The sequence below is a fragment of the Capra hircus genome, chromosome 6, assembly GCF_001704415.2.
Source record: "Capra hircus breed San Clemente chromosome 6, ASM170441v1, whole genome shotgun sequence".
Classification (NCBI taxonomy): Eukaryota; Metazoa; Chordata; class Mammalia; order Artiodactyla; family Bovidae; genus Capra; species Capra hircus.
The window spans coordinates 21,787,345-21,931,523 of record NC_030813.1 but is presented as its reverse complement, the minus strand read 5'-3'; positions in this window follow the sequence as shown (position 1 = coordinate 21,931,523).

The following is a 144,179-nucleotide window of genomic DNA, read 5'->3' as shown; positions in this document are numbered from 1 at the left end:
CAGTCACTCTTACAGTCATATCGAATGCAATTTTGAGACACATACTTTTTGTCTTTATTCACATTGTCAATAAAAATGATGAACAGGGTAGAGCCAGTAATAGAGTTCTATAGCAAATCACTAGAGAACACACTCCAGGTTGACACTTATTAATCAGCAAACTAGCTATTATTCTCAATAAGCAAAATGTTATCACTGATTTCCTTTGAAGAGGCTCATGAAGGAGGTAAAAATTTTGTGTCTTTTTTTGTTGGTTTGATGTTTTTCAATGGATGTTTGTTTATTTATAATAAAAAATTAGAAAAGAACCTAGACTCTTTTTTAACAGATTATGAGGTAAAATTTATATGCAGTGACATGCAGACATACTAAGTATAGAATTCTGTGAATCTTGACAATATCTTGAATCATGTCACTTGCATAAACACAAAGGCAAAGCATTCCCATCACTCCAGAAAAGTGGCTCCCTAGGTATGCTTTTTGAGAACTTCCCTAATGGCACGCTGGTAGAGTCTGCCTGGTCAGGAAGATCTATTGGAAAAAGAAATGGCAAACCACTCCTGTTCTGCCTAGGAAATCTCATGGACAGAGGAGCCTGGTGGGCTATAGTCCATGGGGTTGCAAAGAGTCAAACACGACTTAGTGACTAAACAACAATAAAAAAGTATGCATTTACTATCTCCTCTTCTGATAGGGCTTCAATTCTTTCTTGATGGTGTTTGTTTTACTCTTTTGATTCATGATACTCTGTTTCCCTAGTCCTAAGATGAAAATAGGAATTCTCAAACATAATAAAGAAGTCTTCTTTTGGCCTTCTTCCAGCCATTATAAGAGAAAGCTGCTGCTGCTGCTGCTGCTAAGTCACTTCAGTTGTGTCTGACTCTGTGCGACCCCATGGACTGCAGCCTACCAGGCTCCTTCATCCATGGGATTTTCCAAGCAAGAGAAAGCTACACCAACCCAAATTCATCTGATATTTTGCAAACTAGTAGTTATATAATCAATAGGCAAAATTAATAGTACTCATATTTATACATAATAACCTATTAGAGGACATAATAGGCAAGGAGAATCCTATTAATGATGAAAAATGGAATGAATTGAAATAGAGTATCTAGGCATGAACTTAACAAGAAATATTCAAGCTTGTGTGAGAAAACTATGAGACAACTCCAAAATGCACAAAATTATATTTGAACAAATGGAAAGACACACCATATGCTTGTCTTGAATATCATATATATGACAACTTTTTCTAAATTTAGAATTGTAATTTATTGACTATGCCAAAGCCTTTGACTTTGTGGATCACAACAAACTGTGGAAAATTCTTAAAGAGATGGAAATAGAAGACCACCTAAATTTAGTGTTATCCAAATGAAAACTGGAGCTATAGTAGTTGATTAAAGTTTTTATTTGGATGATTGCCAAGCAAAAATATCCAGGAAAACCCTAAGAAAGAGAAATGACTGGAATGCTAGTACTAACAGGTATTATTAAAATGTTCAAAGAATGACAGAATGTAGAATGCCAAAGAATGTTCAAACTACCACACAATTGCACTCATCTCACATGCTAGCAAAATAATGCTCAAAATTCTCCAAGCCAGGATTCAACTGTGAACTTCCAGATGTTCAACCTGGATTTAGAAAAGGCAGAGGAACCAGAGATCAAATTGCCAACACCCATTGGATCATCGAGAAAGCAAGAGAGTTCCAGAAATACATCTACTTCTGCTTTATTGACTATGCCAAAGCCTTTGACTGTGTGGATCACAACAAACTGTGGAAAATTCTTAAAGAGATGGGAATAGCAGACCACCTGACCTGAGAAATCTGTATACAGGTCAAGAAGCAACAGTTAGAACTGGGTGTCAAACAACAGACTGGTTCCAAATTGGGAAAGGAGTATGTGAAGGCTGTATATTGTCACCCTGCTTATTTAACTTATATGCAGAGAAATGTACATCATGAGAAATGCTGGGCTGGAGGAAGCACAAGTGGAAATGAAGATTACCAGGAGAAATATCAATAACCTCAGATATGCAGATGACACATCCCTTATGGCAGAAAGCGAAGAAGAACTGAAGAGCCTGTGGATGAAAACGAAAGAGGAGAGTGAAAAAGTTGGCTTAAAGCTCAACATTCAGAAAACTAAGATCATGGCATCTGGTCCCATCACTTCATGGCAAATAGATGGGGAAACAATGGAAACAGTGAGAGACTATTTTTTTAGGCTCCAAAATCACTGCAGATGGTGATTGTAGCCATGAAATTAAAAGATGCTTGCTCTTTGGAAAAGAAGCTATGACCAACCTAGACGGCATATTAAAAAGCAGGGACATTACTTTGCCCCCAACAAAAGTCTGTCTAGTCAAAGCTAGGGTTTCTCCAGTAGTCATGTATGGATGTGAGAATAGGACTATAAAGAAAGCTGAGTGCTGAAGAACTGATGCTTTTGAACTGTGGTGTCGGAGAAGACTCTTGAGAGTCCCTTGGACTGCAAAGTGATCCAACCAGTCCATCCTAAAGGAAATCAGTCCTGAATATTCATTGGAAAGACTGATGCTGAAGCTGAAACTCCAATACTTTGGCCACTTGATGTGAAGAACTGTCTCCTTGGAAAAGACCCTGATGCTGGGAAAGATTGAAGGCGAGAGGAGAAGGGGACAACAGAGGATGAGATGACTGGATGGCATCACCCATTTGATGGACATGAGTTTGAGCAAGCTCCAGAAGTTGGTGATGGACCAGGAAGCCTGGCACGCTGCAGTCCATGGGGTTGCAAAGAGCCTGACATGATGGAGCAACAAAACTGAACTGAACAGATATTATTGCTATGTGAATTAGAGAGATTAATGTAATAGAGAAACTAATGTAACTAGACAGACTAATAGAATAGAATAATAGAATCCAGAAATAGTCCCAAATACATACAGAAATTGATATAGGATAAAGATATCTAAAGCAGTGCTGAAAAGATGGATATTTTAATAAGTGATATTAGCATAATAGCTATATGGAAAATGACAGAATTTGATCCTCCCTTAAACCATACACTGGGATGAATTCCAGTGTGTCAGTGATACCATGCTACTACTAGAGAAAGTATGGGGGCATAATTTTATTTTGTAAATGGAAAGACTTTCTTGGCCAAGATTTTAAAAATGTGGTAGAAGATATATGATAATGACAGATGAGTTTGACTGCATCAAAATAGAAAAGAACTTTTGCATGAAAAAAGCTGTAATAAAATTGAAATACAAAACAAACTGTGAAAAGTATTTTGAATTATATTATAGATAAAGAGATGCTATCTCCAATACAAAAAGCTTCAAAACATACAGTAGAAGAAGACCAGTAACCCTAAGAAAAATTGGCAGAAGTTAGCTAAGAAAAAAAAAATGTTAATGGTCCTAAATAAAATGAAAAGATATTCAACATCACCTGTAATGGGAAATGTCTTGCATCTCCTGCATTTGCAGGTGGGCTTCCCTGGTGGCTCAGAGGGTAGTGTCTGCTTGCAATGCAGGAGACCCAGGTTTGATCCCTGGGGAAGGAAATGGCAACTCACTTTGGTACTCAGGCTTGGAAAATCCCATGGATGGAGAAGCCTGGTAGGCTATGGTCCATGGGGTTGCAAAGAGTAGGACACAGCTGAGCAACTTCACTTTCACTTTCTTTCTAGCACCACCTGGAAGCCATTAAAATTACACTGGCACAATTTTTCAACCATCAGAAAAGCTATAATAAACACATGAAAAGATGCTCAACATCACTCACTGTTAGAGAAATGCAAATCAAAACTGCAATGAGAAAGCACCTCGCACTGATCAGAATGGCCATCATCAAAGAAGTCTACAAACAGTAAATGCTGGGGTGGGTGTGGAGAAAAGGGAATGCTCTTGCACTGTTGTTGGGAATGTAAATTGATACAGCCACTATGGAAGATGGTATGGAGATTCCTTAAAAAAAAAAAAATAAATAAACTAGGAATAAAACCACCATATGACCCAGCAATCCCACTTCTAGGCATATACCCTGAGGAAACCAAAATTGAAAAAGACACATGTATCCCATTGTTCATTGCAGCACTATTTACAATAGCTAGAACATGGAAGCAACCTAGACGTCCATCGACAAATGAATGGATAAAGATGTTGTGGTATATATACACAATGGACTATTACACAGCCATAAAAAGGAGTGCATTTGAGTCAGTTCTGATGAGCTGGATGAACCTGGAACTTATACAGAGTGAAGTGAGTCAGAAAGAGAAAGATAAATATTGTATTCTAATGCGTATATACGGAATCTAGAAAAATGGTACTGAAGAATTTATTTACAGGGCAACAATGGAGAAACATACATAGAGAATAGACTCATGGGCATGGGGAGAGGGGAGGAGAGGGTGAGATGTATGGAAAGAGTAACATGGAAACTTACATTACCAAATGTAAAATAGATAGCCAACGGGAATTTGCTGTATGGCTCAGGAAACTCAAACAGGGGCTCTGTATCAATCTAGAGGGGTGGGATGGGACGGGAGATAGGAGAGAGTTTCAAAAGGGAGGGGATATATGTATACCTATGGCTGATTCATGTTGAGGTTTGACAGAAAACAACAAAATTATGTAAATCAATTATCCTTCAATAAAAAAATCAAAAAGTTTTTTATTTTATAAAAAAGTAATATACTGTATTGGCTGGTAGAAAAGCAGAAAGATACGAACTCTATGGAGGGAAATTGGCAATTCATAGCCAAGTTGTATTTGCATTTTTCCTTTGACTCAGTAGCTCCACTTCTAGAAACTCATCTCAAATATATGGATATTGCAAAAGTAGAAAAGAACACATCCATGGAGCTATTCTTTGTAGAACTATTTTCAGGATAAAAAGATTTAAACAAGTCAAGTATCCATGAATGAGAAATAGTCAAACTATTATGCATCCACATAATAATAAACTATGGTCCTGTAGAATAAAGAATATATTTATATACTAGTTTGAAATGAGCTCCAGGTAAATAAGTAAAAAAATAAAGGAGAAAACTGTTTATATTATGCTTATTGTTTACCTAAGGAAGTACTTTAAAAACTTCGTTTTAAAAAAGTAAAAGAGCAACCCAAAACTAAAAGGAAAAGTGTTATATAGAGTAGGGTTTCTCAACAGTAACACTATTGAAACTTTGAACTGAATAATTCTTTGTTTTAAGGCTTCCTGGTGCATCGTAGGATGGTTAGCAACGTCCCTGGCCTGTTCCTACTAAGGCCAGCAGCTCCTAGTTGGTTGTGACAAGAAGATATTGACAAATGTTCCCTAAGGGGCACTGTTTTCTCTTTTGAGAACTTCACTGACTGTGGAGGAGAAAAGTAGAAATGGAAGCTGGGTTTCTCAGAATATATCTTTTTTGTTTTAAGATTTGACTTTGGAACCATGTAAATGTTTTATGTAACTATATAGTCAATTAATCCAAAATAAAAGCCATACCTGAAAATTGGGAGAAAAATGAAACAAATTGAGTTAGTAGGTTAATCACACAGGATAGATATCCAAAGTGACTTCAAAACATAATAATTTGACTGTACAACTCTTGTGAATGTACTGTAAAGAGAAAATGAACTGCAAAGAAATGTTAATTTTTTTAGTAATAAGTGTTAAATAATATTGATTTCATTTTTCAATAATTAATGAGTAATTATGTTAATGTTGTTCAGTTCATTTGCTCAGTCATGTCTGACTCTTTGTGACCCCATAAATAACAGCACACTAGGCTTCCCTGTCCATCACCAACTCCCGGAGTTTGCTCAAACTCATGTCCATCCAGTTGGTCATGCCATCCAACCATTTCATCCTCTGTCATCCCCTTCTGGAAACAATTTTCTTTTGGCTGCAATGCACTATGGGATCTTCTTTTCCTAATCAGGGATTGAATCTGAGCCCCTGCATTGGAAGTACGGTGTCTTAACCACAGGACAACCAGGGAAGTCCTAAGAACCAATATTTTTAGCAAAAAGAGAAGAGATATGAAAGTATTAAAAACATCTTATCCTAAATTTAGGTGGAGATATTAAGATGGACTTACGACGTATTTTCTCTTAAAGTGTTTCTAGCCTTGCCACTGAAAAAATCCTGAGATGTTACCTTAGAGTACCCAAGCTGCTAAAAATATTTTAATGAAAAAATCAGGCCAGCAGCACTAAAGTTCACAAAAGAGGTAGAACCAGACATTATATACTTCTTAGTAGATGTACACAGCACCAACTTGACAATATATTGAGCTGAATCTGAACAGACTTGTATATCCAACTACACATAGTCAAAGCTATGGTTTTTCCACTAGTATTGTACGGGTGTGAGAGTTGGACCATAAAGAAGGCTGAACACCAAAGTATCGATGCTTTAGAACTGTGGTGTTGAAGAAGACTCTTACAGTCCCTTGGATTGCAAGGAGATCCAGCCAGTCCTTCCTAAAGCAGATCAGTCCTGGGTGTTCATCGGAAGGACTGATGTTGAAGCTGAAGCTCCAGCACATTGGCTCCCTGATGCAAAGAGCCAACTAATTAGAAAAGCCCCTGATGCTGGTAAATATTGAAGCCAGGAGGAGAAGGGGATGACAGAGGACAAGATGGTTGGAATGCATCATGACTTAATGTACATGAGTCTGAACAAGCTCCAGGGAGATGGTGAAGGACAGGGAATACTGGCCTGCTGCAGTCCATGGGGTCGCAAAGAGTTGGACACAACTGAGCGACTGAACAGCAACACCAGGAGACAGAAGAATATGCTAACTGACACTGTGGGGATATAATCAGCAAAATCTAGAATGTGGAAAGCTCGGTAGGAATAAAAGTCTTGTTTCTTAAAAAAAAAATTGCAGGAATAAAAGAAGGAATATACGATTTAAAGAGACTAGGGAGGGGGGTTCATGTTTGGGAACGCATGTAAGAATTTAAGATTTTAAAATTAAAAAAAAAAAAAATAAAAAATAAAAAAATAAATAAAAAAAAAAAAAAAACAAAAACAAAAACAAAACAAAAAACATTGTTTTCATCTTATACATTTATTCTTCACTTCTTAAAAATAAAGCCATGTTTATAATAAAGACATTAAAATAGAAAAAAAAAAATAAAGAGACTAAAGAAATGTCAAACAGATGCAACACTGGACCTGGGTTGATTCTTGATTGAGTTAAATCAACTCCAGATAAGACACAGTGAAGCAGTTGGAGACATTTGAACATTGACTCATTTGATAATATTAAAAATATTATTGTAAATTTTGGGGGAGAGGGTACCTGGATTAATTTTAAAGAGAGTTATAATGATTATTTTTAACAAAACAATCTTTTTCTTATAGATTCATAAACTAAAATATTTATGAGTAAAATAAAATGTCTGTTATTTTCTCTCCATTGGGAAGGACGACTTAGTGCTGCCTCCTCAGCTCTCCAGAATTTGTTTAGAATTTGTGGTTGGTATCTGAACATCTCAGGCAAGTTGGGGTAACATTTGTAAAGATTGTACTTCTTGGAGAGGATAAAAATGAAATCACTTAACGGATCTTTTGGCCTTTTCTTTGTTATCCATTAACATTCTGTTATCTAACTCCAGCAGGGAAAAAGACATTCCTTATTTATTGCTTCCCTGGAATTAAGTAAAGGGATCTCAGTTGTTTTCATGTTTTCCAAAGTTCAGGTCGTTTTTGGCTTAAGCCTTTCTGGAGCTGTTTAAAGAATTTATGTCACTTCTGTAATGCTTATGTTTTAAAACTTTGAGATCATATTATTCTCTCCTTTTATTTCTCAATAGATTTTAAAATCTGCAGTTTCACTGTTTGGGTATGTCTAGTATGTCCAGGATTTCTTTCTTCTGTTATTCTTTATCCCAAAATAAACAGCGAATTTCCTACCTAAATTTTTATCATAGCTATATCACAAACTAGTCTGAAAGCGTATTTTTCCAGTTTTGTGCATGAGGATATTATCGGAAAGGCAAGAAATGTGTGTGAGAGAGAGAAAGAGAGAGAATTTCTGATGTATTTTTTAAAAGAAGGCTTTGACTTCAGCAGATGTCCATGTTGTTGAAACACCCCCTCACCACTGTCTCTTGCCCTTGTGCTGGATTTGACACCTGTGTTAGGAAGTGTCACCCCTTTCTTCCACGTGAGAATCTGTAATGACATCATTATCTCTTTTTCTCCCTTATCTAAATGCCCTCAACTAGGCTGGCACAGTAAGGCATAAGAATTAACAGACCTTACTTTTGTATGACATCTGGGTAGCTGCTGTTCAGTTTTCATTTCTAAATCATGATCTTCAATAGAAGCCGAAGGAGCAGCACCACCTGTGCCCCTAAACCCTCCATTTCCTAAGGAGAGTTTCAAGGTTGCTCAAGCTGAATTCCACTACCTCCTGACTATGTTGCTTTTTCACAGTGAATCAGCAGAAATGAGCCCACATCCAACATGGGTTTTATATTTTTGCCTGACTGACTTTAGAGCTATTTCTTTTCTATTAGATTTTAAAAATAATGACTGTATCTCTATCATGAATTTTATTCTATAAATTTTGTGATCTAACTAATGAGGGCCATTTAATTCCTTGTGTCAAAATTTTGAATTGATTTAAAAATTTTAATAGCCCTTATTCTATATACCAGTATGGAGAGGCAGCACATTTTAATAGAAAAAATACCAAAAGGAAAAAGGAAAGAACACTAAAATGTATGTCAAAAATAAATGCTGGCATTCTGGCTCCAGAATTTACCAGCAGTGTGGCCTGCTGTTACTAGTACACCAGTAAACTTCTCTAATGCTGTAAAGTAGGAATGATGATATATAGGATTTTTGTTACCATCAAAAATACATGCAGAAGTACTGTGCAAGCATTTTATATACATATTCAACCATAAGTTAGTGTTATTACTATTGACATAGCAACCCTCGAGGCCATGGCTAATATTTTTGTTGTTCTTCTACTGCTTCCTTCCTGCTCATGATGAAGTACATACACCTGCATCAGGTCCTTGCTTTATTGGTCAGACTTCTATCTGAGAGGCAAAGTGCTAAGACAGTCTCCTAACCTTGGGTTTTCATTTTGTTCTGTCGTTTACTGATTATTTCCTGATTTGTCAGGTTCTTATGAGGTTGCCATGAGAGTTAAATATGAAGGTGATAAAGCAATCTAGATCTTTTGTGTTGGAATCTCTCCATTATAGTATCCCAAGTCATTGAATATAGCTCCTTGTACTATACAGTGGGACATTGTTGTCTGTTCATGCTATATGGAGTTGTTTGCACCTACTGCTGCTTCCCAGGTGGCGCTAGTGGTAAAGAACCCAGCTGCCAATGCAGGAAACATAAGAGACCTGGGGTTCGAGTCCTTAGACTGGACGATCTCCTTGAGAAAGAAATGGCTACCCACTCCAGTATTCTGGCCTGGTGAATCCCATGGACAGAGGGGTCTGGTGAGCTATGACCCATGGTGTCGCAAAGAGTCGGACATGACTGAAGCGACCTAGCACGCGCAGTGCACATCTACTACTGGTAGTACTAATAGTGGTACTATCTATTACTGTTTGCATCAAATACTTTTTATGATATTGATTTTCATTGAGTTAAAATTCAGGTGGAATTAAACAGGAAGAGGAGAGTATGGAAGAACACTGAAAGAACGCTGAAGCTAGAGGATTTTAGAAGCATCATTTTCTTTGTTAATTCATCTCTTTAGCCCAGCATGTCACGATGCCCAGCCCATGGTTCAGTTCAGTTCAATTCAGTTGCTCAGTCATGTCCGACTCTTTGTGACCCCGTGAACTGCAGCATGCCAGGCCTCCCTGTCCATCACCAACTCCCAGAGTTCACTCAAACTCATGACCATCGAGTCTGTGATGCCATCCAGCCATCTCATCCTCTGTTGTCCCCTTCTCCTCCTGCCCCCAATCCCTCCCAGCCTCAGGGTCTTTTCCAATAAATCAACTCTTTGCATGAGGTGGCCAGAGTATTGGAGTTTCAGCTTCAGCATCAGTCCTTCCAATGAAAACCCAGGACTGATCGTTAGAATGGACTGGTTGGATCTCCTTGCAGTCCAAGGGACTCTCAAGAGTCTTCTCCAGCACCACAGTTCAAAAGCATCAATTCTGCGCTCGGCTTTCTTCACAGTCCAACTCTCACATCCATACATGACCACAGGGAAAACCCATGGTAGATGCTCAATAAATTTCTGTTGTTTTAAATTATGGTGACAAATGTCAGTAAAATAAAATGCAGAATAGGTCAGCCACTATTTTAGAGTAATATGATGTCTATTCTTAGGTATTTATATTTCTGTACTACATGTGATTATATTTTAATTTTTTGCTTTGCAGTACTAACATTTGATGTTTTTAAGGTTTTTCTGAAATGAAAAATGTTGTCTTAAGCTAGTGGTTAGTATTTTAGCCTCATTCATTCAGTGATTTACACAAAAGACAGATTAATTTTTCTTTGTATCTAAAAAGATTAGACATTATGATAAATAGCAAAATTAAATAGTAAGAGAAATATTTCTTACACTGTTTTTAACAGGATAAAGACAGACTTCTGTAACATTTGGTACTTTCCTCCTTAATTCTTACTGCTGTTTACCTGTTCCAATCATAATTTTATCCATAGACTATCCCTGGCATGCATTTCATAATACATTTGAAATGCTTGGTGTTGTAAGCCCCTCTTAGATGTTTGCAGTACTCTGGACGATCAGTCACCAGGATAAATGCTTCTGTACCTGTCCCTGGCTACCACCTGTGAAAGTAAAAGTGAAAGTCGCTCAGTCATGTCCAACTCTTTGCGACCCCATGGACTATACAGTCCATGGAATTCTCCAGGCCAGAATACTGGAGTGGGTACCCGTTCCCTTCTCCAGGGGATCTTCCCAACCCAGGCATTGAATCCAGGTCTTCTGCGTTGCAGGCAGATTCTTTAACAGCTGAGCCACCTGTGGGTGGTGATCAAATCAGTTCTCAGACTTTATTTCTATCTTCCACTGAAGTAACTCCTCATAGACTCCTACTTCTCTCTCTTTCAGAATTCTTTCATGTTTTGTGCATCATAAACCAAAATATAGTCTTAGGGTAATTCTCTACTTTTTAAGAAGAGTGGAAGCTAGTAATCTGTTTATTTCATTGACCTTTGCTTAGAGCTGTTCACACAATATTTACATTAAATTGCATGCTCATATTGCTCACTTATTTTTTATGTTTTTAAAAATTTCTCTAAAATTTCAAATTGTTGAGTGGAGAGATTGTGTCCCCTGAAGGCTTTATATTCTCAACAGCGTTTATTGAGAATCACTCAATTTATAAGTGATATTCATTGATTTACAAGTGAAAATGGTTTCAGCTTTTCCTTATTGTTCATTTGTGAACCTGTTGAGCAGCCTGAAATGAATATTTATTAGAGGCTTTCAATACTGCCGATTTGACTGATTTAGAGATGGTATATAATCTCGCATTCCGTTTCTCTTTGACTGCAGAAAGGATGAACAAAGCAAATTCTTTATTACACTTGGGTGACTCATTAAAATATTTTATAAACTAATAGCAGAAATACCAAAATCACAAAGCATAAGCCTGACAATTATTTTGAAGAGTTTAGCATTTTTTTTCCTGTAGTCGGCTATATCATAATGTCATTCCAGAAAGAAAATTTATTTTTCTTTCTTCATAGTTTATAGAGGGTACATCTTGTCTACAATAAAAATGTTATTTTCTTTTCTTGTCAAAATTCTATTACTGGCAAAGAGTGTCTGGTTTCAGTTGTATGTATGGGAAAAAACTAATCTTTTAATTTATATTTTTATCAAATCTGACTTCTACTTGGTTTTCTATCTATTACATATTTTACCCAATATAGTTACTGGCTTCTTTGAAATATTTAAAATGCTCAGTATTGTATGTGGTTTGTGGTATATAAGAGGTAAGAAGCTTATAAATACAAGAAAGTATGTAGTACTTATTTATTCTCTTTACTTGCTCTGTTATTGCCATTAAAACATAGAATGTTGATAGTAACGGTATATTGATATAACATTTTAATATCAATATTTTTTGCATATCCATTACAACTTAAGTAATTTTCAGACACTGTTAGCACTTCTCATATTATGGTTTGTATTTATCCATAATCATGTATACAAACAACTGTTGGACACTGATGCTCTCCTTATTAGTGCTAGATCTTTAAATACTCATGGCCTGCCAAGTTTTGATATATAACTGGTTCTAACTTGAGGAGGATGTCTGAAGAGAATGTTATGCTGAGGACCATTATTATTATTGCAAGGATAAATTGTGCTATGGCTGAATCTCAGGTGATTTTTGCTGTCTCTCAGCTTTTTAAAAAAGATGTGTCTTTTTACAGCTTCTTGAGATAGAATTGACATATAACCTTAACTTTAAGGATTCAACATGATGATTTGATACATGTGTACACTGAGAAATTATTACTACATAATTTGATACACATGTATCAAATCATCATGTTGAATCCTTAAAGTTATGGTTGTATGTCAACTGTATCTCAAAAAGCTGTAAAAAGACACATTAAAAGATGCTTGCTCCTTGGAAGAAAAGTTATGACCAACCTAGATAGCATATTCAGAAGCGGAGACATTACTTTGCCGACTAAGGTCCATCTAGTCAAGGCTATGGCTTTTCCAGTAGTCAAGTATGGATGTGAGAGTTGGACTGTGAAGAAGGCTGAGCGCCGAAGAATTGATGCTTTTGAACTGTGGTGTTGGAGAAGACTCTTGAGAGTCCCTTGGACTGCAAGGAGATCCAACCAGTCCATTCTGAAGGAGATCAACCCTGGGATTTCTTTGGAAGGAATGATGCTGAAGCTGAAACTCCAGTATTTTGGCCACCTCATGTGAAGAGTTGACTCATTGGAAAAGACTTTGATGCTGGGAGAGATTGGGGGCAGGAGAAAAAGGGGACGACCAAGGATGAGATGGCTGGATGGCGTCACTGACTCGATGAATGCGAGTTTGAGTGTACTCCGGGAGTTGGTGATGGATAGGGAGGCTTGGCGTGCTGCGATTCATGGAGTCGCAGAGTTGGACACGACTGAGCGACTGAACTGAACTGAAGGTTAGTGAACACCTCCATCACCTCACAGAATTACCTTTTTTGGAGGGGGGCGCAGTGAGGACATTTAAGATCTACTCTCTTAGCAACTTTCAAGTATTTAATATAGTGGTGTGAACTAAAATTACCATGCTGTACATTGCATCCCCAGAAACTATTCATTTTATAATTGAAAGTTTGTACCACTTGAGCAACATCTCTCCATTCCCCCCACTCTCCCAACCCCTGGTAACCTCTAGGCTGAGTTTAATTTCTGCCACTTTCTAACTCTGTGACATTGAGCAAATTAATTAAGCCATCCCAGTTCTCTGAGTGTGTCTTATTCACTTATAGAACTCTGGAGTGGAGATTAAAAGTTTGGGAAAGTCCTTGCTATACAACAGGTGTTGAATAAACGTTACTTGTTTCCTTCATAACCTAATAAGCTATACTACTTCTTGTAGTCAAACTACTGTTGTTCCTTGGATGATACTAAAAATTAATCATTTATCTCAAGCACTTATGTGTATATGACCCTGTATTAGTGTTGAATATTTGATGTGAAAATGATCCGTTCTTAGAATCATGTGAATTGTTTTCACATATCTTGCATGCATGCATGCAAAATCACTTCCATTGTGTCTGACTCTTTGCAACCCTATGGACTTTACCCCGCCAGGCTCCTCTGTCCATGGGATTCTCCAGGCAAGAATACTGGAGTGGGTTGCCATGCCCTTCTCAAGGGGATCTTCCTGACCTAGGGATCGAACCCAGGTCTCTCGCCTTGCAGGTGGATTCTTTACCTACTGAGCCATCAGAGAATCTATCTTATGTACTTTGATTTACTTATTGACCACTAGATAATTAGGATTGTTTAAAATCCAGCCTTTGAACAAGTTCAAAAGTTGAACTTGAGCTGAAAGACTAATGAGTTTAGTGAGTCTATTAAGGATTTGTAAAGTTAGGACAGTTTATCCTATAGACATTTTATATCCCAGTTCCTGGGATTATAATAGAGCCAACATATTAACTTGGTTTGGAAAATGAATTGTTTTCAGGCATTTTGAGGACATTGAATTCCAAAGTTGTAGCAGACTCTTCATAACACTTATTTTAAGAAGGGATAGGATACCCACTCCAGTATTCATGGGCTTCCCTGGTGGCTCAGATGGTAAAGAATCTGCCTCAGTGAGGGAGACCTGGGTTCGATGCCTGGGTTGGGAAGATCCCCTGGAGGAAGGCATGGCAAACCGCTCCAGTATTCTTGCCTGGAGAATCCCTATGGACAAAGGATCCTGGCAGGCTACAATTCATGGGATCACACAGAGTCGGACATGACTGAGTGACTGAGCACATACAATGATTGTGTTAGCTCTTTTGCACAGCCTGTTGTGCTAGGTACTTTTTATAAGAACTGTTGCTAGGCTGGGTTTTCTCCTCAAGACACCACTACAATTGATTTTTTGAAGTCTAGGGTACAAAATATTACAATCACTGTTAAATTTCCTCATGATTACTACATACCAGTGATTCAGCCTATTCAGGTCTTTCTGGATCTTGGTTTCCTTTTTTTGTTTTATTAGCTATTATCTCAGTACTACCCTTCTGAAGATTAATTAAGAATGCTTTCCTTTTTTTTTAATCCAAGTAATTGATTTTAAAAAGTTAAGTAGAAAAGGGCCAAAGGTTGAAAGTTACTGTATTTCGTTGGAGACTCCGTTTAGGTTGATGCCAAACTTTCAGTCATGGTAAAATCTCTAATTTTATAGATGAAGAAACTAACAATTTGGTGCATCTATGTTTAGTTGTACAGGTTGTGCAGGGCACACATCTAGGTGTGTATTCAAATATATTCAAATGCACCATTGTGCACAGAAGTCCAGCTTTGGATGGCAGTTGTTTCACTTAGGTCACATTTTCCTACGTTAGTCATGACAATAAGATTAAACATTTTATCAGATGTTAAAAATCCAAAATATAAAAAAATCAGTAAGATTCTCCTCTTTTCCACTTAGGAAAGAAACTTGCTGATGGAAACAAAAATAGATTATTTTGGCTTTATTTGTTCCTAACAAACCCTGGTTATCTCTTTGTAATTGCCTTTTACTTTTCAAATCATCTGTTGATCATGTGGTAGGTGATTTAGTTTTGATTTTTTTGAGAATTGTCATTAAATTTTCACACTTTTCTGAGGCATATTATTTCAAATAATGTCAAATAGATTTTTAAAACTTCCATAGAAACTATAGAAATTATATACAGAATTAATTAAAATCTAGAATTTCTACCTTCTTTAGTAGTTTCGGTAAACTTTTTGCTTTTCCTGTCCCCAGTAAAAAAATGAGGATTACAAGGATAAAATGCCTGTGCATTCTATTTGTCACAAATTATTTGTGTTAGTCTCTGGCTTTTGAGTTAGAAAGAAATATACATAAGACATAAATAAACAAATAATAAAAAAATGTATGTGAAGTTTGAAATTGTGAAAATGTTTTCTGAGTTTACATTTTCAGAGTATTAATAAATAACATCTACTGAATGTTTATTCTCTTCCAGGCAGTGTTCTAGGCAGTTTGCACATACTGCTTCATTTAATTCTCTCAAGGGTATTTTATGAGCTAGCTCTGTTTCACAAAGGAGACACAAGTAGAGTCAGTGTTCACGCCTGTGGTGACTCTAGCATTCATTCTTTTTCCTGCTGTGGTCTCTTGTGTCAATAGCACAGTCTGTCTAAAAACACTTGCTACTGGCTTTTGCCAATAGACCTTTGAGATAGAACTTTGTCCCAGTTTGTTAGAAAAGGGTCAGGAAAAAAAGCTTAAAAAGGTACCTCACTTTAGTATTATGTTATAGAGAATGACAAATGAAAGACAGTAATGTTTAACAGAAACAGAATTTATAGAAGAAGACCACCTCTTGGAGCTTGTTATTATGAAGTTTATCACCACAGTAATAAAAGAGACCCTTCCTGAGTACCTGGTGTGGGCCAGAGAGTTCACATACATTACCTTTAATCATTATAACACCCATGCAAATATCATATCTTGAATTTATAAATGAGGAGACCAAAGACTGCAAAGGTTTAGTGGCTTGTCCAGCCAACATGTGGTGAGGGCTTTGATTCAGATACAGTTATGTCTAATTCTGAAACCTATGCTGTTTTCAGTACACCAGCCTGACTACAAGCCCCCACGAGAGTGATGTGAAGTGTCCTGATGTCTATTTCTATTCCCAGAATTGTGCTGTGGTGAGGAGTTATAGATTTCAGGGAGAAAATCTCTCTCATTCTCTAAGAGGTGTGTCTTTTCTGTTGAATAAAGTGAAGGAAAAGAAGAGAAAAGGCAATGAGTTAGAAATTTTGCATTATGAATTTCCTAAGTGTCTCTTTCCTGGAATATGAAATCAAGGTGGTATGTGTCTGGAACATTGACTTAGAAATTTTAGTTGCTGCTGTGAAATTAATTGTGTGTGTGTGCGTGCACATGTGCATACGTGTGTTTGTCTTTGTACCTGAAATAGTTTTTGACTTTATGGGTCTTGATGATACCAAGAATTCTGACATTTCTTTTTATCTTATTTTACTTTGTCTTATATAATTTCTAATGGTTCCATTAGGCTCTTTGAAAATATTTATAGAAAAACATTTCAGATTATCTAACTGCAGTGAAAATTGGGCCTTTGAATCTCAAAAATATTTTTCTTCATTCAACAAATATTTCTTGAGTGTTTTGTATGTGGTTGGCTCTATTGTAGGTGCTAGGGTTATAGCAATAAAAATTGGAGAAAAAATTAGAAAAATATCCCTGCCCCCATGAAAATACATTCTAGTGGATAGGTAATAATGGCAAATAAATAAAATATATTGTATATCAGATGGAAATAAATAACTGTGATGAAGAACAGACAAGGACAAAATGGAGTGTGAGGATATCATGGGAGTAAGTGGAGTTCTCAATAAAGATCTAACTGCATGAGGATTCTTAACAAAGGACTTGAAAAGAGAGGGTAGACATCTGGGTAAAAAGCTTCCCAGGCAGAATAACCATGCCTTTGAACTTCTTATTGTGAATTTCCATGTTATTAAGAGCAATCTTTCTTATATACATTACTTTTAATTCCTACAACATACATCCAAGGTAAATATTATTTCAGTTTATAGAACAGGAAGACATAGTTAATGCATAGCTCCAGAGATAGAAAAATATTTGGTATATTAAATAACACCAAAGAGATATTTATGGGTAGAGCAAAGTGAGCAAGAAATAGAGGAGAAAGAGATTCAGTTAGAAAGGTTGTAAAAAGCAGATCGTTTTTAGTCTATTAGGTGAATGAATGAAATTCATTTTGCCATTGTTGAATTTTGAGCAGAAGCATGCTGTGATAAGATTTATATTTAACAATTTAATATAGTTGTCAATATTAACAATTTAGTCACTCTGTAGAGAAAACTCTTTGTTTTTTTTTTTTTTTTTTTTTGAGAAACCTCTTTGGAAGCAAGGACGTCAGCAAGAGATTCTAGCAGTATTCCAGATGAGAGATGAGGATGGCTTGGACCATAGCATTGTCAGAAGAGGTACTTAGATGTGGTTGAATTCTTGAAAAATTTTGAAGGCTGAACCAATAAAATTTTCTGACAGGTTGATTGTAAGGTATGAGAGAAAGAAAGGAGTCAAGGAATGGCTTCAAGTTTTTGGACTGAGCAACTGGAAAGGTGAATTTGTTCCTGACTGAAATGGAGAAGAATGTGGAAGAAGCAAGATGTGGAAGAAAGTCCAAGATACCTGTTTTGACTATTTTATGTTTAAGGTACTGATTAGGTATGAGGAGAAAGGTCTGGGCAAGGCACATATATTTGGGTTTCAGACCAACCTAGATAGCATATTCAAAAGCAGAGACATTACTTTGCCGACTAATGTCTGCCCAGTCAAGGCTATGGTTTTTCCAGTGGTCATGTATGGATGCGAGAGTTGGACTGTGAAGAAGGCTGAGCGCCGAAGAATTGATGCTTTTGAACTGTGGTGTTGGAGAAGACTCTTGAGAGTCCCTTGGACTGCAAGGAGATCCAACCAGTCCATTCTGAAGGAGATCAGCCCTTGGATTTCTTTAGAAGGAATGATGCTAAAGCTGAAACTCCAGTACTTTGGCCACCTCATGTGAAGAGTTGACTCATTGGAAAAGACTCTGATGCTGGGAGGGATTGGGGGCAGGAGGAGAAGGGGACGACAGAGGATGAGATGGCTGGATGGTATCACTGACTTGATGGAAGTGAGTCTGAGTGAACTCCGGGAGTTGGTGATGGACAGGGAGGCCTGGTGTGCTGCGATTCATGGGGTTGCAAAGAGTCGGACACGACTGAGAGACTGAACTGAACTGAACTTCTAAAACTAACATAATATTGTACATCAACTATATTTCAATTAAAAGCCCCAAACCTCATCTAGATATGTTTGAAACCATTGAATAATAGAAGGTCTGGGCAAAAATGGAAATTCTCAGCAAAAATTGAAAATATAAAGAAAAACCAAATGGAAATTTAGAACTAAAAGACCAATAAGGACACATATACACACACAAACCCCTCAAAGCGTAGTTTCAATACAAGAATGGAGAAGACAAAGAAAAAATAAGTCAGTGAACTTAAACATCCAACAACAGAAGTTATCCAGTCTGAAGAAAAAGAGAAAAATAGATGAAAAGATACATAGAGCCTCAGGGACCTATGGGACTACAACAATTCAAGTCACTGTAGTTTCGAAGAGAGATAGAGAAGAGAGGTGTCTATTGCTATTATTCCTGCTTGCATGCTAAGTTGCTTCAGTCATTTCCAACTCTTCGTGATGCTATGGACTGTAGCCCACCATGCTCATTTGTCCATGGGATTTTCCAGGCAAGAATACTGGAGTGGGTTGCCGTGCCCTCCTCCAGGGGATCTCCCTGACCCAGGAATCAACCTGCGTCTCCTGCGTCTCCTGCATTGCAGAACGATTCTTTAACCTGAGCCACCTGGGAAGCCCCTATTGCTATTATACAGAAATATAACTTATTTTTTACATTAATCTTCCACCTACCACCTTGCTTAACTCACTTACTAGTTCTAAGAGATTTTTTTTTTAATAGATTCCTTGAAATTTTCTCTGTAGACCATCTGCAAATAGGGACAGTTTTATTTCTTATTTTCTGATATGTATGTCTCTTGTTTCTCTTTGTTGCTTATTGCACTGGCTATAACATCTCATATTATGTTGAACAGCAGTAGTGACAGTGGACATTCTTGCCTTGAACACGCTTAGGGCAAAGCTTGCAGTCTTTTACCATTACGTATGATGTTAGGTATGAGTTTTTTGTAAGTGTGCTTTAAAGTTGAGGCCTTTATCCCTAGTTTACTGAGAGTTTTGTTTTCTATAAATAAATGATGCTGAAATAAAAAATGCGATGCCATTTACAATCACTCAAAGAAATACATAAATGTAAATTTAGCAAAACATATGAAGGACCTTTAGAAGTGGATCTAAATAAATGGATAAACATACCAAGTTCATAGATTAGAAGAATCAACATAGTAAAGATGTCAATTCTTCTGTAATTGATACACAAGTATTCAAAATCCCCCAAAGACTTTTATAGAGATACACAAGATTATTATAAAATTTACATGGAAAGATAAAGGAACTAGAGCAGCTAAAGCAATTTTGAAAAAGAATAATAAAATGGGAGAAATCATGAGTGACATAATACCATGGAAATACTTCCCTTAATTGAAGCAATTTTTCAAGTTCTTAATTCCTACTTCAAGTCCTTTGTATCAAGTTTGTTATTTCTTAAAAATTTTCTTCCTGAGGATGTAAAGGCACAATGGAACAAAATTCACAGTATGAGTATATTACAAATAGACAAATTTTGGTTCAACATAAAGAAAAATTTTTGATAAACATTCAAATGTGGGATATGTTATTTGGGGAAGAGGCACTTAAACTAGGGAAACTTTCAGGTCCCTTCTAACTTTAAGGTTATATAAATAAAGAAAAGCTAAAATTTATATGATGATTTCCTCAAGAGAGGAATTTAAAAAATGGTGAGAATTCCTTTTCAAACTTCCATAATCACATGGGCCAGTTACTGTAATAAATATCCTCTTTTATATATCTGTATATATATTATTGGTTCCCTTAACCGGAGAATACTGACTAATACAGGTGGAAAGGAGTTTGATATATTGGGGGAATTACAAGGAGGCCAGTGTGGCTGGATGGAATAAGAGAGTAATCAAAGGGGTTAGGGAAGTGGTGGTAGAGCAGAGGGTGGAAGAATTATGTAGGAAACTGTAGGTCACAGTAAGTCTTGTGGCTTTTACTGTGAATAAGATGGGAAGCTGTTAAAGATATGAGCAGAAAGCGACATTATCTTTCCTATGTTTAAAAGGATTGTTCTGATTGCCCTGTTGAGAACAGATTGTAGGGTGTAAGAGCAGAAGCAAAGAGAGAGACTTTGGGAAGGAGGATGTTGCAGTAATCTAGGTGAGAGAACTGGATTGGAATGGGGCTGGAGGAGATGGCAGTGGTACAGGTCAGAAGTGGTACAGGTCAGAAGTGGTACAGGTCAGTAGTAGAGATCAGAGTTTTTACTGGTGAATTGGATGTGAGTCTGAGAGAAAGAGATAAGTCAAAGGTAGGCGTCTCAAGTTTTCGGCCTGAGCAGTTGGAAGATCATAACATTATATTTGATAAAATATAGGCCTGAAAGTTTCACTGGTGTTGAAGAATGTGTCCTCCTGTTCAGTGAGCAGCAATGTGGGCTTCCTTGATGGCTCAGCAGGAAAGCATTCATCTGTAATGAAGGAGGTGCAGGAGATGTGGGTTCAATCCCTGCAGTGGGAATATCCGTTGGAGGAGAAAATGGCAATCTACTCCAGTATTCTTGCCTGAAAAATCCCCTGGAGAGAGGAACCTGAACCTGTAGTCCAAAGAATCAGACATGACAGAGCACGCATGCACGCATGAGCCTCAACATCTGGCTGTTGCTGTTCCTTGGCTCAGATTTGTAGACTTGAGTATATATCTTTTTTCCTTCTTGCCAGTTGCCACCACATATGTGCCTAGGTTTCCCCATAATTTATGGAGGGTGAATATTAGCCACAGCTTGCATAAGTCATACCAGCGACATGAATTTAAATATTATGAGTGCAATCCAAAGCACTCAGACAGGATAATTTAGAATACCTGTCATTCTGTAATTGGGTTTTATATCACTGTATGAAAAATTTTATATGACTCTTTAACTGGGCTCATTATTCTTTCTTTCTGTTTTGACTCAGACTGTCACATCCCTAAATACCTCTACCTCTAAGGCTAACCTCAGTTATCAAAGTTTTTCTTTCCTTAAAATGCACCTTTGAAATAAACAGAAAAAGACTGGAGGCTTCGTTTTAGAAAAGATAGAATGTGTCGTCTTTCAGTGTGTCCAATAAAATGTTAATGTCTAGGGTGAATGACAGTATCAATTTTATACACAGAAGGACTTTAGCCATTTTTTCTGAATGATATTTTTGGGTTTATCTAGGGCATATTCTGAATATTCTGGATATTTTAATTTTAATTTTCACAAAGGTTTAACTTGCTCCTAATCTCAATAAGAACTGGAGTACAGTATTAGATTTTAGGATACAGTGAGAAAGAATTTGAGTATGAGTTCAGAGGAATGAGAGAGGAAAAGAAACCAGAAATAACTAGAAGAAATCAAGTTAAACATACAATTATCTATCAAGATCATAATAATCCATGATATAATGTTGAAGTTGATTTTTAGATTGATCCTCAAGACCATTAAGTACAGGGTTGAAAGCAGAACTTCAACATAGAAACATATGTAAAAATTTCAATGAATGAATGAAATAAGATCAAAATATGAGCTTCAAGCAAGCACTGTCAAGAATCATGACTGTGAGCAAAATCAGTAGTTGTGGTCCAGCAACAGTGGAAAGAGCTCATTATCACAGAATGGTGTCATGGTAGGTTGACAGGTGAGGAGTATGGGGGGCATTGGGAACTCTCCTGTTATTTATTACAGAACAGTCAGAGGTGCCTTTCTTTAACTTTGTGATGGCATCAACCGTAACCAACCAATGAAAAACGGGCAGAGCAGTCTCTGGAGTGTATGCAATAGTGATGGTCATCTTGGCCAGCCATCAACTGGGGCTTGCATTTCCACATCCATGACTCTGACAGGAGACCTTTTAACCCCAAGAGACATGTTTTTTCTGGCTTTCTCTGTTTCAAGTGAAATGTTTAGTGCTGACTTTCAGTTTCAAGCTTCACCTCTTAAGAGTTGACATAGATTTTTCGTTGCTGTCCTGGCCGGCTGGTGCACACTTGTTTTCTGTTGGCCACCCATCTTTTATGCTCCTTGAGGTATGACATTAAGTTATGTTTATATCTGCTCATGCTGATAGAAGATTATGCTGCCCCGGTGTGGTCTGCTGGCTAGCACAGGAAAGGTGCTCAGGGAAGTCAGAGTTCGAAATGCACACACAAAAGGCAGCACTTTTCTTGGAAATCCTCTACCAGTTTGTCCTTCTCTTATGACACAGTACATTCTGCAGTGGCCTTTTGTTTTGCATGGATCACTTTCCTCCCTAGTGAAGTGTAAGTGTTAAAGGGCATGGAGTTCAGCTTCCCACTCACAACCAGAAACTCTTCTCACACCCCTAACAGTTATCTAGCCCCTGCTCCTGCCTCCAGAAGTCTTACCTTACAACATATCTTTGAGTAGCAGGTTTCTCCCCTTTCATTTAGTTAAACTACTTTATTGACACAAATCATGTCATATTTTAATTAAAAAAGAATACATTTTATTCCAGTTCATTTTATTTCTGCATGGATATTTTTCACTTTTCTTTTAAAATTCTGATCATAATTATCCATGTTTTCTTGAGAATTATATCATAGAAAGAGTTAAACATATTTGAATTATTTATTAATGTATTCTTTTACTTGTTCATCACAATTATTTTCTGTAATTTAGAATCTTTTATGTTCATGGTTTGTTTCCATGGCCTCTCTTGCTTTTCTTTGCAAAGTTTTATAATGTTATATAATTAGTCATTTAACTGATGTCTTTTTTTATTAGTAGGTTGCAAAAGTAATGACAATAATCCTTATATCAGTCACTGGAGATTTAAATAAATCACTCATAGATCTCTCAGTGCCAGACCAGCAAATTTTTCATGCATGTTGTTTGAGGGTATTTGATACTAAACACAGGGAATCTTAACTGTGGGTCTGAATCAAAGGGACCCATGAATCTCCTGAAATTATATGCAAAATTTTATTTTGCACTTGTAAGCAGTTTTTAAGGAAAGAGATTCCTGAGGACTTTCATTATGCTTTTAGAGAGTTCTGTAAATTTTCCTTCTCCAGATGTTATAAAACTTGTTACTAGAAGGTTATGGGAACATGCATGAGTTTGTTAGGGTGCCATAACAAATATAATAGACTGGGTAGCTCAATCAACAAAAATGTATTTTCTCACAATTCAGGGACGTAGCAGGGGTGGCTTCTCCTTGGCTTGCGGATGGCTGTCTTCTCCCTGTGTGGGTGGTCTTTCCTCTATGCCTGTCTGTGTCCCAATCTCTTTCTAATCATCAGGACACATTTTACACTAGGTTAGAGTCCATGCTAATGACCTCATATTAATTGATTACCTCTCTAAAGACAATATCTTCAAAGAGAGTCACTTTGTTTAACATTAGGGATTAGAACTTCAACTATAGATTTTTGGGGAGAGAGGACACAGTTCAGCCCATAATAGAACACTAGTTTGAAAATTAAAAATGAAAAAGTGAAAACTGCATGCAGTTCATCCTAGAACAAATTTTCCCTGGTCAGAATCTACTTGTCCAGTTCCTACTTACTTGCACAGTTCCTTGCATAGAAATCACCTGCACCAGTTTCAAACTGGTGGCTTCTGTGTGAGCTCTCTGGACCACTGGAGTCTGAATCAATCTGTCAGCAATATTTAGTATCCACTCTGCACAGAAAGCTGTGCCAGGAACTATAAAGTCTGCAATATTGATTGTACCTGCCAGCCACGGTCAGGTTATATTGTGAAATAACTCTAGCAGATTGGCTTGTGCTGTGAAGGGGAGCAGAAGTATAGATATATGAATTGGGTATTTTAAGTCCTGAAATTTAAAGGTCCTTAATGCATGAAGGAAGTCTCCAAAGATGTCTTTCATTTATGTTTTCTTTAGTCCTATGGTTTATACGCTGATGGTGTCTGTAAACAAAAAGTGATTCGAAATTCTTTGTGAAATAGGCTTGTTAAAAATCCATTTCATTTACAAAGCATGTTCATAGCTGTGGTAAAGAGAAAGTTGTATATATTACTTTCTAAGCTAATGCATAGTGTTTATCTCAAGGAGACAACTGTCTTTATTTGGGGACCTACATTAGTAGATGTGTTTGATTAACAAGATGAGACCTACTGGAGTGCAGTGAAATGCAGAGAGATTGCTAAACTGTTCTGACTAGGAAAGAAAAGAAACTTAGGGTTTGGGTTTGGAGCTGAATGGTCCACAGAGGAAAGGGGAGGAGAGAAAATGTGGGAGGAAAGTGAAGATTCTGAAGAACGGTTGGAAGACTGGAGCCTGGGAAGACGCGAGCGTTGAAAAATGCCTCGGAGGTGGAATTAGCGGAAGGGAGGTCGAATCCTTAATTGTTAATTATTGGCAGTGCTGTGCAGTACTGTCAGACTGACCTGCTCCTCACAAACTCTGCCGGCACAGGTTTGAGTATTGGCTGCTAAAAGACAAAGGATGAGGCCAGATGGAGTGAGAAAAGGGAGCACAGTATAATAAGAAGATAAACACATGAATCTACCTAAACTAAGGAATAGTATTACCAATAACGTTGAGGCTGCCTTTACAACATTTTAGTAAAGTAAGGCGCAGATTTCTCCCAATTTAGAGGTCACTTTATTTTATTTGTATTGTAAAAATAATATAATCATAAACATTTGTTTGGTCTTTGGAGGCCTCCTCTGGGACAGTGGGCAGCAGATGCCAGCAGAGTATGTGGTGGGGGCAGTGACAACGGAAGAGACAGTTGGGGTCATACTTAGACATGCGTGAGTGAGGATTCATAGTTTGTCTTTAGCTTGGCCCAGGAGTGCAAAGTTAGGGGCTGTTCATCTGATTGACGTAGTCATTTTCATCGTTTTTCTTATTCCGAATATGCATACACAAAGTTATTAATGATGTGGGAAAGGGCAAGACGTTGTGCCTGCTTCTGCTGATTCTCTTTCCTAAGAGTCCTTTTGTAGTCAGATTGGGTCTTGATCTCTCATTCTCCTTGGACAAAGACTCTTAGTTCAAGGCTTGATAACAGTCTTCAGCTTAGCAATATGCACATGTGTGTGTTCTGTCACTTGGTCGTGTCTGAGTCTTTGTGACCCCATGGACTGTAGCCCAGGTTACATGGAATTTTGTCCATGGAATTTTCCAAGCAAGAATGTTGGAGTGGGTTGCTGTTTCCTACTCCAGAGGATCTTCCCCACCCAGGGGATTTGAACACGTGTCTCTTGCATGTCCTGCACTGGCAAGTGGATTCTTTAGCACTGTGCCACCAGGGAAGCAATATGAATATGACACCCCAAAGGGGACTGTGTGCGCCAAGGTCTTGCCAAGGAAAGTGATGGCACACTCAAACTGGGTAGCTGACTTGAATAAAATTCAACTGAATTGAATAAAGGAACAATTTACAAAGGGGGTGGGCCTTAATGAAGGCCACAAGGGGTAGTGCAGCTTCTCAGGGTTAGTATTTGCTGGGAGCCTTTGCCCTCCTAGGCTGAAAGGAGCAAGGAAAGAAGATGAACCCTGAACCTGGTGAGAGAGCTGTGTAGTTGGTCCAATTACAAGAGCTGGCTGTTGGGAGAAAGACGCAGATAATCTGGGTGGACAGCAGGGGGCAGCAGGTAGGAGGTGGGAGCCCTGGAGACTGACCTGGTGCCTCAGGTTGGCTGAACCCAACTGGAAGCTCGCTGCAGTCCACACAGGCCAGTTTCCTTGGGGGTGGATAGGGTGGAAAAGGATCTGGAGAGGAAAACATTAGAAATCAACCGATGGCCACGTTATTTTTCTGTTTTGAGGGTTCAGGCATTCTTCAAGTAGTAGGCTGTCTCAGATCCAAGGAATGCCTCGGTTACTAACTTTAGCCCTGCTCAGTGCTGTTTCTTCCAAGAAGCTTTCCTCCTAAGCCCAAGCAGGAGTCTTGCTATCTTCTGAATATCCCTAGCACTGTGTTTGTCCTAGTCATTAAACACAGCAGACATTGCTTTGGATTCAATGTGCGTGAAAACCTCTCTATTAAAATTGTGACTCTTAAGGCAGAGTTGGTATCTTGCTCAAGTTGTTTTCTCCAAAGTGCCTTGCACTATCCTTGTCTCAACTATTTTCATTAAAAGTATTTTGTTTTTGAAGAGGCTAGTCCCACAACAGGAAGAAAACTTATTCATGCCTCCTCAAGGATGACCAATGTTTGCCTCCAGTTTTCACTATCACTAAGATAGTCCCATCTCTACGTGGATGGAAAGGACAGCACTTTTCACATGATTCATGCCACCATCCTTCCATGCAGTGTCTACACAGCAGCCAGAGGAATCATAAACTCAGAATGGCGTTGGATGATTATCTTCCTAAATGGTACTGTTACAATTGTTTCCCTTGCTCTGAAGTCGCTTGCTCTTTACCTGCTTCCTGCCTTAACACTTACTCTCAGATTCTCATTAGTTCTATCCTCCAGCTGAACTCCTTTTTCTTCATTGTTTTTGTATATTTTGGATCTTGATTTTGCTCTCAAACATATTATGTCTCCAATTTCTGTTTATTTGTAAATTTTATAAGAAGATAGTCAAATTTTCAATCCAAATGTTGGTGAAAACATCAGAATAGACAATTTATTACAGAATGAATTTGATCTATTAACCAACGCTATTTGTTATCCTTATTTTTCTAGCTACTAATTCATTCGCTTGTAATGTTATCCATATTACATTTCTTCATGGAATTAGTAAGTACATAATGTAAAGTTTCAAAGGTCTTTCCGCAACCCCAATACAACATTTTGTGCTGGCCTGGTGATTAGAAAAGGATAATAGGTTAATTCTCATGAATTTTTCTTGCAAGGCCAGGCTGGCTCCTAGTCATTCACACATAAAAATTTCACATACCCTGTTAATGATTTGGTTCAAGTTTATTTTTTTGGTTGAAATAAACTTTTTAAGTCTGTAGCTTCCAAAAGCTATATTTGGAAAATGGAACATTGGCTTGCTAATCCTCAGTCTTTTGCCATTCTCTTTTATTGAATACAGTGTCTCAAAATGCTAATGTTTGTCTTGCATTGCACTTGTAAATCATTTCAGTATTGAGGGATAAAATTCATCCCAGATAGATTCACTTGAACTGAGAGCAAGTAAAAAACAAAAACCAACAAATAAAAACAGAAACCCAAAAGCACACACACACACAAACTAAACTAAGCTGATGAGAGCTTTTCGACTCTCCTGTCACCAGTTTCTGATTTCAGTTCTATTTTTCGAATCATGTAAGCGTTGAACTTACCCTCTGTTGGACTGGACAGTAGTATTTAAGTTAAGATAAGAAATTGGATGCTATCTAATATCCACTGTGAGGGATGAGTAGCTATCAAATCTATGTGCTATGTTTAAGACTAGCTCTGAATTTGAAATTCTAATTATTTGAAGACCCCTTTATTTCCATTGATATTGAAGACATAGAATTGAATTTGTTTTTTAAGAGGCACCTTATTAAAATCCACGTTTCTACGAAATGATGTCTTAGATTTATTGAAGAGGTAAAGGAGCTTCATGGTCTTCATGGTGATGTATTCCTTCTCTCATCTTAAGACGTGAGAAAACAATGAATGAAGAGGAGTGCTACTCTGAACCCCACCTGACACCAATTCACTCTTCCCTACAGTATGTTTGTGACTTTATGTGAGGAATTAATAAGTGGACAGAAATAATAGCAAACTAATATCACATGTCTATTATGTTTCTCAAACAGGTTTGAAATAAATTTTGGAACTTGTGTATTTATTGTTTAAAAAATTTACTTATTTATTTTACTTTTTGCTCCCTTTTCCCCATTTTTTCTCACCCCCCACGCCCATCTGGCAACCAATGATCTGTTCTCACTGAGGTTTTTTAAAAAATGATTTTATATATGAGAGATGGTATCACATTTGTCTTTACTTAGCATAATGCCCTTGAGCTCCACCCGTATTGTTGCAAATGATATTTCATTCTTTTTTTATGGCTGAATAATATTTCACACACACATATACGTACATACGTACATATACATATCACATCTTCTTTATCTATTCATCTGTTGATGGAAACATAGGTTATTTCCATATATCCATACCTTGACTATTATAAATAATGGTGCAATGAATATAAAGGTGCATTTATTCTTTATCTTTCCCAGTTAGTGTTTTCATATCCTTTAGATAAATACCTGAAAGTGGAATTGCTGGATCATATGACAGTTCTATTTTTAACTTTTTGAGGACTTCCATACTATTTTCCACAGTGGCTGTGCCAATTTTCCCACAAAAAGCAAACCAAAAGTGTTCCCTTTTCTCCACAGCTTTCCAACACTTGTTATTTCTTGTCTTTTTGATAATTCTAACAGGTGTGAAATGATATCTCATTTTGATTTGCATTTCCTTGACCGTTAATGATGTTGAGAACCTTCTCATGTGCCTGCTGGCCATCTGTATGTCTTCTTTGGAAAAATGTCTATTCAGCTCCTCTGCCCATTTTTTTAAAAATTGGATTTTTGTTTTCTGTTAAGTTGTATGAGTTCTTTATGTACTTTGGATGTTAACCCTTTATCAGATATATGATTTGCAAATATTTTCTCCTACTCGGTATGTTGTCTTTTCATTTTGCTGATTGTTTCCTTTGATGTGCAGAAACTTTTTAGGTTGAAGTAGTTCCACTTGTTTATTTTTGCTTTTGTGGTCTTTACTTTTGGTGTCAGACCCAAAAAATCATCACCGAGATCTATGTCAAGGAGGTTACTGTGTTTATTTTCTTCTAGGGGTTTTATTGGTCAGGTCTTACATTCAAGGCTTTAATCCATTTTGAGTTAGATTTTGTTACTGCCTGAAGGAAGTGGTCCAGTTTCATTCTTTTGCACATGGCTGACCAGTGATCCCAACAGTGTTGATTTAAAAGATTATTATTTCCTTATTGTATATTCTTGACTCTTTTATTGTAAATTAATACATCATATTTGTTTGGGTTTCTTTCTGGGCTTTCTGTATAACATTGCATTGATTGATGTGTCTATTTTAATGCCAATATCATACTATTTTAATCACTATAGCTTTGTAATAGCGTTTGAAATCAGAAAGTTTGATGCTTCCAGCTTTCTTCTTTCTCAAATTCCTTTGTCTATTTAGAGCCTTTGTGTGTTTTTAAAAAGCTTATTCTATCTGTTTTTAAAAAAAGATGATTCTCCTTAAAACAAGGATGAAAGCAAAACAAAAGACCCACTAGGTCTCTCTGTTATTTGTTAGTAAAGTATTACAGTGTAATGGGCTTCCCAGGTGGCACTAATGGTAATCTGCCTGCCAATGCAGGAACGCAAGAGATGCATGTTTGATCCCTGGGTCAGGAGAAGTGGGAAATGGCACTCCACTCCAGTATTCTTGCCTGAAAGATTCCATGGGCAGAGGACCCTGGTGGGCTATAGTCCATGGAGTCAAAAAGAGTCAGACACAACTGAGCGACTGAGGACATATCCACACATGATATAATAGATGGTTCCAAGTAGTAAGCTTCTTGCTCTTTTGTTTTGCTGTGTGTGTATTGTTGATTATCTCCTCGCCCCTCAGACAACAACAACAAGCCAGAAACTCCTACAATAAACTAAGCCAAAATAAAAATGGATAAAAAATCAAATTGAAAGCAGTCTCCTTGAACTGGAAACTCTGGTTCTGGGTAATAAAGACCAGGGCTGCTTCTAACCTGACTTTTGGCGTTCCCATGCCATTCAGCTGTTTCTGTAGTGCTTATTCTGCTCTTTTTATGTTTATGCACCTTTAAAATGTATTTAGATGACTTTTAAGTGTACTAATAATATTCTTCTTTTGTGGATTAAGAATAAACTGTAGTTATCCCAAGATCTCAGATCTGTAGTGATAATAGCAACCATGAGCAGAGAGGCATTCTCTCAGGTCTATTTACCCAATATCAGTTTGACTTGATATTGTACCATTTATAGGTCATGAAATTAGCTACTTCCTTTTTAATTTTACCTCTCAACATTTGACTTTTGCTTTCCTCTTAGTTCAACACAATAAAATTCCAAGTCTTATTTTAAAGAGTCTCTCAGTTGTAACATCTAAGGAATTTAGCATAAAGAAAAATGTGCACAGAAAGGTTATATTACGCTATGCTCCTTCATTGTGTTTTGTTTATTGCTATGTTTGTGTATATGCTTTAAGTTTGGATCTTTGATCCAATTTTTTATTTTTGTAAGCAATGACCTTGATAAGGTAAACCAGTAGAGCTGTGCATTCATTAAAGATATTAAAACACAGCTGCTGAAAAGGAGTACTTGGTCTCCTCAACAATTCCACCTCAACATCCCACCTCGTGGGATGCAATTCCTGGAAACTACATTTATTTCTTATCAAATGAAAACTGAGGAATAATTTAACAATCTTTTCAACTATAAGAAAATCTTCTAAGTAGAGTGTGGTATTTGTTTATTGTCCATTTTCTGCTGAGGAAGGACAAAAAGAATTTCTATTGAATTATACATGAAGGATGGAATAAGTCTCAACAGTGAATAAGTCTCAACAGTGAATGTTATTAAATATTAGAAGGCTATTAGAAGGAAATTCTTTCAGCTTTTGGTAAAGTCAGGAGGAGAGATAAGGTAGAAGTTGGGTCATTGAGAAATAGCATCAGAAGTGAGACATTATATCTGATAATTTTCAGAGAGGCTTTCCCAATAGGATAAGACATTGATATATTAGATATATTGAAAGGAGTTTAGACTTTACTCTCTCTGGGAGTTCAAGGTGGATTTTGGAGAGAGACTGGATAACAAACAGCATTTTAAGATCTTAGTTAATATTAGAGTTTTATGATAAATTAAGCCTTTTAACAATTCAGTTGCCAGGCTGTTTTACAGAAATCACCTTTTTCTGTTAAACCAAAGCATTGCAAAATTAGAACACTGTTATGTGGAAAGTTCTTTTGCATTTTGAGAAGGCTCTTTTTCTTTTTTTTTATTGCTAAATTTAGGCATTGGCATTTAGCAAGTAAAACTGGTTTGAATGTGATTTTCCAAGGTTGAAGGTGAATTTACTCTTTTCTTTTTCATATTTAGTGTATTGATCTTGTATGTAAATTCCATAGATGGTTAGTGGTAAAGAGGACTACTTTGAGTAATCAGTGTGAATTTACTCATGAAATTTCTTCCACTCCACCCAAACTCCCTACTTCCTACTGTTTCATTTTGTAGAAGCTTAAGATTACTACATAGTAGTCACTGCTCATAACAGTGAGCAAATGATGTTGGATAGGACTTTCAACCTTGACTGAGAGCTGAGGTCCTTGGTTAGGTCCTCTAGCAGACCCCAGTTCAGATATCTGGGAGAACTTCTCGAGACCACTATCCTTCCTTGCCTCCTAATGGGTTTTAACCTTTTCTTGAGTTTTACTATTACAAAGAATATTCAATGAACATTTCTATGTACTATTTCAAGTATACATATCTGAAGAATAAATTCCTGGAAGTGAAAAATTTGAAAGTTAATGCATAGAAAATTTAATAGATAGTTCCAAGTTTTTCTATAAAATAATTTAAATTCAATATTAGAGGGCTCCTGTTTTGAAGGATCTCTTTTAGTAGAAAGAATTTCATGGTCCCATATATGACATGATTATACTTACAGTTTTTTTTTTTTTTCTTGTCATGTGGTGATATCACTGCATTTAAAAAGTTTGAATTTTAGTTTTCAAACAGCAGCATTCTATATTTGAAAAAACATGTTTGTGCATGTATGCATAAGATGACTTAGTTGACAAATATGACTTAGTTGACAGTTAAAGCTTGGTTTATGTACTTCAGTGGTCTGCTGCACATAGTTTGGAATCATACACTAGACCATGAGCTTAACTAGACACAGGCTTATGCTTTGGCCCCTATGGTATTTGGCACAAATTTTGCCCATTGCCCTGAATTTTGCACATAAAAATATTAGTTGATTTGTATATTTTTCATGTTCACTATTTGAACTGGGATCTCCTGCATTGTAGGTGGATTCTTTAGCAGCTGAGCTACCAGGGAAGCCCAGATAAGCTTTTTACCCTCCTCCAGGGGATATTCCCAACTCAGGGTTGAACCCAGGCCTCCTGCATTGCGGGCGTGTCTTTACTGTCTGAGCCACCGGGGAAGCCCATGAACATTGGAGTGGGTAGCCTATCCCTTCTCCAGGGGATCTTCCTGACCCAGGAATTGAGTCAGGGTCTCCTGCACTGCAGGCGGATTTTTACCAGCTGAGCTACCAGGGAACATTTTTCACTATTAGTTGCTTCAAACTAAGGTTTTTATCTTCTCAAACTCACCATGGGGGAGAAAAGCCAATTCTCACAGCTTTCCCTTAGATCCATTCCCTAAAATGAGGCTTTTTGAGGTTTTCTAAGGATTATTTTTGTTCCTTTTATTTTATTTCAGTAGGAAAATAGGGAAAAATCCTCCCCCTTTCTGGTTGCCTCCAGTTAACTGACATAAGCGTTGAGAGTAGCAATGAGTCTTAAAGGGCTAGGACGGGGGCTTGGACAGGAAGTGTTGGGGACTGGGGTTGAACTGCATGCCAATTGTCATGTGAAAATGTAAATCTGTGTGTGTGTTTTTTTTTTTTTTTTTTTTGCCATGTCTATTTACGAGTAGCCAGAAATCTGAGTTTTATGTTCCATTAAAAAAAATCTAATTAAAAATAAAGTATGTCATGGACCAAACAAAGCAAATTTATGGGCTTTATTTGGTGTGTAGCTTGTAGGTTTATAACTTTTGTGCAAAGAGATCTTTATGCTCAGGCTTATATTTAATGCCATTTGACTTCTCTTTATTGTAAATAGCAATTCAAATCTCACTACCACTCTTTAATAATATCATGTCAAACATATGAAGGTTTATTTTTGACAGCTAGCTTCTATGTTCTGTTAGGACAGAAACTGAGACCTCTTGGCTTATTGTTGTGTCTGGTTCTATTATAGTTAGTACTCAATATTTGTTGACTATCTTAATGTCAGAAAATTGGATTTCCAAATTTATTGGGTAAATACTGAGATAAGTGGCAATCATAATGTCTAGTAGAGAGTGACATACAAAATATAAAATCTCAAAAAGTTGATAGTATTTCATTTTATGCACTATTTGAATTTCTTTATTTCTGTTTTTTCCTTTGTATTTTACTTTGCTTGTATTTCTTTATTTCCTTTAGTTTTTATAGGAGAGAAAAATATTGAACATAGGTTGCTTAGGGCCTTTCAGAACAATAATTTTTTAAAAAACGTTTTCTTTGTGCTCACAAAATATATGTCTTTTAAAAATGTGGACTTCAAATGTTCTGCCCCATTTATTGTAAACTACCCAGATGTCTTGGAAATTACAACATTTTTTATATCCAGCTTGCTTCTTGCTCTCAGAAATCACAAAAAAGAAATCTTTGGTAAAAAGTTTCTTCAATTTAGTTCTGAAAATGCGATCACCATTTATTTTCCTACCAAATCATGCCACTTTCATGCTTCCTTATTTTCCTTTCTCAAAATCCAATTCAACTATTTGCTTGAAGGCACTCATTATACCTTCCTCATTATGATTTATTTTCCTTCCAGGAAGTGTGTTAGTCACTCAGGCCTGGACTATAGCTCACCAGGCTTCTCTATTCATGGAATTCTCCAGGCAATAATACTGGAGTGAGTTGCCATTCCCTTCTCCAGGGATCTTCCACATGCAGGGATTGAACCTGATCTCTTGCATTGTAGGCAGATTGCATTGCAGACAGACAGTAGAGATACCATCTGAGCCTTGCGGGAAGCCAGGAAGGTGGCTGTCAAAGTGTGGTCCATAGAACCTCAAAGGTCCGTGAGCCTTGATTCAGGAAATCTATGAGATCAAAATTATTTTCATAATAATAGTTTTTTGGTGGCCTCTTTTATTATATTTACATTTGTACCAATAGTGCAAAGGCAAGGGTGAAGGAAACCCTTGGAATTTAGCAGGAGTGAAGGCAGTAAGAATTTAAGACAACACTAAAATAAAGAAAGAATGTCCGTTCACTGCATATCATAGTACAGTGACTGTCCAAGGAAAATAAAAACTAAATTTAAAAAACCAACTTTTTTATTTGACTATACTAGGTCAGCATGCGGGATCTTTAGTTGCAGCATGTGGAATCTAGTACCCTGACCAGGGGTTGAACCCAGGCTCCTTGCATTGGGAGTGTGAAGTCTTAGCCAGTGGACCACCAGGATCCCCCAAATACTTTTTTTTTGACTCATAAACTGAAGCCTTCAGAGGTGATTTGGAGTTGCCCATTGCTTAGATTAGGAAAGCAAGCTCATAGAGAAATAGTAGAATGGATAAGCAGTGCTTGGTGCAAGGGTTCAGTAAAGATTAGGGTTTAGTGCGAGAAAAACAATATACAGTTCAATTGTTTTTGGTAAATTTATAGAGCTATGTAGACATCACCACAAACCATTTTTAGAACATTTCTGTTACTTCTCCAATTTTCCTCAATCTTCCTTGCAGTTAAGCCTAATTCTGGTCACCTCAGTTACGGGAAATTTCTGATCTGCTTTTTGCTTCTTTAAATTTGTCTTCTCAAAATATTTCGTATAAGTGAAATCTTGTAAGTAGTCTTTTATGTCTGGCTTCTGTCACTTAGTATGTTTGCAAGGCTCATCTGCATTGTGACATGTATTAGTATTTCGTTGCTCCATTCTTTTTTGTTGTGAAACAATAGTCTTTCGTTTGTATATGCCCCATTTTATTTATCCCTTCCTCAATTAATGGATATTTGGATTGTTTCTAGATTTTGGTTCTTATGAGTAAAGACGACTACATATATTTACAAGGTACTGTTTTAATTCCTTTGTTGATTTTTAAAATTCTGTTTTAAAGTATAATTTTCAGTTATCATACTCTCCATCTCCAGAATTTCCATTTAATTTCTAGTCTATATAATTTCTAGGTCTTCTTTGGGATTCTTTATTCATTGCAATCTCAGACTAGGTTTGTTGTATATGGCCTTTATTATGTTGAGGTATATTCCTTCTATGTCCACTTTCTGGAGAGTTTTTATCTTAAATGAGTACTGAATTTTGTCAAAAGCTTTTTCTGCATCTATTAAAATAATCATATTGTTTTTGTTCTTCGATTTGTTGATGTGGTGTATCACATTGATTCAGTTGTAGATATTGAAAAATCCTTGTATCTTTGGATGAATTCCACTTGATCATGGTGTATGATTTTTAAAAAATGTGGTTTGATTCATATTGCTAATATTTTGTTGAGGGTTTTTGCATTTATGTTCATCAGTGATATTGGCCTCTAATTTTTTCTTTTTTGGGTGGTATCTTTGTCTGGTTTTGATATCACAGTGATGGTGGCCTCATAGAATGAATTTGGGAGTTTTCCTTCCTCTGAAATCTTTGGGAGCAGTTTCAGAAGGGCAGGTGTTAGCTCTTCTCTAAATGTTTGATAGAATTTACCTCTAAAGAAAGCTGTTAGGTCCTGGATTTTTGTTTTCTGGAAGTTTTAAAATCACAGTTTCAATTTCAGTGCTTGTGATTGGTCTGTTCATATTTTCTGTTTCCTCCTGGTTCAGTCTTGGGAGATTGCACCTTTCTAAGAATTTGTCCATTTCTTCCATGCTGTCAATTTTATTGGCATATGATTGCCTGTAGTAGTCTCTTACGATTCTTTGTATTTCTGTGGTATCAATTGTAACTTCTTTTTCATTTCTAATTTTACTGATTTGAGTCTTCTCCCTTTTTTTTCTTGATGAATCTGGCTAAAGGCATATCAATTTTATCAGCTTTTAGTTTCATTGGTCTCTGCTATTTTTTCCTGTCTCTATTTCATTTATTTCTGCTCTGATCTTCATGATTTCTTTCCTTCTATTAACTTTAGGTTTTGTTTGTTTTTCTTTCTCTAGTTGCTTTAGGTGTTTAAGACTAGATTGTTCATTTGAGATTTTTCTTGTTTCCTGAGGTTGTAAACTTCCCTCTTAGAACTGTATTTATCACATTTCATAGGTTTTGGATTGTTGTGCTTTAATTAAATTTCATTTGTCTCTATGTATTTTTGATTTCCCCTTTGATTTCTTCTGTGATCCATTGGTTGTTTAGTAGCGTAATGTTTAGCCTCCACATATTTGTATTTTTATAGTTTTTTGTCTTGTTTCCTTTTCCTTTATTTCTAGTCTCATAGTGTTGTGGTCAGGCAAGATGCTTGCTATGATTTCAGTTTTCTTAAATTTTCCAAGGCTTACTTTGTGTCCCAGTACATGGTCAGTCTTGGAGAATGGACCCTGTGTACTTGAGAAGAATGTGTATTCTGCTGATTTTTTAGATAGAATGCTCTATAAATATCAGTTGAGTCCATCTGATCTAATGTGTTATTTAAGGACTGTGTTTCCTTATTAATTTTCTATTGAGATGATCTGTCCACTGATGAAAATGGATTTTAAAGTCCCCCCTATTATTGTGTTACCATTGATTTCTCCCTTTATGGCTGTTAGTGTTTGCCTTTTATATTGAGGTACTCCTATATTGGGTACATATATATTTATAAATGTTATATCTTCTTGAATTGATGTCTTGATCATTATGTAGTGTCTTTCTCTGTCTCTTCAGAGAGTTCAGTTCAATCAAGTATGTCTGACTTTTTGCAACTCTGTGGACTGCAGGATGCCAGGCTTCCCTGTCCATCACCAACTCCCAGAGCTTGCTCAAATTTAAGTGCATTGAGTAAGTGATGCCATCCAACCACCTCATCCTCTGTCATCCCCTTCTCCTCCTGCCTTCAATCTTTCCCAGCACCAGGGTCTTTTCCAGTGAGTCAGTTCTTCGCATCAGGTGACCAAAGTATTGGACCTTCAGCTTCAGCATTAGTCCTTCTCTGTCTCTTATAACACCCTTTATTTTAAAGTCTGTTTTGTCTGATATGAGTATTGCTGCTCTGGCTTTCTTTTGATTTACATTTTCATGGAATACATTCTTTCATTCCCTCACTTTCAGTCTGTGTGTTTTCCTAGGTCTGAGGTGGATCTTTTGTAAACAACATACATATGGGCCTTGTTTTTGTATCCATTAAGCCAGTCTATGTCTTTTGGTTGGAGCATTTAATCCATTTATATTTAGCGTAATTATTGAGATGTATATTTCTATTATCATTTTCTTATTTATTTTCCATTTTCCTAATTGTTTTAGGTAAAAAAAAAAATTGACTTAATTTTTGGTAGGTCTTTTTTCATCCTTTCCTCTTTTGTCCTCTACTCTTTGGCTTGATGACTGTCTTCAGTGTTGTGTTTTATTTGCTTTTTCTTTTTTTGTGTATCTGTTTTGGTTTTTGGATTTGCTGTTCCCATGAGGTTTTAATATAACAGTCTGTATATGGATAACATTGTTTTAAGTTGCTGGTCTCTTTCCCACCTAGAGGAGTTCTTATAACATTTGTTGCAAAGCTGGTCTGATGGTGTTGAATTCTTTTAGCTTTTGCTTGTCTGTAAAGCTTTTGATTTAATTTCTCTGTCGAATTTGAATGAAAATCTTGCTGGATAGAGTATTCTCTGTTATAGGTTCTTTTTTTTTTTATCACTTTAAATATATCTTGCCACTTCTTTCTGGCCTACAGAGTTTCTGATTAGAAATCAGCTTATAACCTTATGGGAGTTCCCTTGTATATCACTTGTCATTTTTCCCTTGTTACTTTTAATATTTTTTCTTTGTCTTTAGTTTTTTGCCAGTTTGATTACTATGTGTCTTGGTGTGTTCCTCCTTGGATTTATTCTGCCTCGGATTCTCTGCATTTTTCCTCATCTGGATGACTGTTTCCTTTACCATGTTATGGAAATTTTCAGCTATTTTCTCTTCAAATATTTTCTCAGGTCCTTTCTCTCACTCTTCTCCTTCTGGAACCCCTATCATGTTAATGTTGGTGTGTTCAATGTTGCCCAAGAGGTCTCATAGACTGTCTTCATTTCAACTCATTCTTTTTTCTTTATTCTGTTCTGCAGGAGTGAGTTCCTCCATTTGTCTTCTGGGTCACTTATCTATGCTTCTACCTCAGTTATTCTGCTACTGATACTTCTAGTGTATTTCTCATTTCAGTTATTGCATTGTTCATCTCTGTTTGTTTGCTCTTTAATTCTTCTGGGTCTTTGTTAAACATTTTTGCATCTTCTGGATACTTGCCTCCATCCTTTTCCCAAGATCAGGTATCATTTTCACTATCATTATTCTGAATTATTTTTCCAGAAGGTTTACTATCTCCCCTTCATTTAGTTGTTTTTCTGGGAGAGACTGAGAAACTTGGTTAACACCAAAGCCATAATTTCCATTTATAGAAATAGAGCCAGTTTTTTTCAGGTAATCCTTTTGTGGGCTTAAATGGAATTCCCTTTGAAGATTATTCATACTATACCACATAGATGCAAGAAAAACCTCTATTAATCTGAAGGAATGACAGCTACTAGTATTTATAATTAATACTAGAAAGATAATTAGCCCTACACAGAATAATATGTATGTTCTATATCACAGTATTATTGTGTATTTTTAGCAGGGCATTGAATTTGTAGATTGATTAAATGCATTCATTGTTAGAAATTTCCTGGGTACAGATATAAAAATTACTTGGCATATATTTTATAAAATACAATGAACACTTTTATTTTTAATTCATATAAATGATAGAACCCATAGTTATTTTGTTTATAATTTTACAAAGACTCCAGTTTGTTTAGGTATTATTACTACAGAAACATTTGTAATTACTTTTTCAGGTTTCAGAAGAAATTATTTTTCAAAGAATTAAATAATTTATATTTTCAATACCCTGTAAAATGTAATAATGACTGCAAGGAAACAGACTTGTTTCCTCTCTTATTTGGTGTTTTAAAAATTACTTGTATATTTATTATTTCCTGCAGGATCAATTGTACAACCATTTGAATAATTTAGATCTTTTCAAACTTTACTTCTGAATATACTAGTTGATTGAAATAAAGACTCTCCCATGACTTTATCTAAACAACAGCTTTAGTTCTATTTTATATGATACTATGTCCCACATCAAGTAAGTATTCAATAAACGTTTGCTGAATTGATTAATGAATACTTGTTCTCGCCAATGTTAACAGTCTAGAAATTATAAGCAAGCATGAATATTGTTATTTTCATTGAATGAAATCTCTCCTCAGATCCTTGGAGTCAATATTTTCTTTGATTTAGGAGACAAATTAAAGAATGACATTTAAAAAGTCTCCAGATACAGCCCTAGTAGTGCAAGATGTTGAAGGTCAGTCCCAAGTCTATCTTAACTTCTTGCAGGGCAGCTCTGTTCTGCGAGGTGGCCCAGGGATATTAAGTAACCCTATCGTGATGCTTTGCCATCCCTTAAAGCAATGCTCTTTAAACTTCGTGGGTATATAAACCATATAAAAATCTTATTAAAATGCAAATTATGTCATTTATTAACCAACTATAGGCCTGGTATTCTTTGTTTTGTCAGGTACTTTATGCTTGTCTTAATGCAAAATGAGAGCCTGGTGAAGCTTATTATTTCAATTTATTTGCTTAAAATATGAATAATAAATAAAGCATAAATAGTTACATTTATTTCTCTCAGAGGCACAGTTCAATCCTTGTGTTGATTATGAAGCACTATATTGTCTCATTTGGATACTGTGGGAATCGTTGAATGCCATTAATGATTGGTGAATCTAGTCTGTGTGCTGTCCTTTAGGGCCTGTTAGAGTAGGCTTGTATACTAGCTCAAATCACCCTTTGTAGTTTATTTATTAAACTGAACTGTATTCTTCCATAGTTCAAAGCCTTGATATTTTTCAGATATCTTTGCCTCCATAATAATCTTCTTCCATACTCTGAGCTAACTGCTACATTCATTGTTGCTTTATTTCTGCTGACTTTAAATTGTTGATGTCTGCCAAATTTTATAACTTCCTGGAGTAGAAAGGGAAATTAAACATGAACCACAGTGCACTTGAACAAAATACATACTACAGTTAGAGGCTGAGTGAATAAATATATGCTGAAAAGTCTCTTAGTATTGTCTCTTATTAAGAGTCTTTGGTTTATCTGATTTCACATATTTTTATTTTAACATACCATATTCTTTAAAAAGGTGGATTGTTTTTGTTATCACAGGCATATGATAGTAGAAAAATGACCCTTGCACAGAGAGTTATAGTAGTTGGCCAGGTAGATTATAGGATGACAATTGCTTCTAGATTATAATACAATAGACTTGTAAAGGTAAATAGGAGACAAAATTGTATAGATGGTTATACTATTTTCCAAATATATATATATGTGTGTGTATATAATATAAGCATATTGTATCACATAATATAATCATATACCTCTATATAATATTTATATGACCAGTTAAATTGGTAAAGGAATGGAATCAGAATGAAATCTTATTTTTGTCTCCTTCAGCCTCTTTAAAATTAATTTAGTGTGGAAAGTTTCTTACCCTAAATGTAAACTTAAAAATGAATTATCTAAATTACAAAACACAGTATTGATTTAGAATACAGGATGTGAAGTTTTAATGATCCAAACTCCAAACTTCTAGATCAAATCTTCTCTCCTTTTTCAGCCAGCACAGTATTCAGGTGGGCTCCCTGTTTTTGGAAAGAGTATATGGATAGCTTCTCCTCCTCCTGCTCTTGGCCTTATGTTTCCTGACCTGATGGTCAAGCCCTTCTGTAACTGTGCACATGGGAAAAAGGAAAGAAAAGGGGATAAGAAAGTCCTCAGTGGACTCCTTAGTGCTGTAAGCTGGCTTTGGCTCCTGGGTGGGCAGATGGCTGACTTATGACTCTTATGGAGTATCTTGGTGGATTCCTCAGACCCTTATATCTGAGACTTCTTGATGCCATGCCTCAGCAGGCACATTGCTCTTTCTGTGTGATCTTCTGAGATGTTTCCACCAATCCCTAGGAATTCTAAGTCCACTTTCAACTTTTCATTGCTGGAATCCCTTCACCCTTCTAGAGACCCAAGACAATTCCAATCCCTGCACTTTTTTACACAGGAAATTTTCACTTATCTTTATTTTTTTTTTCTCTCTCTTTTTTTCTTTTTATTTTTTTCACTTATCTTTAAACCTGAGCAACTCAGAGAAGAAGTCTAGGCTGAGTGTCATGCAGCTGGGGACCACCTGGTTCCTCCTGAGCATTCAGCCTTTGTACCCTCCAAGGGAATGTCAGGCTCCAGCCCACCACATTCCCATTTTGGGGCTGCATATTACACTCTCTTATTAGCTCTCTTGAAGCTTGGGTTCCTTCCTTCATCATTGAGCTTTGGATGTAGGATGAGCATTCCCAATGCTTCTCTGTTGGGTATCAATATCTCAGAGATGGGGATGTCCAATATCTCAGTAACTCCCCAAATCTTTCTTTGAAAGGTTTCCTCTCTCCTGTTTGGGTTTCATTTTTGCATCCCTGATGTGGTTAAAAATTCTGAAAGCCCTGGGAGACTCCTCCCTCTTCTACTTTTTAAAAATTAAAAAGTCCATTTGAGTCTGGCGCTTCTCTCTGGTATGCAAGATCAATCATACTTTGGTCTTGACTGAAATTCAACTTTAGGGAACATAACACAAAAACAGAAGCTTTTGCTTCAAAATACTAACATTGGCTGTGAAGAGGTGGTAAGATGAGGTTACAAGTGCCTTAGTTTGAACTTGTATGTATTTTCTCACTTTCTGTAACTATATCCCTTTTTTAACTTAAAATATATTATTGAAAAGCAACATATTTTTACTTTCTGGCTTTTAAAATCTAGCAGTAAATTAGTTGTTTTTATCACTAGCTTGGTTCTTATTTCTTAGTTCACTCCCTAAATACTGCCCTAACTTATGATATAATTAGGGAAATATGCATAAATGCCATGTTTTTAAAGAGTCAGTTTAATATTCAAAAGAGACAGTGAAAAGCTTAGAATTTTATAAGTATGAAATGGCTTTTCTTGTTGAAGACAAATATTGCCTGATTTAATGAAAGTTCTAAAAGCTCTGTGTAATCCTAGGGTTTGTCTCTATCTAGGGATCCCTTCTCCAATTTATAAAAAATGTAAAAAGAATAATCCCTTCTCCCCTTGTAAGCAGCAACACATCAAATTTCCCCATGGTTAGGGGAGATGATGGAGAACGGAATAGGGTATATACAGAATGAATGAAGTCATCTTAGCTGACAGGTGCAGTATAGCTTGGCAACCTGGAAACAAGTGACACTTGGAAATATAGGCAAGGAGACATTGGTGTCAAAACTCACTTGGTGCCGTGTATTCTCTAACCCCTGGAATAGAGGTTAGGATCAGAACTCCAGTCCATAAGTAGGTCCTTAGAAAGAATATAGTATTCAGGCCCCTGGTTTTGGAAATACTGTTCTGGGTATTTTATAGAATCAAAATTCTAATTCACTTAATATGTAGAATAAGGAGGGTCTTTTCAGTATTTAGTACCAGTGAAAAAACTGGTATGAAGCAGAGTCAAGGGCTCAAAAATAGAATAAGAGAATAGTCTCATTGTTTAACTTCAAATACAAGATCAGAGATGGGCCAGAAGAAGGATTATAGATGTGAGGATTATAGATGCTGAATCCTGAGTATTAGATTAGGGTTCCTTAGATTTTATCTGCAGGAGGTTAGATTAAGTTTGGAGTGGGGATGCTGATGAGAGGTTTGAGCTTACAGAATGGAGGAAGTGTGACAGTAGATGCTAGGGCTTAAAGGCATTAAGGTTTGGGTTTCTTCTATAAAACTCCTAGAGGAAAACATAGGCAACACACTCTCTGACATAAATCACAGCAGGATCCTCTATGATCCACCTCCCAGAGTTGTGGAAATAAAAGCAAAAATAAACAAGTGAGACTTAATTAAACTTAAAAGCTTTTGCACAATGAAGGAAACTATAAGCAAGGTGAAAAGACAGCCTTCAGAATGGGAGAAAATAATAGCAAATGAAACAACTGACAAAGAATTAATCTCAAAAAAATATAAGCAGCTTCTGCAGCTCAATTCCAGAAAAATAAATGACCCAATCAAAAAATGGGCCAAAGACCTAAACAGACATTTCTCCAAAGAAGACATACAGATGGCTAACAAACTCATGAAAAGATGCTCAACATCACTCATTATCAGAGAAATGCAAATCAAAACCACAATGAGGTACCATCTCACGCCGGTCAGAATGGCTGTGATCCAAAAGTCTACAAGGAATAAATGCTGGAGAAGGTGCAGAGAAAAGGGAATCCTCTTACACTGTTGGTGGGAATGCAAACCAGTACAGTCACTCTGGAGAACAGTGTGGAGATTCCTTAAAAAACTGGAAATAGAACTGCCATACGACCCAGCAATCCCACTGCTGGGCACACCGAGGAAATCAGAATCGAAGGAAACACAGGCACCCCAATGTTCATCGCAGCACTGTTTATAATAGCCAGGACATGGAAGCAACCTAGATGTCCATTGGCAGACGAATGGATAAGAAAGCTGTGGTACATACACACAATGGAATATTACTCAGCCATTAAAAAGAATGCATTTGAATCAGTTCTAATGAGGTGGATGAAACTGGAGGCTATTATACAGAGTGAAGTAAGTCAGAAAGAAAAACACCAATACAGTATATTAACGCATATATATGGAATTTAGAAAGATGGTAATGATAACCCTATATACGAGACAGCAAAAGAGACACAGATGTAAAGAACAGTCTTTTGTACTCTGTGGGAGAAGGCGAGGGTGGGATGATTTGAGATAATAGCATTGACACATGTATACTACCATATGTGAAAGAGATCGCCAGTCCAGATTCAATGCATGAGACAGGGTACTCAGGGCTGGTGCACTGGGATGACCCTGAGGGACGGGATGGGGAGGGAGGTGGGAAGGGGGTTCAGGATGGGGGACACATGTACACTCATGGCTGATTCATGTCAGTGTATGGCAAAAACCACTACAATATTGTAAAGTAATTAGTCTCCAATCAAAATAAATTAATTAAAAAAAAGAAATGGAAAAAAAAAGGTTTTTGTTTCTTCATATAATCCTGAAATTACTTACATTTGAACCATTTGAAGGCTTTCTGAATGTGGATTTTCAGACTTTCTGAATGAGTGTCTGAGTGTATTTCAAGGAAATGTGCATGGCTGTGAAGTATCTTAGTGTGATTCTTATATGCTCTGGAGTCTGAGAAGCATTCTAACTGGGGCTGCCAGTCTCCTCAAGATGAGCTTTTGGTTTGACTGTCTTTTGCTTTCAGCTCTGTTGATATTCCCTTTCTTTAACATGCAGCTCAAATATTGTCTTATTTTAAGCTATTGTTAATTTTTCTAAATGAAATGAATTATATACAAAGCCGTGATGCCTTCATGGCATTTTTTCTTACTATGTTTTGGGGTAAGATGGCACAGCTGTTGTATGTGTGGCTTTACGGCATTTGGGGATGGGCAGAATGCATTGTGGTCCATAGTCAGTCAGCCTGGATTTAAGACCCAACTCCACCTCTCACCCTCTGTGTAATTTTAATCAATTGCTTTTTTTTTTTTAAAGCTTCACTTTTCTTCTCTGTAAAATGGTTCTGAGAATTGTTGTGAGAATTAAATGAGTAAGTATAGCACTTAATAGAATGTGGCATAGTCTAGATGGTTCAAGGAATTTTTGCTATTGTTATTTGCTGGCGGAAGTTAGCATGTTGTATTAATTTCTGTCAAGCATTCACTACAGAATTAGGCACTCAAGAAAACCACTGAAATTGAATTCATCTCACAAGCAATTTTAAGGTTAAATAGGACAGTGTCTAAGTGGAAAAGACTCGGTTCTCTGGAAAAAAATACTTGAAACTGTTCAATGCAATATTTATGCTTTCGGATTTGAGAGCATGAAAGGTTTTAAAGATACCAGGAAGAGAAAGCAGGACAAAAAGTTGTCAAAGTTTTCCAGAATAACTCTGCAGTGTGTTCAGTATGCTTGTGGTGTATGTCTTATAGAATGCAACTGCTGCTGCTGCTAAGTCGTTTCGGTCGTGTCCGACTCTGTGCGACCTCATAGACGGCAGCCCTCCAGGCTCCGCTGTCCCTGGGATTCTCTAGGCAAGAACACTGGAGTGGGTTGCCATTTCCTTCTCCAATGCATGAAAGTGAAAAGTGAAAGTGAAGTCGCTCAGTCGTGCCTGACTCCCAGCGACCCCATGGACTGCAGCCTACCAGGCTCCTCCGTCCATGGGACTCTCCAGGCCAGAGTACTGAAGTGGGGTGCCATTGCCTTCTCCATAGAATGCAACTGCCACTTGTTAAATGACCTAGGCCTTTCCTGATTTTTCAGTAGTATGCTTATTTAGAAGTATACCAGTTAATTGAATTCAGAACTATCAAGCAACGCGCTATTTCCCATTTGACTTCTAGAATACTTGTGTACGAGACCTCAATTTTCAAATAAGAGACATTCAGTGAATGGTAATAAAAATACATAGAAAATCTATAAGATGTGTGAGATATGCCTGATAATCAGATCTAAGAGTAAGTTTTTATTTTCTATTCATTTACTTACTATATTCCTGCCTTTTTCCACAAAGGATTTACGGTCACTAAATAGATACTTTGAAAAAAGGTCATCTTTTCCAAACCCCTAAAACTCAGTTTCCATTTATATTTTCCAAATTGGGTTACTCAAAGCTCAGTATGCAAATTTATTTGCTTCTTAGGCTCATGTTTATTGTGACTTGTCAAAAAGCTGAATAGAGAAAAAATTTCATGTAATTATAATTATGTAATTATATGGATAAGTTTACAAAATATATAAATATATTCTTAAGTAAAAGACAAAGGCTATTATTTTCAACAATAAAAATATGTATGACTTTTTCAGTCAGTTAAGAATTATTGGATAGTACTTTCCTGGTGGTCCAGTGGTTAAGAATCTGCCTTGAGATGCAGGGGACAATGTTTTGATCCCTGATCAGGTATCTAAGATACCACATTACATGGAACTACTGAGCCTGTGCACTGTAACCATAAACCCACGCACCGTAACTAGAGTCTGTGCTCCACGTGATGCAACTGAAGCTCCTGTGCGCTGCAACTAAGATCTGATGCAGCCAAAAACACAAAAAATTGAGTGATCAGTTTCAGAGGATCAGTGGCTAATTTTGATTGTAAATAAGTGATTCAGTTGGCAGTAACTGTTCACTTCAAAATTTGGAAAAGATTTTTATATTATTTAAAATATTCTCTTTGCATCATGGATAATATACTTTGACAAGGATTGTGAGTGCAAGCACTTGAATTCTTATAATAAAAATTTCTTTTCAGATTAAGTTTTAAGACTTTAGGACACAATCTAGTAAAGTGTATTAATGAAACTATTAGTTTATGCTGCAGTATGCAGTTGTAGGGGTTCTGGCTTGTAGCAGAGGACTTGCCTTATCAGGATTTTTCTTTTATCCTACAACAATCCCCAAAGATAATTCTCTTCAGAGAAATGTCAAAACCATGTTTCAGTGTAAAATGCCAGTATTCCCACTTCTAGCTTCTAGTCATAGTGTAGTAACAAAGACCATATTTATGCTCTTGCCTCTAACAATTAAAAAAATGGACAAAATGTATAAAACAAAAAATTTCACATTAGCATATAGTCAGCAAAGGCTAATCATTGAGGGAAGGAAAACAATTAGATGAGCCTTTGCTTCCTCATGTTATTGTCTGGAGAGAGCTTACTGTCTGTGGAGTAGTATAGGGAAACCAACATAGAACCTGGAGATGTCTCTGAGTTGAGGAAACAGGGTTGAAAAATTGCTGAATAGCAACACAGCTAGAATTCACTTGATGGAATACCAGGAAAGAGGGAGTTACTCCGTTGTATATTCTAGAGATTTGTTTTCTAGAGGATTTATTCTTCTTGAGTGTTCAGCTGAGTTTTGAGTATTACATATGCGTGAGGAAATTTCTATCTACTGGAAAGAAGTTAGTGGAGAAATCTGTAGAGGTCCCAGAGAGATGGAATAGTTTGTATTCTCACCAGCCAGAGTGGAAAGATAAATCAGTGAAAGTACTCAGAAGAGTAATGAATGTATCAGTAGGTACTAAAAACTGTACTGTTCTTACCCAGTAAAGCCTGAAAGCAAGCCTCACAGGGATAAAATTTTCCAAATAACTTTTATTAGAATAAAACTTAAGAATATTCAGTAGTTGACAAAGTAATATTCATAATATCTGGCTTGCAAAAGAAGCAGAAATATATGACACACAATGAAGAGAAAAATCAACAACAGAAATGGACCTGAGTTATCATATGATCGTGCAGTCCCACTCTTGGGCATATATTTGGAGAAAACTCTAATTCAAAAAGATACATGTACCCCAATGTACAATAGCCAAGATCTAAATGTCCATTGACAGATGACTGCATAAAGATATATACATATATATATATGTATGTATGCATACACACACACACATACACACACAATGGAATATGACTCAGCCAGAAAGCAGAATGAAATAATGCCATTTGCAGCAACCTGGATGAACCTAGAGATTATCATATGAAGTGAAGTTAGTCAAATAAAGAAAGACAAATATCATACGATGTCCCTTATATGTGGAATCTAAGTTCAGTTCAGTTCAGTCCCTCAGTCCTGTCTGACTCTTTGCGACCCCATGAACTGCAGTACGCCAGGCCTCCCTATTCATCACCAACTCCCAGAGTGTACTCAAACTCATGTCCATTGAATTGGTGATGCCATCCAGCCATCTCATCCTCTGTTGTCCCCTTCTCCTCCTGCCTTCAATCTTTCCCAGCATTAGGTCTTCTCAGGTGAGGCAGTTCTTCACATCAGGTGGCCAAAGTATTAGAGTTTCAGCTTCAGCATCAGGCCTTCCGATGACTATTCAGGACTGATTCCCTTTAGGAGGGACTGGTTGGCTCTCCTTGCAGTCCCAGGGACTCTCAAGAGTCTTCTCCAACATCACAGTTCAAAAGCATCAGTTCTTCAGCGTTCAGCTTTCTTTATAGTCCAACTCTCACATCCATACATGACTACAGGAAAAACCAAGACTAGATGGACCTTTGTTGGCAAAGCAATGTCTCTGCTTTTTAATATGCTATCTAGATTGGTCATAACTTTTCTTCCAAGGAGTAGGTGTCTTTTAATTTCATGGCTGCAGTCACCATCTGCAGTGATTTTGGAGCCCCCCAAAATAAAGTCTGCCACTGTTTCCACTGTTTCCCTATCTATTTGCCATGAAGTGATGGGACTGGAAATGAACAGAGATCATTCTGTCATTTTTGAGATTACATCCAAGTACTGCATTTCAGACTCTTTTGTTGACCATGATGGCTACTCCCTTTCTTCTAAGGGATTCCTGCCCACAGTAGTAGATACAATGGTCATCTGAGTTAAATTCACCCATTCCAGTCCATTTTAGTTCTCTGATTCCTAGAATGTTGACGTTCACTCTTGCCATTTCCTGCTCTACCACTTCCAATTTGCCTTGATTCATGGACCTGACATTCCAGGTTCCTATGCAATATTGCTCTTTACAGCATCGGACCTTGCTTCTATCACCAGTCACATCCACAACTAGGTATTGTTTTTGCTTTGGCTCCATCCCTTCATTCTTTCTAGAGTTATTTCTCCACTGATCTCCAGTAGCATATTGGGCACCTACCGACCTGGGGAATTCTGAAAGAGATGGGAATACCAGACCACCTGACCTGCCTCTTGAGATACCTGTATGCAGGTCAGGAAGCAACAGTTAGAACTGGACATGGGACAACAGACTGGTTCCAAATAGGAAAAGAAGTACATCTAGGCTGAATATTTTCACCCTGCTTAATTAACTTATATGCAGAGTACATCATGAAAAATGCTGGGCTGGAGGAAGCACAAGCTGGAATCAAGAGTGCTGGGAGAAATATCAATAACCTCAGATATGCAGATGACACCACCTTCATGGCAGAAGTGAAGAAGAACTAAAGAGCCTCTTGATGGAAGTGAAAGAGGAGAGTGAAAAAGTTGGCTTAAAGCTCAACATTCAGAAAACAAAGATCATGGCATCTGGTCCCATCACTTCATGGCAAATAGATGGGGAAACAGTGTCAGACTTTAATTTTTTTGGGGGGGCTCCAAAATCAATGTAGATGGTGATTTCAGCCATGAAATTAAAAGCCACTTACTCCTTGGAAGGAAAGTTATGACCAATGTAGAGAGCATATTGAAAAGCAGAGACATTACTTTGCCAACAAAGGTCCGTCTAGTCAAGGCTATGGTTTTTCCAGTGGTCATGTATGGATGTGAGAGTTGGACTGTGAAGAAAGCTGAGTGCCAAAGAATTGATGCTTTTGAAATGTGGTGTTGGAGGAGACTCTTGAGAGTCCCTTGGACTACAAGAAGACCCAACCAGTCCATCCTAAAGGAGATCAGCCCTGGGTATTCATTGGAAGGACTGATGCTGAAGCTGAAACTCCAATACTTTGGCCACCTTATGCGAAGAATTTACTCATTGGAAAAGACTCTGATGCTGGGAGGGATTGGGGGCAGGAGGAGAAGGGGACGACAGAGGATGAGATGGCTGGAACTCCGGGAGATGGTGATGGACAGGGAGGCCTGGCGTGCTGAGGTTCATGGGGTCATAAAGAGTTGGACATGACTGAGCAACTGAACTGAACTGAACTGATGGGACTGGATGCCATGATCTTATTTTTCTGAATGTTGAGCTTTAAGCCAACTTTTTCCATTCTCCTCTTTCACTTTCATTAGGAGGTTCTTTAGTTCTTCTTCACTTTCTGCCATAAGGGTGGTGTCATCTGCATATCTGAGATTATTGATATTGATATTATTGAAATGTGGAATCTAAACTATGATACAAATGAACTTATCTTTGAAAGAGAAATAGACTCACATACATAGAAACTGAAAACAAATGTATGATTACCAAAGGGGATATTGGGAAGGTGGGGTGATAAATAAACTAGGAGCTTGGAATTAACAGATACACATTACTGTATATAAGAGAGGTAAACAACAAGTATAGCTCAAGGAGTTACATTCAGTATCTTATAATAACCCATAGTGGAAAAGAATCTGAAAAAGAATATGTGTGTGTGTGTGTGTGTGTGTGTGTGTGTTTGTGTAACTGACTCACTTTGCTGTACCCTTGTAAATACCAACATTGTAAACTAACTATGAAGTGATGTGTTAGTCAGTCACTCAGTTGTGTCTGACTCTTTGTGACCCCATGTACTGTAGCCCACCAGGCTTCTCTGTCCATGGAATTCTCCAGGCAAGAATACTGGGGTGGGTTGCCATCCCGTTCTCTGGGGGATCTTTCTGACCCAGAAATCAAACCCAGGTCTCCCACATTGCAGACAAATTCTTTACTGACTGAGCCAGCAGGGAAGCCAAAACGAACTATACTTCAATTAAAAACATTAAATAAAAAAAAGTACCCAGAAGTGACTCAGATGATAAAATTAATAGACAAGAACATTAAAACCATATTAAAACTATATTCTATATAACCAAGAAAGTGAAAAGTAGGAGAGAAAGAGCATGTTAAGAAATAAACATTTCTTTTAATTTGTTTTTCTTGTTTCCTCTCTGATTCATTTATTTCTACCATTCTATTTCACTAATCCTATCTTCTGCCTCCGTTATTCTACTATTTGTTGCCTCCAGAGTGTTTCTGATCTCATTTATTGCGTTATTCTTTATATATTGACTCTTTTTTATTTCTTCTAGATCCTTAAACCTTTCTTGCATCTTCTCAATCCTTGTCTCTAGGCTATTTATCTGTGATTCCATTTTGATTTCAAGATTTTGGATCATTTTCACTATCAATATTCGGAATTCTTTCTCAGGTAGATTCCCTACCTCTTTCTCTTTTGTTTGGTTTGGTGGGCAACTCTCCTGTTCCTTTACCTGCTGAGTATTCCTCTGTCTCTTCATCTTGGTTATATTGCTGAATTTGGGGTGGCCTTTTTATATTCTGGTAATTTGTGGAGTTCTCTTTATTATGGAGCTTCCTCACTGTGGGTGGGGTTCTATCAGTGGCTTGTCAAGGTTTCTTGGTTAGGAAGGCTTGTGTTGGAGTTCTGGTGGGTGGAGATGAATGGATAAGAAAGCTGTGGTACATATACACAATGGAGTATTACTCAGCCATTAAAAAGAATTCATTTGAATCAGTTCTGATGAGATGGATGAAACTGGAGCCGATTATACAGAGTGAAGTAAGCCAGAAAGAAAAACACCAATACAGTATACTAACACATATATATGGAATTTAGAAAGATGGCAATGACGACCCTGTATGCAAGACAGCGAAAAAGACACAGATGTGTATAACGGACTTTTGGACTCAGAGGGAGAGGGAGAGGGTGGGATGATTTGGGAGAATGGCATTGTAACAGGTATACTATCATGTAAGAATCGAATCGCCAGTCTATGACTGACGCAGGATACAGCATGCTTGGGGCTGGTGCACAGTGATGACCCACAGAGATGTTATGGGGAGGGAGGTGGGAGGGGGGTTCATGTTTGGGAACGCATGTACACCCATGGTGGATTCATGTCAATGTATGGCAAAACCAATACAGTATTGTAAGCTAAAATAAAGTAAAAATAAAAATTAAAAATAAAAGAAATAAACACATGTAAAAGAGGACCCATTACACTTGCAGAAATTAAAAAAAAACACGTGGTCTGAGAGGTATGCAGTAGATAGAATTAGCAGTAGATTGGACACTACAGAAGAAAAGATGAATGAATTGAAGACATTGCAGTAGAAATGATCCAACTTTATACAGAGAGAAATAAGTCTGGAAAAAAGTGAACAAAGCATCAGTGAACTGCAGAACAACTTTAGGTGGCCTAATGCATGGGAAATTAGAATCCTGAAAAGAAAAGAAGGTGAGAGGCCAGGACAGGAAAAGTATTTCTAGAAATAATTGCTGAAAGTTTTATCAAATGATAAAAACTATGGATCCAGAACATTTAACAAATCCCAAGCACAAGAATCATGAAGAAAATTCCTCTCCAGGGCACATCAAAATCAATATGTTTAAAAGCTATGATGAAGTAAAACTCTGAAAGCAACCAGAGTGTGTGAGAGAAAACACACTAGATACAGAGAAATGAAGTAAAGGCTGATAGAGATTTTGAATCAGAAATAATTCAAAGTGGAAGACACTGTAATGACATCTTTTACTAAAAGAAAGTCTATAGACCCAGATTTTATATACTCAGCAAAAATAGAATTTAAAAACAAACACAAATTAAAGATATCTTCAGACATGAAAATCGAGTGAACTTAACATTATCAAAATTGGATGACCCACAGGGATGTTGTGGGGAGGGAGGTGGGAGGGGGGTTCATGTATGGGATCGCATGTACACCTGTGGTGGATTCATGTCAATGTATGGCAAAACCAATACAGTGTAGGAGGGTTCCCTTTTCTCCACACCCTCTCCAGCATTTATTGCTTGCAGATTTTTGGATCGCAGCCATTCTGACTGGTGTGAAGTGGTACCTCATTGTGGTTTTGATTTGCATTTCTCTAATAATGAGTGATGTTGAGCATCTTTTCATGTGTTTGTTAGCCATCCGTATGTCTTCTTTGGAGAAATGTCTATTTAGTTCTTTGGCCCATTTTTTGATTGGGTCGTTTATTTTTCTGGAATTGAGCTGCAGAAGTTGCTTGTATATTTTTGAGATTAGTTGTTTGTCAGTTGTTTCATTTGCTATTATTTTCTCCCATTCAGAAGGCTGTCTTTTCACCTTGCTTATATTTTCCTTTGTTGTACAGAAGCTTTTAATTTTAATTAGATCCCATTTGTTTATTTTTGCTTTTATTTCCAGAATTCTGGGAGATGGATCATAGAGGATCCTGCTGTGATTTATGTCTGAGAGTGTTTTGCCTATGTTCTCCTCTAGGAGTTTTATAGTTTCTGGTCTTACATTTAGATCTTTAATCCATTTTGAGTTTATTTTTGTGTGGGGTGTTAGAAAGTGATCTAGTTTCATTCTTTTACAAGTGGTTGACCAGTTTTCCCAGCACCACTTGTTAAAGAGATTGTCTTTACTCCATTGTATATTCTTGCCTCCTTTGTCAAAGATAAGGTGTCCATATGTGTGTGGATTTATCTCTGGGCTTTCTATTTTGTTCCATTGATCTATATGTCTGTCTTTGTGCCAGTACCATACTGTCTTGATGACTGTGGCTTTGTAGTAGAGCCTGAAGTCAGGCAAGTTGATTCCTCCAGTTCCATTCTTCTTTCTCAAGATTGCTTTGGCTATTCGAGGTTTTTTGTATTTCCATACAAATCTTGAAATTATTTGTTCTAGTTCTGTGAAAAATGTGGCTGGTAGCTTGACAGGGATTGCATTAAATTTGTAAATTGCTTTGGGTAGTATACTCATTTTCACTATATTGATTCTTCCGATCCATGAACATGGTATATTTCTCCATCTATTAGTGTCCTCTTTGATTTCTTTCATCAGTGTTTTATAGTTTTCTATGTATAGGTCTTTAGTTTCTTTAGGTAGATATATTCCTAGAGGAAACCAGAATTGAAAGAGACACATGTACCCCAATGTTCATCGCAGCACTGTTTATAATAGCCAGGACATGGAAACAACCTAGATGTCCATCAGCAGATGAATGGATAAGAAAGCTGTGGTACATATACACAATGGAGTATTACTCAGCCGTTAAAAAGAATTCATTTGAATCAGTTCTGATGAGATGGATGAAACTGGAGCCAATTATACAGAGTGAAGTAAGCCAGAAAGAAAAACACCAATACAGTATACTAACACATATATATGGAATTTAGGAAGATGGCAATGACGACCCTGTATGCAAGACAGGAAAAAAGACACAGATGTGTATACCGGACTTTTGGACTCAGAGGGAGAGGGAGAGGGTGGGATGATTTGGGAGAATGGGAATTCTAACATGTATACTGTCATGTAAGAATTGAATCGCCAGTCCATGTCTGACGTAGGGTGCAGCTTGCTTGGGGCAGGTGCATGGGGATGACCCAGAGAGATGTGGGGAGGGAGGTGGGAGTGGGGTTCATGTTTGGGAACGCATGTAAGAATTAAAGATTTTAAAATTTAAAAAAAAATAAAAAATTAAAAAAAAAAACCAATACAGTATTGTAAACTAAAATAAAGTAAAAATAAAAACTAAAAAAAAAAAAAGAAAAGTTAGTGTTGTGCTTCACAGGCAGAAGGAAAAGATACCAGGGAGGAGCTCAGAATCCTACACAAAAACATGATGAATATATTCAAAATGACAAATATGCAGATAAAAAAGAGACAAAGGGAATTCTCAAATACTAATCTTGGAAGGGAAAATGTTTTATTAACTGGTTTGTTGTATTTTTCAGATTCCCTATATAAGTCAGTATGAAAGAAAAGTATAAATATATATATATATATATTTTAGTTAAATATACATGAACTGAGAACTGTTTATTTCAGGGTTATTAAAATTTAGTTGATGAAAAAGTTCCTATTCCACTAAAAGTCCAAAGTTGATTAATACTAATGAGTTCTTCTTATGGGAAACTAAAGTGCTGATTGCTGGAGCTAATTCTCGGTGAAATTTTAATTAAAAAAAAATATATATATTTAAATATATATATATTTAATTAAAGAAGACATGTATTATTGAAAAGAACTTGATTAGTTAAATGGAAATGTTTAGTGGAAGTATGAATGTTTATTATCAAGCATCCTGTTATTATTTAAATGGGCACATTTACTGTTCTTTTTCTCCACTGAAGAAAATATTGAGGATATGAGCCTCATACAAATAAACGCATGTTAAATACGTGTTAGTCACTCAGCCATGTCCAACTCTTTGTGACCCCCTGGGCTGTAGCCTCCCAGGCTCCTCTGTCCATGGAATTTTCCAGACAAGTTGGAGTGAGTTGTCATTTCCTCCTCTTGGGTATCTTCCTGACCCAGGGATTGAACCTGGGTCTCCCACATTATAGGCAGATTCTTTATTGTCTGAGTCACCAGGGAAGCATATTAAATAAGTGGAATAAAATTTTCACCAATAAACCATAAATTAAAAAAAATTAAAAATCAGCTTTAGCTTGTCATAACAAGCTAAACCACAGAAAATTCTGGCCTTGTTTTGAGTCTATGTTTTCCACTCTGAATGAATTAGAAAATTCCAACAATGTTAAAATAGTTTAGGAATCTAAACTATGTTGTGATAACTTATAAACTCTTTTATTACCTGAATCAGCCAAAACATTAGAATTAAAATCGTTTCTAGCTCTCTTATTAATGTGACATTATTTCCAACTCAAACTGCACTGTGTTTTGTGTGATTCTTAGGATAGAACTGGACATGGAACAAGAGACTGGTTCCAAATGGGAAAAGGAGTACGTCAAGGCTGTATATTATCACCTTGCTTCTTTAATTTATATGCAGAGTACATCATGAGAAACCCTGGGCTGGAAGAAGCACAAGCTGGAATCAAGATTGCCAGGAGAAATAGCAATAACCTCAGATATGCAGATGACATCACCCTTGTGGCAAAAAGTGAAGAGGAACTAAAAAGCCTCTTGATGAAAGTGAAAGAGGAGAGTGAAAAAGTTGGCTTAAAGCTCAACATTCAGAAAACGAAGATCATGGCATCTGGTCCCATCACTTCATGGGAAATAGATGGGGAAACAGTGGAAATGGTGTCAGACTTTATTTTTTTGGGGCTCCAAAATCACTGCAGATGGTGATTGCAGCCATGAAATTAAAAGATGTTTACTCCTTGGAAGGAAAGTTATGACCAACGTAGAGAGCATATTGAAAAGCAGAGACATTACTTTGCCAACAAAGGTCCATCTAGTCAAGGCTATGATTTTTCCAGAGGTCATGTATGGATGTGAGAGTTGGACTGTGAAGAAAGTTGAGCGCTGAAGAATTGATGCTTTTGAGCCATGGTGTTGAGAAGACTCTTGAGAGTCCCTTGTTCTGCAAGGAGATCCAACCAGTCCATTCTAAAGGAGATCAGCCCTGGGTGTTCATTGGAAGGACTGATGCTAAAGCTGAAACTCCAATACTTTGGCCACTTCATGCGAAGAGTTGACTCATTGGAAAAGACTTTGATGCTGGGAGGGATTGAGGGCAGGAGGAGAAGGGGATCACAGAGGATGAGATGGTTGGACGGCATCACCGACTCAATGGACGTGAGTTTGAGTAACCTCCAGGAGTTGGTGATAGACAGGGAGGCCTGGTGGGCTGTGATTTTTGGGGTCACAAAGAGTCGGACATGGGTGACTGAACAGAACTGAACTGAACTGAAAATGCTCTAGAACAATGTCCCCAGTCAGTTGTTTACCAGCCAGCAGTAGATGAAAAGATCTTCAAGTTTATTGCCTCTGCCATGGTTTGTTTTCTTTTCCCTAACATTTGATTTTTCTAGGTTCATTAGATTTAGGCAATGATATTCTTTCACAGCTGTTGGACATTTAAGATTTAAAGCATGAAAGGGAAAATTGATATGCTAAAACAAATCAATTTGTAGCTTTCCTTTATACTAGTAACCAGAATAAATTTCAGATGTATTGAAGAATTACATATAAAAATTATTTTAAAAAAAAGTTAGAGAAGGAATTCCTGGACAGTCCAGTGGCTGACTGTACACTTCCACTGCAGGGCACACAGGTTGCATCCCTAGTTGGGGATATAAGGTGACTGCCACAACTCAAGTGCTACATCTTCATTCAAGATGTAGCTGGAGGAACATTACTGGCAGGAGGAAGAGGCTGAGTAGGGAAAGTACCTTCATCAGGAAGAAAAAATAATTCTATAAATCTCTCCTACTCTCTTGGTCAGAACTAGATATTTGGCTCATTTGCTGTAAAGGAAGCTGAGAAGATGATTTTCTGGCAGAGGGTCATGGAGTTGACATGGATATTTTCACCCACTGTTGTAGGGAACAAGGTATAAAGAAGGTTGAGAAGTGCTTGCAAACGAGACTCTCAGCCAGGGCTGAACATTTTTGCAAACGAGATGTTCTGCCCAGTGTAGGGAACTAGGTATAAAGAAGGTTGAGAAGTGCTTGCAAACGAGACTCTCAACCAGGGCTGAACATTCTTGCAAACGAGATGTTCAGCTAAGAATCCTGTTTGTTCCTGTGGGAAAAGAACATTTCTTGCACACGAGGATGTTTCTCTGATTCCTCAAAAGGAACAGACCCAGGGACAAAACGGATTCTAAGTTGATAAGGGAGTTCCCCAAAACAAAGTCTTAGCTGCAGTAAATAAGTCAAGGTAAAGGTTATCTCGCCCTGGGCACTGTATAGTCTCTGAATCATAGTGCTTGGCAACTTGCCCTGTAGGTTGTTGTGCAAGGGATATAAAATAAAGCAGCTGTAAGAAGCAAGGGTTAAAATATAAAGATTCAAACCACTCTGCAGTGTTGGTGTTTCATTTCGTCGCCAGCACACTATGATTTTTCTCGGTCTAGGAAAGTTATTTCCTAGAACAGAATTATAATTCTTCTTCCTTTTTTTTTTTTTTTTCTTAAAGAAACAAGAGGAGAAAGTCTACTGAGTTGGTCACTAGCAGTAGCTTCTATACACATTGTATTAATATCAATGTGTGTGTATAGAACTTAGTTTGTTTGTTACTAATACAGACTCCAGATAACTCTGATTTAAAGAAGAGAGAAATTTACTTTTCTTCCTCAGAGTTCAGAACAGGTAGTACAAGGAGTGAGATTCCTTTCAGATTCTACTTTGCTATCCCTAGAGAAAATGGGCATTATCCCCATGGGTCAAAACATTAATTATATACATTTCAAGCAGTTGGATGAAAAAAGGATAAAACCAAAGGAGCCAAAAGGGCACGTACTGGCCAGTATTACGGTAATGTTCCTTGAAGTTGCTCTGAAATTTTTGGCTTCTATTGCACTATCTTATTCTTAGTCGTTGGACTCAGCTATTAGGGAGGCTGAGAATTGCAGCTCTTATGATAGGTGGCTGTGTGTATAGGGAAAAGTTGTGTGTGCATGCTCAGCTGCTTCTGACTCTGTGCAACCCCATGGACTGTAGCCTGCCAGGCTTCTCTGTCTATGGAATTTTCCAGGCTAGAATACTGGAGTGGGTTGCCATTTCCTACTCGGGGATCTTCCTGACCCAGGGATCAAATCTGCATCTCCTGCGTCTCCTGCATTGGCAGATGAATTCCTTAGTACTGAGCCACCTGAGAAAGTTAGTGGCTATTGAAAGACAAGCCCCAAAGAAAGAGTGGAATTGGTATAGGAGATTACTGGTAACCTCTGCCATGTATAAGCATAAAGGAATATTCAATAGTATCATTGCTGTAAAAGTGGCACCATTCTGAGCATATTTATTAGTATCTTCTGTTACCCGGGTTTCCCACATTGTAGACAGACGCTTTACCGTCTGAGCCACCAGGGAAGTCCTCTGTTTATTTAGAGAAATTATTTTAAGGTAAGGCATGTGAAAGCTGTGAAAATTCATATCTTTCATTGGTTTTATTTATGCCTAATTGTTTTTTCAACTTGGTATTTTGTTCAGGACTAAAAATATTTCTGAAAGATACTGAGTTTTCTTAGTGCAGACATTTAAAGAAAACTTTTGGAGCTTATATTTTGGACATGGGTTGAAGTCTTAATCATTTCCAAAAGGATATGGAGATAAGGGCTGAAAGATTTTTCAAAGGTCTTAACACTATTTAGGTCTTCTAAATCTGTGAAAGCTATGTGTGAAATCCTGTCACCACAGTGTAAACTGTTAGACAGAGGAAGTCTTTCTTTTTCAAAACTTTCTTTCTTTATTCTTTCTGAATGATTACTACAGTCCAAATATTAAATTTTATTCAACAGATTTGTGTGTGAAGAGAAAAGCCATGGTAATCTCTTTTATGTGTATTTTTAAAAAATTGCTACTACCTAGATTAAATTTTATATCCAAGCTTAGAGCTAAAAAGCAATCTAGTAATATAATTGTTCTTTGTCTAGCCTGGTCACAACCTACTACAGAAAGCTCATTCAAATATGCATACTTGAACATTTCTGTCAGAAAGTGAAATCTTGTTAACATAAATAATACCATGTCAGTGAATCTTTTTTAATCCTGGCTTTGTGAAATTTTCATGTTGATGTATGGCAAAACCAATACAATATTGTAAAGTAAAAAAAAAAAATTAAAAAAATCTGATAAGTATTCTCTAGTTTGAAGAATTGCTTTAGTAAAAATAAATAACTGTTTTATTACTCAAAGACCATGTGGTGATGTACAGTCTGTTTTTGATCTCTCTGTTATTGCCTCATTGGTGAAATGCTTGCTTTCAAAGATAAATGAGTTCACTTTTATGACTTTTTTCTACCAGGCATTCCTTTGAATGATGCTGGTGACCAGTTGTCTGAGAATCTGTAACTGAGGGTTTTCCGCATGACATGTGATGTCTTCTTCCTAATACTGTGTAAATCTACAATATTCTTTTTGGTGTCCCTTAATCACATCATTATTCCATGTTGACAAGCAGTCAGCACCTGCTGGCTGCTTAAAGGAGAATTTGCTTTACTTGTTTTGTACTACAGTTGACTAGGCCGAGAGTTTTGTAATATCACAGATGGTGTGGCATAAGTCGGGCTTCCCTGGTGGCTCAGCTGCAAAAAGAATCTGCCTGCAGTACGGAGACCTGGGTTCAATCCCTGGGTGGCATAAGTAAGAAGGTCACATGGATTGTGGTAAAATTTGACTCAGCTTTCAAATGGTACTTTTGAAGCCCTCTCTCAGTGGTATTGTTTGATGTGAGTTTAATCAATATTTTTTTTTTTCCTGAAAGTCCATTACTGTTTCAAAATGTTAATCATTTACATCCTACGAATGCAGTGCATTGTTCTGGGCACTTTGAGAGATACCACACAACAACAAGATAGGATTTTGTCTCCATTCATTCATCTTAACTCATGAAAGTATCATGTGGAATATAGTAGACATTTCCCCTTTTTGTCCCAGTACCACTTTCAGCAGGTTTCAGGTGAAGCCTCTTTCATCTCCCGAGATATATGTGCCTCCCATTGGAGGACCTCCCTTCCCAGCCCCTGTGACATCTGACCAGCACTGACAAGCAGAGACATATCCCCAGATATTAGAAGGATCACTCAGAATACATTCTGCTGAGGTGAGGCAGTAGCTGCCACTGCAGCCTCTCTCCAGAAACAACTGACAGTAGCAATGGAGGGAAAGTGGACATACCTAATGGCCAGCACTACGGGTTAGTGGAATAACCTAAGACGTCTGCATCCATGGATGGTAGCTGTGACGTCTTCTATGATATGAACATAGGCATTTCCTTGGTTGGGAAGTCTCTTGAACTAGTTGCTGGGCTCTTTCAGGTTCTGTGAGTTACTAAAAATATTTAATATAGTGAGAATCACTTTCTATTGCTTGTAACTAAGGACATTGATTGAAATAAGAGGCTGGAAACTATCATGCTTTTAGTGAATAACAAAATAGTAAAACCCAACATTTTAGGTTGATATATTAATTTAAAATAAAGGAGATATACAGAGCTGAAAAAAAGGATTAGATTCACAGAAGAGATAGATGTGAGTTGCAATTTCCTACTCTAGGGAATCTTTCCAACCCAGGGATTGAACTCACATCTCTTGCATATCCTGCATTGGCAGGTGGATACTGTCTAATAAAAAGAAATTAATCATCATTACAAGAGCTCTGATAATACCTCTGTTGGGGGAATAAGAGAAAACAACATGAACTTTCATCAAGAACAGTCAGGTGACACTGATGAAATAAATGAAAGGTGACACAAACAGATGGGAAGATATAACATGTTCCTGGACTGGGCAAATCAATATTGTGAAAATGACTGTAATACCCAAAGCAATCTACAGATTCAGTGCAATCCCCATCAAACTACCAATGGCATTTTTCAAAGAACTAGAAAAAGAAATTTCATAATTTCGAAAACACAAAAGATTCCAAATAGCCAAAGCAATCTTGAGGAAGAAAAATGGAACTGGAGGAATCAAATCTTCCTGACTTTAACCTGTACTATAAAGCTACAGTCATCAAGGCAGTATGATACTTGCACAAAAACAGAAATATTTTCCGATGGAACAAGATAAAAAACCCAGAGATAAACCCACACGCCTATGGGCACCTTATCTTTGACAAAGAAGGCAGGAAGATACAATGGAGGAAAGACAGTTTCAATAAGTGGTGCTGGGAAAATGAGACAGCTACATGTAAAAGAATGAAATTAGAACACTCTCTAACACCACAATAAACTCAAAATGGATTAAGACTTAAATGTAAGGCCAGAAAGTATAAAACTCTTAGAGGAAAATGGAGGCAGTACACTCTTTGACATAAATGACAGCAAGATCCTCTTTGACCCACCTCCTAGAGCAATGTAAATAAAAATAAAAATAAACAAATGGAGCCTAGTTTAACTTAAAAGCTTTTGCACAGCAAAGGAAACAATGGAAGGTGAAAGGTGTTGCTCAGTTGTGTCCAGCTCTTTGCAATGTCCGACTTACAGTGTCTGACTGTAGCCCACCAGGCTCCTCTGTCCATGGCATTCTCCAGGCAAGAATACCGGAGAGGGTTGCCATTCCCTTCTGCAGGGGATCTTCCTGACCCAGGGATTGAACTGGGGTCTCCTACATTACAGGTGGATTCTTTACCATTAGAGCTACCAGAGAAACCCCAAAGGAAACAGTAAACAAGATTAAAAGACAGCCCTCAGAATGGGAGAAAATAATTGCAAATGAAACAACTGACAAAGGACTAACTCCAAAATATATAAGCAACCCATATAGTTCTTTTTTTTTTAAATTTTATTTATTTATTTATTTTTATTTTTATTTTTATTTCATTTTTATTTTTTTTTTCTTTGTTGCTGCTGGTTATTTATTTATTTATTTATTTTTTTAAAATGTTAAAATCTTTAATTCTTACATGCGTTCCCAAACATGAACCCCCCTCCCACCTCCCTCCCCATAACATCTCTCTGGGTCATCCCCATGCACCAGCTCCAAGCATGCTGTATCCTGCATCAGACATAGACTGGCGATTCAATTCTTACATGATAGTATACATGTTAGAATGTCATTCTCCCAAATCATCTCACCCTCTCCCTCCCTCTGAGTCCAAAAGTCCATTATACACATCTGTGTCTCTTTCCCTGTCTTGCATACAGGGTCGTCATTGCCATCTTCCTAAATTCCATATATATGTGTTAGTATACTGTATTGGTGTTTTTCTTTCTGGCTTACTTCACTCTGTATAATCGGCTCCAGTTTCATCCATCTCATCAGAACTGATTCAAATGAATTCTTTTTTACGGCTGAGTAATACTCCATTGTGTATATGTACCACAGCTTTCTTATCCATTCATCTGCTGATGGACATCTAGGTTGTTTCCATGTCCTAGCTATTATAAACAGTGCTGCGATGAACATTGGGGTACATGTGTCTCTTTCAATTCTGGTTTCCTCAGTGTGTATGCCCAGCAGTGGGATTGCTGGGTCATAAGGTAGTTCTATTTGCAATTTTTTAAGGAATCTCCACCCTGTTCTCCATAGTGGCTGTACTAGTTTGCATTCCCACCAACAGTGTAGGAGGGTTCCCTTTTCTCCACACCCTCTCCAGCATTTATTGCTTGCAGATTTTTGGATCACAGCCATTCTGACTGGTGTGAAGTGGTACCTCATTGTGGTTTTGATTTGCATTTCTCTAATAATGAGTGATGTTGAGCATCTTTTCATGTGTTTGTTAGCCATCCGTATGTCTTCTTTGGAAAAATGTCTATTTAGTTCTTTGGCCCATTTTTTGATTGGGTCGTTTATTTTTCTGGAATTGAGCTGCAGAAGTTGTTTGTATATTTTTGAGATTAGTTGTTTGTCAGTTGCTTCATTTGCTATTATTTTCTCCCATTCAGAAGGCTGTCTTTTCACCTTGCTTATATTTTCCTTTGTTGTGCAGAAGCTTTTAATTTTAATTAGATCCCATTTGTTTATTTTTGCTTTTATTTCCAGAATTCTGGGAGGTGGATCATAGAGGATCCTGCTGTGATTTATGTCGGAGAGTGTTTTGCCTATGTTCTCCTCTAGGAGTTTTATAGTTTCTGGTCTTACATTTAGATCTTTAATCCGTTTTGAGTTTATTTTTGTGTGGGGTGTTAGAAAGTGATCTAGTTTCATTCTTTTACAAGTGGTTGACCAGTTTTCCCAGCACCACTTGTTAAAGAGATTGTCTTTACTCCATTGTATATTCTTGCCTCCTTTGTCAAAGATAAGGTGTCCATATGTGTGTGGATTTATCTCTGGGTTTTCTATTTTGTTCCATTGATCTATATGTCTGTCTTTGTGCCAGTACCATACTGTCTTGATGACTGTGGCTTTGTAGTAGAGCCTGAAGTCTATATCAGAAAAACAAACAGCCCAATCAAAAAAATGGGCATAAGACCTAAATAGATGTTTCTCCAAAGAAAACATACAGATGGCCAATAAACATGTGAAAAGATGTGCAACATCCCTAATTATTAGAGAAATGCAAATCAAAACTACAATGGTCAGAATAGCCATCATATATATATATATATATATATATATGTGTGTGTACAGCAATAAATGTTGGAGAGGATGTAGAGAAAAGGGAACCTTCTTGCACTGCTGGTAGAATATAAATTGATACAGGCCCTCTGCAGAACAGTATGGAGAGTTCTTAAAAAACTAGGGATAAAACTACCATATGATCCAGCAACCCTGAGAAAACCATAATTGAAAAAGACACATGTACCCCAATGTTCATAGTAGCACTATTACAACAGCTAGCACATGGAAGCAACCTCGATATCCATTGACAGATGAATGGATAAAGAAGTTGTGGTACATATATACAGTGAAATATTACTCAGCTATAAAAACAGAACAAATTTGAGTCATTTCTAGTAAGGTGAATGAGCCTATAGCTTATTATACAGAATGAGGTATGTCAGAAAGAGAAAAACAAATATCGCATATTAACATATATAAATGGAATCTAGAAAAATGGTATTGATGGGTCTATTTGCAGAGAAGGAATGGAGACTCAGACACAGAGAACGGATTTGTGGACACAGCTGGAGAAGGAAAAATTGGAACAAGAAAGTGGTAGCATTGACATATAGCATAGACACATAGCATAGACACTGGACTTACCTGGTGGGTTAGGCAGTAAAGAATCTGCCTCCAGTACAGAAGAGCTGGGTTCGATCCCTGTGATGGGAATTACCATGTATAAAATAGGTAGCTGGTGAGAAGTTGCTATATAACACAGGGAGCCCAGGTGGTCTGTGTTGATCTGGAGGAGTGGGATGGGCGGAGGGGAGGGAGGCTCAAGAGGGAGGTGATATATGTACAATTATGGTTGATTTGTGTTGCTGTATGGCAGAAACCATCACAACATTGTAAAGCAATTTTCCTCTGATTAAAAAATAAATTAAAAAGAACAGTCAGGTGGGGCATCCTAAAGGAATGTCTCTGAGAAACAACCTGAACAATGTGTAAATTAAAATAAACTGTTGGAGGAGGGCTATTGGGTAGTAAGTGTCCAGTTAAAGATATCAGCATTTGTAAAAAGATTTACAGCGAAACACAGTATATTTAGAACATTTGAAAAATTGAAAATCTTACTGGGTGCTTGAATATAAAATATGGAAATGAAAGTGGCTGAGATAATCTGAAGAAGCATCAGATACCTTTCTTCTGTGTTTAACTGTGATGGTTAGAGAGAGTTTACTGAGGTTAGTGCTCATGAAAAATAAGATTGAGCCTGAGAATCATGTGCACTCTTACGGTGCTAGAATTATTCTTCACAAATATAGATGATTACCCTACTGGTTCTTCAATATACCCGATTAAGTTCTGATATTATATATAAACTTGAAAGATAGCTTTATATGGGTTTATGCCTGGATAAAATTGAGGTGATTATCTGAAGACAATGAACAACTCTGAGTCAGGCTATTATAGTGTTGCACAATCAACAGATTCTTAATACTTGCCTTAAAAATAGATGGAGAACTGATTGGCAAAGTTTAGGAAGGTAGATTTTCTTACCTTAAAATAGTTGGATATCTGCAATTTGTGTGATGATATACTGGACCCAAACCCAGTACACTGTTCCCAGGACTAGGAGTAGTGTTCAAGTGGATGAAGAGAGACAAACATACTAATATTTAAGATGTATTTAGGAGGATTTGGTCATTTGCTAAAAAGAAAAGTGAGGAAAGGGATGCAATCAAGATGTGGCTCCTTCATGTAAAAGGAACAGACATCTGGTTCCTAAATGATCTTTCTGTGCACCTGTGATGGATTACCCAGTTGGTATTAAACAAATCTCATAATGTTTATGTTTAAACATATTTCAATTTCATTTAAAAAGTTAAACTGTCTTTAAAAATATAATAATAATATATCTGTTCTTCTCTGTTGTCTAGAAAAACTTTAGAAAAAGATCCAGAAATTTTATTTTACTCTAGTGGCTGTAGCAAAATCTGACTTTGGCTTTAGATAATACTAGATCTGAATAACATTTAGGCATGTATTTGAAGAGTTGTATGTGATTTACTCATGGCATATACCTATGAAAAATGATAATTTACACTGATATAGTACTTTGTTGGAGAAGGAAATGGCAACCCACTCCAGTATTCTTACCTGGAAAATCCCAGAGAAGCCTGAAGGATTAAGTCCATGGATTGCAAAGAGTTGGACACGATTGAGCGACTGAGTATAGTACTTTGTATTTCTTTTCAAAGATCTTCTTTGTTCATTATTTAACTCTATACTCATCAGAACTCTGAGTTCTGTGCAAAATTATCCCCATTGAGCAGATGAGAACAGACTTGCTTGTAAAGATTTGATAACTAAGTTCATCCAGGCAACCAGCAGCAGACTTGGACAGAATCTTGGTTTTTCTGGCCCTCATTCAGAGACAAAGAGAAGAGTTAAGCATTATTTTTATATGGTGATAGCTTTCAGAATGTCTGGAATACATACTGCCTAAGTGAAGATTCCAGGATTTAGAAAGGACAGAAGACATGTGAACTGCTATCCAGGTATCAAAATACTTTAGTTATAATTTGGAAGCATGGTAATTGTCTGTACAAGCTATATCTATTCAAGCAAAGTGATGTAGAGGGTTGTGTTTGATTAGATGTTTCTTAAATGTGATTAAGTAAGGAACCAGGTGGCACTAGTGGTAAAAAAAACTCACCTGCCAGTGTAGGAGACATAAAAGAGAAGGGTTCGATCCCTGGGTCAGGAAGATCCTGCTGGAGGAGGGCATGGCAACCAACTCCAGTATTCTTGCCTGGAGAATCCCCATGGACAAAGGAGCTTGGCGGGCTATAGTCCATAGGGTCACAAAGAGTTGGACACGACTGAAGCAACTTAGCATGCAGAAGAGACCATTAATGTTGTCCACGCAATATTCCTTATCTTATTCCTTAGGGTTAGTTTTTTTTTTTTTTTAATTTGAACCCACATGCTCCTTTAGGCTAGAATTATTCTCTGTGCTTGAAGGTGAAGACATTATTTTCTACTGTTTTGTATTTACCTGAAGAACTTGTGCAATACCTAGTTGACTGCGCTCAAAGCTATGAGGAGCCTAGGAGCTCAAAATGTAAATGCATAAAAAATGCCTTTCAAACTGCAGCTTAGTCTTAAAAGGTAACTTGCTGAGAAAATGCTTATATTAATGGAATGGATGGAGGTTCATGACATTGTACAGCAGACAGGGATCAAGACCATCCCCTAAGAAAAAGCAATGCAAAAAAGCAAAATGGCTGTCTGGGGAGACCTTACAAATAGCTGTGAAGAGAAGAGAAGCGAAAAGCAAAGGAGAAAAGGAAAGATATACCTATTTGATGCAGAGTTCCAAAAAATAGCAGGGAGAGATAAGAAAGCCTTCATCAGAGATCAATGCAAAGAAATAGGGGAAAACAATAGAGGAAAAGACTAGAGATTTCTTCAAGAAAATTAGAGATACCAAGGGAACATTTCATGCAAAGATGGGCACAATAAAGGACAGAAATGGTATGGACCTAACAGAAGCAGAAGATATTAAGAAGAGGAGGCAAGAATACACAGAAGAACTGTACAAAAAAGATCTTCACGACCCAGATAATCATGATGGTGTGATCACTCACCTACAGCCAGACATCCTGGAATGTCAAGTCAAGTGGGACTTAGGAAGCATCACTATGAACAAAGCTAGTGGAGGTGATGGAATTCCAGTTGAGCTATTTCAAATCCTAAAAGATGATGCTGTGAAAGTGTCGCACTCAATATGTCAGCAAGTTTGGAAAACTCAGCAGTGGCCACAGGACTGGAAAAGGTCAGTTTTCAACACAATCCCAAAGAAAGGCAATGCCAAAGAATGCTCAAACTACCGCACAATTGCACTCATCTCACAGCTAGTAAAGTAATGCTCAAAATTCTCCAAGCCAGGCTTCAGCAATACATGAACCGTGAACTTCCAGATGTTCAAGCTGGTTTTAGAAAAGGCAGAGGAACCAGAGATCAAATTGCCAACATGCGCTGGATCATGGAAAAAGCAAGAGAGTTCCAGAAAAACATCTATTTCTGCTTTATTGACTATGCCAAAGCCTTTGACTGTGTGGATCACAATAAACTGTGGAAAATTCTGAAAGAGATAGGAATACCAGAGCACCTGACCTGCCTCTTGAGAAATCTGTATGCAGGTCAGGAAGCAACAGTTAGAACTGGACATGGAACAACAGACTGGTTCCAAATAGGAAAAGGAGTATGTCAAGGCTGTATATTGTCACCCTGCTTATTTAACTTCTATTCAGAGTACGTTATGAGAAATGCTGGGCTGGACGAAGCACAAGCTGGGATCAAGATTGCCAGGAGAAATATCGATAACCTCAGATATGCAGATGACACCACCCTTATGGCAGAAAGTGAAGAGGAACTAAAAAGCCTCTTGATGAAAGTGAAAGAGGAGAGTGAAAAGTTGGCTTAAATCTCAACATTCAGAAAACCAAGATCATGGCATCTGGTCCCATCACTTCATGGCAAATAGATGGGGAAACAGTGGAAACAGTGGCTGACTTTATTTTGGGGGGCTCCAAAATCACTGCAGATGGTGATTGCAACCATGAAATTAAAAGACACTTACTCCTTGGAAGGAAAGTTATGACCAACCTAGATAGCATGTTATAAAACAGAGACATTACTTTGCCAACAAAGGTCTGTCTAGTCCAGGCTATGGTTTTTCAGTAGTCATGTGTGGATGTGAGAGTTGGACTATAAAGAAAGCTGAATGCTGAAGAACTGATGCTTTTGAACTGTGGTGTTGGAGAAGACTCCTGAGAGTCCCTTGGACTGCAAGGAGATCCAACCAGTCCATCCTAAAGGAGATCAGTCCTGGGTGTTCATTGCAAGAACTGATGTTGAAGCTGAAACTCTAATACTTTGGCCACCTCATGCGAAGAGTTGACTCATTTGAAAAGATCCTGATGCTGGGAAAGATTGAGGGCAGGAGAAGAAGGTGACGACAGAGGATGAGATGGCAGGATGGCATCACCGACTCAGTGGACATGAGTTTGAGTAAACTCCGGGAGTTGGTGATGGACAGGGAGGCCTGGCATGCTGCATTTCATGTTGTTGCAAAGAGTTGGATATGACTGAGCGACTGAACTGAACTGAACTGACATTCAGCTCCGTGAGGTGCTCAGTGGAAAGCTACAATGTCATCGCTTTAAGTACTGTGTTTATTTATAGATGGACTATTTCAAGTAGCTCTGAGGGCAAAAATTTTGTGAAAATATCTATTTATGTAGTTCTCCTGGTTAGCGTACTTATGTATGTACAAACAAGTTTGCTTGCCATAATGGTCGGAAGACTGGTGATAAAATTGTGACAGATGAGATATACTATTACAAATGACCACAGTTGCGTTTTGTCAGGTTTAACCACTGTGAAAAATAAATTAGCAATGCTTCAAATATTTTATGAAATGTAATTTCTTGTACAAAAGCCAATTAGTTTTTGTCTAAAGAAGAGAGATAAATGATAGCTAATCTAATACAGAATTTAAATATCATTATATGTTAAAAACCACAACCATATACATACATGTACACCATGTGCATATGTTTATTATATAGTGTCTAAATGACCTTTAGGGAATCAAAGCCTGTTCAGGATATGTCATCAAGATGAGAACCCTAATTTGACAGGTTGTCTATTTGTAAATTTGAAAAATGGGGATAGAAGGATGTGATGTTAGAAAGAAAAATGAAGTGCCAGACTTGAGTATGTAAGAACATCTTGCTTTATTATTTAATTAGATTAGAGATGTTGAAGACTTCGAAAGAGAATTTATTTAGGAAAAGCAAGTCTTGTTTTCCTTAGTAGGAAATTTTAGAGACAGCATGTGTTATGACTGTGTTAATAGAAGTGTCATATTAAGTACTGTAGACTTTCTTGCATCACTGAGATTCAAGGAAAAATTCCATAACTAGTGAGTCATAAAGCTTGGCTTTTACTGAAAAATGATCAAATAAGAGGGAGAAGACTGCCAGCTAATTAACTGGCTGGACTTAACTGGACATTATCTTGAAAGGCCATGGTAGAAACTTGAACTGCCTGGTCAGACCTTAGAGCTGTTTTGATCCAAAACTAATTTCCTACGGTGAATACTAAGAAATTGCTTTCTTGTAACAATTTCAAAAGGAATGAAGTAGAGGGAAGAAGTTGGTTCATCAAATGAAGGCCAAGTCAGTTCAGTTCAGTTGCACAGTTGCGTCCCGCTCTTTGCGACGGGACTGCAAAGAGTCATATGGACTCGCATGGACTGCAGCACGCCAGGCCTCCCCTCCATCACCAACTCCCAGAGCTCACTCAAACTCATGTCCATCGAGTCAGTGATGCATTCCAACCATCTCATCCTCTGTCGTCCCCTTCTCCTCCCGCCTTCAATCTTTCCCAGCATCAGGGTCTTTTCAAATGAGTGTATACCCGTGGTGGATTCATGTTGATGTATGGCAAAACCAATACAATATTGTAAAGTAACTAGCCTCCAATTAAAATAAATAAATTTGTATTAAAAAAAAAAACAGAACAAAACAAATGAGTCAGTTCTTCACATCAGGTGGCCAAAGGATTGGAGTTTCAGCTTCAGCATTAGTCCTTCCAATGAATATTCAGGACCTATTTCCTTTAGGACTGACTGGTTGAATCTCCTTGCAGTCCAAGAGACTCATAAGAGTTCAAAAGCATCAGTTCTTTGGCGCTCAGCTTTCTTTATAGTCCAACTCTCACATCCATACATGTCTACTGGAAAAACCGTAGCTTTGACTAGATAGATTTTTGTTGGCAGAGTTATGTCTCTGCTTTTTAATATGCTGTCTAGGTCGATCATGGCTTTTCTTCCAAGGAGCAAACGTCTTTTAATTTCATGAGTGCAGTCACCATCTGCAGTGATCTTGGAGCCCCCAAAATGTTTCTCACTGTTTCCAAGTGGTTTGGTTAAAAAAAAAAAAGTCACATACACAGAGGACATTAATCCCTCCACAGAAGTTAAAAGATGTTATAGAAAGAGAATAAGAAAGAAAAACATGTGATCTTCATTTTTGCTCTTCAGTAGTTACTTTTAAATTACCCTAGAAAATTATCTTCATTCATCTTTAAATAGATTAGTGGTATATGAGCTATTTTAAAAACACCATAGAATCCGTTCAGTTCAGTTCAGTCACTCATAAGGACATAATTTGGAGACTTTTACTTCTTCATGAGGCATTTTCTTCCCAATAAAAAATGTTGCTGCTTCTTTGGTCCATTAAGGAAGCTCTGATATGATTGTACCATCCAATATGAGATTTTAAAAATGCCTTTTAACTGCACATCTATTGAACAACATGAGATAACGCAAGGAAGTTACAGTGCCAAGACTCATCTGCAGTGATAATATTTAGAGCCTTTGTCGAGAACATGAAGCCATCATTCTTTTCTTGAGAGAAAGTTGACTAAGTTTAAATGTCCTCTGAATATTCTATACAGCCTATTTCTGTCCTATTTCCTTACTCTGTCCCTTGCAGTGGTAACAACTGTATTGAAATTCAGTGATCAGGATTTTGACTGCTGTATCCAGATTCTTGAACAATCTCCTAATTGTCTGCTTTGCTTGAATACTTTGCCAAGATACAGGAGGGCCGTGTCAGGCTGGGAGAGTACGTTTTACCATGGATTTGGCTTTAGCTTGTGCAGGCTTATGAGACTTTAGCCTGTTTCTTTTGTGACTGATTTTCTGGGAGGTCGCCATGCAATGTGGTCATGAAAGTATTGAGAAGTACCAGAGTAAAGAGATTTCCTCATAAGAATGACTTTTTTTCTGAAAATAGATACTAGTCTGTGTGAGATATAATTTGAACATCTTATTTTAAGTAAAAGGTTGTATAAACCCACCTCCTTTTAGTAAGTAGTACCTTTCTACTAAATCTGAAATTAAAATTTACAGCTCAGACTTTTATAAATATGGAAGGTAAATATGAAAGATATTAAGTATTCAAGAAGCTTTTATTATTCTTCCCTTGGATGAAAGTTCTTCTCTTTAAAAGACTTAAAATTATATAGTTTAAAATGTTAATGAAGTAATATGTGAAGACATTTAAAATCATCTTTCTACTGTGTGAGTTTGAATGTTGAGAAGGAAACAAGATGATGTCCATATGTTAAAGAATTCTAGCTGCTAAGTATTTACTGTTAGCAAAACTGGGGTATGTGGAAATTGTTACTATAGGTGTTAGAGACTCAGTTAAAAGACTTACTACAAGAACCCTGATTCTGGTAGCAGGCTGCAAGGAAGAAGCAGAGAGCTTGAAGGACTTGGCTTTCATCTGGCCTGCATTCCACGCTGAGGGAGATGGCTCCTTCTTCAGCTAGATTTTAAAACCTCTTAGCCGGAGGAGAACAGTGTCTAATTTCATTCAGACCAGGTACTCTGGTCAGCATCTAACAAAAAAATTCTCATCAGATGAGCCTCTGACAAAAGCCTCTATTAGCATAACTCATCTGGCTCTGGCTGATCCTTCTAAATTTGCTTTAAACACATTTCATTGAATCTAAGACACCAGTGGTTCTAAGACTATGCATTATCTAATGTATATGAGAAAAAAAATGACAAATACTAAGACCTAAGTGTTCTAAGACCTTAACCTTAAACCACATCTCTTTTTCAGAGATGTGCATCTGAGAATAGAAAAATCACAGTATTGCTGCTTTGCTTCTCTGCATCTGACTCCAAGCCCTTGCTGGGGAGGCTGAAACCTCCATGTGTTAAGAACTTGTTATGAATATAGCCATTCTGAAAAGGTAGAATTTTGAGAATGTTTAACAGGAAAAAAATGGTGGCAGGCAACAAAAGGGGTTATGAGTAGCATATGTGTGTGTGGATTTAAGGGAGAAATATTTTATTGCTTGAATTTTATAACCTGAATGCATTTTTCTAGGGCTCGCCAGTACTCTTACCTGGAAAATCCCATGGACGGAGGAGCCTGGTGGGCTGCAGTCCATGGGGTCACTGGGGGTAGGACACGACTAAGCAGCTTCACTTTCACTATTCACTTTCATGCATTGGAGAAGGAAATGGCAACCCACTCTAGTGTTTTTGCCTGGAGAATCCCAGGGATGGCGGAGCCTGGTGGGCTGCCGTCTATGGGGTTGTACAGAGTCGGACACGACTAAAGTGACTCAGCTTAGCTTAGATATCTTATCTTTCCCTCCATCCAAGCCTATAAGAGTTAGGTAACATAAGATGTTGTAAAGTAGTGGGGACCTTAGCTCTCCGTGTAGGGGCAGACCATGACAATTTTTCCCTTCAGATACTTTGTCTGGCAATAAAAGTTGTCACTTTTTGGTACGATATAATTGATCTTACTAATTCTTTCCTTTGCCCCTCTCTAAGAGTTCTTCATGGCTGAGAGCATCTAGTTTCCTAGGTTCCTGACTTGGCATTTAGACTGGGTTGCATTTTTCCTCGATGATGTCTTTTGCTTTTGAACAGTTGATAGAAAACGGCTTCCTCCCACCTGACCAATATCATTCATTCATTTAACAATTATGTTTTGAGTGCCTTCTATGATCTAGGCACTACTATATTATGGAACATAACACACAGAATATTACTACTGTAAATAACAGGAATTGATTGTATTTGAGCAAAGATGTGAACAAAGTGTCAGAGTGAGCCATGTGGGTATCTGATGGGAGAATGTGCCTAGGAAGAAATGGCAAAGACATAGGCCTTGCAGCAGGAACATTAGTGGCGTGTTTGAGGAACAAATCAATGAGGAATAGCTGGTGTGGCTGGAATAGAGTGAACAGAAAGAGTGTGGCAGGAGATAAGAGCAGATAAGTGGATAAGAGGCTAGGCCAGTATAAAAGACCTTGGTTTTTACTCTTAGTGAGATGGAAAGGCACTGAAGGAGTTGTACAGAAGAGTAACCTACTCTGAGCTTATTTTAAAGGGATCTCTTAATTCTCTGTGTAGAGAAAAACCTGTAGCATGAAGGATGGAGCGATGAGATCAGTTAGAAGGCCGTCGTGGCTTGTGCTGGGGTTCTGATGGTAGAGGTGGTAAGAGGGAGCCAGGTGCAGGACATAGTTTGTGGGGAAAGGTGCTTAGATTGACTAAGGGATGGAGAAGCGTGACTTAAAGATTTTTGTCCCAAGTAGTCTGAACAGTTAAGTTGCTATTGACTAAGATGGGGAAGCAATGTGGGGAGAGCAGTTTGAGAGGGGAATTAGAAGTTCACTTTCGGACATGTTAAATTTGAGGTGCCTATTAGGTCTTCAAGTGGAGTTTTCTGCTGCTTAATGTTATATGAAAATCTTGCAGAAAGGCTAACATAGAAAGTAAGGTTTATAGCTCTAATAAGGCCCCCATATGTCTTATTCTGGGGCTTCCCAGGTGGCGCTAGTGGTAAAGAACCCTCCAGCCAATGCAGGAGACGTAAGAGACGCAGGTTTGATCACTGGGTGGGGAAGGGCTTTTGTAAAAATGATCATATGCTCATTGTAAAAAGCTTCAAAGTATTGAATAATACCAAAATATATATGAAAATCATACTATCCATAGTTACATATTGTTATATTTACTTTGTAGTTATAAATACATATTTAAAATCATGATATGATTTGTAATATAAACACTGCCTCTTCACATTTTAAGAGTTAATTTTATTCAAAGACTTTAGTTATATATTTGATGTCAATAACTTGTTTTCATTGTTTAGAGTCCCTTTCTGGGGTGCCTAACAGTTGTCCAGAGAACATCAGGTTGACTGTAAGTTTTTTTGAGACCAAACTGTGTAGCCCACCCAGTGCTGTCACTAGAGACTTTTCAAAAGGCTCAGTATCTATTTCATATTATTTAGGCAGTTGTTTATTCATTAACCTTGTAGGTACAGATGTATGTTTGTGACCTCAGAAATGTGAGTACTAATTATTTTGGCTTTAAGTTTTTTAAGGTAAATATTAATTGAATAGTAAATTACTTTTATAAAATGTGGAAATGTATTTAAAAAAATGATACAAGGACCACTTAATTTAAGGCATAAAACAATATCTTTGTCTTTGAGCAATATGTCTGTTCTCCCCAGTGTCATACCCTTTTCTTTAATTTAAACATTAAAAAGAAAAATTTATTTTGTATTGGAGTATAGCCAATTAACAGTATTGTGATAGTTTCAGGTGAGCATTGAAGGGACTCAGCCATATATACATAAACATGTATCCATTCTCCCCAAACTCCCCTCCCATCCAGGCTGCTGTATAACATTGAGCGGAGTCCCCTGTGCTGTACAGCTGGTCATCCATGTTAAATACAGCCGCGTGTACCTGTGCATCCCAAACTCCCTAACCATCCCTTCCCCCCAACAAAAGAGACTCACAGACTCAGAGAGCAGACATGGTTGCTGGGAGTGGGAGGGAAGGATGCAGGGAAAGCAAACCCCTTTCTTCACTCTCAGAGATATTGAACTTGTTTTCTTACCCACATTTCCTCTTAAGCTTGTTGGGCTGTTTATTTATTTATTTATTTTCATCTCAGTTATCTTATTCCTGAGATTCACCCTTAATGTTGTGTGCACCTATAATTCACTAATTCATTCATTTACATTGCTATTGGTATTCCATTACATAAAAACAACATGATCTATTTATTCATTTATATTAGTCAAGGAAATAGTGCTAATTCCTGTTACAATCTCAATATCATAGTTGCTAAATATAATACAAGGTTATTGAGTTCTCATTTCACAGTCTGATGTGGATCAGTGCGTGTGTGTGGTGGGAGGAGAAGAGTGAGGAGTGTCTGCTCCATGTAGTCATTCAGAGATCTCTCACACATTATCATGAGGCCAAATTCATAACTTTAAAGTTATAACTGCATCACCCAATCAGTAGAGAAAGAAAAAAGAAGTGTAGAGAAGAGATTTTGACCACTTGAAACATAGAACTTCTGTGCACTCTTTTTGATGAAAAATAAAGGTTCCATTTTGACACAAGGAGACTTGAAAATACTTTTTTTTAAAAAATGTGTGTGCTCAAAAGGGGAATAGAATTACTTAATGAACAGATTGCATTGTTTCTTCCACTATCTTCTCTTCTAGTCGCTAAATATACATTTTCTCTACTTTCATTCTCATCTTCTTTCTAATAGAGGCAATCCAACATCCTAAAGTTAAAAAGCCACTTCCTTCTTCTGCCTTTTTCACAAGGCTATGTCTTAAAGGGCTTTTTGTCCTTCAACAGCTTTCTCAATGTTATGTCTTACTATTTGGTTTTTGGAAGTGATCAGATTTTCCAGTGCTTCAGAGTTCAAAATTTGTTGACTCTGTTGCCTTGCAAGTCAGCAAATTCTCTCCTGGACTTATCTATTTCTCGTAACAGCTAGCTGCCCCCATATGATGGTAGCCAGCACACACTGCTACTTTATTCTCTGTAACTACTTTCTATTATGTATAAGGTTCATTGTTTTTACCCTCCTATGTCAGTGGTCCCACCACTCAACATCCAACTGCTCAGCTAATGATGGATATTTAAGGATTTGTTAAGGCAACATCTCATTTCCAAGTACCAATTGCTATATTAGAGTGAACTAAATTGTTGCTAAATAAGTCAATGTGAAAATCTCAGTAGCTTAACATGCTTATTTTTCACTCACATGTCAGTCTAAATTGGGGGATTTCCTGGTGGCTCAGGAGTAAAGAATTTGCCTGCAGTACAGGAAAAACAAGAGATGTGGGTTTGATTCCTGGGCTGGGAAGATCCCTTGGAGGAGAGCATGGCAAGCTACTCCAGTATTATTGTCTGGAGAAACCTGTGGACAGAGGAGCCTGGCAGGGGTCGCAGAGTCAATCAGGACCGAAGCGACTTAGCACACACACACTTACAGTCTAACTGGATGTTTGGTGGTAGCTTTCCCTGTGGTAAGAGGGGAGCTCAGCTTCTTACTTCTGTGGCACTGCAATCTTGAACACGTGGCATGTGTAGAATGAGAAAAGCAAACGAAAGTTTGCATGTAGCCAATGGATCATGTTTATCATTTTATCATTTCACAATGCCTCTGTATTATAAAAAGTTTAAAATGATAAGCATTGAGTGTTTCTCTTTGGGGGTGGTTTTATGGGTATCTAAAATTTTCTTTCTTTTTTGCCTCTCTAATTGTTCCAGGATTCTTGGAGGAAAGATTATGTCCCTTTGTATCAAGGAAAAGTTGTAATTGAGTAACTTGCCTCAGAAATAAAGGAGTAAATTTTATGTTATGAACTAAGTATCAAATACAAGACTGGTTAGAAAGGTACATTTGGAAAAAGCTTTTGACTACTTGGATATTTTCGGTAAAAAGTTGTTCCTGTAGTTCTTCGCTACTGCAGACATTACCTCATTGATTTCAGACTTTAAAAATGGACATTGGAAAGTATTAAGAGTATTAATGCCTTTTGTTTTTGTCTTTGTGCGCTTTTGTAGATCACACGTGTAACTACTTATCTGCCCGGTACCTTCTTGACTCCTTTGTTTCTACATTTCTTAGAGAAATGTCACACTTCATTTCAATAAAAAATTACTTAATGCCCATGTAAGCTTATTACAGTGAAGGTTAAAGGAGAAGCTTAGCATGTGCGTCTTCTCCTGAGGTCCCCCTACAAAATGAATGCCATTATATGCGGAGTGGTGAAGAAAGAAAGCGCCGAGTGTGAAAATTATAACAGGCAAATTGGCATTTAAATGGAAAGTTGCAGGTGTGGAAGAATTCTCCTGTTTTAGGATTTTAAAACATGTGTCCCTGATTCCCCCTTTTTACTTGACTTCACATCTTTTGAAAATTATGCTTTTGTACTCAACATGAAAAAATGTGTGACCCCATTCAGTGACATCATGAGTCAATTTACACTTTGGCAGGTATTGAGCAAACTTTGTTGTCCTTGGTATTGGTCAGGTTGGACATTGTCCTTTGTGACTCGTTTCTTACCACAAGTGTAGTAGAAGCAGGAAATGATCTGAGATATTTATTATGTTTCGTGTAGGAATGTGGAGGATGCAAGAGACATTGAAAGTATGATTAAAGTTGCCCCTGATTTCTTGTTGCATTTCTTCTAAGGGAGCTGTGCTCTTCCTGTTATCAGGTTTGGGGGAACCAGAAGGACCTGGATTAAAAACTCAGAGAAGAAGAGCCAGCTCCAGGAAATGGGAGGAAGTCTAGAAAGGAAAAAATCTCCAGGGTGGTGGAGTGGTGGACATATTAAGGACATATTGTAGTTAATCAATATTTTTGTTTCAAATACTTATTAAAAGTGCTAAGCTAATTCTAATAGGGGATTTTGAACATATAGGGATTTTAAGTAGAGATGGATACATACTCTGTAATGTCAATTATATCTGAATACAAATAAAGATGAGACTATTAAAGTAACAAATAAGGAAATAAATTATGAATAGTTCTGTAGTAAAGTAACTGTAAAGTTAATGTAGCTATTTGCTGGTCAAATCAAAGCTCTTGTGTTTGCAGTTACATGTAGCATAAATTTCTTATCATGAGACTGGAAATATTTGACAGGTAACTGGTTCTGACAGCAGTTTTGCAATGCGATGTCCATCTATGAAGAAAATAATGTGACCGAATATGACCTGAACACTAAGACTGTTTTAGCTAGTTACAGAGATACCTACTTCATAGCTTTATAGCTTTTTTTCCTGAGCAATAAAAAAATGTCTTCAATGCATACATTATACATTTCTCTCTTTGATTTGTATTGCCAAAGCCTATGAATCAGTAGTCAGTTCTAAACTTGTTTTTAGATGAAGAACCCTTTTGATAATCTGATGAAAGTTATGAAGTTCCTCTCTAAGAGTATATGTAAATTATACAGCAAATTTCTTACAGACTATTCCCGGGAGCACCTTTCAGACTTCAAATTAGGTAACTCTGCTCTCAATCTATGATGCTTCAGGTTGGTTTGAAAGGTCTCGGAAAAGCGGCAGCCCTGTCTGGCCCTGCCTCATCCATAGCATTCATTCTTCCTCTTTTCGTGCTGTGCAGACAACGTGGAGATGGAAGGGAAGTATTTAATTTGAGGCTTCATTTCTCTCTGGAATAAAAGTAGAAAATCATTCACTTTTTTTTATCCATCTGTTAAACAAATAGTTATTATACAAAAAGCACTTTTGTTGTCACTGGGGGGCATATGACATATAAGATTATCAAAGAAATCCAGAAGTTCTATCAACACTATTAGTTTATTTAAAAACCAGAGAGTCAAAGTGTTATAAAGATGGATTTATATTAGGTACATTTACTTATACCGAGTAGTATGTTGTATGCAGAAATGCTTCATGAGTTTTAAAATATCCTCCAAATATTTTAATTTTTATCTCAGTGTTGGGAAACTGAAGACAATAACATCACAGTGAGTAAAAAAGCCGAGACTTTCATATAGGGAAGACGGTTTACAGACTCACAGGGACCCAAAAACAGACATGAGCTAAGGCAGAAAAATAAATTGATTATGGAATTGTTAACTACAAGACTTAACAAATACTTTCTGAATGATAGTATTAATTAATATTCAGCAGATGTCTTGTTCAAATATAAACCTTATGAAAACTAGTTATAGAAATGTAATTGATAAATGCAGTTTAGTTGCAGAATATAGGTGGGTCTATGCTCTTTAATTTCCTTAAAATAATCATCCAGGGAAAAATAGGTCAAAACTCTCAGAAACTTTCACACATGGCAAAATCTGTTATGGCAGATTTTCTAAGAATAGTATTAAAACCCTAGTCTTGATAGCCACCAGGAAACCAACAGAAAGAACACTCAAATTAATTATAAGAAATATATATTACTATATGATAAGTTTCCTTGGGCTGCCATAACAAATTACCACAAACTTGTTGATTTAAAACAACAGAAATGTATTCTTTCACAGTTCTGGAAGCTAGACATCCAAAATCAAGATGTTGTCATAGCCATGCGCCCTCTGAGGGCTCTAGGGAAGAATTCGTACTTCCTTCTTAACTGTTAGTGGCTCCCAGCAATTGTTGGTGGTCCTCGCCTCCTAGCTACATCACTTCAATCTTGCCTCCATCTTCACATGGCCTTCTTCTTTGTCTCCCTCTGTGTCCTCTCCTTTTCTGTCTTTTTATAAGAGGCGCACACTAATCTGGGATGACTTCATCTTAAGATCCTACCTTAAGATGCAAAGATTCTTATTCCAAATATCTGCAAAGATCCTATTCCAAATAAGTTCACATTCTGAGGTTCCATGTGCACAAAACTTTTGAGGAGCATTGTTCAACTCACTATACTATACCACTGATAAAAACATTTTCATATTGATTGGCCTCTGAAAAGAGACGACAAATATTTTATTCTTTTAAAACTCAGAAGTTATTCCTACAAATTGGTCCACCTGAGGAGTATGTGAAGGTGAAATGGCACACGTTTATATCTTGTAAAAGTTTCAAAATCTTGTCATATAAATTCATGCACAAAAGCAAGGACTATTTAAATGATCCTGGCACAGGTGAAATGTGTGCTTATAATTACTGCAATGGAAATTTCCAGTTGAACTCTACTGTGCTGTAAATAAAGAGCTTATGTAAATCCATTTATGTTTTGAAGAATATCATGTGGCAATAAGGAGTTAATCTTCAAAGCAACATTTAAGGGTTGCTTTAATATAAAATGTGAATCCTTTTTTGTTTAGGTGGGCTAAATAGTATGATCAAGATACTGTTATATTGCAGTGACAGAAACCCAAATAAACTAGTTTTTAAATGAGACTTTATTGAATCATATATGTAACCAAGAATTCCAAGAGGGTGATGTTCTCTTTAAGAACACTATAGATTCAAAGAATTTTATATATGTTTATGAGCTTCCCTGGTGGCTCAGTGGTAAAGAATCTGCCTGCAATGCAGGAACCACAGGAGACCCAGGTTTGATCCCTGAGTCAGGAAGATCCCCTGGAAGGGGGCATGGCAACCTGCTGCAGTATTCTTACCTGGAGAATCCCATGGGCACAGGAGCTTGGCAGTCTATAGTTCATGGGGTCGCACAGTCACACATGACTGAAGTGACTTAGCACACACACACACACACACACATATATATATATATATATATATACACACATGCATATATATATATGTGTGTGTGTGCGTGTGCACTTATTCTTGTTGACTCTTTGCAACCCCGTGGACTGTAGCCTGCCAAGTTCCTCTGTCCAAATATATGTGTGTGTGTGTGTGTGTGTGTGTGTGTGTGTGTGTTTCTTTTTTTTTGGTCTGTCTCTCTGTCCGATATCTTCTCCATCACTCGGCCCTGTTTCGATTAATGTGTTGGCTTCCTACAATAGACTGGCGTCTCCGTGTTGTAAAGGAGAAGACGGCATAGACACAGAGAGCTTTAAAATTGTGTCATTCCAATTTAGTGACCACTACTGAGAAAGGGGATGGTGCCCATTTGTACAATTTAGCAGAATGATTCTGATCGGCCTCAGGTATGTTGCCTTCTAGTTTTCAGGTCAGTTGTGTGGTCAAGGGGATGGGATATTTTGTGGGACTCAGCTTACAACATCTGTTACTATGGTTAGGTTGTCTTAGTCAGTTTGGCTGCTATAACAAAGTGCCATAGACTGGGTGGCTTATAAACAACAGCAACTTATTTCTCACAGTTCTGGGACCTGAAAGTCTGAGATCAGGGTGCCAGTATGGACACGTTCTGGTGAGCGCCTTCTTCTGAGTTGCAGACTGCCAGCTTCTCTATTTTCACGTGGTCGAGAACAGAGAGTAGAAGCAAGCTCTTGGGTGACTTTTATAAAACCATTAATCCCATTCCTGGGGGATCCACCCTCATGGTCTCATCTAATCCTGGCTAGCACTCAAGGGTCCTGCCTTCTAATATCATCTCACTCAGAAATAGAGTTTCAGCATGTGAATTTTAGTGGGCTATAAACATTTGGTCCATAACAAGAGTTCAGTGAAATGTCATGGCTGGAAATAGTTACAGAATAGAGTAAAACTAAGTCAGCCATATTGAGATTCAACATATGAAAGTGTTAGTACCAGCTTCTTACTAGTAACATTAAACATTTTCTATGTTGAACTTTGTGGAGATTCTGAGACTACTGATAATTAACTTTCCAAATGCATGTCTAAATAACTGCTATTTATTATTATTATTTTTTAAGACAGAGACCCTGAGCTAAAGTCACTATGCTTCTTCTAGCCTAGGCATGACTTTTGGAAGTCTTCCTTTGAAAACATTTAAAAACATTACTGTTAAGAGTGGATTAACTATGACATTTGGAAATGTCAGAGGTAATATTGGCTATGGCAATACTGGCCAAAGCATCTCACCTATATAGAATATAATTTTGAGGGCATTAATTTTGGGTGCTCACAACACTGCTAGACATCTTCTCTTTGTCTCTCCTGTTTCAGCAAATAGATTTTAGCACTGAAGCAATCCACTCCTTACAAAGCAATTATCATTAGAAAATGTCACTGCATAAATTGTAGGAGAGAAGAGGCAAAGATCTGATTAGTGGCTGATTCAGAAGAAGCAAGCTCATCCTAGTACAGCAGAGTGCCAGGAATCGAGAGCTCATATCCTGTTTTTCACTTCTGTTGAACTAACCTTGTTACAGGGACAGATTTGAACAATGGAATGATTGATAGGATTTTCCAAAATTCCAGAGATACTCAATTGGAAGAGAAACACTTATAACATTCATTTAAAAATAATTGTAGCTGGTAGGTTTGTTTTATGCAATTGATGCATTCTAGAACATAATATGGATTAAATTAGCTAGTAACTGATATTTATTGACAACTTCTAAAGACCAGGTTCTGTGCTAAGTCCTTTGTAAATCTAATATTATTAAATCCTCATAAAATGATTTTATATAATGATTTATGCATGTGTGTATGTATGCTAAGTTGCTTCAGTTATCTCTGACTCTTTGTGACCCTATGGACTGTAGCCTGGCAGGCTCCTCTGTCCATGGGATTCTCCAAGCAGGAATACTGGAGTGGTTGCCATGCCCTCCTCCAGGGAATCTTCCTGACCCAGGGATCAGACCTGCGTCTTTTATGTCTCTTGCATTGGCAGGAGGGTTCTTTATCCCTAATGCCACCTGGGAAGCCACTCTGGGAAGCCTATAATTCTCATTGTACAAATGTGGAACTCTGAGAGAAGTTTTGTAAGTTTTTCAAACTGACCCTGCTAAAGCTGGAATGAGATTCATACCCGTATTTATTTGACTCTGATATATAATATTTTAGGAAAGCTTGATACATTTTATGTATCTCTATATTGGATTCTTTTGTAAAGCAGTCATGTCACTGTTCACGTGTAAGTTCGTGTGTAGGTTGATACTCAATAAAATTAAATTATATTGAAACCAATTGTTGATATACATCATACCTGTAAATTTTGCTTCTAAATATAATCAAAGAGATGCAATTATAGCTGGATGTTGGCCTTTTCCTCTTTTTTCAAGGTCAAGCATTCTTTGACCCAAATGTGCACACTTAAATAAGATGAAGATGAGTTTTGAATCCTGCTCTAGAGAGTTATTAAAATTCCACTGGAGGTAGGGTGAGCAGATTTAACAAATAAAAATATAATTATGTTTGAACTGTTGTTTATATGAAATTCAGATTTAGTTATTATACCTCTTCTTATCTGGCAATACTAATTTCAGTTTCTCCAACTTGAATCTCTTTGATGTTTGCTTGTGTTCTGCTTGAGTTCCTCTTTATTTGAGGTTTTAATCCTCAGTAGTTTAAGTTCATCATCAGTCGGCATCTACAAACCTAATTTCTTATTTCAAGTTATATTTCCTGGCCTGGACTCTGAATTGCAAATTCCCATGCAAAGCAGGTGCTGTTTTATTGCACTTTGGCTATTATCCACAAAATATAAAGCAGAAAATGGAAGGCAGAACAGGAAAGAATAAGGAAAATTGGTAGGAATAAAGTCTAGAGCTTCTTATTGGAGTAAGTAGCTTGTTGGAGAAATTGGGGTTAGTTACTAAGCCTAGTAGATGCAGATCAGATGGTTGAGAAACCTGAACACTCTGGAAAAACTGAGAGGTGGATGATGTAGAAGATGAGCTGGTCATGTACAGTTCTCCTAGGCTAGAAGTTTGGATAATCAGAGATGGACCATGAGTGGTCAGAATTTTCAGGAGCTGCTTTGTCCAGGAATGGCCCCACTTAGTTTTTTTTTTTTATATAAATTTATTTATTTTAATTGGAGGTTAATTACTTTACAATATTGTATTGGTTTTGCCATACATCAACATGAATCTGCCACAGGTATACACGTGTTCCCCATCCTGAACTCCCCCTCCCTCATCCCTCCCCGTACCATTCCTCTGGTTCTAAAGGTACAACAACCCCTAGGAAGATATAGGGTTCTGTGAGAATACTGTTCAAACAATTTAGAGAAAAGCTCTTCACTCTCATCCACACTTGGATAAGAATGGCTCTTGCTAAAGAAGTGTCTGTTGACTTCTTTGAAGAATAAATACTCATTAAAGATATCTAGACTTGTTGGTGACCACCTGCAAGCCCATCCAGGGAAGAAAGAGGCTCCATAGGAAACTTAATGTAACACAGTCTCCCCTGTAAGAGATCGTGTGGCACAGACCCATGAGCCACAGCAGCATAGGGAGGACATAGCGCTTGTCTTACCTTTATGTCTTTATGAGCTACACACAGACACAGACATAAACACACTCGGTCTTTGTCCAAAGACATCAATATTAAAATTTTAATTTTTTTTAGATTCTCCTCATTCACTGCTAGCCAACTTATACATTTATCCAGTTTCTACTCTGGAACTGCCTCTTGGTCATTCTCTTATTTGCATTCTCATTCTGGCTTTTTTGAATAGGTGTATGCATTTGGAAAATAAACTATGGAAAATTCTTCAAAAGATGGGAAATACCAGACCACCTGACCTGCCTCCTTAGAAATCTGTGTGCAGGTCAAGAAGCAACAGTTAGAACTGGACATGAAGCGACAGACTGGTTCCAAATTGCGAAAAGAGTATATCAAGGCTGTATATTGTCACCCTGCTTATTTAATTTATATGCAGAGTACATCATGAGAAATGCTGGGATGGATGAAGCACAAGCTGGAATAAAGATTGCTGGGAGAAATATCAATTACCTCAGATATGCAGATGACACCATCCTTATGGCAGAAAGTGAAGAGGAACTAAAAAGCTTCTTGATGCAAGAGAGAGAGGAGAGTGAAAAAGTTGGCTTAAAGCTCAACATTCAGAAAACGAAGATCATGGCCTCTGGTCCCATCACTTCATGGCAAATAGATGGGGAAACAATGGCAACAGTGACAGACTTTAGTTTCTGGGCTCCAAAATCACTGCAGATAGTGGCTGCAGCCATGAAACTAAAAGATGCTTGTTCCTTGGAAGAAAAGTTATGACCAACCTAGAAGCAGAAACATTACTTTGCCAACAAAGGTCTGTCTAGTCAAAGCTATGGTTTTTCCAGTGGTCATGTATGGATGTGAGAGTTGGACTGTAAAGAAAGCTGAGTGGCAAAGAATTGATGCTTTTGAACTGGAGAAGACTCTTGAGAGTTCCTTAGACTGCAAGGAGATCAAACTAGTCAATCCTAAAGGAAGTCAATCCTGGATATTCATTGAAAGGACTGATACTGAAGCTGAAACTCCAATACTTTGGCCACCTGATGGGAAGAACGGCCTCCTTGGAAAAGACTCTGATGCTGGGAAAGATTGAAGGCGGGAGGAGAAGGGGATGACAGAGGATGAGACGGCTGGATGGCATCACTGACTTGATGAACATGAGTTTGAGTAGGCTCCAGGAGTTGGTGATAGACAGGGAAGCCTGGTGTGCTGCAGTCCATGGGGTCACAAAGAGTTGGACATGACTGAGCAACTGAACTGAACTGAACTGAAACATTATACAAATGCACTTTGAAAATCAATCTGTAGAAAGTTAACTAGAACGTAGCTTAGCTTATTCACTATGACAGAATTTAATACTTTTTTGTGTGAATTATAAGGAGATTTTTATAGGGGGATGATGTTGGAATATAAGTAACCATAGTCTTATTAACTGCAGCTATACATTCAGAAAACAAAGATCATGGCATCTGGTCCCATCACTTCATGGGAAATAGATGGGGAAACAGTGGAAACAGTGTCAGACTATTTTTTTGGGCTCCAAAATCACTGCAGATGGTGATTGCAGCCATGAAATTAAAAGATGCTTACTCCTTGGAAGGAAAGTTATGACCAACATAGAGAGCATATTCGAAAGCAAAGACATTACTTTGCCAACAAAGGTCTGTCTAGTCAAGGCTATGGTTTTTCCAGTGGTCATGTATGGATGTGAGAGTTGGACTGTGAAGAAAGCTGAGTGCCGAAGAATTGATGCTTTTGAACTGTGGTGTTGGAGAAGACTCTTGAGAATCCCTTGGACTGCAAGGAGATCCAGCCAGTCCATTCTGAAGGAGATCAGCCCTGGGATTTCTTTGGAGGGAATGATGCTGAAGCTGAAACTCCAGTACTTTGGCCACCTCATGCAAAGAGTTGACTCATTGGAAAAGACTCTGATGCTGGGAGGTATTGGGGGCAGGAGGAGAAGGGGACGACAGAGGATGAGATGGCTGGATGGCATCACGGACTCGATGGACGTGAGTCTGAGTGAACTCTGGGAGTTGGTGATGGACAGGGAGGCCTGGCGTGCTGTGGTTCATGGGGTCGCAAAGAGTCGGACACGACTGAGCAACTGAACTGAATTGAACTGGTATCAGGTAGAATAGCAAGTGTTAAGTCAAGATCCCAAAAGTTATGAAAAAAACTGTAAATTGTGATTTCTCCATATAATATACTGATTGTTTTTAGTACAAATTCCAAAATTTCTAACCTGATTTTTTAAATGTCATTCATAATATGGCCCCTGTTTATCTCTGTATCTAGATCTCTCTTAACTTCTTACAACAACTTTGTACCTCAGCCACACTTACTTCCTTCTGATCTACTTGCTGATTCTCAAATTTAAAGTATTCTTCCATCTTGCCCTTCCTATAATCTGTTTTTCTGACAGAATAGCATTTCCCACCCTACTCAACACGTACTTAATTTTCAGGAGTCAGGCAGCTTGTGTCCCCTCTGTTCTTATCCCGATGTTAATTAATTCTATATTTCTAGTTTATGTTATAATATTTATGCTATTATTATAAGAATATCCTCCGTATTAATCTTTGAGTGTCTTTTGAAACTAAGTATTTCTTATTCTTCATTGTGTATCTAGGGCCTATGAAATTTCCCAGCCCACAGCAGGCACTCAAAAAAATATTTGTTGAATTAATGGGGCAAGCAAAGATGGACAGACCTAGCGGTATTTGAGTGGAGGATATACAGTTTGTAGAAAGACCGTGCTAGTCCAAGGATACACGAATGTAATTCAGATATAATAGTGCCAATGGACAGCCTCTGATTTTACTCTGTATAGTCTTAAGACTAAATACTTTCTCATATTTTATGCACACACACCCACATGCACACACACAGAGTGCATCCACACTCACCCACCAGCCCTCCCACGTACATCCTTTTGCCTCCTGCAAGTATTTGAGGAGAGGAGATCATATGACTGTGTGAAATAAAAGGTGTGAATGAGAAATACAGATTTCTAACTGCTCCTCTACAGATAGTTAATTTCTATTTTTCCATTCTGCTAATAAAACAGTTCCCTTTCATGTCTCTACTCCAAGCTTCCAAAATTTGGGCTATGTATATTTTTTGTGGTATATTGTCATCTCCAATTCTCTTGTTTTTGTGGATTTTAATATTTTTTATTCCTTCATGGACATTTTAGTTGATTTTGGGGACAAGTAGAAAAAAGGATGTGTATTAATTCCATCATGCTTAAACACGTATTTTCTGCCTCAGCATCTTACTTAATTTTTATTTTGACAAACATCTTCCTAATATTTAGATGGTTTTGAAGTATGTGTTGCTGTCAATAAACTCTGCATCTAGTTGCTCAGGGTGGAGATATCATGTGTGGTGTAGGGAAGTCAGCTTACAAGAGCTGATTATTAATTAAATGGTTAGTTTTCATGAATTTTGTGAATCAGTTATATGCACAACCATTATTAAAGTTATATAGCCTTATTATTAAATAAAGTATATCGAGTTCAGTCCCTTGGTTGGGAAGATCCCCTGGAGAGGGGAAATGGCAACCCACTACAGTGTTCTTACCTCGAAAATTCCATGGACAGAGGAGCCTGGCAGGCTACAGTCCATGGGATTGCAGAGTCGACCGCAACTGAGTGACTGAGGACAGAGTTAATGAAAGCTCAAGTTACATCACTACCTCATTATTTTACCATATTTTCCTATTATTATATTATATAATCATTATATAATTATAAATATTAAAATATATTATATAATTTATAATTATACATATATTATATTGTTTTTATATCCATTTTGTATGCAAGGTAGAAATACCACACATTGGTATACTACTGTGTATCTCTGTACAGTAACATCACTTTGGTAGCTTAAAGTGGGTTATGGCGGGAGTTTTTATACCACAGGAATCTGCAGATGCTGAAAAGAGAGTTATTTTTTCCCCTCCAGAAACCTAGTTGCTGAATATTTACCAGCAAGTCACTGTTACATATCCTTCCAAGTCAAGGAGTCAAACTCATCACTTGCACGCGTCATCTTTCATTTACATAATCCTCATAGCCTTGAGATTTGTTTCATTTTCTTTCCTTTTCTCCTTCCCTCTTTTCTCTTTTTATTTTGTCCTTCTTTCTATCTTGCTTCCCCCCCTTTTCCTCCCTTCCTTTCTTCACAAGCAGAACTCTTATAATGAAGTTAGGCATCCGCTAGCCAGAGTGTGGCTAGAAATGGCCAGGTTGCCAGGAACCAGAGCGTCACGACGTCTTCCTCTACTGCCGCTCCCAGCTGCTTAAAGCCAAGGACAATCACCGTGACCTTTGTGCACTCTGACCTAGATATCTTGGTTTTGTTCTCCAAGGTGACCCGGTGTGTTTGTGTTAGGTTTCATATCCTCCCTCTGCATTTTCAGCCCCATTCACTGGCTTATGTTGTTTGGGCCTGAACTTTCTCCCATAAGGACAGAGAAAAATGAATTAGCTTTTCATGCATTTTTAGACAAATCTTCAATAACATGACTGAATGGAAATAGTGCTATATGTCTTTTAAAATGGCCTTTCTCTGCCAAGATGCCAATGATTAATTTGTAATTTTCATTTTATAAAATAAGCATCTAGATCATTGTTCTGAGTGATTTACCCCAAAACCACCTGTTATTGATATAATCGATAATTTCATTTTGTCTAGGTAAAAGAATTTATCTCAGAAAAGGCACAATGCTATACATGGATTGTACCTTAGGCTTTAAATTTACATGAAAATAGATTGAAAGTAATAAAATGAAACAATGCAAAAAATTTCAGGTTTTATAAGTATGTGTGTTTTTCTTATGAAATGAGTATTATAAAAACCTTTTCCTGAAGGGATCGACTGTTACTTTTTCTCAAGTATCAATTATGTATTAGAGTTGAGAGTAAAATCATTCTAAAGTATTTTCATTCTCTTTAAAATGGAAAGCATTTTGGTAAAATATACAGACATTTAATAATTCATAAGTTAAATGGTAAGGGTATCAGTTAGATTAATAGAAACATAAACCCCAAGAGTTAGAAGGAACGGTAGCTATTAACTAGTTGTAGTAGACATTTTTGATAGTTTATCACTTGTTGTTTTCCCCACTCCCCACTTCAAATAGGACACCAAATTTCTCAGCCAAGAGGACTTGCTATAAATAATCATTTGCAAGTTGCTGGGCTGTAAATAGTGTAAACCAATTCCCTGAACTCTTTCTTCTTTGCTGGGTGCTTGATTTGTTAACTAAGTTAATGGTATGGAAAAGGCAAGCTTACCTATCCTCTGGAAGCTGAGATATACAGATGTGATGCCTGGAATTCCTGAAACCATTTTGTACCACAATGGGGCCAACGTGAAGATATAGCTGATCCAGAGGAGAAGGCAGTGAGAAGACAAGTGGAGCCCGGGTTCTGATCACGTTATTTCTGAGGACTGCTTCACGTGTGGAATTCACAGTCATGGAAACCGATGCATTCCTATATAGTAAATTTTAATCCATTTAATTTCAGTTCTGTGTTACCTGCAAGTTAAAAAAAATCCTAAATAATACTGTCTTCTAATATTTTCTTTCCCTAAATGAAAAATATTTGATTCAGAACAATTTATATTTATTACTAAGGTTTGGATCCATGATTTTAACAGTTTTGTTGCTTTCCTACTATGTGCCAAATTTTGTGGCTGGTTCTGAAGAGCAGAAGACATGCTCCTGCTCTTGAGGAACTAGTCCCATTGGGAAAATATGTATGCATTAAGTATGTTACTGGGTAAAAAGTACTTATGATAGAGGCACAGAGTGATGTGTATACATCAGGGAAGACAACAGCAGTTCTGTTTGGAGTGGGGGAGGAATAGGAATTTCTCAGTTAAAGAGGAAGGGGTAGGCCCTTCCAGAAAGAGAGAACTTTCTTAAATAGAAAATAAAAAAAATGCACAGTGTATGTGGGGATACCTTAATATATGACCCAGATGTACATTGGATGTATGGTGGAGGAAGGGATAGTATGAACATATTAAATGCTATAGCTAAAGAATGCAGGAGATTTTAGAAAAGTTCAAATTGTATTTCCGTCAAAAGTATTCAGTGTAAATGATTATGTAGATCAAAATATATCTACTCCAGGAGAGATAGCTGTTCTCCATGTATATGAATCAGTGCCATATTCTCTCTTTTCAGCAACAAATTAAGAGTAATTTTGAAGAAAAAGAATAAAAAGATTTTTTCCATTTTAGCTTGGCATTTTGTACCAATGCAAATAAGTTAATAGTATCAGTCAAGTAGATTAGTGATATAATGAAGCAAGCACTGAAAGAGAAATTATGAGTTCACTCTCTAGGTCTGTTTTAGTTTAACATTCAAAAGGCATTTATCTTCTGTAAATATTGGCTCCTTTCTCTGTAGAAACAAGGAGCTGGTTCTCTATCTTTGAGATACCTTTTATACTTCTGAAAATGTAACATTTTACAATAGTATTATAATCTCAAAGTTTTTTAAAACCTCAAATGTGATTCCTGTTGGCTTTTTGAATTATTTTTATATTTGTTTGATTATGAATTATTATGTAAGTGTTCAGGTGGAAGGTGTATGGAGTGAAGGAAGATGCCTAAAGCACTGGTAGACCCTTAATTTATTGTTCTTGTTAATATTTCCCCTTATGTCTTCTTGTGCAAAAGTGGTGCCACTAACTCACCCAATGAAGGACATATACTTTGACACAGTGTAGGACTGCAAGGAGATCAAACTAGTCAGTCCTAAGGGAAACCAACCCTGTCTGTTCATTGGAAGGACTGATACTGAAGCTAAAGCGCCAATGCTTGGCCACCTGATGTGAACTGACTCATTGGAAAAGACTCTGATGCTGTGAAAGATTGAAGGCAAAGGGAGAGGAGGGCAGCAGAGTATGAGACCATTAGATAGCATCACTGAATCATTGGATGTGAATTTGTGCAAAATCTGGGAGACAGTAGAGGACAGGGGAGCCTGGCATGCTGCAGTCCATGGAGTTGCAAAGAACTGGACATGACTTAGCAACTGAACAACAATAATAAGGGATTTTGGTAAAAATAAGGGATATATTATTTTCAAAATAAGGTATTTATTTAAGTGGAGTGATAATTGGACTCCATCAATCTCTTTTATATGGCAGACAGTGACCATGGGTCAGAATGACATCAACTCACTGCTTCTGAGAAGCAGCAACAACATTGTAGAAGGACTTCTCGGGTGGGGACAAACTCCGCATCCATTCTTCTCTTCTTTTCTATTAATGGATTTCTAATTTTATTTGGAGCTACAGTGAATCCAGTTAAAACCCATAATTTCCCAGATTGTTTGCAGCTAGATATAGCTACATGATTAAGTTTTAACTAATGAAATGTAAGTAGAAATATTACGTGGGATTTCTCAGAAGTCTTAACCGGAGGTTGCATACTTTTCTTTCCTCTCTCTGTCCTCCTGCTACCTGTAATGTGGCCAGAGCTTGAGTCACCATCTTGAATGAAGAGTAACAAGCTAAGAATATTAAAGTAGCAGTAGAAGAATCCTGAATCCCTGTATTACTTATCCATAGGTTTAATTTATATGAAATAGACATAATGGGAGTTTGGGATTAACATGTACACACTGTTATATTTAAAATAGATAACCAACAAGGACCTATTGTTTAGCACAGGGAACTCTGCTCAATATTCAGTAATAACCTAAATGGGAAAGTAATTTGGAAAAGAATATGTACTTACATATGTATAACTGAATCATTTTGCTGTATACCTAAAACTAGCACAATGTTGTTAATTAACTATACTCCAATATAAAATAAAAATTTAAAAAGTACAAATGTTTTATTACTAAAAAGAAAGAAACAGAAATAAACTTCTGTGTTCAAGCCATTTTGGTTTTTCTGCCAAATGAATCTGAATCTAAATCTTAACCAATACTGTGCAAAATTCGGCACCAAATTCTTTTATGTTTTCTTTTTATATTTCTTAACTCTGCTCTTTTTTTCTCTCTCTTCTCTACTTTCACAAACCTGACCACCACCACTGCCAGCACTGTCCTTAACCTGCCACCTTTAGTTCAGTTCAGTTCAGTCACTCAGTCGTGTCCGATTCTTTGCAAACCCACGGACTGCAGCACGCCAGGCCTCCCTGTCCATTGCCAACTCCCAGAGTTTACTCAAACTCATGTCCATTGAGTCAGTGATGCCATCCAACCATCTCATCCTCTGTTGTCCCCTTTTCCTGCCACCTTCAATCTTTCCCAGTATCAGGGTCTTTTCCAAGGAGGCAGTTCTTTGCATCAGGTCACCACAGTATTAGAGTTTCAGCTTCAACATTAGTCCTTTCAATGAATATTCAGGACTGATTTCCTTTAGGATTGACTGGTTTGATCTCCTTGCAGTCCAAGGGACTCTCAAGAGTCTTCTCCAACACTATAGTTCAAAAGCATTCTTTGGTGCTCAGATTTCTTTACAGCCCAACTCTCACATCCATACATGACTAGCCTTGTTTGGAAAAACCATAGCCTTGACTAGATGGACCTTTGTTGACAAAGTAGCACCTCTGCTTTTTAATATGTTGTCTAGTTTGTCATAACTTTTCTCCCAAGGAGTAAGCGTCTTTTAATTTCATGGCTGCAATCACCATCTGCCGTGATTTTGGAGCCCCAAAAGTTAGTCTGCCACTGTTTCCTGTTTCCCCATCTATTTGCCATTAAGTGATGGGACCAGATGCCATGATCTTTGTTTTCTGAACCAATCACTTAAATTGTTGCTTGCCTGGGTGCTAAGTCGCTTCAGTCCTGTCTGACTCTTTGTTGCAGTGGTTTCCTAAATAATGTACACAATCCAATCTACCCTTCTCCATTATGTTTTCCACATTTTGGTCTCATCAGTGTTTTCAGAAAATAAATTGGTTCAGATTATTACTTACTCCTCTTCTAGGCTGAAATTCTACAGAGATGCTATTGGTCTAAATGTTTGTCCTCCGACAAATTTCATATGTTGAAATTCTGCACCCAAGTTGAAGGTATTAGGAGGGTGGAGCCTTTGGGAAGTAATTAGGTTACAAGGGCAGAGCCCTGTAGATCTGTTTTAGCTCAACATTCAAAAGGCATTTATCTTCCCTCAGATTAAAAATGAGGGTAGAGCCCTCAGGATTGGGACTAGTGCCCTTGTAAAAAAAGACCTTGGGGCTTCCATGATGGCTCAACGGTAAAGAATCTGCCGGCCAGTGCAAGAGATTTGGGTTCAGTTCCTGGGTCAGGAAGATCCCCAGGAGAAAAGAATGGCAACCCACTCCAGCATTCTTGCCTGGAAAATCCCATGGACAGAGGAGCTTGGTGGGCTACAGTCCATGGAGTCACAAAGAGCCAACACGACTTAGTAACTCAACAATAGCAACAAAAGAGACCTCACAGAGCCAGCTCTGCCCTTCTGCTGTGTGAGAATACACGGAGAAGATCTATCTTGGACATGGGGTCTCACCAGACAACGACATTGCTGGTGCCATGATCTTGAACTTCCTTGTTTCTAGAACTGTGAGAAATAAATGTTTGTTGTTTATAAGCCATCCTATTCATGATAGTTTTGTTATAGCAGGATGAATGGACTAAGATAAGAGATTTTCCAAATATAGTTAAGATAGAGACCAAAATCCTTAACATGGTTGTATTAGTTTTCTATGACTGCCACCACAAACTAGGTGGCTTAAATAACAAATATATTTTCTCACAATTCTGGAGGCTAGAGTTCTGAGATTAAAGTTGTTAATGGAGTTAATTTCTTCCAAGGCCTCCCTTCTTGGCTTGCAGATTGCTGGCTTCACATGATATTCCTGTTGTATGTGTTTGTTTATATTCAAATCTTTTCTTCTTGTAAGAGCACCAGTCATATTGGATTATGGCCCACCCCAATTATATAATTTTAACTTAATTACTTCTTTAAAGACTTTATCTACAAATGCAGTCTCATCCTGAGGTACTTCAAATGAATTTTGAAGGACACAGTTCAGCCTTTAACAATGCCCTGTAATGTTTGAATCCTGTTCCTATGTGTTGTACACCATTGAAGCCCCCATGCAAAGAACACAAGGAAAACTTATTTATCATATAAACTTTCTGGACAAGGGAGCCTCACTAGTGTCTTAAAAGGGAAAATTTTGGAGTGCTTATAAAAGTGGCCTGGGAATTGGTTAATAAATTTGTAAACTAGGCAAGTAGTTGGAACAACTGATATTTCTTTTGTTATAGCACAGGAGTCTGTTGTGGGTTGGTGTTCAAAGTATTAGAGTAGTTGAGCTTGTATTATTATGTTGCGCATTGCGACTAGGTACAGCTTAAATGTGATAGTTATAATAAAGTGTTATTCTGTGGTTTCTGTGATTTTCTATTTTATTTCTCAATGCTCTTCTCCACTTCTGGTCATTATTTAGCCTAAACTGAAAAAACAAAACAAAACAAAACAAAACAAAAAAACCTCTTTGCCTTCTGGACATGTGATTGATAGAGATCTATATTCAATGGGTTGTGAGTCATTTTGATGTCTTCTAGTGTCAGAGTTTCTTGCTGTTTTTTGTATAATGATCAAATGGCATGACAGTGGTGGCAGTTGCTCAGTGCAGCACAAACACCAATACAAAGATTTCTATTAGAGTTTGTGAAGGACTATGAAGCTATGATTCTCTTAGAAACAAAGGTCAGGAAAGTATGCCCCACAATTTATTTGGATCTTCCTTATATAAGCAAGTAGATTTCGCCTTCAATTTGAGTGTTGATTTTTCAGCTTTGCCAGTGTCTAAAGATTTAGTCCCAAGTCTGGTGTATGGAATAGCATGACTAAAGAATGGATGTGGTTACTGGCATTTTAGAACCTTGAAATAACAGAGAGGGAAGAAAGTGGTAAAGAAGATAGGTTCAAATTTATCATTTACATGGTTGCAAGGTGGGCAAGTTACTGAGCTTCTCTTACGGAGAAATGTAGTCTTTCAAAAAATGAGATTTGCAGGATTCTGAAAAACATTTTATTAAAAACCTACTCCATTTCCAAAGCTATTAGGACTGATTTAAATTAACAAGATGCTGAGTGGAATCATCTTTGTACTTAAATTGCTGCTTATGCCAAAGTGAGAATAAAAAGGACTAAGCACCCCATTATCAAGCAGAAAGCCTAACTAGAGTCAACTACCCTGTGCCCATCCTCCATTCAGCCCCCAAAACATTTAAGGAAAAGTCTGTGGAGGAAAAAGAGAGGATGCTGGAGTACATACATCAGTGGAGAATACAGTGCTTGTGCAAGAGGTTATTCCTTTCCATTTTGGAAACAAAGAGAAAGAGTCCTAGAGAAATCTCTGATTGTGATTGGAGATGCCTGCAAGAAAAGAGAATGTAGTAGATCACCTCCTGGCTGTGGCTCATTTGCTTAGGGAGTGGCTTGGTTGATCCTCTCCTGTATCTATTCAATCCAAAGAAAAGAGAATTGAAGAGAGGACAAGGGGCAGAAGTAGCTTGGCAAAATGTGTGATGAGTTTCTTACAAATTTAATAGATTGTGCAGATAACAGTTGGACTCAAGCCCTCTTACCAGTGGTGCACCAAAGAGGGTAGAGGTGGACTGAGAGTTGATGGAAGAAGGTGATCCGAACCAGATCTTATTTCAGGGAATTCTCTGGTGGGGAGTCCCTGCAGGGCTCTTGTGAAGCGTTCCTGTGCAAGCCATGTGAGAGTCAGAGTGTAGACATTTGTCATACAGGAAGAAGAAATCACAGCTGTCAGTGCCAGCCCAGGGCGTCAGTGACCTGTAGGCAGAATTACATGGTCTCATCTCATCATGTAAGCACAGGACATTTTAATTTCCCAGGATTCTTCTACCTGCCCCCAAAATGACTTCATTGAAACCTAAAATTGAAAAGGAGGGTGAGGAATGTTAAGACTAGACCACCCCTCCTTTCCATACAGCTCATATGGCCATAGATCTATCCTCATTGGAGGAAAGGGAAAACTTGGAAATGGATGTGATCTTGGAGTTGTAAAATGGACAAGACTTAGTTGTTAATAATCAAAAGTGCCTGGAGACAAATAAAATACTTAAAATATTATTAATGAACAGGAAAGAGGGTTTTGTCAATGGATTTTTTTAAAAAATCAGAAATTGGAAAAGAACTGTTTCATTTTTATACCTCCAGGTGTTAAGAGTCAGCATACTAACTGCATAAGCCCTTTCTTGCCTTGATTTGTGGGAGTCAACACATTCTTCATTATCTCAAAACTCTGTGCTGCAGACCCTCCCCATGGTAAAAGTTAACACGGGAGTGATGTGCCCTTTTGCATTTCCTGGTCCAGAGTTATGGTACAGTTTTTATGTATAGTTTCTGATTGAATTTAACAATAATGTTCTTGCTCTGCTCTACCTGACTTCCTTTCAGAAACCCATCTCAATACTCCCTCTCCCAGAGGAGTAATGAGAAAAATTGCAGATGTATTTTATCTATTGTGAATGATTCATCATTATATTCTACATTTCACTCTGTGCTTTGTCTTACAACCACAATAAATTTGTGAGCAACTCATTTCTTCTTAGTCACACATAAGTTATGTTATATGCTAAGATAAGACTTCATGATACTGGAAGTCCTAAAACATTATTTGCCTAACCAGAAGCCTCACACTTATTTTAGGGAGCTAAATGCTCTCTTGCATTTTTGCCTTTGGGGTTTGGTTTCTGCATACTGGCCAGCATTATGTCTTCAGTTTTGTAATCTTTCTTATTGACAGAGAAAAAAGGATAAAATGCTGCTTTCCCACTGCCAGCCATCAGCAGGACACCATTTGTCTTCAAAGCAGATCTTTTCATCTCTCTCTCTCTTTTTTTTTTTTTTTTTTTTTTACTGTTTCTCAACATGTTATAAAGCTTTATTTTTATGGCCTTCAGCTGTCTTCCTAATCAGCTCATTATGGCGTTAGCCTTTCTGTGATGATTTTTACAGAATGATACCATACTTTGATATTTATCCTTTGATATGTACCCTGTTTATTTTTATTCTTTGGTATTTTGAAGATGCTGGAATGTTTCTAGTATAACTACATTGTTTTTACTTTTCTCATATGCCTAATTAGCCGTTTTACAGTTAAAATTTCTTGTTTAGATACATAACCTGCTTAGATTATATTATTTTTTTCTGTCTCACTGACCAGGTTTGCCTCCTTATCTGTCATGAGTCTTAAGACGCTGCCATTATTTACTGGAAAATTAGGGTTGCTTATTGAAAGGCTGATTTAGAATATGAATTTTAACAAATAAGCATATATAATGCAGTTTTGTAAAAACAGTTGGATTCTAGATTTGTTAAAAATGTGTCACTGATTCCATGGAACTTCCCTGGTGGTTGCTAAGATTCTGTGCTCCCAATTCAGGGGGCCCAGATTCGATCCCTGGTCAGGGAATGAGATCCCATATGTCACAATTATGAGTTTGCACACTACAATTAAGTCAAATAAGTAAAATAAATAAATATTTTTGAAAATATGTCACTACCTTCTGCTCCTGAGTCTTCTGGTCTTCATCTTATACTCTGCTTCTTTTGGCTAATAAGACACCCATTCTGAGTTTATTTTTGTGAATGGTGTTAGAAAGTGCTCTAGTTTCATTCTTTTACAAGTGGTTGACCAGTTTTCCCAGCACCACTTGTTAAAGAGATTGCCTTTTCTCCATTGTATATTCTTGCCTCTTTTGTCAAAGATAAGGTGTCCATAGGCGTGTGGATTTACCTCTGGGCTTTCTCTTTTGTTCCATTGATCTATATTTCTGTCTTTGTGCCAGTACCATACTGTCTTGATGACTGTGGCTTTATAGTAGAGCCTGAAGTCAGGCAGGTTGATTCCTCCAGTTCCATTCTTCTTTCTCAAGATTGCTTTGGCTATTCGAGGTTTTTTGTATTTCCATACAAACTGTGAAATTATTTCTTCTAATTCTGTGAAAAATACCGTTGGTAGCTTGATAGGGATTGCATTGAATCTATAGATTGCTTTTGGTAGTATACTCATTTTTACTATATTGATTCTTTCGATTCATGAACAGGTATGTTTCTCCATCTATTAGTGTCCTTTTTGATTTCTTTCACCAGTGTTTTATAGTTTTGTTTCTTTAGGTAGATATGTTCCTAAGTATTTTATTCTTTTTGTTGCAATGGTAAATGGAATTGTTTCCTTAATTTCTCTTTCTGTTTTCTGTTTTCTCATTATTAGTGTATAGGAATGCAAGGGATTTCTGTGTGTTGATTTTATATCCTGCAACTTTACTATATTCATTGATTAGCTCTAGTAATTTTCTGGTAGAGTCCTCTTACACTGTTGGTGGGAATGCAAACTAGTACAGCCACTATGGAGAACAGTGTGGAGATTCCTCAAAAAATTGGAAATAGAACTGTCATAAGACCCAGCAATCCCACTGCTGGGCATACACACCGAGAAAACCAGAATGGAAAGAGACACATGTACCCAAATGTTCATCGCAGCACTGTTTATAATAGCCAGGACATGGAAGCAACCTAGATGTCCATCAGCAGACGAATGGACAAGAAAGGAGTGGTACATATACACAATGGAATATTACTCAGCCATTAAAAAGAACACATTTGAATCAGTTCTAATGAGGTGGGTGAAAATGGAGCCTATTATACAGAGTGAAGTAAGCCAGAAAGAAAAACACCAATATAGTATACTAATGCATATATATGGAATTTAGAAAGATGGTAACGATAACCCTGTATACGAGACAGCAAAAGAGACACAGATGTATAGAACAGTCTTTTGGACTCTGTAGGAGAAGGTGAAGGTGAGACGATTTGAGAGAATAGCATTGAAACATGTATATTATCATATGTGAAATGAATCGCTAGTCCAGGTTTGAGGCATGATACAAGGTGCTCGAGGCTGATGCACTGGGATGACCCAGAGTGATGGGATGGGGAGGGAGGTGGAAGGGGAGTTCAGGATGGGGAACACATGTACACCTGTGGTGGATTCATGTCAATGTATGGCAAAACCAATATAATATTGTAAAGTAATTAGCCTCCAATTAAAATAAATAAATTTATATTAAAAAAAAGAGACACCCATGCTATCTCTTTGGATAGCATGGCTGATACAGGCAAATCTATGCAGGAGACTAATCTGTTAAATGTCAGGTATAGAGAGTGGGTAACATTTGCTCAAGCAGCACAATTATATTATAAAAGTGATATTTGAGCAACCTTGTATCAGCAGGTTGGAACACAATGAACTATGGGTGTGAATGAAAAGGCAGTGGAGGCAGAGAGAGCAGCCCCCTGGGAAAGGCCATGACAGTCAGAAGTGTGTGAGGTGACAGAGCCTCTGATGGAGAGGAGGACTGAGGGAAAGGAAAGAGAGGCCAATCCCAGGCAGCAGCAGAGAGGGGAAGTTGAGTGTTGGAGACACAGAGGAAGAAGAGAAAATGTGATTCTAAGTTCTGGAAAGAGACAGTTCAGAGAGGTGAGGAAAATTGGGAGGGTGTGTTTATTTAAAATAGATGAAGAGATAAATAGAAATATTTAATTTCACAGGCCACTAAGACATATGTTAATATATATTTCATTCAAAGTCAGTAATTTTTATTTCAGTCCTTCCTTTTTGTTATCTTGCTTTATATTCAGTAACACTATATGTTAGAACACTTCGACCATCATCACATCACATGGGTAAAAGTTTAGCATTTTTTATGGTGTGAAGTGCTTTTTAATCATAAATAATTTTCTTTAGACTTAATGATAGAATACATCAGACTGCATAAAACAAATGAAAAGGGACAAGAGAAACTGAGTAAAGGAAACAAAAGTAAAATGATCTATCCTCCAAAATTCTACCAGTTGGAAGAAGATCAAAGAGGGTTGAAGAAGACTGCAATATACTGCTGTTATATTAGTTCTATTTTTTATGCAAATGTTAATTTTGAATCATAAATTTTTCTGTGAAATGATCCTTATGTGAATGAATGCTGAAGAGACTTTAATAAAATTATGACTTTAATTGAATGATTATAATTAGAAATTTTACTTTTAATGATTAAATGTTTATAATGGAAATTTTAATTGTCAATTTAAGATAACTAACTTTACCAATAAATATCAACAAATACCATAAATACCAATAAATGTAAAGGAATATGTTGTAAAATTTCAACTTTCTGTCAAAACTCATATCATAGTTGACAGCTTTGATTTATAGCAGAGTAGGATCAGTATGCTACTGGAGATCAGTGGAAAAATAATTCCAGAAAGAATGAAGGGATGGAGCCAAACAAAAACAATATCCAGCTGTGGATGTGACTGGTGATAAAAGCAAGGTCCAATGCTGTAAAGAGCAATATTGCATAGGAACCTGGAATCAGATTAGGTTCATGAATCAAGGCAAATTGGAAGTGGTCCAACAGGAGATGACAAGAGTGAACGTCGACATTCTAGGAATCAGCAAACTAAAATGGACTGAAATGGGTGAACTTAACTCAGATGACCATCATATCTACTACTGTGGGCAGGAATCTCTTAGAAGAAATGGAGTAGCCATCATGGTCAACAAAAGAGTCCAAAATGCAGTACTTGGATGCAGTCTCAAAAATGACAGAATGATCTCTGTTCGTCTCCAAGGCAAACCATTCAATATCACAGTAATCCAAGTCTATGCCCCAACCACTAACTCTGAAGAAGCTGAAGTTGAACGGTTCTATGAAGACCTACAAGACCTTGTAGGACTAACACCCAAAAAAGATATCCTTTTCATTATAGGGGACTGGAATCCAAAAGTAGGATGTCAACAAACACTGGAGTAACAGAAAAATTTGGCCTTGGAACATGGAATGAAGCAGGGCAAAGAATAATAGAGTTTTGCCAAGAGAATGCACTGGTCATAGCAAACACCCTCTTCCAACAACACAAGAGAAGACTCTACACATGGACATCACCAGATGGTCAACACCAAAATCAGATTGATTATATTCTTTGCAGCCAAAGATGGAGAAGCTCTATACAGTCAGCAAAAACAAGACTGGGAGCTGACTGTGGCTTAGTTCATAAACTCCTTATTGCCAAGTTCAGACTTAAATTGAAGAAAGTAGGGAAAACCACTAGACCATTCAGGTATGACCTAAATCAAATCCCTTATGATTATACAGTAGAAGTGAGAAATAGATTTAAGGGACTAGATCTGATAGATAGAGTGCCTGATGAACTATGGACAGAGGTTCGTGACATTGTACAAGAGACAGGGATCAAGACCATCCCCATAGAAAAGAAATGCAAAAAAGCAAAATGGCTGTCTGGGGAGGCCTTACAAATAGCTGTGAAAAGAAGAGAAGTGAAAAGCAAAGGAGAAAAGGAAAGATATAAGCATATGAATGCAGAGTTCCAAAGGATAGCAAGAAGAAATAAGAAAGCCTTTCTCAGCGATCAGTGCAAAGATACAGAGGAAAACAACAGAACGGGAAAGACTAGAGATCTCTTCAAGAAAATTAGAGATACCAAGGGAACATTTCATGCAAAGATGAGCTCAATAAAGGAAAGAAATGGTATGGACCTAACAGAAGCAGAAGATATTAAGAAGAGGTGGCAAGAATACACAGAAGAACTATACAAAAAAGATCTTCATGACCCAGATAATCACAAAGGTGTGATCACTCACCTAGAGCCAGAAATCCTGGAATGTGAAGTCAAGTGGGCCTTAGAAAGCATCACTATGAACAAAGCTAGTGGAGGTGATGGAATTCCAGTTGAGCTATTTCAAATCCTGAAAGATGATGCTGTGAAAGTGCTGCACTCATTATGCCAGCAAATTTGGAAAACTCAGCAGTGGCCACAGGAATGGAAAAGATCAGTTTTCAACACAATCCCAAAGAAAGGCAATGCCAAAGAATGCTCAAACTACTGCACAGTTGCACTCATCTCACACGCTAGTAAAGTAATGCTCAAAATTCTCCAAGCCAGGCTTCAGCAATACGTGAACCGTGAACTTCCGGATGTTCAAGCTGGTTTTAGAAAAGGCAGAGGAACCAGAGGTAAAATTGCCAACATCTGCTGGACATTGGAAAAAGCAAGAGTTCCAGAAAAACATCTATTTCTGCTTTATTGACTATGCCAAACCCTTTGACTGTGTGGATCACAGTAAACTGGAAAATTCTGAAAGAGATGTGAATACCAGAGCACCTGACCTGCCTCTTGAGAAACCTAAAGGCAGGTCAGGAAACAACATTTAGAACTGGACATGGAACAGCAGACCGGTTCCAAATAGGAAAAGGAGTACGTCAAGGCTGTATACTGTCACCTGGTTATTTAACTTATATGCAGAGTACATCATGAGAAATGCTGGACTGGAAGAAACAAGCTGGAATCAAGATTGCCAGAGAAATATCAATAACCTCAGATATGCAGATGACACCACCCTTATGGCAGAACGTGAAGTGGAACTAAAAAGCCTCTTGATGAAAGTGAAAGAGTAGAGTGAAAATGTTGGCCTAAAGCTCAACATTCAGAAAACGAAGATCATGGCATCTGGTCCCATCACTTCATGGGAAATAGATGGGGAAACAGTGGAAACTGTGTCAGACTTCATGTTTTGGGGCTCCAAAATCACTGCAGATGGTGACTGCAGCCATGAAATTAAAAGACGCTTACTCCTTGGAAGGAAAGTTATGACCAACCTAGATAACATATTGAAAAGCAGAGACATTACTTTGCCAACAAAGTTCCATCTAGTCAAGGCTATGGTTTTTCCAATAGTCATGTATGGATGTGAGAGTTGGACTGTGAAGAAAGCTGAGCACTGAAGAATTGATGCTTTAGAACTGTGGTGTTGGAGAAGACTCTTGAGAGTCCCTTGGACTGCAAGGAGATCCAGCCAGTCCATTCTGAAGGAGATCAGCCCTGGGTTTTCTTTGGAAGGAATGATGCTAAAGCTTAAGCTCCAGTACTTTGGCCACCTCATGCGAAGAGTTGACTCATTGGAAAAGACCCCGATGCTGGGAGGGATTGGGGGCAGGAGGAGAAGGGGATGACACAGGATGAGATGGCTGGATGGCATCACTGACTCGATGGATGTGAGTCTGAGTGAACTCCGGGAGTTGGTGATGGACAGGGAGGCCTGGCGTGCTGTGATTCATGGGGTCGCAGAGTCAGATAACTGAACACCTCCCAGATCCACTGAATTAAAATTTGGAATTTAAGTCTAGGAATCTGCATCTTAATAACTGCTTTAGACAATTCTTATGCTCCCTTATGTTTGACAAACTTTGTTCCAGAAATCACAATACATAATGTGAGAAATGATTAACATACATTAACAGATTATGAAATGGTGAATACAATTATTTTTTAGACAATGAATCTTTTTTATTACATTCATAGCTTAGCACGTGGATGAACTCATAGTAGATGCTTAATATTTTGAGTAATCAGAGTGTTTATGTGTTAGAATACTGAATCACCATGGCAACCTAACTACTTGCAGTTTGTAAAGCAATATCTTGAGTTATTTTTGAATACTAAGAAAGGAACTGCTCTTTACTTTTCAGTTTTGCAATGTGACAAACAAGTTTGTTTTTCATATTTTGAAAACGATGAAAAATAAAAGTTTGAAAAATCTGGTGGGAGAATACAAGTAGGTCCTTAAATACACTTAAGTTTGATTTTGTAAAAAATGAAGAAAATCCATAACCTACCCAAAGTACCTTCAGTATTTCCTGACATTATCTTTAATTTCAAAAAGTGTAAAACCCACTAGAAAATGGAGGGCAGCAGATGTAATAAACAATTCACAATTCATTAATCATTTTGTTGAAACTCGTAAAATCCAACTGAGGTTGATTCTAGTCTGAGAAAATGAAATAAAGATTGATTCAGTTTATTAAGGCCTTATGCCTGTTAGGAATGCATTCAGCTATATTAATCAAAGAGGGTTCATTTTTCTCATATAACTAATCTTTATGTGGGTAAGTAAGGGCTGCTCTTGGGTCAGCTTCGCCACAATATCCGTATCTTTTCTATCTGTCTGTTCCACAGCTTTCTTTTCTTGACTTCTGTACTTAAGGTGCATCTGTAATTCCTGGCTTTATGCCAATAGTCAAGGCAGAAAGAAAGGAGGAAAAGGCAATACTATAAATTGGTTTTTTACTTTTTAAAAATTTAATTATTTTAATTGGAGGCTAATTACTTTACAGTATTAATGGCACCCCACTCCAGTACTCCTGCCTGGAAAATCCCATGGACAGAGGAGCCTGGTAGGCTGCAGTCCATGGGGTCTCTGAGGATCGGACATGTCCCAGTGATTTCACTTTCACTTTTCACTTTCATGCATTGGAGAAGGAAATGGCAACCCACTCCAGTGTTCTTGCCTGGAGAATCCCAGGGACAGGGGAGCCTGGTAGGCTGCCGTCTATGGGGTCGCACAGAGTTGGACACGACTGAAGTGACTTAGCAGTAGCAGTCGCAGTGGTTTTTGCCATACACTGACATGAATCAGACATGGGTGTACATGTGTCCCCCATTCTGAACCCCCTTCCCACTTCCCTCTCCATCCCATCCCTCAGAGTCATCCCATGGACCAGCCCTGAGCTCCCTATCTCATGCATGGAACTGGATTGGTGATTTATATCACATATAGTAATATACATGTTTTGATGCTATTCTCTCAAATCATCTCACTCTCACCTTTTCCCACAGAGTCCAGAAGTCTATTGTTTATATCTGTGTCTCTTTTGCTGTCTAGCATATAGGGTCATCATTACCATCTTTCTAAATTCCATATATATGCGTTAATATACAGTATTGGTGTTTTTCTTTCTAACTTAGTTCACTCTGTATAATAGCCTTCAGTTTCATCCACCTCATTAGAACTGATTGAAATGTGTTCTTTTTAATAGCTGAGTAATATTCCATTGTGTATATGTTCCACTGCCTTCTTATCCACTCGTCTGCTGATGGACATCTAGGTTGATTCCATGTCCTGGCTATTGTAAACAGTGCTGCGATGAACATTGATGTACATGTGTCTCTTTCAATTCTGGTTTCCTCGCTGTGTATGCCCAGCTGTGGGATTGTGGGGTCATATGGAAGTTCTATTTCCAGTTTTTTGAGGAATTTCCACACTGTTCTCCATAGTGGCTGTACTAGTTGCATTTCCACCAATAGTGTAAGAGGTTTCCCTTTCCTCCGCACCCTCTCCAGCATTTATTGTTGGTAGACTTTGTTAGCAGCCGTTCTGACTGGTGTGAGATAGTACCTCGTGGTTTTGATTTGCTTTTCTTTGATAATGAGTGATGTTGAGCATCTTTTCATGTGTTTGTTAGCCATCCGTATGTCTTCTTTGGAGAAATGTCTGTTTAGGTCTTTGGCCCATTTTTTGATTGGGCCATTTATTTTTCTGGCACATTGAGTTGCATGAGCTGCTTATATATTTTTGAGATTAATTATTTGACAGTTGCTTCATTTGCTATTATTTTCTCCCATTTTGAAGGCTGTTTTTTCACCTTGCTTATAGTTTCCTTCATTATGCAAAAGGTTTTAAGTTTAATTAGGTGCCATTTGTTTATTTTTGCTTTTATTTCCATTACTCTGGGAGGTGGGTCATAGAGGATCCTGCTATGATTTATGTCAGAGAGTTTTATCAATTGCTTTTTAAAAAAAAAGTCAGCAAATGAAATCTTTTCTAGAAATTCTCTACTAGATTGCCCCTTTTAACTCATGACTTTTTGATCAGAACTCTGTCACATGGCAACCTGTTGTGAGTCTGTGAAAATGAAAGTCTAGCTTTTGGGTTCTCTAATAGGCAGCCTTGGAAAGGACAGTTGGGAAATGACTTTTGAGTTGGTTGATGAATGGTGTCTACCACAATATCTTCTCATTTCTGCTGTCCCTGGGGCTGGACATTTTAAGAACAAGATTGCTGTGAGCTTAACTACCGAAAAGGCAGCTTAACTACCATGTAGGGCTTCCTGAAGTTCTTGCAGAATCTTACATTTGTTTCACTTCATTTTTGCCTTGCACATGATGTTTCCTAAAATATTTCTTACTCCATCTCTCTGCTGACAGTATGATTTAGTAGTGGGAGTTCAGGCTCTGGAGGTAGATGGCTCTGGTTTGAATCCCATCTGAGCTGCTTTCTAGCAGTTGTAATCTTGATCAGGTTATTTAACTCCTGAAGAACTTCCTATCTTCATTTGTCAACTGTGAATAATAATGGATATACCCCATAGACTTGCTATAAATAACCCCATGCTAAGCATATTCTAAATGCTTGATTAATGTTGACTTATCTCTAGATCTTACCAATGATTATAATACTTGACATATAGAAGGAGCTCAGCTAAGAAAACCCTTATAGTTTCCTTCTTTGTGTTAAATGACACATTTTAATGCAATGGTGGGTGTGTATTATGTTTGTATGATTTTTTGGAGATGGGGTGTAGCTAGAATCTTTCATGGAAATGTCCTAACCTCCAGGATTTCTGCCTCTTTGAAAAATTTACTTAAATGAACTGTACTTGCAAAGACGAACTTTAAAAAAAAACAAACCCAAAATTGTAAAAACAAATTTCTAACATTTGGAAAACTCAGCAGTGGCCACAGGGCTGGAAAATGTCAGTTTTCATTCCAAACCCAAAGAAAGACAATGCCAAAGAGTGTTCAAACTACCATAGAATTGCACTAATCTCACACACTAGTAAAGTAATGCTCAAAATTCTCCAAGCCAAGCTTCAACAATACATGAAACATGAACTTCTATATGTTCAAGCTGGATTTAGAAAAGGCAGAGGAACCAGAGATCAAATTGCCAACATCCACTGGATCATCGTAAAAGCAAGAGAGTTCCAGAAAAACATCTTTTTCTGCTTTATTGACTATGCCAAAGCCTTTGACTGTGTGGATCACAAGAAACTGTGGAAAATTCTGAAAGAGATGGGAATACCAGAGCACCTGACCTGCCTCTTGAGAAACTTGTATGCAGGTCAAGAAGCAACAGTTAGAACTGGACATGGAACAACAGACTGGTTCCAAAAAAGAAAAGGAGTATGTCAAATCGGAATATTGTTACTGTGCTTATTTAACTTATATGGAGAGCACTTCATGAGAAATGCTGGGCTGGAAGAAGCACAAGCTGGAATCAAGATTGCCAGGAGAAATATCAATCACCTCAGATATGCAGATGACACCACCCTTATGGCAGAAAGTGAAGAAGAACTAAAGAGCCTCTTGATGAAAGTGAAAGAGGAGAGTGAAAAAGTTGGCTTAAAGCTCAACATTCAAAAAACGAAGATCGTGGCATCTGGTCCCATCACTTCATGGCAAATAGATGGGGAAAGAGTGGAAACAGTGGTTTAATTTTGGGGGGCTCCAAAATCACTGCAGATGGTGACTGCAGCCATGAAATTAAAAGATGCTTACTCCTTGGAAGGAAAGTTATGACCAACCTAGACAGCATATTACAAAGCAGAGACGTTACTTTGTCAAGAAAGGTCCGTCTAGTCCAGGCTATGGTTTTTCCAGTGGTCATGTATGGATGTGAGAGTTAGACTATAAAGAAAGCTGAGCACCGAAGAATTGATGCTTTTGAACTGTGATGTTGGAGAAGACTTATGAGAGTCCCTTGGACTACAAGGAGATCCAACCAGTTCATCCTAAAGAAAATCAGTGCTGAGAGTTCATTGGCAGGACTGATGCTGAAGCTGAAACTCCCAATACTTTGGACACCTGATGCGAGGAACTGACTCATTTGAAAAGACCGTGATGCTGGGCAAGATTGAAGGCAGGAGGAGAAGGAGACGACAGAGGATGAGATGGTTGAATGGCATCACCAACTCAATGGACATGAGTTTGGGTAGACTCTGGGACTCGGTGATCAACAGGGAGGCCTGGCGTTCTGCATTCCATAGGGTTGCAAAGAGTCAGACACGACTGAGTGACTGAGCTGAACTGAACATGTTTATGTTGTTTTTCATTAAAATGTCTGCTTCAGTGGAAAATGATGGGAGTGCCATTGAGAAGAGTTGGATACAACTGAGCGACTTCACTTTCAATTTTCACTTTCATGCGTTGGAGAAGGAAATGGCAACCCACTCCAGTGTTCTTGCCTGGAGAATCCCAGGGACGGGGGAGCCTGGTGGGCTGCCGTCTATGGGGTCGCACAGAGTCGGACACGACCGAAGTGACTCAGCAGCAGCAGTAAAAGAAGGGACGCACATGCCTCTGCCTCCACACTGAACAACGAGAAGCCTAGGTCCTAATTGGAGCAGCTGCATGGCTGCAGGCTCATTTTCATATTCTCTCTTCCCCACTGGAAAGTTTAATGAAAACCTCTTTGAGAAAGTATCTAAAAATAAAGAATTAATCCACTTTAAAAGAAAAAAATTAGCTGGTGCTATTTCTCCTGACGTATTACCTTAAGGGACATTAAGAGTGAGAAGATTAGTTGTTTGTCAGTTGTTTCATTTGCTATTATTTTCTCCCATTCAGAAGGCTGTCTTTTCACCTTGCTTATATTTTCCTTTGTTGTGCAGAAGCTTTTAATTTTAATTAGATCCCATTTGTTTATTTTTGCTTTTATTTCCAGAATTCTGGGAGGTGGATCATAGAGGATCCTGCTTTGATTTATGTCGGTTAAAGTAAAATAAAGTAAAAATAAAACTTAAAAAAAATAAATTAAAAGAAAAAAAAAGAGCGAGAACAGGATGTGGCGGATGCTATTCTCTGATGAACTCAAAAATCTTTTCCCAACTATCCTTCCCATTGCTGCCTATTAGACATTAAAAAAAAACTGGATACTCATTTTCCCAGACTCACATTGTTTCACCTGACATATAATATGAAAATGAAAGTTACTCAGTCATGTCCGACTTTTTGTGACCCCATGGACTATACAGGCCATGGAATTCTGCAGGCCAGAATACTGGAGTGGGTAGCCAGCCATTCCCTTCTCCAAGGGATCCTCCCAACCTAGGGATCGAACCCAGGTCTCTCACATTGCAGACGATTTCTGCTGAGCTGCAAGGGAAGGCTTACATATAATACTCCCCAATATTTTGTTAGTGCTTTCCCAGTTGTTTATTTTTATGGCATAGATATTGATAGAAGATAAAATGGTACCCCAAGAATATTTTTGTCAAGAACAAAACACACGATTTAAGGGGGAGAAAAATTTGGTCAAGAAATGGTTGGTAGGAAGGTGAATGTGCCTCAGAGGAGAGGAGGATGCTAATTAGAAATGTGGAGGCAATTCTGAGGCCAGCCAGTAAATTGACAATTTTACTCCTTTTCAGCTCTGGTTTCATCTTTTGATTAAGAGGTACCCACTTTATGATTTACAGAGCATTCTTTCTTGCCTTTGGTGTTTAAGTAATTGAAGTTAATCTCTTTGAAGAATATCTCAGTTGAATTAATATAAGATTGAAAGAATTATTAAGAGAAAATTAATAAAACACTTTAGGGTGAGTAACACAGATATTACAGTCTTAACATCTGTAATCTGACCCAACAGACAGAATAAGCTGTAGCAAAGCAGGGAGCCAAATGTTCGGCTTCTCTCATTAAAAAATAGGATTATGCAATAGTATAGAATCTGTAAGTCTATTGTTTTAAGAAGGAATTAAGCAGAATTTGTTTATCTGCCTTATAATCATGCCAGATATCCAGCCTGGAGGACTCAGCTCCTAGATGTCTCCTATAATGTGGAAGAAATATCCTTGCTTGTTATAAAAGCTTAACAAGAGATTAGAGTCTGCAAGTTGGAGGGGAGAAAAGAGAAGAGAAGAGAAGGAATGACTTGGAAGGAAAGTAAAGCCATAGGGCTTTTGCATCCTGATTTCCTGTCTCTTGTCTCTGGTTTCCAAGGGGGTGGTGCAAGGTACAGACAGGGACCTTAGATAAGTGAATGGGAGGTAAAGACCATGGCATTTTTATCTGCTCTCCCATTTGTAGGGTGACAATTCAATTTATGGTCCAGAGCACAACCCTTTTTAGAGTGAAAGAAACCACACTGAGACATTTGGGAAAATTGAAAAAAATGTTTTTTGGACAACTGGTATATATGGTTAACTACTCTGTACCAAGAAGGTATGCATAACCAACCTACTTTAGTGGATAGGGTGCCTCCTGATAGAGTGAGTGCCCTGATGGCTTTGCTGTGCGTCATGTACCCTGAGAGGAGAGCCAGCTAGCCTGTCATCAGGAAGCTTCTGATGAGGTTAGGTGACCCCACAGCAGAGACAGGTGAAAACTCCAGGTCATGAGACTGGATGAAGTGAATGGTGATCACCAAGGGTAGGTGATCTATAAAGACACTATGAGTCAAAGAGGCTACTGTGATCCAGGGATAGCTGGATTATCAGAGGTCATTAGACTCTAGTGATCTGAAGACAGAGGACATTGCTCCAGAAAACAGTGTCTGCATGAAAAGAGGGGTGTCCTCGCTTGCTGTGCCACAAGGACATGTAAGCCATATTCCTTTCCTTATATCCCTGGTGGTCAGTTTAGGGAGGGAAACAGGGGATGGGTTGGCTATATGGGGAGATTAAATATTTTTACTAATAAAAATATGAATAGATAAATTGTGTCGTCTTTTGAGTTATAGGGTAAGAGTAAATTTAAACTGGGTACAGATTTATTTGAGTTTCTGTCTTGCAGATAGATTAGTTATAAACAAAATGAAGGAGATAAATCTGTAAAATCTGTCATACTGAATTTTGTAAGCCTCCTTGCTATATTTAAATAACTATATATTTGCTGATAGAGGCAAGATCTCCTCTCTGTATTTCTTTCCAAAAAATCTAAGTAATTTTTATCATTTTATTGAATCATTCCTTGGGCTCACTACTTGATATAAACCGTCTACAGTGAGTGGACCTGAGAAACAGGCATTCTTATCTGATTTTATAGCTAAGTTGGTCAAGGCTAAAGTAGAAGACCTTGATCTAGTTCATCTAGTTCACAAGTGATAGAGGTTGGATTTAGACCAAGCGAAAACATTTTCTTGGGCTCCAAAATCACTGCAGATGGTGACTGCAGCCATGAAATTAAAAGATGCTTGCTCCTCGGAAGAAAAGCTATGACAAACCTAGACAGCATATTAAAAAGCAGAGACATTACTTTGCCAACAAAGGTCCATCTAGTCAAAGCTATGGTTTTTCCAGTAGTCATGTATGGATGTGAGAGTTGGACTGTAAAGAAAGCTGAGCGCTGAAGAATTGATGCTTTTGAACTGGAGAAGACTCTTGAGAGTCCCTTGGACTGCAAGGAGATCAGACCAGTCAGTCCTAAAGGAAATCAGTCCTGAATATTCACTGGGAGGACTGATGCTGAAGCTGAAACTCAAACACTTTGGCCATCTAATGTGAAGAACTGACTCCTTGGAAAAGATCCTGATGCTGAGAAAGATTGAAGGCAGGAACAGAAGGGGACGACAAGAATGAGATGGTTGGATGGCATCACCGACTTGATGGACAGGAGTTTGAGGAAGCTCTGGGTGTTTGCAATGGACAGGGAAGCATGGTGTGCTGCAGTTCATGGGGTTGCAAAGAGTCAGACATGACTGAGTGACTGAACTGAACTGAAATTTACATGGCTTACGTTTTGTTCTGTGTATGTGTCGGTTGCTCAGTCATGTCTGACTCTATGCCACCCCGTGGACTGTAGCCCATCAGACTTCTCTATCCATGAGATTCTCCAGGCAAGGATACTGGAGTGGATTGCCATGCCCTCCTCCAGGAGATCTTCCTGACCCAGGGATCGAACCAGGGTCTCCTGCATTGCAGGTGGACTCTTTACTATCTGAGCCACAAGGGAGAGATATACTCAATGCACTGGACTCTTGTATGGTTTCATTTTTTTTAACTTTAAAAAATTTAAATATCATTAATTTACAATATTGTGTTAGTTTTAGGTATACAGGAAATTGATTCAGTTATACATATACTTGTTCTTATGTGTATATATGAGTCTGTTTCATAAATAAGTTCATTTGTGACATATTTTGGACTCTGCATATAAGTGATATCATATGATATTTGTCCTTCTCTGACTTACTTCACTTAATGATAATCTCTATGATAATGCCATATTGCTGAAAGTGGCATTATATCATTTTTTGTTTTTTTTGTTTTTTTTTTTTTTTTGGCTGAGAAATATTCCATTGTGTGTGTGTGTGTGTGTGTGTGTGTGTGTGTGTGTGTGTATGTATATACACACCACATCTTCGTCCATTCATTTGTTGATGGACATTTAGGCTGCTTCTGTTTTGGCTATTGTAAATAGTGCTGCTATGAACACTAGGGTGCATGTATCTTTTCAAATTCTCATTTTCTCTGGATATATGCCCTGTTGTGGGATTGTAAGAGCATATGGTAGCTCTATTTTTAGGTTTTAAAGAAACCTGCTTACTATTTTCCATGTGGGTACATTAATTTATAATAACACAGACAGTATAAGAAGGATCCTTTTTCTCCACATCCTCTCTGTTATTTATTATTTGTAGACTTTTTAATGATGACCATTCTGACTGGTGTGAGGTGATACTTCTTTGTAGTTTTAATTTTGCATTTCTCTAATACTTAGCAATGTTGAGCATTTTTTCGTATGCCTGTTGGCATTCTGCATGTCTTCTTTGGAAAAATGTCTATTTAGGTCTTCTACCCATTTTTTGATTGAGTTGTTTGTTTGTTTGATACTAAGTTATATGAACTGTTTGTATATTTTGGAAATTAATCCCTTGTTGGTTGAATGGCTTGCAAATATATTCTTTCATTCCATAGGTTTTTTTTCCCCCATAAATTGTTTCTTTGTTTCATTAATGTTTTCCTTTGCTCTGCAAAAGCTTTTACGTTTGATTAACTCCCATTTGTTTATTTTTGTTTTTATTTCCATTATTCTAGAAGATGGATCCAAAAATGTTGCTGTGATTTATGTCAAAGAATGTTCTGCCTATGTTTTCCTCTAGGAGTTTTATAGTATCCAGTCTTACATTTAGATCTTCACTCCATTTTGAATTTATTTTTGTATATGGTGTTAGAGAATGTTCTCACTTCATTACTTTATGTGTATTGGTAGGTTTTCAGTTTTCCCAGCGCCATTATTGAAGAGACTGTCTTTTCTCCATTGTATATTATTGCCTCCTTTGTCATAGAGTAATTGACCATAGGTGAGTGGGTTTATTTCTGGACTTTCTATACCATTCCATTGATGTATATGTGTGTCTTTATGCTACAGCATATATATATATATATATTTTGCTTACTGTTGCTTTGTATAGTATAGAATAGTCTTCAGTAAGGAGTTGATTACTCAAGATCTATTCTTTTCTAAGGATTGGTTTGGCTTTTTGGGGTCTTTTGTGTTTTGATACAAATTTAAATTTTTTTTTTTTTGTAATTCTGTGAAAAATGGCATTGTTTTTTCAGTGTGGTTTTAAACAATGATTTAAATTGGATTAATTACTAAATTTTCCATAGGCGAATAATACATTTTCTCCCCTAGAATTAAAGTTATTTAGTGTTTTCTTCTTTGTTGTCCCATGTCTGTGTCTTTTGCATCATTGTCATCTTTAGAATTACCCATTCATTTAATAAACACTTCTGTTCAGTTCTGTCACAGCTCAGTTGTGTCTGACTCTTTGAAACCCCATGGGCTGCAGCATGCCAGGCTTCCCTGTCCATTGCCAACTCCTGGAGCATACTCAAACTCGTGTCCATCGTGTCAGTGATGCCATCCAACCATTTCATCCTCTATCATCCCCTTCTCCTCCCACTTTCAATCTTTCCCAGCATTAGGGTCTTTACCAAGGAGGCAGTTCTTCACATCAGGTGGCCGAAGTATTGGAGCTTCAGCTTCAGCATCAGTCCTCCCAATGAATATTCAGGACTGATTTCCTTTAGGATTGACTGGTCTGATCTCCTTGCAGTCCAAGGGACTCTCAAGAGTCTTCTCCAGCACCACAGTTCAAAAGCATCAATTCTTTGGCACTCTACTTTTTTATAGTCCAACTCTCACATCCATACATGACTACTAGAACAACCATGGCTTTGACTAGATGTACCTTTGTTGGTAAAGTAATGTCTCTGCTTTTTAATATGCTGTCTAGGTTGGTCATAGCTTTTCCTACAAGGAGCAAGCATCTTTTAATTTCATGGCTGCCCCCCAAAATAAAGTCTGTCACTGTTTCCATTGTTTCCTCATCTATTTGCCATGAAGTGATGGGATTGGATGCCATGACCTTAGTTTTCTGAATGTTGAGTTTTAAGCCAACTTTTTCACTCTCTTCTTTCATCAAGAGGCTCTTTAGTTCTTCGCTTTCTGCCGTGAGGGTGGTGTCATCTGCATATCTGAGGTGACTGAAATTTCTCCCGGCAATCTTGATTCCAGCTTGTGCTTCATCCAGCCTGGCATTTTGCATGATGTACTCTACATATAAGTTAAATAAATATTAAGCACCTATTATAGTCAAGCAACTGTTTTAAGTTTGGAACATATGAATAAATAAAATGATAATGATCCTTATCCCCTTGGAAATTTATTCTATTGGTGGAGATAAAATATAAACAAAATGAGGGAGGAAATTGTAAAATATGGTGGAAGACAATAATTGCAATGCACGAAAATATAAACTTGAATACATGGAGTTGATAATGGGCATGGTTTGCTATTTTAGGGAAGATGAGAAGAATAGGTCCATTTGTAAAAATCCTGAAGAGGTGACCGTGCACATGTCCAGAAGAAGAGAAGCTCATGTGGAGGAAAATAGGCTGTGCAGGGCCCCTGCTGTTTGTGTGACCAGAGAAGAAGTAAGCTAATATCACAGAGAGAATACTTGGGGATGTTATATGAACAGCTCTCATAGGAACTTGAAAAGTCATTGCAAGACATTTGACAAGATTGCATTAAGACTTCTAAATTATTTCATATTCCTTCTTAACATGCAGTAGGGCTATACACACACACTTCCCTTTTCTACCAGGTGATAATGGCTTTTTCAAATTTGATAGTTGAGAACTATTAGTTCATTCAAGAACTTTTACAATTTTTTAAAAAAATTTCCTTTTCCTTGTCATATTTGAGGTAGAAAACACAAAGAAGGGAAAAAGAAAGGAGAGTTTGCAGTGGGTTCTGTGGAATATTATGGGGTAGATAGTTCAAAGTAGGAAAATACCAAGAAAGCCTCTGAGAGAAGAACTGGATTGTGATCTTTATTTATCTGATCATTGAGTTACCCACAACAGGTATAGCTAGCACATCAGGAATTAGATATCAGCTCTAGAAGAAACTTTGGTGGCATATATTGCTAAGCTTTATTTTATTAATATTAAACATATTTTAAATTTTATTAGTATTTTATAAAAATTTTAGTAAGTTAAAGCCTGTATTAGCAAGAATAGTATAAAAGATGGATCAGCCTAACAAAAAGGCTGTACAGCTGGTAGAGAGTTTTATAAGTCAGAAACTGATTTTTTTGTGCCTGTGAAAAAAATGAAAATCATATATAACACAGTTTGATACAAAACACAGGACTATATTGATTTACAGATGTTTTTTTCTTTCAGAAACATTTTCATCTATACCTGAGCAGTTAAATAGATATTTCACATGGTCTAAAGTGGTTTTGACCACCACAACATTGTTAATGCAATGCAAAGTAAAAAGGTATAAACTTTGTAAAAAAGGTGGTTAATGAACCTGTGATGTTCAGAACATTTCAATTAAACAACAGATACTTAAGACAGACTTTGGAGTGTCATTGTATGGTGTACACAAGACAAATAAGATAAAATCTTTACATAAGATTGCATCTTTATACAAAAGATTATATCTTTAAAGATATAATCTTTAACCATTATGAATATCTAAACTACTTGGAGATATAAGAAAAATGCACAAAATATGAAAAGATATTAACACAAGGCAATATATATGTTCAGGGTGTAACTGCATAGTTTCTAACCATAATAGTAGCTTAGAGATGGATGATTTGGTTGGGTTTAGTTACAGAAAACATATGGAGAAGATTGGATTTAAGATGAGCACTGGAAAATAGATAGGTTTTGAAAAGACAAAGGAGAAGCAACAGAAATAGCCTAAACATGATTGAAGACATCAATTGGCATCATTGTGTTATATAGACATTTAGAGAGACTGATCTGATTTGGATGAATGACTTATGCTTGCAGCTAGAAGGGAAATAATGTGCATAATCTGACTCTGGATTTGAGATTATGAAGGCCTTAGGGTTTTATATGACATAAAAGGCAATAAGGAATTATTAGAATAATAAAATACAATCAGTAGGTTTCAGTGTTAGCCCAGGCATAATTGTTGAGTTTTCTCCCTCTATTCCACCATATCTCTGAGGATTGAGCTCTGTTTTAGGAAGCTTATGAATGTTTTAGACTATTGAAAAAGATTAGTTCACAAGGGAGAGTTTGGATGGGACTAAGTAAATTCCTAGCTATTGGAGGGTGTCATTTCTGCTGAGAGATATGCAGACAGATCATGGTCGATGGAAGGCCTGCACCAAGCAGCTACAAAGAGTACATCTAACAGTGCTCCTAACACTGGGATGGACAGTAGGCTCATTTGGCTTCCCCTGTATAACATTTTTTGGGGGGGGCCAGACAATACTTAGCAGTGCCTAGATGTGATTTCAGTCCTTTCCTAGAGTCCCCAGGTCTAGTCTTCGGCATCTCACTCTGAGATCTATAGACATCCTACAAGTTCCTATGTCATTGAATCCTCTTTCCTCCGGAGTGCAATAATTCTCATTTAGTCTTGCCTGGGCCAGATAGTCAGGGTAATCCTAGAGTCTTTTATGAATCTTATGAGTCTATTTTTATGGCATGAACTCTGCTCTGCTTCTTTCTGTTTTCCTTTCTGAGTTTTGAGAGTCTCTTCTTCCCTTAATAATCTTGGTTCTTACAAATAAAAAAAAATTGGTTGTTTTGTTTTAATTTTGTTGTGAGTTCAGGACCTTATTTACAATTAAAAAAATGAGAAGACTACAAATTGAACATTGGCAGTTTATTTAAATTTTTCTTCCTACTTCATAATTCTAATCTCTGACTGATTGGAGAATTATACATAAGGAAATAAGATATAAAGAGTAATATTTCAAGCCATTTTCTCACTACATAATAGTAATAGTAATATTTATTGACCACATCAGTTCAGTTCAGTTCAGTTGCTCAGTTGCATCCAACTCTTTGCGACCCCATGAAGTGCAGCACGCCAGGCCTCCCTGTCCATCACCAACTCCCGGAGTTCACTCAAACTCATGTCCATCGAGTTGGTGATGCCATCCAGCCATGTCATCCTCTGTCTTCCCCTTCTTCTCCTGCCACTAATCCCTCCCAGCATCAGAGTCTTTTCCAATGAGTCAACTCTTTGCATGAGGTGGCCAGAGTATTAGAGTTTCAGCTTTAGCATCAGTCCTTCCAATGAACACTCAGGACTGATCTCCTTTAGAATGGACAGGTTGGATCTCCTTGCAGTCCAAGGGATTCTCAAGAATCTTCTCCAATACTGCATAGCCTGTGCCAGAACCTGGGACAATATACATGGATTATCTCATCTTGATTAAATAATTAATGATTTGATTAATCAGTATAGTATTAAATGTTATGCACTTTTATATATTTTGAGTAAAGATAGTAGAACTCTGAGGAGTTAAATACTTTGACAAGCTTGTAGAGCTAGGAAGTCAATGGTCAAGAGAAGGTTCAAACCCAGAAGTCTAATCCAGAGCCTTCACTTACTTGACTATGCTCTCAAAATATTTTCTTTATCAAGAAATTAACATAATTGCAGAATTACATTTGGAAGATTAGTTTGCCATCTGTATAAGAGCTTAGAGAGAGAGGATTATTAGTTTGAAGGTTATTTTAAGTTTTCAATATGTCAAGTGTTATAGGCATAAATTCAAGTGGAAGTCCTAGATGTTTAAACCTCATGGGCCAGGGTTATGTGGATATTGAAGAATCCTTGCATCCCTGGGATAAAGCCCACTTGGTCATGATGTATAGTCTTTTTAATGTGTTGTTTTGTTCTGTGAGCAACGTGAAGATGCATAAGAATTTAAGATTAGAAATTTTAGGAACTAACAGGAAAATATAAAATATACTCTAGAGGTATTCCAGAAGTCTTTGACCACAAAATATCTGGGACACTTGTTATAAACCACGAATCCTGAGTCCAAGCCAGCCAGTCCAGATTCTCTAAGGGAATTTCCTTTTCTAAATGAAGATACCAGTGATTTTTCCATGATTAGAGAAATTGAAGAAGATATGAGAGAATATGCCTTTTACTTTTTTCTTGATATAAGCTATATATTGCTTAATAATAGTGGCCTTTCTTAATTCACTGGCACAATTTACTTTTTTACAATTGGTACTTAATGTGTGGGAGTGGTTAACAACTTAGGCCAAGACTGTTAATGTCTTTCAGTTCAACTAAATAAATCATCCAGGTAACTTGAGGTTTTATTGCCATGGAATCATTTTCATTGCAGCATGCTGTGTTGATTCTGTGCCATCAGACACATGGCCAATTTAATATTGGCAAACAGGAAAATGAAATGTGAACTCGTGTTCCAGATACGTTTCCAAGATCCTGTTTTATTAGCCAAGTTAGCCAATTTTAAAGTAGAGTGGAGTAATCACTGATATAATTTCCTTAGCTACTTCTATGGAGAGTGAATTAAAGCTCCCTATACTTGATAGGCTCAAACTTTTAAAGTTCAGCTTTAGAATTTGATTTTAATGTTAGGCTTAAACAATACATATTTGGGGTTGAAAATTCTCTTCAGTGTTTCTGATGGCCTGGAGAAATGAATGTAATAAAACAGTTTGACAAGTAACTTCAGAATGTGCAGTCTTTTTATATACAAATTCCCTCATCAATTTCCTATAATAGTTACGAAGCATTTGGGAGTAGAGAGTTCTAGGTCAGAATTCACCAAGTGAGGTATTAAGTGTACTCATGGCAGCCCTCTAAGGAGAAGTGTTTTTTTTTTTTTTAACACTCGTAAACAGTTGTTCTTTGTTTACTTCCCAGATACTTTTAGTATTATTAAAAATCTCAGAGAGGTCTGCAGGGATGCAAGTACAAAATTCTTCCCCTAAAATAACACACATTACCCTTGAAGAAATTAAAAGACTCTTTAATTTCTTTTCTTTCTTTTAATTTTAAAAGACTCTTCCAAATTTGCTCTTTGGAAGAAAAGCTATGACAAACCTAGACAGCATAATAAAAAGCAGAGAGACATTACTTTGCATACAAAGGTCTGTATAGTCAAAATTATGGTTTTTCCAAGAGTCATGTATGAATGTGAGAGCTGGACCATAAAGAAGGCTGAACGCTGAAGAATTGATGCTTTTGAGTTGTGGTGTTGGAGAAGACTTGAGAGTCCCTCGGACTGCAGGGAGATCAAACCAGTCAATCCTAAAGGAAATCAGTCTTGAATATTCATTGGAAGGACTCATACTGAAGCTGAAGCTCCAATACTTGCCACCTGATGCAAAGAACTGACTCATTGGAAAAGACCCTGATGCTGGGAAGGATTGAAGGCAGGAGGAGAAGGGGACAACAGAGAATGAGACGGCTGGATGGCATCACTGACCCAACGGACATGGGTTTGAGCAAGCTCCAGAAGATGGAGAGGGAAAGGGAAGCCTGACATGCTGCTGTCCATGGAGTCAAGTCAGACACCACTAAATGGCCCTTGCAGAGGCCCATATGATATCTACTGCAGCTCTGATTTGAACCCCCAGTGTTCAACTGCATGAACTTTTTGGTCGAGGAGTTCTTTGGCCTTAGTGGCATTATCTAAATTGGCCATTATTTTCTCAAAATTTCCCACTGTAGTAAGGATTTCAGTTCTTGAGGCAGAGCTTGGTTTTCCCCTTTTTGAATTAAATTACATACTTATCTCTTTTTTTAAAAGAAAAATCAAGTGGCCCAAAATGGACCCAGAATGATGTGAGAGACAATCATGAAAACAGTATAAGTTTACTAAGGTAGTGAGTTCCAAAATGTGGCTAATATATTAATCTAGCTTACAAAATATAAAAGATAATTACTGTTAAAATAAATTACTGTTAAAATTTTATTTTAAATTGGTTAAATTCCAGTTTACATTTTTGAAAACCTTGCGTGTTATGCAGAATAGCAGCAATTTATTTCATCAGTGTAAGTTTAGGAAGAACATGCTCAAATAGAGTAAAAATGTATAAACTCATGTTATACTTGATGCTGAAAATCAGAGAAGGCATAGCTATTTTTAGTAAATAGAAATAAAAGGTGTCTTATTTGCAAAATTTTACCTAAAGTATGGGAACTTGAGTTCTTAAGACATTGAGTCAACTTTCAATGAGAATACTCTCTTTTCTTTTTTAGCATATTGCAAGTAATAGTTTATTGACTTTATTTTCTAAGGATTTTTAGGAATATTCAATATCTAAGTACTCATTTATCTCCATCATCCTCTAAGAAGCACTCCTTAATCTTTAGAGAGACTTTTCCTTGCGTGTTCCTTCTGAGCACCTAATTGAATAATCATTTCACTTTTTATGTATTTTCTTCGTTTTCTTAGTCAAGACAGAGAAGAAATCCCCCCTATTATGTCCTTTCTGTTTACAGTATCTTCAAGTATTGATATCTTTGTTAAGACGCTCCCTTCTTTAGGGTTGAATGGCTGATATAGGGGCATGTTGTTATTTTATCTGTAAGGGCATATATTCATTCAAGATTCTAAGTTTTTTATTGAATGTAACTGACATATATTAGTTTCAGGTGTGAAGCATAATGATTTGATGTTTATATAAATTGTGCAACAATCACCACAATAAGTCTAGTTAATGTCTATCATCATAGATAGTTACAAAAATATTTTTCTTGTGATAAAGTCTTTTAAGATCTACATATTGGGACTTCCCTGGTGGCTCAGATGGTAAAAGAATCTGGTTGCAATGCAGGAGACCCAGATTCAATCCCTTGGTTGGGAAGATCCCCTAGAGAAGGGAATGGCTACCCATTCCATTATTCTTGCCTGGAGAATTTCATGGACAGAGGAGCCTGGTGGGTTACAGTGCATGGAGCGGCAGAAAGTCAGATACAACTGAGCTACTACGACATGTAATACAGTATTTAACTATAGTCACACCCTCTATGTTTCATCACCATGACTTATTCATGTTATAACTGGAAGTTTGTACCTTTTTGACCCCTTTCACACATCTCTAGCAACTTTACCCCCACCTCTGGCAACCACCAATCTGTTCTCTGTATCCATGAGCATGGTTTTGTCTGTCTGTTGTAGATTCCACATATAAGTGAGATCATGCTGTATTTGTCTTTGTCTGACATTTCACTTAGCATAAAGCCCTTAAAGTCCATCCATGTTGTTGCAAATGGAAGGATTTCCTTCTTTTTTATGGCTGAATTATTTTGTATATTATATATATGCGTGTGTGTACATATATATAAAGAATTTGCTTTATCCATTCTCCATTGAGGATGCTTAGGCTGTTTCCATATGGTGGCTATTGTAAATAATGCTGCAAAGAACAGTGAACATAAGGATGTATGTATCTTTTTGACTTAGTGTTTTTGTTTTCTTCAGATAAATACCCAGAAGTGGAATTGCTGGATCATACGGTAGTTGTATTTTTTTTTTTTTTAGTAGGAACTACCACCCTGCTTTCCATAATGTCTGCACTGTTTACATTTTTACCAACGTCGCACAAAACTTCTCTTTTCTCCATATCCTCACCAGCACATCTTATTTCTTGTCTTTTTGATAATAGCCATTTTGGCAGGTGTGAGGTGATATATCCTTGTGGTTTTGGTTTTCATTTCCTTTTTTTCCCCTTTTTTCTTTTGTTAGAATTAGGTTAGGGGCGTAAGGAAGGAGATGAAAGAGGTGAGTTGCATTCTCATCACATACTATCAAGAGGACCTTAACCTTGATAAATGGGCAGAAGTACTGATTGTCAGGTTTCTCTACAGCAAAGTTATTGCCCACCTTCCTTACTTTCACTACTTGTTGGAAGCAAGTCACTAAGCATAGAACACACTCAAGCCTAGGGGGTGGGAAAGGGAAGGTTAAGCTTAATTCCTGGAGTGGAGAAGGAATCTGTATAATTTAGAATTCTTCTTTACAAGAATTCCTTCATCCTTCCCTACTTCCTTCCCTCTTTTCTTTTCCTCCCTCCTTTCATTTATTTATTTATAATAATTTATTTTTCATTGGCATGGACACAGGTAAGATACTTTATAATTTGGATTACAATCTAATATTACATTATTTTATTGCAACAAATGTTCCAGCTTCAGTCATTGGAAGTTCCTTCAGATTGGCTCTTGTGTTTTTTGACATGCATTGTCCTTTTGACTTATGAAGACTTCTTTACTTTCTGACATGACAGGATGGTTTAGACTCATCTTGTATATTCCCTGCCCTAACTCTAGAATCAATCATTTAGCCCACGAGTCTTGATTCCATTTACTGGTGAATACTATTTAGAAACCATGAATGAGGCATTGTGTGCCTTTTCAGATTTTGAAGTGAGAAACCAGTGCTAATATTAATAATATATGTAGTTATTTATGCTAGTAATAATAAAACATACATAGTAAGAAGAATAATCTCAGTTCAGTTAAGTCGCTCAGCCATGTCTGACTCTGCGACCCCATGAACTGCAGCACGCCAGGCCTCCCTGACCATCACCACCTCCCGAAGTTTATTCAGATTCATATCCATTGAGTCGGTGATGCCATCCAACTATCTCATCCTCTTCTCCTCCCCTTCTTCTCCTGCCTTCAATCCTTCCCAGCATCAGGGTCTTTTCAAATGAGTCAGTTCTTCTCATCAGGTAGCCAAAGTATTGAAGTTTCAGCTTCAGCATCAGTCCTTCCGATGAATATTCAGGACTGATTTCCTTTAGGATGGACTGGTTGGATCTCCTTGCAGTCCAAGGGACTCTCAAGAGTCCTCTCCAACACTAGAGTTCAAAAGCATCAATTCTTCAGTGCTCAGTTTTCTTTATAGTTGAACTCTCACATCCATACATGACTACTGGAAAAACCATAGCTTTGACTAGATGGACTTTTGTTGCCAAAGTAATGTCTTTGCTTTTCAATATGTTGTCTAGGTTGATAATATGCTGTCTAGGTTGATCATTGGAGAAGGCAATGGCAACCCACTCCAGTGTTCTTGCCTGGACAGGGGAGCCTGGTGGGCTGCTATCTATGGGGTCGCACAGAGTCAGACACGACTGAAGCGACTTCGCAGCAGCAGCAGGTTGGTCATAACTTTCCTTCTAAGGAGTAAGCATCTTTTAATTTCATGGCTGCAATCACCATCTGCAGTGATTTTGGAGCCCAGAAAAATGAAGGCAGCCAATGTTTCCACTGTTTCCCCTGTTTCCCCATCTATTTGTAATAATAAATAAAATATGCAATAATAACAAAATATAAAATCATAAAATATATTTTGTTAAAGAAAAAAATCTCATGGAGAGTTGTCCCTTGAACTTTTGAAACATTTACTTATTACTTTACAAAAAGAAACATTGAATTTAAGACCTGGCCCTGGCTATTAGAAGTGACAGTCTCAGGACCAATGGCCAAATATTCTCTTAAATTAGGAGAGCATTAGCAAGTAGGTGTTAACTGAAGCTAACAGCATGTGTGAACGAGTGAATTACAAAAAAACAGGATACTGAGAATGAAATATCAGCAATGCCACAATTTAAAGACTGTCACAAGAAGGGGAATCTATGATGGAAATGGAAAAGGAGTATCAGAAAAACATAGAAATAACAAGGGGACGGTGATGAGATGGAACAAATGTAGAAGATAGTATCAAGAAGCTGGATATAGAATTCATATAAATTGTGGATGGTTTCAAGAAGGCTTCATAAAATTATGGAACAATATGAAATCAATGATCCATAAATGTTTATGGTAAGGTAGAGGAATTATGGCTTCCAATGACACTGTAATTATCCTCAGAGGGTCATAAAATTTGAAAGCAGTTTGATTGGTTTTATATTAAAGGAAAATTATTGAAGAATTGACTACTTAAACATGAAGAACATGAAATGGAAAACAGATAAATGCAAATCCCCCTCCCCTCCCCCGCCACAATGGTACACACAAATTATTTTTCATGTAAAGAGAGAGAATGTCTTAAAATGGATTGGGAAGAATATTCTTGACATGTAATGGAGATGAAGATGTGATGGGGGATGCTGGCAACTGGCTGCAAAATCTGTCCCTGACTCGATGACTTTATCTCTCCTGGGACTTCTCAGTATTTCTACCACATTCCTAAGGATATGTTTTCCACTTTAAAATATATCCAAAAGTAAAAAAATAAAAAGTTTAATTTAATGATTTAAATCATATGCTTTAATGTCTTGGAACATGTGGAAGACAACAGAGAATACCAGGGCTCTAGGTAATCTGGCCTTGAATATCCTGCTTTCTTTCTTACTGTTAGATTCTAGTTCAATCATTAGTTACTAGCCTCTCTCCACAGAGCCAGTGGCATTTTTAATACTGTCCAAAATACCTGTTGGGCTTCCCTGGTGGCTCAGTGTTAAAGAATCTGCCTTCTAATGTAGGATATGTGAGTTTGATTCTTGGGTCAAGAAGATCCCCTGGAGAAGGAAATGGCAACCCACTCCATTATTCTCACCTGGGAAATCCCATGGACAGAGCAGCCTAGAGGGTTACAGTCCATGGGTTTGCAAGGAGCCAGATATAACTGAGAAATAAACAGCAAAAACAAAGATGCCCCTTATAGCTCTGTGTACCCAGTGTCTACAGTAGTGTCTAGAAATGTTTGTTGAATGAATGAATGTGTGGATTAATGAACTATCCCTATTATCTTTCAGTACTTTAGAAAGATGTAATCCCATAGTATTAGCATCCTTGAATATTACATTATAGTTCTTGAGATTTTAGATTTTGGGTCTATTCGTTTCAAACTTTTTAATCTTCCTTTATTCTTTCCTTATCTCTCTTGCTATTCATATTTTTCTGCAAATTATTGGACAAAATAGTTTGGGCTTCTTTCCTGTTGAATTAAAAAAAATTCTGCCTTCAAATTTTTCTATATTTCTTCCCAGACTGTTCTATAAAATAGATTTGTGTGGTAAATATTTTGTGCTTAGTCGCTGAGTCGTATCCGACTCTTTATAACCCCATGGACTGTAGCCTATCAGGCTCCTTTGTCTATAGGGATTCTCCAGGGAAGAATCCTGGAGTGGGTTGCCATGCCCTTTTCCAGGGGATCTTCCCAACCCAGGGTAGAACTCAGATCACCTGCATTGCAGGTGGATTCTTTACCATCTGAGCCAAATATTCTAGAGGTATTCTTTTCCATCATAACAAAGAATAGGAGAATTTAAATGTTACAATTATAATTTCTATGGAATATTTTTACTTAATAGTATTCCATTAAAAGCCAAACAGTTGTCCCTATTAACTTGATGCTACTTGTTAGTTTTAATCAGGACATTGACTCTGGATATTGGGAAAATCCATGGTAAATCTGTAATATTACTTTCCTGTGCTTCGTCTAAGATTTATTCAGTTCAGTTCAGTTCAGTTGCTCAGTCATGTCCGACTCTTTGCAACCCCATGAATCGCAGCATGCCAGGCCTCCCTGTCCATCACCCACTCCTGGAGTTCACTCAGACTCACGCCCATCGAGTCGGTGATGCCATCCAGCCATCTCATCCTCTGTCGTCCACTTCTCCTCCTCCCCCCAATCTCTCCCAGCATCAGAGTCTTTTCCAATGAGTCAACCCTTCGCATGAGGTGGCCAAGGTACTGGAGTTTCAGCTTTAGCATCATTCCTTCCAGAGAAATCCCAGGGCTGATCTCCTTCAAAATGGACTGGTTGGATCTCCTAACATTTATTAGGGAGCACTTATTATTGGCTGGGTTTCACATATTTTTCCTTGAGTCCTGTAAGCATCTTTCTTCTTTCTGAATGTTTTTGGATTATCAGAACATTTGATGGATGTCTACCATGTAGACCAATGTCAGTACCAAACACATAAGATTTTTGTTTAATTGGGAAAAAGAGGTAAAGTGATCCAGTAACTTATCTATGTTCCAATAGTTAATGACGGAGTTAGGGTTAGAATCTGTTTCTTTAGACTCCAAGTACTTTTACTTTTTTGCAGGGGGTGGCGGTGGGTAATTGGAGAATATTTGCTCTCCTTTGGCATCCTTGTGGCTTGAACAATAATTGATGTTTTTTTTTTTTTTTCCCTCCATTTTCTTCCTCTCAGTCTGGAATCCCTAAGATCTCAAAAGATATACTTTGGTCATTATGACCTCCAAATCTGAAATTGTGTTTCTCTGAGCTCAGAGTTTTGGGATAAAAATCTCTACATATGGTAAGGGTAGATTATTAAAATTCTCCTTTAATATTTGGAATAAGAATTAAAGTTAAGGAAGTTAGACCTAATAACAGTTGAAGTAAGCTTTAAATTGGATTTGGAACATTTAGAAATGTTTAAATTATTTAACCAGTGGCTACTGATTTAAAATAAAGTATACAGGAATAAATATAATATTATATCATCAAAAGTCAAGGAACCTAACCATTAAGACAAACTTAGGAGAAGCATGGGGAGTTTTGCAGGTCCTGAAGATTTTGAATTGAAAAACAAATTAGAATGTGTGGTATTTGAATGGACTCTTAAATGTACCAGGAAATAGTTTTTACAAATTTTTCAAATTCCAGAACAAAATTCATACCTGTGTATGAGAGAAAACGTTTTCTAAAAGATGTTTGATACTGATTTCCCTGTTGGGAGAATAACTTTTTTAATATCTGACTTTGAATAGGTTGTGAGTCTAAGATGACTTCTGGAAAGTCTATCAAGATTGTGCTGTATAAGAGACTTAAATTTGTGTAAACAATTTTGCTGTTATCTAATATAAATTAATTTTATAAATGCAAATTAAATTTTTAGGGTTTACAATTGAATAATAGTATACCTATTAGAATGGTTAGAATTGAAAAAAAAACTAACAGCAATAAATATTGGCAATGATGTGGAGGAACTGGAAGCCTCATAGATTGAAAATATTGTGAATACTTTGGAAAACACTTTGGCAATTAAAAAGTTAAATGAGAGTATGGAATATGCCATTTATTTAAGGTACTTGAGCATCTGTGAAGTTTGGTATCCTTGGATGTCTTGACAATCAAACTCCCTTGGATACCAAGGGATGACTCTCCTTGAATGAAATGACCTTTGAGGAGAACAGTATCTAATAGACAACTTTAGGATTTTTACTGAGACCTCCTTCTGACCCTTTTATATTTTTTAAAGTCCATTTCATATGTATATATGTTATTGTGTGAGTGTTTTCTATCTTGCACAGTACATGTGTGCCTATATGTATGCGTGCTTCTGGGCATGCATGTGTGTGTGCTTATAAGTGTGTGTGTGCGTAGGTGTATGTGTGTAGTCCCAGTGAAGATTAATGCTCATGATTAGATGAAGTCTTTCAGGGCTAAAGACAGCAAAAGTATAACCATGAGATCTTGTATCCCAGAAACCTATATACATTTTTGGTGAGGTTTGACTTCCTTAGGATATAAAATATGGTTTTTAGTTCTTAATATTTATTAAGGAGCTTGCAAATATAGTCAACCTTAGCTGATGTCCAGGTTATTATAACATTAGCATACTTTAAGAAGACATAACTAGAAACATCCTCATCATCAATTTATTCATTTTCTCATTTAAAAATATTTATTGTGCTATTTGTTTATTAATACTGTGTTACTTATTGGTGATATAGTGGAGAGCAAAACATATATATGTTATTTATTATGCTGTAACAAATCATCTTACAACTCAATGGTTTAACAAACAGCCATTTCATTTGCTCATGATTCTATGGATCAGCAGTTTGGACTTGGGAAGTAAACTCAACTGAGTGGTTTTTCTATTGGTTTCATAGTGGTTATTCATGCAACTGTAGTCAGCAAGTGGTTAGGTTGGGGGTTGGTTGATCTAAAGGATCTCAGAGGAGATAACTTGTCTCATCTCTACATAGTCTCATTGTCAAAGATGCTAGCTTGGCTTCTTTAAATGGCGCCAGAAGGATTCCCAATGTACAGCAAGGCAGCCAAGACGGAGAAAGCAAAAGATCTTTAAAACCTCTGCTTGTATTACATTTGCTGATGTCTCATCAACCAAAGGGCTTCCTTGGTAGCTCAGCTGGTAAAGAATCCGCCTGCAATGCAGGAGACCAGGGTTTGATCCCTGGATTGGGAAGATCCCCTGGAGAAGGGCATGGCAACCTACTCTAGTATTCTTGCCTGGAGAATCCCCATGGACAGAGGAGCCTGGCAGGCTACAGTCCATAGGGTCTCAAAGAGTTGGACACTACTGAGTGACTAAGCTCAGCACAGCACAGCATCAACCAAAACATGTCATGTTGTCACTGGCTGTGGGAGGGACTTAAGAACATGGGTACAAGGAGGTGTCATTCACTAAAGGCCATTACTATAATTGTTGTTCAGTAACTCAATCGTGTCCAACTCTTTGCCACCCCATGGACTGGAACACGCCAGGCTTCCCTGTCCTTTACCATCTCCCAGAGCTTGCTCAAACTCATGTCCATTGAGTCAGTGATGCCATCCAACCATCTCATGCTCTGTCATCCCCTTCTCCTGCCTTCAATCTTTCCCAGCATTGGGGTCTTTTCCAATGAGTCGGCTCTTCACATCAGGTGGCCAAAGTCCTGAAGCTTCAGCTTAGCATCAGTTCTTCCAACGAACAGTCAGGGTTGATTTCCCATAGGAATGACTGATTTGATCTCCTTGGAGTCCAAGGGACTCTCAAGAGCCTTCTCCAACACCACAGTTCAAAAGCATCAATTCTTCAGTGCTCATCCATCTTTACGGTCCAAATCTCACATCCATTCATGACTACTGGAAAAACCATAGCTTTGACTATATAGGGCTTTGTCAACAAAGTAATATTTCTACTTTTTTATATACTGTCTAGATTTGTCATAGTTTTTCTTCCAAGGAGCAAGCATCTTTTAATTTCATGGCTGCAGTCACCATCTGCAGTGATTTTGGAACCCCCCAAAATAGTCTGTCACTGTTTCCATTGTTTCCTCATCTATTTGCCATGAAGTGATAGGACCAGATGCCATGATCTTAGTTTTTTGAATGTTGAGTTTTAAGCCAGCTTTTTCAATTTCCTCTTTTACCCTCATCAAGAGACTCTTTAGTTCCTCTTCGCTTTCTGCCATAAGGATGGCAGAAATTATTATGCTGATTATGCATATGTAGTCTTGAATTAATGTTTTCATTTTCTTTGGATTAATACCCAGGAGTGGAATTATTGGATCAGATGGTAGTTCTGTTTTTAATTTTTTTCAGGAAAACTTCATACTGTTTTTGATATTGACTGCTTCAATTTATAGTTCCACCAACAGTGTGTGAAGGTACACTTGTCTCCACATCCTTGCCAACATTTGTTATCTATTCTGTTATTTTTAAAAATTAATTTATTTTTTATTGAAGGATAGTTGCTTTACAGAATTTTGCTGTTTTCTGTCAAACCTCAACATGAATCAGCCATAGGTGTACATATATCCCTCCCTTTTGGAAACTCTCTCCCATCTCCCTCCCCATCCCACCCCTCTAGGTTGGTACAGCACCCCTGTTTGAGTTTCCTCAAATTCCCATTGGCTATCTATTTTACCTTTGGAAGTGTAAGTTTCCATGTTACTCTTTCCATTCATCTCATCCTCTCCTCCCCTCTCCCCATGTCCATAAGTCTATTCTCTATCTGTTTCTCCATTGTTGCTCTGTAAATAAATTCTTCAGTACCATTTTTCTAGATCCCATATATATGTGTTAGAATATGTTGTTTATCTTTCTCTCTCTGACTCACTTCACTCTGTATAATAGGTTCTAGGTTCATCCACCTCACTAGAAATGACTCAAATGTGTTCCTTTTTATGGCTGAGCAATAGTCCATTGTGTATATGTACCACAACTTCTTTATCCATTCATCTGTCGATGGACATCTAGGTTGCTTCCATGTTCTAGCTATTGTAAATAGTACTGCAGTGAACAATGGGATACATGTGTCCCTTTCAATTTTGGTTTCCTCAGGGTATATGCCTAGGAGTGGAATTCTTGGGCCATATGGTGGTTTTATTCCTAGTTTTTTAAGGAGTCTCCATACCATCTTCTATAATGGCTGTATCAATTTACATTCCCATCAACAGTATATTTCTTGTATTTTTGATAATAGTCTTTCTGACAGATATAGGGTGGTATCTCACTGTGATTTTGATTTGCATTTCCATGATGATTTGTGATATTGAGTAGCCTTTCATGTGTCTGTTGGCCATCTGTATGTCTTCTTTGGAAAAAATATATATTCAGGTTCTCTGCTCATTTTTTAATCAGATTGTTTGTTGTTTGATATTGAATTGTATCTCTTATATACCAAATTAGCAAATTAAATAGATATGAAATTATTTCACCTATGCTTGACTTTTTAAAAATAATTAAAATAGTAAGACACGGTTTAAACCTTACCCTCATCCCTTTCCCCATACTCTCTTAACAGGTGATTAAAGCATTCTCCTTTTCTTATGGGAAAAATGAAAACAGCAAAGTTTTCCCGTAATCCTATTATGTTTTCCTTTGGTCATAAATATAAAACAAACAATTCTCTTTGTCTATCCAAATTAATTTCAAAACACCAGTTTCAGAATAGTTCTTTCTAATATTTAAAGCTAATCTAATAGATCCCTAACAGTTTGCAAACTCAAATGCCTCCAGTGCCAGCAGAAGAGATTATAGAGAGCTACCCCATTAGAGGGCACTTTGTCTAGACTGAGTTCACGCCTTGTTTACAGAAGGTAAATGCGTGCTGTCATCTGGGAATGGCAACAAGTGAATGCCTGCCATTTGTTGTTTTAAAGACTCTGTGTACTGTACTTTAAAGCATAGTTATTTCCCAACCTTTGACTCTTCAGGCTGAAAATTTTCAGCTCACATAATCTTTGGAAACCCAAGGTATAGGGTTTCCAAACTGTAATATTTTTATAGCTCTCTGATAAACTTTCTTTACACCTTTTTCTCACCCTTTAGTATAAAGTACATTATATTTTAAAACAGGTTTATTGCACTTGTTGTGTTTTTGAATCTGAGTTTTTGATTTGTAATTATTTTGATCTGTTATTATTATGACCTTTTGATGGTTGTATTATGCCCTCTTGCTGAGGAAGTATTAAGTAACAATTAGTCTGCATTCCCACTTTAATGTGTTACTGGTATAAACCTTTCCTGATACTCTGGAATGCTGAAGATGCTTTCAGCTAAACATAAATAGATTTTCAGAATGCTAGACCCTGAGCTGAGCAAGAAAACACACTAGATCATTCGTTTAGAAGTAGCTGTTATTGACATATAAATATTGTCAAGTAAACAATTCATCAGTAGCCTCAAGCATGTATTTCCTGTCTGAAAGGCTGAGACTTCAGAGGTTTGAGGGGATAGATAAGATTTCTTAGCCTCTTCCTTTCCTGTATGATTCCTTTCAACTTTCTTATACTCTTCCCACTAATAATTTATAACATTTTGTGCTAGCTCTTAAAATACTCAATTATTTTTTAAATAAATGTATCAATGAATAAATGCATAATGTCCTAACAATTTTTTCACTTCTTTTTCAATTCTGCCCGTTCTCATTTTAGACATAAAGAATATTTACACATATTACAGTCTATAAAATACTGTATTTTTTCTGTTAAATGAACATATAATCTAATTCTTTAGTCTATTGAGATATTTGAAAGAATAATGGCTTTTCTGGTCTAGACTTCCATGAAAAATATATATTAGCTGGATCTCCCAAATCTGGCATATTTTGAAAAAAGTGTGCTCAAAGGAAAGATGTGCCTTACACCCCTTATTAAGTTGTACTTGGAGCTGATCTTCAAGATTAATCTGCTCTTTTGGGTTACTGTCAACCTTAATCTAAAAGAAGAGCAAAATTTTACTAAGATGGATTCACAATGTTTTGTTTTTTTGGAAGTATTTTTGAACTGAGCAACAAACAAACTTTATCTTCTATAGTAAATGTTAAATAGTCTAAATTAGACAATGCTAAGTGAACAGCTTTAGTACAGTCTCAAGACAGAAATAATATACAAATTCCAAATTTTTTATTATTATACATATATGTAACATTCTAGAGTTTATGAACTACCATTGATGGTATCATTAAGGTGCAACATAAACAGTTTAACTATTTAAAAAATGTTTAGGTTAGAGTAAAAGTTGGTAAATGTTATCATACGCACTGTTAAAAGTGTTTAATATTTTCAAATGTCACAGGGGAACCTGGAACTTTAATATCAAACCTTGTACATTTGGGATTTAATTTTGTAGTTCTTTGTAACATTTACTTTGCCAATCTTTGATATTAATCTCCTTTTGTGTTTGATTTGCTTTGGGTAAAACTTAAAAAAAATCTTTTATTTTATATAAAATCTATAGTGTATCTTTGAAAAATAGAATTTCTATTTTCATTTCCTCATTGTATATGTGTATCAGATCAGTGAGGTTTTCAAGCCCAAATTGTACACAGAATAAGTTTATCTAAAATAAATTTATTGGATAAAGCCAACTGATATGGTCCAATGTTTTCCTGTTGTGCCAAATCTAGATGGCATATTAAAAAGCCAAGACATCACTTTGCCAACAAAGGTCCATATAGTCAAAGCCATAGTTTTTCCAGTAGTCATGTATGGATGTGAGAGTTGGATCATAAAGAAGGCCGAGTGCTGAAGAATTGATGCTTTCAAATTGTGGTGCTGGAGACGACTCCTGAGAGTCACTCAGACTGCAAGGAGATCAAACCAGTCAATCCTAAAAGAAATCAACCCGGAATATTCATTGGAAGGACTGATGCTGAAGCTGAAGCTCCAATACTTTGGCCACTTGATGTGAAGAGCTGACTCATTAGAAAACACCCTGATGCTGGCAAGGATTGAAGGCAGGAGGGGAAGGTGATGACAGAGGGTGAGATGGTTGGATGGCATCACCAACTCGATGGACATGAGTTTGAGTAAATTCTGGGAGTTGGTGATGGACAGGGGGCCCTGGTGTGCTGCAGTCCATAGGGTTGCAAAGAGTCAGACACGACTGAGCCACTGAACTGAACTGAGCATTATAAGCATGTCTAGTCATTTCCATCCCAAGGGAGAATGTGAAGTTGTAATCATCTTTTATCCTCAAGTCAGGGATGGAAGGGTAGAGGGATATCACACTTTTCTTTTAAAAATGTACTGTGCCCAGTGTTCTGTGCTTCAAGGGTATTAACTGGGTTGTACCTTGCTGGCTGTACCTTGCTAGGGGGAGTTAGACAAACTAGTTTAGAAGTCATTTTTATAGGTACTGTTTTTTGATTTTAGAAAGTATGTCTTTTTCTAATTTGTCCATTTCATCTTCTTAGCTCCAAAGCTGTTATGCCATTTTGATAACAGAATATGAGTCATATTCTTTATCATCCATTTAAGCCCTTCACAACCAATGCTTCTGTGTGTGATACAGACCCCAGCTTCTCTCAAGTGTTCTAGACCCTTTGAACTAATTGTATCACAATAGGCTTCCTTTCTAGTGGATTACGTCCACCTTTACTTGATATGCTCTTATGTCATTCATTAAAAAATCTATTCCTTGACTTCATATTTCCCTAAATATTTTACTCCAAGTTTTCAAAACACTGATGTCTTGTTTGTTCCATTCTTCACCAGCCTTTTGCTCTCATCAACCCATTCTTGTCACTAATAATGACCAAATTGCCAGATTCAATGATCCTTCCCTGTACTCATAATGCTCTACCACTCAGCAGCATTCAATATGATTCACCACTCATTCCTTAAAAACTTGATTCTCTACACTACTTCCTCTTTCTCAGTCTCCTTGTACTGATGGTCCTTCTCTTTCTGACTTCATTGTGTGACAGTCTCTCAGTTCAACCACATCTCTGTAAATGGCACAATTTCATTTCTTTTTATGGCTGAATAATAGGGGACTGGAATGCAAAAGTAGCAACTCAAGAAACACCTGGAGTAACAGGCAAATTTGGCCTTGGAATGAGGAATGAAGCAGGGCAAAGACTAATAGTTTTGCCAAGAAAATGCACTGGTCATAACAAACACCCTTTTCCAACAACACAAGAGAAGACTACACATGGACATCACCAGATAGTCAACACCGAAATCAGATTGATTATATTTTTTGCAGCCATAGATGGAGAACCTCTATACAGTCAACAAAAACAAGACTAGGAGCTGACTGTGGCTCAGATCATGAACTTCTTATTGCCAAATTCAGACTTAAATTGAAGAAAGTAGGGAAAACTGCTAGATGATTGAGGTATGACCTAAATCAAATCCCTTATGATTATACAGTGGAAGTGAGAAATAATTTTAAGGGTCTAGATCTGATAGATAGAGTGCCTGATGAACTATGGAATGAGGTTCGTGACATTGTACAGGAGACAGGGATCAAGGCCATCCCCATGGAAAAGAAATGCAAAAAAAGCAAAATGGCTGTCTGGGGAGGCCTTACAAATAGCTGTGAAAAGAAGAGAGGCAAAAAGCAAAGGAGAAAAGGAAAGATATAAGCATCTGAATGCAGAGTTCCAAAGAATAGCAAGAAGAGATAAGAAAGCCTTCTTCAGTGATCAATGCAAAGAAATAGAGGAAAAGAACAGAATGGGAAAGACTAGAGATCTCTTCAAGAAAATTAGAGATACCAAGGGAACATTTCATGCAAAGAAGGGCTTGATAAAGGACAGAAATGGTCTGGACCTAACAGAAGCAGAAGATATTAAGAAGAGGTGGCAAGAATACACGGAAGAACTGTAAAAAAAAGATCTTCATGACACAGATAATCATGATGATGTGATCACTAATCTAGAGCCGGACATCTTGGAATGTGAAGTCAAGTGGGCCTTAGAAAGCATCACTACGAACAAAGCTACTGGAGGTGATGGAATTCCAGTTGAGCTGTTTCAAATCCTGAAAGATGATGCTGTGAAAGTGCTGCACTCAATATGCCAGCAAATTTGGAAAACTCAGCAGTGGCCACAGGACTGGAAAAGGTCCGTTTTCATTCCAATTCCAAAGAAAGGCAATGCCAGAGAATGCTCAAACTACCGCACAATTGCACTCATCTCACACGCTAGTAAAATAATGCTCAAAATTCTCCAAGCCAGGCTTCAGCAATACGTGAACTGTGAACTCCCTAATGTTGAAGCTGGTTTTAGAAAAGGCAGAGGAACCATAGATCAAATTGCCAACATCTGCTGGATCATGGAAAAAGCAAGAGAGTTCCAGAAAAATATCTATTTCTGCTTTATTGACTATGCCAAAGCCTTTGACTGTGTGGATCACAATAAACTATGGAAAATTCTTCAAGAGATGGGAATACCAAACCACCTAACCTGCCTCTTGAGAAATATGTATGCAGGTCAGGAAGCAACAGTTAGAACTGGACATGGAACAACAGACTGGTTTCAAATAGGAAAAGGAGTACGTCAGGGCTGTATATTGTCACCCTGCTTATTTAGCTTATATGCAGAGTACATCATGTGAAACACTGGACTGGAAGAAACACAAGCTGGAATCAAGATTGCTGGGAGAAATATCAATAACCTCAGATATGCAGATGACACCACCCTTATGGCAGAAAGTGAAGAGGAACTAAAAAGCCTCTTGAGGAAATTGAAAGAGGAGAGTGAAAAAGTTGGCTTAAAACTCAACATTCAGAAAACAAAGATCGTGGCATCTGGTCCCATCACTTCATGGGAAATAGATGGGAAAACAGTGGAAATGGTGTCAGACTTTATTTTTTGGGACTCCAAAATCACTGCAGATGGTGATTGGAGCCATGAAATTAAAAGAGGCTTACTCCTTGGAAGAAAAGTTAGGACCAACCTAGATAGTATATTCAAAAGCAGGGACATTATTTTGTCAACTAAGGTCCGTCTAGTCAAGGCTATGGTTTTCCCTGTGGTCATGTATGGATGTGAGAGTTGGACTGTGAAGAAGGCTGAGCACCGAAGAATTGATGCTCTTGAATTGTGGTGTTGGAGAAGACTCTTGAGAGTCCCTTGGACTGCAAGGAGATCCAACCAGTCCATTCTGAAGGAGATCAGCCCTGGGATTTCTTTGGAGGGAATGATGCTGAAGCTGAAACTCCAGTACTTTGGCCACCTCATGCGAAGAGTTGACTCATTGGAAAAGACTCTGATGCTGGGAGGGATTGAGGGCAGGAGGAGAAGGGGACGACAGAGGATGAGATGGCTGGATGGCATCACGGACTCGATGGACATGAGTCTGAGTGAACTCTGGGAGATGGTGATGGACAGGGAGGCCCGGCGTGCTGCGATTCATGGGGTCGCAAAGAGTCAGACACGGCTGAGCGATGAACTGAACTGAACTGAATATAGCATTGTATATATGTGCCAAATCTTTACCTGTTCCTATGTTGATAGACCTTTAGGTTGCTTCCATGTCCTGGCTACTGTAAATAGTGCTGCATTGAACACAGGGGTGCATGTATCTTTTGGAATTGTATGCCCAGGAGTGGGATTGCTGGGTCATATGGTATTAATAGTTTTAATTTTAGTTTTTTAAGGAAACTCCATATTTTTTGCCATAGTGGCTATATTGATTTACATTCCCACCAACAGTGTAAGGTGGTTCTCTTCTCTCCACATCTTCAGCATTTATTGTTTGTAGATTTTTTGATGATGGCCATTCTGACAGATGAGATGTGATACCTTATTATAGTTTTGATTTACATTTCCTTAATAATTAGTGAGGTTGAACCTCTTTTCATGTGCCTCTTGGCCATCCGTACCTTTGTTTCTTTACATTAATCTTTTGGAGAATTTTCCTGCTATGAATATAATAATAAAGTTTATTTTACTTCTTATATAGATACTAGGGGGAAATTTTCATTTTTCCTTTTCAAATCTTATTTTTATTATGAAAAGAAGAGATATTTAAAATTTTTTCCTTACTTTATGTTATTTAATTTGTTAAATATATAACGTTGGTAAACATTTGGTAATTCTGTTGTTCTCCATCCTGCCTGTGAGTATGCAACAATACCAGTATCAGCCCGTATTTTCCTAGCTTATTAACTTGTCTACTCTACTCAGCCTCCTCTATCCTACAGGGCCCCATCTGCACTTTAACAATATTGATGATTAATTCTTCAGAGGGTGGTTTAAACTGCAAGGTAGAACCTGGAACTAAGCCAGGGACTGGCCGTATGCTCTGAGACATCTCTACAGCATAGAAAAGAATGTTTTCTGAAGAACATTTCTATTATCTTATTGAAAGATAGTCTAGAAGCTCCTGCTCTAAGTGGTTCTGGAGGGTCATAGTAATAAGTTAGATGATTGTAAACTTGCAATAAAAATGACCCAGTTTAGGCCCTCATAGTGACTGCATGTTAGATTGCAGGAAAGCAGAGTATTTCCCACGCATCAAAAAAGGAGATCATTTTGCGTTCCATTTAATTTGTTACATTTTTATTCTGGAACTCCTTTTTCCCCTCAATTTTTGCTGTTACCATATCACTGTACATTACAATATTGGTATTTTCAATGACATCTCGGTAGTATAGAATGGTACAAGACTTGAAATGATTATTTCTGCCATTTGTGAATCGTGTGATCTGGAAAATAGCTTAGTTCTTAGAAATTTCAGCTTCTTCTTTTGTAAGACCCTCCGTCTCAGGATGGTTGTGGAGATTAAATAAGACAGTGCCTGTGGAAGTATGTGACACACGGAAGGCAGTGTTAGGTATAAGAATTTCAATTTTGTAGAACATCTATATTCATAATTGTCTGCTGTATTAATATTATTCTTGAGCTACTTGGTGTTTAAAAGTCAAAGGGTAAAAGCTTACATCTTTGAGAAAATAATGAGTAGTATGTATATTTTAAACTTTAAAAGCCAAATTTACTTAAATTAGCTAAAACAAGGTAATCATAATTTAGGTGTGGGCAAAATTATTTGACAGTGTTAAATTTCTTGAAGGCATTTAGAGATAATTTGTTTCAATGATGGTTTTTATTGCTAATGAATTATTTATAAAATATAGGAGAAAAAGAGAAGCTTGATTTGATTATATAGAATAATTAAGATCAGGATATAATATCACCATTAGTGACTATAGTCTTAATTCTCTCTCAAATAGCTGCCAATTATCTGAAAGCATCTTCATTTTACTCTTGGTTATATTTATTCTCTCTTGTCATGAATTGTGGAAATAAGTAAGACATTACTAACCCCCTCCATTGAATCCATTAATATGATTTTCATAATTTTAAAAATTTAAGGTATTATAAAATTGTACTAGTTACTGGCGTATGATCATTAAATGGTTAGTAAAATTGTTTAATTCAAGTGGATTAAATCCTTTTACTAATTTTATGTGGGAATTAAGAAAAAATTTGCCTGTATTCCCAAATCCCCATCATTGATTTAATCACTCAGTTCTGTTTACTATGTGCGCCTTTTAAACATTTCTCAGCTCCAGTCTCATTGCCACATTTATTGTTTGGTCTTCTCATTGGTGCTTTACAGTGACTGTATAAATTGTAACTTTATTATTCTGTCTTACTACAATCTTTTCTGTTCCAATTCCTGCTCCACAATATAGCCACTGCTTATAAAAATGAGATCATACACATTCTTTCTTTAATACCATTATACGGTTTCTAATATCTAGAAGAAAAAACCTAAACTTCTGAGCACTGTGTGAAAAATCCTTGATGATATCCCCAACTTTCATTGTTAATGTGCTCCCAGCACCCAGGCCCTGGTGCACTTATGGTGGTCAGTGAAGTTTTGATGAATGAATGAATGAACTTCCCATTTTAAGCTTCTTCTGCTTCTATACCCTCTGCCCCATTCCCACACTCAAATCTTGCTTTGCTTTGAATAGTGCTCTTTCCTTCCCCTGTGTTAAGTGCATTTAAGCTTGCAAAAAAGGCTTTAGTAAAGTGGACTAAAGGGATTTTTGTCTGTGAGGCTCATAGGAATAAGTTCAGGCCATAATCAAGTGCAGAGGATTGTTGGCATAGTTACATATTATAATACAAAACAAAGGACTCACGTAGGCACTGACGAAAATAAGAGTGTTTATAAATGGAGTGTTATTTTGATCCTCTCCTCACTGTTGTTTAATTTTATGATTCTAGAAAAGCAAACTCAATAAATGAAATAATACTGGTTCATAATGATGAAATGAAATTATTTCTCTCTCGGGAGAAATTCCACAAAGTTTGGAAGAAATGATTTGGGGAGAGGAGGAATGTAGAGATATGTAACAGTTTTGAGAGACAAGAGAGTTCAAGAAAGAGCTATAATAAGAAATGATTGATTTTTTTGCCTTCTAAAATGAATAAGAATAAGAACCTGGGGGGAGCAGGATAACAGCAGAAGGCATGACTGGATCTTAAAATGTAGGAAGGAACTGCTATGAGTGGAAATGAAAAGGGAAGAGAAGAAGGAACAATTAAGATCCTCTAGAACAAGGATACCTACTCAGGGCAGCCTACTGTGTGTGCAGTATTTTGGTGTGACTTGTTTTATTTTCTTGCATAGTGTATAGCAGTCATAGGAACAAAGTAATTAAATGAAATAAAAGTAAAGGAGAGGAGAAAATAATGATTCCAGAGGGTATTTTTTAACAACACATTTATGTAGAATGGACATTGAAATTGAGCCTACAGTGTAGGGTTGTCCTACTGGGTAATGTGTGGAATGCATAAAGTATGGGAGATGCTGAGTTAGGTCCTCGTTCTCAAGGGGCTATCTGTGGTAGATATGAAGGACAGAAGGATCTGTGGGATTAGAACGAATTGAATAAGCAGCAGAGAAGTATACATGGGCAGGAGCTGGACTATGTACCTCATTCCTAAAGATTATTGATTCTTACTTGGGAGCAATTATGGACAGCCTCTGTCCCCCATCTCAGGACATTTGGTAATGTCTGGAGATATTTTTGATGGTGACAACTGAAGAAGGGTACTACTTAGCCTCTAGGTGCCAGGGATGCTCCTAAACCTTCTATAACTCCTAGAAAAGCCTCCCTCCCCTTCCCCCATAACAAAGAATTATTGAGTCCATACACCAAGGCTGAGAAACCTTGTGGATAGACCACAGTGAAGTGTTACATTGGTCTTAGGCAACATATGTGATATCAGAAATGTTTAATGTTTAGTCTACGCACAATACTTCAATACAGATTGAAAAGTGAGACAATATGAGACAATATGTACTTTTGAAATTGATTGGTAACTTTATTCCTGGACTTTTATAAGTTCAATAAATGTTTTTATAAACTACTGCCTCAATTATTACCTGAATACCTATCCTTCAATGACTCTATCAGATATTGCTTTAAATTATCCATATAATGGGATACTATTTTCTATTTCTTTTCTAAGAAGGAGTTAGTTTGGTTATTTTCTTCTCTGAGCTGTAATTGAACAAGTATGAAAAATTTCCAATTTATATTTAATGCTATAGAGTAGTATTTTCAATATATATTCTCTCACTGTTAATCACTCAGTATTTTGAAAGGACAGCTAAGTATTAATAATTTAAGTTATTTTTGATGTTTAACAACGTAGAATGATTTTTTTTTTCATGTAGTTTAATGGGTTAAGTATGGAAATTGGGTATTGGGATCTGAACAATATATGAATATGTAGAAGAATGGGCATTGCTACCAGACAAAACTGATTCATAGCTCTATCTACCACTATCGGTCTGACTATGGTTACTTTATACAGCTTTTCTGAGCATTAGTTTCTCATCTACTAAACGGCAGTAGAAATAGTATCCATTACCTAGTTTTTCCGAGAAGGCAATGGCACCCCACTCCAGTACTCTAAATAACTAATGCACATAAAACATGAGGCTTCCCAGGTGGCGCTAGTGGTAAAGAACATGCCTGCTAATGCAGGACACGTAGAAGCAGGTTCAATCCTTGGGTCTGGAGGACTCCTGGAGGAGGAAAGGGCAACCCCTTCCAGTATTCTTGCTGGAGCATCCCATGGACAGAGGAGCTTGGCTGGCTACAGTCCATAGGCGGCAAAGAGTCTGACACAACTAAGTGACTGCACCCATGCATGCACACATATAGAGTACTGCATTGTCTAGCACTTAACAAACTCTCAAAAATGTCATTATCTCTTTCAAACCAGCTTAATGATGTTGAAAATATCTCTAAATTCTTCAGGTCCAAATCTTTATCTGTAAAATAGAGGAGGAATATACAATTAGCCTTAAAAATTTTCAAGGTCTAAAATAGAAATTTAGCCAATGATAGACTATATATATACACACACACATACATTGTGTGTGTGTATATATACACACTTCTGCTTTAAATTATCAATATAATAAGATGTTATTTTCTCCTTTTTTTCTTTTTTATAAAAAGGAGCTAGTTTATTGGTTTGCTTCCCTGAACCATGCTCTGATAGTCACTTGTCCCTTGACTACTAAATTACTAAAGATTAGTATCCTCTTCGGAGAAGGCAATGACACTCCACTCCAGTACTCTTGCCTGGAGAATCCCATGGACAGAGGAGCCTGGTAGGCTGCCGTCCATGGGGTCGCTGAGAGTTGGATACAACTCAGTGACTTCACTTTCCCTTTTCACTTTCATGCACTGGAGAAGGAAATGGCAACCCACTCCAGTGTTCTTGCCTGGAGAATGCCAGGGACGGCGGAGCCTGGTGGGCTGCCGTCTATGGGGTCGCACAGAGTCAGACATGACTGAAGCGACTTAGCAGCAGCAGTATCTTCTTTTTGTCTTAAGTTTAATATCTGTTCTATTTTTCCAGAAAACCTTAATCAAAGCATCTACACCTATTTTGTTTTCCATCAGATAGTGCAGTTGTTCAAAAAAACATTAGCTAGCTCTATAGAACTGACTGAGGTTAGAGCTTATCCACCATTAATATTATACTTTCTATACCCACCATTAATATTATACTTTCTATTATTCAGTCATGAAACTTGGGAGTCTTACAAACCCATCTCAACTGACTAAGATCACTCTAGCCAGCCACAAGCATGGGCTAAGTATTCTAATGAATATCCTTTTCCTTATTTTACTTCAAGATGATTAAATCTGAAAGCCATATTTTAGTAGTAAAGCAGCAACAATCTATTAAAAGGCAAACTTTTTCCCCGCAGGTAGTCATCTTAATATAGCCGTATTTCCTGATCTGTCCAAAGACTGAAGCAAAACAATGCACACAAAAGCTGTTGTAATCGGCAAAGTTCTATCCAGTTGCAAGACAGTGGTGTAAAGACACAAGGGCTCATCTGGTATGCAAATATAGTTAATTGTTTTTCTAGATGTTGGAAACTCATACCTGAAGTAAGCCAGAAAGAAAAACACCAATACAGTATACTAACACATATATATGGAATTTAGGAAGATGGCAATGACGACCCTGTATGCAAGACAGGAAAAAAGACACAGATGTGTATAACGGACTTTTGGACTCAGAGGGAGAGGGAGAGGGTGGGATGATTTGGTAGAATGGGAATTCTAACATGTATACTGTCATGTAAGAATTGAATCGCCAGTCCATGTCTGACATAGGGTGCAGCATGCTTGGGGCTGGTGCAAGGGGATGACCCAGAGAGATGTTGTGGGGAGGGAGGTGGGAGGGGGGTTCATGTTTGGGAACGCATGTAAGAATTAAAGACTTTAAAATTAAAAAAAAAAAATAGAAAAAAAAAGGCTACCTATAGAACAGGTTTAAGAATTTTCTCAAAAGTGAAAACTGAAGGAACTTGATTTCTGGTTAAATTCCAACTCAGCATTGTGTGATAAAGGGTTTAGAAACTCAATTTTTATTCTTTGCTACCCTTTTTGATCTATTTAGTGACTGCTGCTGCTAAATCACTTCAGTCATGTCTGACTCTGTGCAACCCCATAGACGGCAGCCCACCAGGCTCCCCCTTCCCTGGGATTCTCCAGGCAAGAACACTGGAGTGGGTTGCCGTTTCCTTCTCCAGTGCATGCAAGTGAAAAGTGAAAGTGAAGTCACTCAGTCTTTCTTAGCGACCCCATGGACTGCAGCCTACCAGGCTCCTCCATCCATGGGATTTTCCAGGCAAGAGTACTGGAGTGGGGTGCCATTGCCTTCTCTGTTAGTGACTGCAGAGCAATTCAAATAGACAGTAAAAATGTAGCTGTATTTAGATAAATACTTCACTAACAAAACACTTAGGGAAGCAAAATAATTTGAACCTTTCTT